Source organism: Vombatus ursinus, unplaced genomic scaffold (assembly GCF_900497805.2).
Source record: "Vombatus ursinus unplaced genomic scaffold, bare-nosed wombat genome assembly UNPS02014801.1, whole genome shotgun sequence".
Classification (NCBI taxonomy): domain Eukaryota; kingdom Metazoa; phylum Chordata; class Mammalia; order Diprotodontia; family Vombatidae; genus Vombatus; species Vombatus ursinus.
In genome coordinates, this window is record NW_020954579.1 from 28,554,711 (window position 1) to 28,698,889 (window position 144,179).

Genomic DNA, 144,179 nt, shown 5'->3' on the forward strand with positions numbered 1-144,179 from the left:
TTACTGTAAGCCAGGCACTGTGCTGAGCACCGGGAATACAGATACTAAAAAAGAAAGTAAGAAGAAAGAAAGAAAGAGAGAGAGAGAGAGAGAGAGAGAGAGAGAAACAAAGACAGTCACTATCTGATGGAGCTTTTAATCTATTGGGGGAGGACAACACACAAAAAAAAGCTGAAAAGGGGGGTGGGGAAGGAAGAGGAGAATGTATTCCTGGGACATGGTGGAGAAGTCCCAAATTAGTGCATCCAGGTGAGAAATGACAAGCTCTATACGCCAGGTACTGTGCTAGAAATTCAAAAAGAGGGACAGTCCCTGACCTCAAAAAGCTTATATTCTAATTGGGAGATACCACACCTAAAGGGGAATGGAGGCCAGAAAAGGGAGTTTTGGTCTGGGGAGTCACAAAGATGTAGAGCTGATTTATAGAGCACTTAGTTGACATGACTTTTCCAGAGGAATATGTTATTGATTTGATTAATGTGCTCAGAGAGAAGAGGTGGAAGGGGGAAAGGGGAGGCAGAGTTATTCAAGTAGCAGCAGGAAGATGGCAAAATGATTTGGATGAATGACTGAATGGGAAGTAAAGATGAAGCATGCCTAGAGTCTGGGTTCCATGTCAGATAGATAGGTGAGCTAAGTTTCTACTCACTTAGTCACCAATCAAAATGACTAGGCTACAGGAATAGAGTTCCAAAGATTTCTAAAATAAGTGAGTTAACTTCCCCTGGCATTAAGGACATGGATATCCCAGGTAGAGGGTGCTGGTCCAGGTAGAAAGAAGTAGGCCAGTGGCAGCAGGCAGACTAGATGAATATGAAGGTGAAACTAGTTAGTTAAATTGTAAACAGAGCTAGGTAGTTAACATTTCTTTTTTTTTTGGCTAGGCAATGGGGTTAAGTGACTTGCCCAGCGTCACACAGCTAGTAAGTGTTAAGTGTCTGAGACGGGATTTGAACTCAGGTCCTCCTGAATCTAGGGCCAGTGCTCTATCCACTGCACTACCTACCTGCCCCTGGTAGTTATCATTTCTTATTCACCTTTGTATATCTTGTTCCCACCAACTTTACAGTTGGAAAGGTGCCAAAAGATGAGGGGACTATAAGATCCTGCTGGGTTTGTTGTAAAAAAAAAAAAAGGCATTTGATTCAGTAGAGCAAAACGCTGACTAAAACTTCTCTTCCAGTAAGGTATCTCCTACTCATATTTCCATAATTCAAGATTCCTTGAAAGAAATAACAAATAAATTTATTCAAGGACCCCTCTCGGCATAGACGCCAGGAACAGCATAGAACTGGGAGACATGTTTATAAATGGTGTTTGCCACTTGGAAGAAACCCGGTAGAGTCCTCTGTCGGTGGTCAGGGAGATCTTCAAGAAATTTGTGTTGGAGGATAACATTGTGTTGATTTCATCAAGCCCCAGAACACTGAAGAACATCCTGGAGGAGCTCTATAACCACTTAAAAGAATTTAACTTGACCATCCACACAATTTAATACCAAGCAGATAAAGCATTTCTATTGTTCTCTAATGTTATCTAAGTGAAGAGTTATGTGGCAAATGTTACCCTTTGTTGTTGTTGTTGTCCAGTTGTTTCAGTCATGCCTGACTCTTCGTGACCCCATTTGGGGTTTTCTTGGCAAAGATACTGGCGTGGCTTGCCATTTCCATCTCCAGTTCATTTTACAGATGAAGAAACTGAGGCAAAAAGGGTTAAATGACTTGCCCAGGGTCACACAACTAAGTAAACGTCTGAGCTCAGATTTGAACTTAGGTCTTCCTAACTCCAGGCCTGGCTCTATCCACTGTGCCACCTAGCTGCCCCAAATATTACCCTACATGACAGAAAGCAAAACCTAACACACAACTCACATATATTCCAGTGACATGTATTAAAGAATGCAAGTGAGATAAATGAAAGCCAGATGCATTTCTAATGGACATTAGACTGGGACTGCAAAAGTTGCCTATGATCCCCTTAGGTACTTCTAGATGAAGGGCACACCCCCTCAAGTTCCATAACATTTATTTTAGTCCTGTGCCTTCTCCACACTAATACAGGTGAAAATATCTGTGAAAGGGTCTTGGGATGAGTTTCTTCAGTAGCAGTGTGATTTGAGGCTCAAATGCTCTTACTTGTATAATGAAAAAGCTCAGCTTTTTTCAGGCCTTATCTATGAGGTCTCTGCTCTTCAAGGATCCTTAAGGGCTTAAGAGTATTGATTAGTCAAGTAGCTCATGCCTCAGTTTATGGGCAGTTTTCCCTGACTACTAACTGGCCATCCCATGTGAGCCTAGCCCATGGACATTTCCACACTTGTGATTGATTATTGGGTTAATTTGCTCTTGGCATATATTCAAAACACTAATAGTCCTTAATTGTAGGTGCCAATTGTCTTAGGGAGAAGACAAGGAGGGGGAAATTCATAAATGATTGGTTTTCATAATTAACCTAAAGATACTATATATTCAGTGACATTGATAGGTGGCAGTTATCTCAGGATAGACGGTTTTCTCTGTTTGAATACTAATAATAAATATCCTGAGAACAACTTTGATAGAAGTTACTGTTATCTTGGGGTAGGAGGGAGGGGAGAGGAGGTTGGAAACTTTTGAAAAGAAAAAAAAAACTATTGTCCTTTGACTAACAAATTTATGAGGCTAGTTTTAGCTATGTTTCCAAGAAAACTATTACTTTCCAACATACTGAAAAAAAAAGATTACAATAAACCATATTTAATACAGGCTTTCACATGGCCGTCTTTTTCAAATCTCTTATTTGTGAATCCAATTGCCTTTTCAGTCCTTGTCATTCTTGACTTGTCTACAGTGTGTGACACTCAAGATCACTCTCTCCTCTTAGATATTCTCTGTTCTCTGCGTTTTCACAGCTCTTGATTCTTCTGTCTTTCCAGCTGCTCTATTTCATTCTTCTTTGCTGGATCATCAGCCATATCTAATCCCTTTACTCTGAATCCATCACATATCTTTATTCTGGGCCTGCTTCTCTTTCCATTTCACACCCTTTCTCAGTGACTTTATCAACTTCTTTGGATTTAATAATCATCTCTAAGCAGATGACTCCCAGAGTTCTACATGTGGCCCCAGTTTCTCTTGAATACCAATCCCATATCACCAACTGCCTATTGAATATTTCCATCTGGATGTTCCATAGGCATGCAAACTCCACATGCCTCAAATTCTACGGCATATAGTATAGTAGATAGAGTGGTGGGCAGGGAGTCAGGAAGACATGAGTTCAAATCCTGCCCCTGAAACTTACTAGCTGTTCAAGACATTTAACCTCTCAGGCTCATTTTTTTCTTCTGCACAATGAGGCTAGATTTAATGACCTCTAAGAGTCCTTTCAGCTCTGGGTTGATAATTCTATGATTCCCCTCAAACTTACCCTTCTTCTCAACTTCCAAGTCTTTGTCAAAGACACTCACTAATCTTCCAGTCTCTTGGGTTCACAAACTTGAAGTCATCTTTGACTTTTTATTATCTTTCAATCCACATATTCAATGAATTGTCAAGTCTTATTGATTTTACTCTACATTACCTCTCAGTTCTGGCCCCTTTTCTCCACTTATAAGCCACAACCCTTCACTAATTCAGTCCCTCATCACCTCTGGCCTGGACTCTTGGAAGAGACTCAGAAATACTCTTTCTGCCTGTGGTTTCTGCCCTATTCAGTATATCCCCCACAGATACCAAAGTGATTTTCCTAAAGCGTGGATCTAATCACATCATTGTTCTGCTCAAAAAAAGTTCCAATGGTTCCCTACTGCTGTTGGGGTAACATATGAATTCTTCTGTTTGGCATTTATATTCTTTCACAATCTGGCTCCCCTCTGCCTTCCAGGATTATTGATACTTCCCTTCACACACTTTATGTTCTGGCCAAACTGGCCTATTATTCTTTGTACTTGACGTTCTGGGCTGCTAGGTAGTGCAGCAGAGAGAGTGCTGGGTGTGGAGTCAGGAAGATTGGTCTTCCTGTGTTCAAATCTTGCCTTAGATACTTACTACCAATATGACCCTGGGTAAGTCCCTTAACTCTGTTTGCCTCAGTTTCCTCATCTGTAAAATGAGTTGGAGAAGGAAATGGCAAACCACTCCAGTATCTTTGCCAAGAAAACCCCAAATAGGGGTCACAAGGAATCAGACACAACTGAAGAACACTGAAAATATGACATTTCATCTTGCCTCTTTCTATGTGTGCGTAGGCTGTTCTCTAATGCATTACCTCCTCCCCTCCATCTCTTAAAATTACAAGCTTCCTTCAGAGTCCAACTCAAGTCGCCACCTCCCACATAAAGCCTTTGCTAAACCTAACTCTTTGAGGGACTAGTGCTCCCCACTTCCTAGTTCTTTTTTTTTAAACATTTTCTTTTTTATTGTGAACTTAACAATGATCAGCAAACACACACATTTCAATAAACAAAAATAAGAAAGAGGATTGTATGAGAAACTGTGCATTTGTTTGTTTTTAAAAAAAATAAACATATCTAGAACACATATGGAACACTATATGTAATAAATATATATGGACACATACACCTACATGTACATATATGTATACGTATATCAGCACATTAGCCATGCCTGAGAATGCATATCTCAAAAGATTGATGATGATACATTGTTCTTTGGATTGTGACCCTCTCAAATAATCAAGGTTTTTTGTTTTTTGTTTTTATAATTAATTTATTTTTAGTTTTCAACATTCACTTCCATAAGATTATGAGTTTCAAATTTTCTTTCCCTCCTTCTTCTCCCCCCTCCCCAAGAAGGCGTGCAATCTGATATAGGCTTTACTTACATATTCATGTTAAACATTGCCAATGTCTACCACTCTGCTGTTAAAAATGGAAAAGAGCTGCCCATTGAAGCTCTCCATGAGAGACCCCTCCCTCCAATTATTTTCTGTTTACTTTGTATGTAGTTTGCATTTACTTATATAATATGTGCACATGTTGCCTCTGCTGATAAAATGTAAGCTACTTGAAGTCAGAGGGACTATCTCATTTTTGTCTTTGTATTCCTATTATCTGGCACAGTATCTGGCACATAATAGGCTTCTAGATTGATTAATTGGTGTTATTGTTTAATCATTTACAGTGATCATTACAGAGAAACATTGGGTTATAGACTTACTACTGCAAGATTAGAGAAGAACAAATGTCCTGATTTTCAAAAAAGGGAAGAGAAGGGAGTCTAAAAGCCAATGACTTTAACTTTGATTCTTGAGAAAATTCTATAATACGTTATTAAAGGGATGGTTAGTAACAACCTAGAAAAGGAAGCAATGATCATAATGACACAGCATGGGTATGACTGAAACAATTGAACAACGACAAAATACTTTGCTCTGATCAGACTACAGTTGAAATATTGTGTTTTCAATTTTGACCTCATTTTAGGAAGGTCATTGATAAGCCAGAAAGTGTCCAGAAGAGAACAATCAAGATAGTGAAGGAAGTCCAATTAGTACCACTAAGGATGGGTTGAAGGAAGAGGGAAAGTTTATTCTGGAGGAAAGAAATAAGGAGGAAAAAAGGATAATATTGAAATGATAGGAAAGAGGGAGCATCAGATATTGATCATTGAGTTTTTGAAGAATCGTTACCTGGCAGAAGGATTAGACTTCTATTTGGCCCAGAGCGCAGAACTAGGAGCAATGGGTGCAAAAAAGGCAAATTTAGGCTTCATGTAGGAGAAAGCAAACAAAACAAAAGTGTTGAATGGGTTCACTTGGAAGGAAACAGATTCCTCCTCATTAGAGGTCATCAAGCAAAGGTTGGATGGCCACTTCTCAGGGATGTTGTAGATCTAATCTTTTTCCAAGTATGGACTGGTTTGGTCCCTTCTAATTCTGAAATTTCATTATTCTATGATACTATGATTTTCAGTGAAGTGTGAATGGATCAACAAGTTTTCTAACTCCCCACTCTAATCATTAGAGAGTGATCAATGCTCATACCCAATAGGGAGATGATTAAAATCCCAAAGGCCTTGTTCTTTTTTTAATTAGATTTTAAAAACTTAACAACAATTAATTTTTTCTCCTTCCTCCCCAAATAAAAAAAAAAAAAAGAAAAAAATTTATAATAATTATGTATAGGTAAGCAAAAAAAAAAATTCCACATTGACCATGTCCAAATAACATATTTCTTTTTCTGTACCCTGAGTCCATCACCTCTATATAAGAAGGAATGGTAAAGTGGGTAGCATGTTTCATCATCAGTGTTCTGGAATCATGCTTGGTCATTTCATTCATCGGAGTTCTTAAGTCTTTTAAAGTTCTTTTTTTTTTACAGTGTTGTTATTACATAAATTGTTCTTTTTACTTCACTCTGCATCAGTTCATACAAGTCTTTCCAGGTTTCACTGAAACTGTCTCTTTGATCTATATTTCATACATATATTATATATAACTATAATATATTATATATAATATAATACATAATTCCATGTATATAAGTACATTTCTTATAGTACAATAATATTCCATTACATTCATATACCATACTTTGTTCAGCCTTTCCCCAAATGATAGGAACTCCCTCCACCATTAGTTTCCAATTCTTTGTTACCACAAAAGAGCAGCTATAAATATTTTGTACATATGGATCTTTTTGTTTTGATATCTTTGGAGTGCAGGCCTAGTAGTGGTATTGCTGGGTCAAAGAGTATGCACGGTTTGGTCACTTTTTAAGCATAGTTCCAAATTGCTTTCCAGAATGGCTAGACCAATTCACAGTTCCATAGTTAATGTGCCTGTTTTCCACAGCCCCTCCAAAATTTGTCATTTTCTTTTTTTTTTTGTCAACTTTGCCAATCTGATGGGTGTGAGGCAAAACCTCAGAGTTGTTTTAATTTGTATTCCTCTAATTATTAGTGATTTGAAGCATTTTTTCATGTGTTTATTGCTATCTTGGAGTCTTCCTTTGAAAACTACTTATTCAGATCAAAGTCTTCATCCTTTAATTGTCAGTTTTACTTGTGAGCACACTTTCTACATTTGCACTGTTATTTAGCTTTTTGTGTATCAATGCTTTTAACCTTCCAAGTCAGATTTCAGAATCTTTGAAGTCAGTGCAGTGTAATGGAAAATGCAGATTTCTGAGGCAGCTAGGTGGTGCAGTGGATAGAGCACCAGCCCTGAAGTCAGGAAGATCTGAGTTCAAATCCGGCCTCAGACCAAACACTTGACACTTACTAGTTGGGTGACCCTCTGCAAGTCACTTAACCCCAATTGCCTAAAAATAAAAAAAAAAAGAAGAAAATGTGGATTTCTACTAACAATCTGTCAAGCACGGTTTCCTCATTTTAAAAAAGAATATATTAGATAATGATGATGATAATAGTAATAATAGTAGCTATAATTTACAGAGTGCTTGAAGGTTTGTAAAATGCTTTACAAATATTATCTTACTTTATCCTCACAACAACCCTGAAAGGTAGATGCTATTATTATCTCCATTTTTTAATAGATGAGGAAACTGAGGTGGTCAGAGTTTAAGTGACTTCCCCAGGGTCATACAGCTAATATGTATAATTTTCCTTCCATATTGCATTATCGATGACCTTATATAACAATATCTAGCTTATCAACATGCATTTTACAAATGCCTAGCACATGAAAATGGACGGAGGATCTATAGATATAAACAAGTCTGGAGCTTTTGCTTCACATAGGAAAACCAACCCTTTACCTGGGGAGTAATTAAGCAAAAGAGTTCACCATCTGTGTCTTATACAGAGGCAGAGAGTTATGTTCTTACGTAGTTACAGAGAATTAAGTTATAGGTGTCCAGGAGAATCTAACTTGTCTTCCTCTGGTTCCTAGAAGAGTAAAGAAAGGATGTGTGTTCCTAGTGTCCAGAGCTGAAATTTCAAATGCATTTGCCCAAGGAAAAATGCTGAATATGGCAATTAGGAAGAGTTGAAATAGTACTATTAGTTTTTATGGTTTTTTCAGGGCAAAGAAAAAAAAAAAGTTGGACAGAGAGGAGGAGGGAAGCTTGTAGGCTGGGAACATAGCTGTTACTTACAACATTGTTCTTATTGGGAAAATATGTTTGAAATTCCAAAGAAGTAACTTTAAAACTTTTGGAACAGAACTCATGTGTAAGCTTGAGAATGCCTGTACTTCTTTGTACCCTGTACAGGCCACAGCAGGCACAAAGATCATTGGACTTGGAGTTTAGAAGACCTAAGCTTGAATTCTGCTTACTTACTATGTAAGCTTAGGCAAGCCACATTAAACTTCTGAGCCTCAGTTTATAAGTATTGACTTATAAAATTGGGACGATAATAGTACCCAACTCACAGGCCTCATCATCAAGAGCTGATGTATATGCACTTTGAATGAATGAGTGGAAAAGCATGTGTTTATTTCTTGCTGTGTGTCAGCCACTGTGATAAGCTATGGCAATACAAATAAGATAGTCCTTAAGTTCAAGAAATTTGCATTCTGATAAGGAGAGGTCAACACATACAGAAGAAAGGTGGCAAAGAAGAATGTTTTGATCTGGGAAGTCAGAGGGATGAGTGATGATGAGTGTAAAAAGAGGGCAGTCTTAAAACTACGAAAATGTAAATTATTGATATTATGACTTTTGGAATATTTGTAGGTAGACTTAATGTTCTTATTTCTCTGGGTAGAAGGATCCAGAGTATTAGCAAATATGAAAAGCTATTATTTGCTTGATTTGTCCTAGAAAAATTCATTATGCTTCTGTATTATAGATTTTAGAATCCACTTTCCTTTTTTTCTTCAAACCAGTCAAATATAATTGAGTCAATGTCCCCCTGCTACCCTAATAGAAGAAAGGATCAAATTAGCTATCAGTCTGAATTTCAATATCTCCTTTTCCTGATTCCCAAACTACCTTACAGTTAACTACTTTGTATTTATATTTTTTCTGCATATAAAAATGTGTGTATACATACATATACATATATACACATATCTTGCTTCCCTCATTAGAATGTAAGTTCTTTGTAAGTAGGGTTTTTTTCATTTATTTTGTTTCCTCAACACCCAGTACAGTGCCTAGCACTTAGAAGCCATACAATCGTTATTGATTTATTGATTGAAATAAGAACATTAAAATCCAGCTCAGGTTTAGATAAATGTTCCTATTTTTCAGATTGGTAGACAGGATTCAAGAAATGGTGTTTTCTAGTTCAAAGGCTCTTTAAAAAAGTCCTAGAGTCTTGAATGTCAGCTTCTTGAGGGGAACAACTCTTTCATTCTTGTCTTTGTATTATGGACATTTAGCTATTGCTGTTTGTCCTTTTTGTTGTTGTTGTTGTTGTTGTTTTTTCTGAAGAGGATTGATGCCATCATGGGTCTTGACTTGTGTGTGAATTGGATTTAAGTGAGGCAGAGTTACAGAGTCATCAGTCTTACTCTCTCTTCCTGAGTCATGGAAATCCAATGGCAGGACAAAAGTTAAGGATGATTGGCAATAGTCCAGGATGTAGTGGATGACCTTGGCATCTTTGATGTCTGACCAAACTCTAAGCACCCTGCTTCATGGCCTTTGGAACGAATTGTTCTCATCTGCCCATTCCACCAAGAAAAATCTTCGCATGATTGAGGTGGACATCTCCCTAACTCAGGACAGGTTTGAGGTCTGTTGGTTACCCTCATCTTGTATTAGCCTGCCTGTTGAGATGGTTTTACTGGAGTGTGACCACAGCGCATGCTACAGCTTCTTGGAGCCACAGGTGAGAGCTGAGTGAATCAAGTAGACACTAAAGATTGATGAGTAGCCCTGAAAATGGCTCAGCAAACCCTCATACCATAGGTACTAGTCCTCCTGAACACCCCATACACCCCTCAACATTTAGGTACACAATGGCTTAGTCAATCAATCAATCAATCAACAAGCATTTAATACAGTCTCTGCCCTCAAAGAGTACCCTCTGTGTGCCAGACAAAAGTGAAACAGTCATCCCTACCCTCAAGGAGTGTATGTTCTAAAGACAGAGACTACATGTACATGTGTAAATATATACATAATCTATACAAAATAGAGGGTAGCTAAGTGGTACAGTGGATAGAGCACTGGTCTTGGGATCAGGAAGACTCATCTTCATGTGTTCAAATCAGGCCTCAGTCACTTACTTAGCTGTGTGACCCTGAACAAGTTACTTAACCCTGTTAGCCATAGCTCCTTTTCTATAAAATGAGCTGCAGAAGGAAATGGCAAAACCACTCTAGTATCTTTGCCAAGAGAACCCCAAGTGAGGTCACAAAGAATCTAACACAATGGAAACGACTCAACAACAAAATATACAAAATGAATATAAAGTGGTATTGGAAGGGAGGGCATTCACAGCTGGGGGATCAGAAAAGGCTAGAAGGTGGTGCTAGAGCCGAATCTTGAAGAAAACCAGGGACTCCCAAAGTAGGAGGTAAATGAGTGAAAGTGAGGAGGGAGTACATATATTTCAGGCATTGGGATAGCCAACGAAACGGTACAAAGATGAGAGAGGGAGTGTTATGCATGAGGTCTGCAACAAGGCTAGTATCAATGGGCAGTAGAGAGCAAGGTTTGGAGAAATGTGTAAGAAGACTAGAAAGGTAGGGACGGGCCAGACTGCAATTGATTGGTTACGTGACCACCACCACTACCCCCAGCCCTTTACATTAAATACAATCTTTCTTGACATTAATTTTCTGAGAAGATTTATTTGAAAGAAAAAAATATTTTGGACAACAGTTGGAAACTGCTATCAGTTGTCAACTTCCTGGAATATTTTAGCACCAACCACAGGATAAATACAGTAGTCAAGTTAACAAGCATTTAAGTGTTTACTCTCAGAAAGAAAAACAGTTCCTGCTCTCAAGGAGCTTACATTCATGGAGCTGAAAAGGAGGAGGGGAGAGACAGGGTACTTGAAGAGATGGGGAATGGTAAAGAAAATTGGGGGAGAGTCAGGAGCACAGCCTGGAGAGGAATAAGACATGGTTGACTGGGGCATCCTTTTTTTTTTTTTTAAAGGCAATTGGGGTTAAGTGACTTGCCCAAGCTCACATAGCTAGTAAGTATCAAGTGTTTGGTCCGAGGTCGAATTTAAACTCAGGTCCTCCTGACTTCAGGGCCGGTGCTCTATCTACTGCACCACCTAGCTGCCCCTGTGGCATCCTTGTTAAAATGGACATTTAGAAAGCAATCAGCTAATCAGAAGGAGAGGCCCAAGTAGGCTGAGGGTAACTCCAGTATGAGAATTCCAGGAGTGAAGTAAACTTCCAAGGTGAAGAGGCTTCTGTACTATTGCACAGAATAGTACAAAATAGTACAAAAGTCTAGGAAAGTCAGCAGTAAGGCTTGGAGTTGGACATAAGCAATTCAGTATAGATTCAGGAGAAAGACTGGACATTAGGCTTCCTCTGAATTCTTCAGGAGGGTGTTGCACATTTTGAATCTCTTGTAATAAGGGATTGCAGTTGGACATTCTTTGTCAACCACAATCCCTTCTCTATTCCCTTCCCTCCCCTCCCCCTTCCTTGTTCTTGTTTTTTTCTCATGTCAGACTCTGCTATTTTTCATCCTACAAGTCTAGGTAAGAGGAGAGTTCTCCCTATTGTGGATTTAAAAGGTTCCTGGGAACTTTCATCTCCCCCCGGGGACTTCAAGAGAGGCCCGAAGTATCTGCTTTCTTCAGCCTCTTAAAAGACACTCTGTGGGTTGGGCCTCTCCATCTATCCCAAGAAACAGACAGGTTTCTCTGCCTGCTGCCCAGAAGAAACACAGGGCTAAATGAACATTCTGTATATGTTCCTTTATCCAAGAGAGAAGCTACCAAATTCCTTGCCCTCATATATAGAGAGGCCAGATAAGCCAGTGAGGACAACCTTCAGGAGATAGGCCAGTTTGGGCCCAGAAGTAGATAGGGGAAACTGATCCTGAATCTGAGAATCTTCACACAACTTTCTCTGTGAGGTGATCAGGTAGATATAAAGAATTGAGTGAAAAGTGTTTGGGACCCCACCTCCCTATTCCTCTCTCCTCATTTCAGGGGTTTGTTTTAGAGGCACTGGAGAGGGTCTCAAGAATAGGAAAGAGTCGATGGAAGGAGGGGAACTGGTTTAGGAAGAAATAGTGGAAGGCTGACCGGAGGATCTATATGGGTCAATGACCAGGGGAGGAGTAGGGGTGGGGGGGCGGTTCATGGGGGATCAGTGGGGGCTGATTAACTAGTAAGGCTCATCTTTTCCTTAGTGAATCACTGTGACACGTCCTTCAAGAGTCCATGGCCAAACTGATCGGGCCAACCTGACCATGGAGCCTGAGAAACTCTCACACCTCATCCCGCCCCGCCCCGCCCCGCCCCAAGCTCTGGCTGCTTTAGCCCACTACACTCCTCTCTCCCCGCCCCCGCCCCGCTGGTGTCCCCAGAGCAGCGCGGACCCCGCCCCGCCGGGTTGCTAGGGGAAGTGACGTCACAGCGCGATGGCGGCGGCTCCTTTAGGCGGCTGAAGGGGGATTTAGGCCCGGAAGATCCGAGTCCATCCGTGGTGGGGAGAGGGCGAACAGGGCCGGCGGGGGCCGGAGCAGGGGCGGCGGCGCTCGGACTGTCCCATCCGCCCCATATTGAGGCGCTGGGAGCGGCGGGGCGGCCGGAAAGCGATGGTGAAAGCGGGGCCGTGAGGGGGGCGGAGCCGGGAGCCGGACCCGCATTAGCGGCAGCAGCGGCGCCGCCTCCCCCGGAGCGCAGACCCAGGAAGCGGTCGGGAGGGGAGGGAGCGAACCAGGCCGGAGCCGAAGCCACCGCCGTCATGGAGCTGAGAGTTGGGAACAGGTACCGGCTGGGCCGAAAGATCGGCAGCGGCTCCTTTGGAGACATCTATCTCGGTGAGGATTGAAACCCTGTCCCCTCCCCCACCCCGTCCCTCCTCCTGCAGCGAACCCCCCCCTTATATACTGCTCCCCCCACACCGGCTTTCCTTCCTCCCCCTACCCCCAGCCCCGCACTGACACCCCACCCCCGCCCCAGCTCCTGCCCTTTCGTCGCTTCCGCTAGTCTTCCCGGACCACTATAGCCCTTTATCACCCGGGGATGCTCTCCCCCTATTACCCCCTCTATCCTGGTTTTCTCAGATTGCCGTTGTGTACCTTAGCTGCTCTCCCTTAGCCTGGACAAAACACCCCACCCTACCCCTGGACCTTTGTTGAGCTACAGCCTGGACTCAGTCCTAATACCCTTCGGTGTCTGTCTCTGGCTCTGTGGGTGAAATCGAACTCGAGTCTAGACCACCTTGACTTGCTGACACCTGGCTGGGAAAACCTGGTGGGATTGGACTTTGGTTTTGGCGTCTCCATTAATTAATGGCCGGGGGGTGGGGGTGGGGGGTGGGGGGGTGGGCGGCAGTCTCTGAATTTGGAAGGTATGAGACTTTTTCAGTGTCCTGTCCTGGGATGCTTTTAATTACTTTAGCCCCTTTTCGAGAGTGAATGAGGGTGAATTATTTACTTATCTGGTGAATCCTTGGGTAGGATCTAAGCCACACTGTTGTAGATTTAGGTTCTAACCATTCAGACCATCTGTCCTGCTCTCAACTCCCCACCTCTTCCCTCCCCCCACCCTCCCACCCCCAATCAAATTCTGGCCCTGCCCTAGGAGACCAAATCATTGGCTTGAGGAATCAGGGACCTGAAGTGATTGGGTTTAGGGATGGTGGAGGTCTGATGTTAAGTTTTTCCTGATTCTAGATAGGACTTTTTTGAGTCCCCAAAATATTTTCTTTGGAAAGATTTTAACACAAGAGGAAGGTTAATTTAAACTTCATCAATAAAACTTATTCCCTTGGGAGAAGGGAGGCAACTGGATTTTATTAGAGTGAATGTTAGAGGTGGAAGTTACCCTAAGCAGTCTAGCTCTTCCCCCCCTCCCCCTTTTTTATAGCTTAGGAAACTGAGGTCCCAGAAAGGTTTGTCTACTTGTTCAAGGTCACATAAGCTTATTCATGACAGAGCTTGAACTAGAACCCGTTTCTGACTCTCAGACTAGTATCTCTTTCCTGTATACCAGGTTGTTTCCTTTGGCTTTGAAGTTAAGGGATGAAAGTTAGAAGAGTTAGAAATACATTGCTTCCTGAAATTAATATGGTTAAGAGTCTGAAGAAATACATTTTTGTGTCTATAGTGCTGTGGATTTGAGTTCAAATAACTATTACGTTTTGTTTTTTTTAGATATAGTATTCTGAGGAGGTATTTATTGTAATGGATGGCTATATTTGCTATAATGCAATTGTCAGTAACTAAGTATCTGAGAGAGCTTGTGTTCTTAGTTACCTGGTATGGTGTAACACAGTGCACCAAAGGAAATCTTTGCGTTTCCAGTGGAAGATCTAAGAGACTGGTGATCAGATTACTGTTAACTATGTCTCTGCTTTTTAGAGAGAAAAGGGTAGGGCTTTTGCTACCTCTCCACTGTGTTGTCCAAAAATAAACAAAGACCATGTGGCTTTCAGAAGACTCTACAGCCCCATCTTACTGCTCTCTTTGGGATCCCCATGTGTTCCCTAATCCATGTGTTTTGTACTCGTGGGGGAAAATGTCAAAACAACGCTAATGCAGTGTGGAGGTGGAGAACTACACTAGTCAAAAATCTGGAAATTCCACAGTTGCAGTTCCTACAGCAACCTTGTTACAGATACGTTCTTGCTTCAGTTCCTATTTTTCCTACTAAACATAAAACTTTACAACAGTAGCAACCATGATTAGAGTAATAAGTGGAGAAAGTAGAGGCCCAGGGTGCTATATCCAACCCCACAGTGACTTGGGTAAGTGACTGAAAAGCCTTCCTGGGTCCCAGTTTCTTCTGCTTAAAATGGCTATGGATAGATAAGTTTTGCCATCAATTTTGGTGGGGAAGGTGGAGGGGAAGAATTTTAGGTAACTCAAATTCTCTAGGAATGTTAAGAATGATCACAAATAGGATTGTCTAGTACTAAAAGGATATACCTTGAATTGGAAAGCCTGTGAAATCAATGCTATTGTTTTTGTAACCTTTAGTTGATGAAATTTGTATATATACACTTTCAAGTGCTCAAAGATAAAATTAATTTAAACTGGTCTTCATGCTGTGCTGATCAGTGTTTACCCTCCCTTTAAAGATAGGAAAGAAACTCAGGCTAAATAATTGGTGGCAAGTTATATAGAATTAGTCATTAGCAAAACTAGAGGCTATACCCGAGAGTTCTGTACTCTGGAAACAATCCTTTGACTAGTAAAATGTATAAGGTAAGTTTGTAGTTGATCATTTTCTCTGGAAAAGCTACCTTTTGGATAAATGTGATATGTTGTTTCAGCCTAAGTGTGAGTGGAATAGATATGAGCAACACATAACACTTGAATCTGGCAGAAAGTGTGAAACTTAAAAATATATATAACTTTTTCCCCCCAGTTTTTCTTAGAGAAATTGTGTTTTTCACAAGTAACTCCATTCTGGCATGTTCTTGGAAAAACAGTGTACAAATTTAAAGATTAAGGTGATCTCTGTATTGAGTAGTTTAGGATTTTGCTTAGTTATATATCATCGAGGGGAAAATCATTTTGAATTTCAATAATAGCTCTGCTTTGTGCTCATTGCTGTGAAGACTTCTTTTCCCCTTTTCTGGGTGGTTCTCCACCACCCCTACCCCCCCAAACTCAGGAAAAGGAATTGAGGGTCTTGTAAACATTAAAATAGTATTACAAAAGTTGAGGTAGTTTATAAAATGAAGACAAACAGAAGATGATATTTCTTTGTTCCTGGTAAGCCTGGAGAACGACCCCTCTTTTTAGGCTCTGTGGCTCTTTGAAAGAAACTTTTGCACTACTCACTTGAGCAAATTTTATAACCATAACGCTGCATTATAGTTGGGTGGTAGTATTTAAATATTTATATCTAAGTAGTCAGCTGGTGCATTCTCAGCAGTGCTTTGGAAGCAGAGTGTACTGGGTAAATGCAAGCTGTTTGGCATATTTATAGAAAAATGGATTTTGGCAACTGTTTAACCTTGGCTTCTGGATCCTAGGCAGCAGTAGACCAGCTATTAGCCACGCTAATCCCCTTACCTGGAAACAGGATCTTTCAGAACCTTGTGTTGGGGTCAGAGGCCTGGTTCATTGTATTGTAGGTTAGCTTTTCTTTGTGAACCTGGGTTCTAAGAATCTATTTGGATTGTTTTTCTGATTTTATAGTAATCATAGACAAAATCTTACCTGTGTGGGACTTGATTTAATTTTGTCAGCAATTTTTTGGTGGCCTTTAAGTATGTGATATTTTCTAGCCTTTTTCAGCTTAAGTGTTTGGATGTCTTTTCCCCTACTATTAATTATAGATTACTGATATGTGTATTATCCACAGCAGTTGCTTTCCTCCTCATATGTTGCATTCTTCCAGGCCACCCCATCCCCACAATCAAGTGGAAACTCTTTAGCAGTAATTTAAGGAAAACATGGGTGAAAAGGTAAGTTTCCCATAATACTACCACAGAATGGGTCTATTGAGAGGTAATACAAACCTTGAGGAATCCAAAGTTTTGGGTGCTGACACATTCTGGCACATACAGTCAGTGTGATCCTAGGCTAGTCATTTCACCATGCTCTGAGCAGTTTTCTAAAATCATAAATTGCAGAACAAGTCGTTAATCTGCGTTAGTAGAAGGACTTTCCCCTTGGCAAGTGCCTTATGCCAGTGAAATCACCAGTGAAATTACTGGTCTGTACCAAAGAAGAAAAAAAATCTCAAATGCAAATATGAGCGACCTTAAGGATTATCTAATGTTCTGTGTTATTGAATAAATGCAAAGAAAAATTGAAGCCCTCTTTTTTGTGCCAAGCACTGTGGCTAGCATTGTGGATACAAAAAGAAAAAAATGAGATGGTCCCTGTACTTCTGTTTTATTGCGTTAGTACAGACAATTGAGGAGGAAATGAATTATTATTACTATTATTATTAAGATTTTTAACTAGCACTTTTAAGATTTGCAAAGTATTTTACAAATATTATCTCATTTTATCCTCACAACCACCCTGCGAGGTAGGTGCTATTCTTATCCTTGTTTTAGAAATGAGATAACTGAGGCAGGCAAGTTAAACAACTTGCCCAGGATCACACAGCTGGTCTGTCTGAGACTGAATTTGAACTCTGGTCTTCCTGACTCTGAATCTGTAGCTCTAAGTGCCACCTACTGGACTGGATCAGAGAATATTTTAGTAATATATTCATAACTAAGATAATTTCTAACAATCACAGTAGCAGAGAGAAGGCTATTGCAGTTTACCTGGGCCTAACTAAGAAGGGACTATTGCAGTTACAAGGGATTACGTATGGAGATTGTTTGTTTGTTTCTTTTGGTTGGTGATAGGTGGTTTAGATGCATAGTTTCCACCTAACATCTCATTCTTTCTGATGTTTGATAGTTTCATTGGAGGAAAAAGCTGTCCTCTAGTTCATCGAGCTTTCTTTTCAGAACATGATAGTGGAACGACATGAGCAAGTACAGTCTTGCTTTATTGATGCAGCCAACTGTGCTGGTTCAGTCATATGAAAGGACTGTTAACTACTCATTCTCTGTCCTAATGGTGAAGATGAGCCAAGAAATGGGACTGAGAAGACATTAATGTCTTCTCAGACTTAGGATTTGCTTTTCCCACTACCAGGACAGTATGACTTACTGAATTTTGAAGAACTTGTAGTTTTCAACGGTATATCAAGGCATACCAGAGTGTAGTTCAGTTAAATTTGTTTGCACTGACCCAGAAGTGTTGTATCCAAAAGTTGCCCTCTAACAGATGATAGACCATTTTGCTGCTTCTTTACTATGACATTTACCCCAGGCAAAATTCCTAGATCATTCATTATCTGGGTTGTGGAGTACCTTCTTGACTGGACCTAAGAGAGCTGGTTTCTAAGTTCACCCTCAAGGTTCAGGTCTAAAACCTGAATCTTATTATAAAACTTCACACAAAAGTACAGGCTGGGAGCATTTCACAATTGTCATGCGTTTTGTGGAGTATAATCGGGTCAAAATTTAACATAACCCCTTTGTCATGTCTTAAGTGGTAAGGGAATGGTTTTATGTATCTGGTGTCCTGTCCTCTGGCTGAAATGTGGCATTTAGGTCTAGTTGCTGGTGATAGTGCCTGATAGATAATGAAAGCAAGAACTTTTTTTAAAAAGTATTGTCTGTAGCTCCTCTGGAAAGCATGTATCCATAGCAATTTAGAAATTTTCATTATATGTGAATATTTGTCCAGGATCCTCTTACCAATATTTCTTCCAGGTTTTGACATCTTTTTTTAGTACCGCATGTGTCACCATGTGAGTTAATAGAACCTCTGGTAATAGCATTGTTAAGATGGTTTTGGGGGTATTATTACTTGATATATTCTCATATCTTAATGTTAGAGTTAGTAGCTATGTCCGCCTGTTTCTTTAAATATTTAAAAGAATTTTGTCATCGAAGATATTTGTGAACCTGTTGTACCTTAGTAGATAGTCTTTTTGAGTTGTTGTCATTGAAAATTCATCACAAATCAACTGATGGGGCTCTCCAAATTTAGCTAGGCTGGTCCTCAGGCAGCAGAACTTAAAGTTTTTGGCCCATCCCCTACATGAAACTGTTTTAACTTGGTTTTAACTTTAGTCTTGTCATACTTTATACTTTGCTGGCAAAGCCTTCTAGAATCCAAGGTCACATCCATGCAATAGATGACAATACACTGGAGTGGAATTTTAGTGGAACCTAGATAATCAGCAAGCATTTATTAAACATCTATGTGCCAGGCACTGGGGATACAAAGAAAGAAATGAAACAGTCCTGCACTTGGGGAGTTGACATTTGTTTTCCTCAATGCCTCAGTATTTTTTGCCAAAATTTCCTTTCAGAACAGTAATCAATTGTTTTAGATATCGAGATTATTTCTCTATGTTCTTCTGGGGAGTTAACATCCTGTTTACCTTGAAAGTTTAAGTGATGGCTTGAGTAAGAGCCAAAGTTATTGATCACAGAAACCCATGTGCTAGGTACAGTCAACAAACATAGCGACATACAGTCTTGTGTAGAAAAATCTATATTCAATGTTCATATATTAATGAACTGAACATATTTAAAGCTTAGTCTTAGTTTAAAATATCTAGCCTTGGTGGAATATTGTTAGACTTATACTGTGGAAGGGATTCACTAACCAAAAATAAGAATCTTAGTGATGCGCATAGGTGGTTGCATATGTGACATCTGAGAGCCAAGGAATTCATTGAAGTACGGCTGCTGCAGTTGACATGCCTGCCCCACGGGAGATGAGCTACCCAGAGGGAACAGTGCAGGACAGATCCTGCTATTACGTCTGTGTGGCACATAATACTTGTCCCCCTGTTTCCCTTTAGCCAGTCATGAGAGCAGGATATCCCTTCCATCTATAGGTCAAGCAGTATAAGGCCAGCTCCCAGGCTGTGTGTTAGACTAGTTGGGAGTGTCTCTGTTTGCTCGCAAAACCTATGGTTCCTTGGGCTCAGCAGAAGGGATAAAAAACTGCTATTGCAGAAGTTAATTCTTACACAGCAGAAATAGTCTAAGGAACGTTGTACTGTGTCTATCAAATGAGCACCTGCAAGGATGACAGGCCTTGGAAAGTCTGATTGTGCTGTTGTACAGCTGTCCTGTCATGGAGTTCCTGCCAGCTGCTAAGTGATGTTGTACTGACAAGTTTATACAAAGAAGAAAAGTTTCATAGGTTTGTCTCTGCTTCTTAGAAAAGTTTAGCAGATTGGTCATAACATCATGCAATTAATATCACTCGTAGTATTCCTTAACTGAATTAGTGAATTCATTTTCAGTAGAATTTTGGGAAAGCCACTGAATTCATATGTGTATTGTCCTAATTGCATTAGTCAGTATTGAATACGCTATATGGTTTTCTAATGAGAATGTTCAAAATGGCTCATGCTGAACGGTAAATTAATTTCTTGAACAACAAATAGTCTATTAGTAATAATAAAAAGATGGTCATTCTTGAGAGGGGAGCAGTGATTCATTTTTCATAAGTGACCAAAAGTCCTATTTTACTAGAAGTAAACTGTCTTAGAACAGTTCAGGCAGACAAGGCATGACTCAGATTCTTTAAGTGTTTCTTGGATGTGACTAAGTTATATGACATGCGGATTGTCAGAGGGGTAGCTTTTCTTGCAACCCAGATTATTGTTAGTAGCACCTTTCTTCTTAGGAGCTCAAAATACTTAGAAAATAGAAAATAATAACATTTCTTCTTGCTGTATCCTTTTGAAACAGCATGTCTTCCCACAGGTTGGTTTTTTGTTTTTTGTTTTGCTTTTTGGTGAGGCAGTCAGGATTAAGTGACTTGCCCAGGGTCACGCAGCTAGTAAGTGTCAAGTGTCTGAGGCCAGATTTGAACTCAGGTCCTCCTGACTTCAGGGCCGGTGCTCTACCCACTTCGCCACCTAGCTGCCCCCATTTGGGATTTTCTTGGCATAGATACTGGAGTGGTTTGCCTTTTCCTTCTCCAGGTTATATTACAGCTGAAACTAAGGCAAACAGGGTTAAGTGACTTGCCCAGGGTCACACAGCTAGAAAATGTCTGAGGCCAGATTTGAACTCAGGAAGATGAGTCTTCCTGACTTCAGGCCTTGGCACTCTATCTACTGTACCGCCTAGCTGCCCCCTGGACCAAGAGGTGCTTTTGCCTTATCTGAGAGGTCAAAGGATCTTACTCTTTATATAAGGGTTTTATGCTACTAGTACACCTGGGATTTTTTTTCCCCATAAAAGTTTAAGGTTTGCATTAGCATTGGGTATTTGTACTCTTGCCTAGTCTTCCTTTGTGACCAGTAGCACATGTTTTCAGGGTTCCTGGTAGAGGTTTAAGATGCTGTCATTGTCTATTAAACAGGCTTCAGATATGTTTGGAAATTGAACCTTTGGCTTCATTAGCGTTATGTTTATAACATTCCAGACATTTTGACATTTAGCATATGCTGATAGATTCTTGGGTGATCAACTTCAGATTGTTTGGGTGGATCCATTGAAAACTCAACCTCACTACTAGAAAAATGGTTCTAAATACAAGGACACTTGTCCTATTTATAGAAAGGACAGTAGTGGTAAATGAAGTAACATGTTACAGGAGGACATAGATAGCCATAATTGCCATGTAACTATTAGAAAGAATACCTTAGTTGGTTGAACATGATAATACACTAATCTAGGTTGGCTAAAGAATAGTCAGAAGAGAAAAATATATTAGTTTTATCTCTATGATAAAAAACCACATGGTTTAGTGTTACTAATAAATACTAACCTAAATGGATTACAAGGAAGAGTTTTTATCGTATTTGGAAAACTTTATCTTTTTTAAACCAGATCTGAAAGTCTTAAAAAATAGAAAAGTAATAAAAATTTCTATAATTTAGTATTAAAAAAAAACCTCAGTTGACAGAAATTAGCAAAAAGTGCCCTCTCCTAGTACATTACACCCAGGCAACTAATTATTATAACTTTTTTTTTCCCATTAGGTACTGACATTGCTGCAGGAGAAGAAGTTGCCATCAAGCTCGAATGTGTCAAAACCAAACACCCTCAGCTCCATATTGAGAGCAAAATCTACAAAATGATGCAGGGAGGAGGTATGACCAAATACAATGAAGAAGAAAATTGAACTTTTGTGAAAGGGCATTTTCCCATAGGCTGTAGAGTTAAGCTTTGGGATGAGGGAAAAGAGGTCCCAAGATAAAAATAACATTTTTTCCTACCCTGTATTTTTATTAGGGAGATCTCAAAACACAATAGAAAGAACATTGTACTGAAAGGTAGGCAGCTTGGGTTAATAGTCCCAAATCTGCCACGAACTAGTTGTGTGATCTTGTGCAAATCGTTTAACCTTTCATGGGTATCAGTTTCCTTATTCTAAAGAGGGGTTTGATAGCTCTAACATTTTATGAAATTACCAAGCTATTGCAGTTTCTTTTATACCTGGATTACTGTGTGAAAAATCAGCATGTCATTCTTTCAGTAAGCATTTATTAAGTGCCTACTTTGTGCCAAACACTCTGGCTTCATGGACAAAAATAAAGTAGATGTTACCCTCAAGGAGCTTATATTTTATTGGATGAAGATGACATAAATGGAAATTTGGGGCAAAAGAAATAATAATTGGGAAGTAGCATTTGAGTTGAGATTTCAGGGAAATGAAGAATTCTAAGAATGAGGAGGGAGTGTCTTGAAGACGTGAGAGGAAAGCCTGTAACATAGAGATGGGAAATAGAATGTTGTATGTGAGGCTAGTTTGGTTATACAGATAAGTGTATGGAAGAGAATAATTTATAAGCCTAGAAGATAAGTTGGAGTCAGATTGTGAAAGAATTTAATTGTCAGAGTAGTTTATATTTGATTCTAGAAGTTATAAGTAGCTGCTGGAGTTTTTGAGCAGTGTAGTGACATGTTAGATCTGTGCTTTAGGAATATTGCTTTGGTAGGGTTTGGAGAGTGGAGAGACTTGAGGCAAGAAGACTGATAAAGGCCTTGAGGCTGTTAAAATAGTTCAGATGAAATGTAATGAGAGCCTGCAGTAGAAGAGTGGCTGTGTGCGTGGAGAGAAAAACAGAGGAGAGATGCTGTAAATTTGGCAACTGATTAGGTGTGTAAGGTAAGGGAAAATGAATTGAACATGACTCAGGTACCAAACCTGAGACACAGAGGCTGTTTGGTGCCCTTGAAGAAAATTGAGGAATGAAGAAGAGTGATGTGTGTGGAAGAAGAGGAAAACAGTGTGTTATGTTTTGGACATGTTGAAAACATATGTATACAGCATCCAGGTGGAAATGTCCACTAGGTAGGTAGCAAGTACTGAGGGATTGGACCTTTAGAGAACAACGAGGACTGAATATATAGGTCTCAAAATCTGCATAGAAGTGATCATTTAACCCATGGGGGCTAATAGAGTCACCAAGAGAGGGAGTGTAGAAAGAAAAGGGCCCTGGACACAGCATTTGGGGTTTATCCTCAGAGTGCATGGTAAGAAAGGTGAATCGGTACAAAGGAGAGTGAGAAGGAGCAGTCTGACATGTTGAAAAAGAGCCAAGAGAGTGTAGTGTCACAAAAACCCAGGGAGGAGAGAGAATCCAGGAGAGGGAGTAGACAGCAGTGTCAAATCCTTCATGAGATCAAAAAGGATGGAGATTGAGGGGGCAGAGACCATCAGATTTGACCGTTTAAGAGATCATTGGTAACTTTAGAGAAAACAGTTGTGATGAGATCAGAAGCCATTTTGCAAGGATTGAGTAGTAAGTGAGGAGAGGAAATATGAGCAAAAAGTGTAGATTGCCCTTTTTTAGTCTGTGAAAGAGAGGAGAGAGATATAGGATAACAGTTTGAGATTGTAGGGTCCAATGATGAGCTCTGGATGTGTTTTGTAAATAATAGAGTATAATCTAGTAGTTGGGGAGAGATTAAAGAGGGAGACTAATTGTGGTAACAGCCTGCTGGAGGGGATGGGATCCAGAGCCTGAAAAGAGTTGGCTTTGTTGTGAAGGTCCAACTCTTCTTAAAAGTTTGAAATGCAAAGAGAATGTGAGATGAGAAGGGAAAGGAGAGAGCTCAAAGTTACTAGTCTTAATTTTTTCTGTTGAATTTGAGGTAAGATCTTGAGCTTAGAAAGTCAGGGCCGAGGCTGGTCTGGGAAGCTTCAGAAGAGAAAGTTTAGAATAGACTCTTTTGTAAGTGTTATAGATGATCGGTAAGGCAAGAAAAAAAGGATTGCTTTGCTGCGGTGAGGACCCCGTGAGGAAATTAGATATCAAATTTCTGGATAGCTCAGTCAGTATGGTAGCTTCTGCTAGCAACATGTGAGTAAGAGCCAAGGAGATAGATGGTGGGAGTGCCTTGGGGGTACAAAGAGGACAAGAGTAGATGATGACAGAAAATGGGTTAACTGCAGGATCAGAATTGAGAAGGGAGGAAAGTCTAGGACAGGGGTGTTGGCCTGGGAGAATACTGACAAGTGGAGAGACTGGAGGTCACATGAACAATAAACTTTTACTTTGGCAGCCTGGCATGTAGAATTCTGGAACTTCCCATACCTACATCAAAGTGCTTTTTTTGTGGGAGTTGTTACCTGCTAAATTGGTGTTATACTCATTCCACTCTTCAGACTGTCATTTTCCTGCTCAGAAGTCATCAGTGTCTTTCTTGCCTGCATGATAAAATACCAAGTTCTTAGCTGGAATTTAAAGCCCTTCAAAATATGGCTCTCACCTATTTTAAAGGGGGGAGGGTGGTCCTAGTGCATTCTGGAGAGGAATGAGACATGGCTGCTCTGGGTACCCTCCTGGAATGGAGGTTCTTGGAAGAGCTATCCACCTAGAGGAGGAGGCTGAGAAGGCCAAAGGGTAACGGGTTCTTCTAGTGTATGAACTCCAGGGTTGGAATAAGGTTGCAGGATGAAGAGTTAGGGGCATGGTAGAGGAGGAAATTCAGAGTAGAACCTGGAGAGGAATGAGATATGAGATTCAGTTGAGTATAATGGTGATGTCAAAGTAGTGGACCAGTGGTAGAACAATGGGGAGTTTTAATAGTATGGCCAATACCTTAAAGAGTTATGTGTGTGGTATGTTTATCTATTTACCTGGCAAAGTGGCTTGTATGAAGCACCAGTCTCAGCAAGGACTGTGTGTCTGTTTTGTCCAAGGATTTATGTTGAACATTGGAAACCTGAAAAATGAGCATTGTACCTTTTAGGAGAAATCTTTAAAAAGTAACCACTATTCAAAGATAATTTTTGTACTTTTCGTTGTCCATCCAAGTTTTGGGGGTGAGGAGGGAGACATTCCCAGTACTTCACGGAAGCTTGACCTTGACTTATTCTAATCCTAAAATACAGTGTCTGTAATCAAATGAGAAGTTAGGATCGATGTTTCACCCTTTTGATAAGTGTCTTAGGAATTTTATGTCATAAAAACCGTCAAGCATTTCAAGGCTTCTGTTAATGTTTTTGGTAGCAAATTTGTGTGGTATTAACAGGAATGTTTTAACATAAATTTAGCCTGCTTTACAGTATCTTTTAACATAAAATATAATGCCCCTGTACCATTTTGACACCCCATGTCTCTTAGCTAGTTGAGTTAATGTTTCTTTTACCTAAAAACCCATGTCTTGAGTTAATTCCATTCATCCCACTGTGGTACCCAAATTACCTATTGTTGCCTACAGTTTGATAGCTATGAATTTCTACTTGAATTCTGAGCACATTCCATTGTCCTTTGCCAAAGATAGAGAGTTCCTTTTGAGCCCTGGGGCCTGCCGAAGTTACTTACAGGATACTTTTGGTGTAGCATGAAGTAGTTTAGAAAAACCAGTAAAGCATTCTTCTTGAGCTTGACACAGAAAGATAGAATCTCACAAGAGTGAGGAATCCAGTGCCAGCTTCATTTGTGTAACAACTTGTACTAGAATTGACAACAAAAGCACCTAACTTGGAGCTTAGGGTTGGTGTTCTTTATTATGTAAGAACCACCCTCGAATGACCTGACCACTTTGTGTTAGTGCTAAAGGGGAAAAAAAGCAATTCTGAAGCCTAGGAGACTGCTAAACTGACTGTTGCTTTAAACAAAGGGTTCTTAATCTTTTTTGAGCCATAGAAGCCTTTGCTAATCTCGTAAAGCACTTTCGCACCTCTTCTCAGAATAATTGCTTTAAGTACCTAAAATAAAATACATAGGACTACAAAAGGAAACCAGTTATATTAAAATACCTATCTATTTTCATCTATTAAGATGTCTGTTTTTTGTTTTTTTTTTTAAGTTCACCATATCTCCTGAAATGTACCTTTGGACCCCAGGTTAAGAACCTCCGTTCTAAACAGGTGGTTACTCAGCTAAAAAACAAAGGATTACTTGGCCTTGGGAAACTTTAAAATTCAATTTATATTTTCTCTTTAGGATTACTGAAAGCCAAACAGGATTCCAGAGGGTTGAGAGATGTATACTGGAAATTGACAACTATGCCTCTCTTTTTTTTGGCTTTTCTTTTCTCTTAACCCAGAGCCACTGGTTTGTTCCTTAAGTTGACAGCCAGAGTATTTAGGTTCACAATAAATTTGTTAATTGGGCTCAACTGGGCCCTCATTTCAGCAGTATGTTCCTTTTATTCATCTATAATTAATTCTCCATCCTACTCCCCAGAGGCTGTTCTAGACCTTTTCTTCTCAAGTTTCTCATACTATTGCCTCCTCCCTCTCAGCTAAGTACCTTAAAGAAACTTTTTACCATGAGCTTCCTCTTCTTCTCAAAACCCCTGGATATCATTCTCTTCTCCTATCTGATCAAAAGGTGGGTCTTCTTACCAAGGCTAACCCTGCTGCTTATACTCTTGATCTCATCTCTTCTATCTTTAGCAGATTGTACCCTGCATCATCTCTCTAATCTTTAATCTCCCTTATCTACTGGGTCCTTCCATACTTCCTGCAAAATATTCCCAAGTCTCACCTATGCTGAAAAAAAGCCTTACAGAGCCTTCAAGCTATCATTCTGTATCTTTCCTTTTGAGGCCAGACTTGTAGAAAAAGCTGTTTGGAACCATTGCCCCCACTTGCTTTCCTCATTAGCTTCTCAAACCTTTGTAATCTGGCCTCTGACTCATCTGAAACTGCTCTATCCACAATTGTCTATGATCTCTTGTTTGCTGAACTTAATGGCCTTTTCTCAGTCTTCCTTCTCAGCCTCTGTGCGGCATTTGACATTGTTGACCGTTCTCTCCTCCTTTGTTTTTGTTCAGTTGTTTTAGCCATGTTCACCTTCGTAGCCTCATTTGTGGTTTTCATGGCTTGCCATTTCCTTCTCCAGTGGATCCATTTTGTCAGGCAATCAGAGATTAAGTGACTTGTTCAGGGTCACACAGCTAGGGACTGTCTGAGCCTGGATTTGAACTTGGGTCTTTCTGACTCCAGATGTAGTGCTTTATCCATTGAGCTGCCAGCTGCCTCTTTCTCCTCCCAGATCTTCTCTTTCCTCTGGGTTTTCATGACACTTCTCTTACTTGGTGCTCCTTCAACCTGTTTGACTGATTTTCTTTCAGTCTCCTTTGCTGGTTTATCATCCACATCATGCCATTAACTATGGGTATGTCCCAGCATTCTGTCCTGTGTCCCCTTTTATCCTCTTTTGGTGTAGTCTCTCATTTGGTGACCTCATTAGATCTTCTGGAGTTAATTATCATCTCTATGCTAATGACTCCCACTCTATATATATACTGCCCTAGCCTTTCTCTTGAACTTCACTCATGCATTTTGAATTGTCTGTTAGACATATCAAACTGTAAGTTCCATAGGCACCTACTTGTATTTTCACCTGCCTTTCTTCCTAACTTCCCAGTTTCTGTCTTAGTACCACCATCCTTCCAGGAAGCCTGGTTTACAGTCTTATACCTCATCCTTGATTCCCCACCCTACATGTCCTATCAATTGCCAAATTTTATCTACCACTAAAATGTCTCTCACATTTGACCCATTCTTTTTATTCATACAGATATTATCCTTAGTTTAAGACCTTGTTTCTTCTTGACTATTTTTCCTGCCTCAAGTCTCTGCCTTTCCAATCCATTCTTCACAGAGCTGCCAAAGTGATTTTTCCAAATTGCAAGTCTGACCAGATCATTCTCATAGTCAGTAAACCCTAATGGCTCCCTGTTGCCTCTCATTTATCTTTTAAAGCATTTTACAGCTTTGCTTCAGCCTTTGTTTCCATCCTCATTGTACCTTAACACCACACACTTTTCTGTCAATAGACACATGTTCTCCTCAACATAGACAAATTGACCTTCTCTCTGTTCTTTTCACATGATACTCCATTGCCTTTGCTTTGGCTATCCTCTATTCCTAGAATGCTCTTTTACCTGACCTCCTCTTAGAACTCTTTTTTTCCTTAAAACTCTTCTCAATGCTTTCTGTATTAAACTTTTTCTGATTCTCCCCCCCCCAACACACACACACAACAAAATTTCCTTTTTTTATTCTGTGTGTACTTGTATATGTGTTGTCTCACCCAATAGACTATAAGTTGTTTGAGGACAAAACCTTTTATTTTTGTCTTTGTATTTCTAACAGCTAACATGTAGCACTTAATAAATGCCTGCCATGGTAGTAGCTTAATAAAATGTTTTTTGAATAGGTGTGTATCTCACCAACTTCACTGCTGCTTCAAAGAGTGGGTCTTGAAGGCTGTCAGTGGTTTTGGCTGGATATGCCAGGGTAACGAAAACAGTACCTACTGCAGTATTTAGGGTGACTGAAGTTATCATACCCATAAAGATACCATAATTGAGTTACATATATTCTTAATATTACTCTACATTCTTGTTGTAATGTTAAAGCTAAACTCTGAGCAAAAAGTATACAGTGTTGAACCTGGGATTTTATCTACCATTCTAAATTGTTGGAAACTGCCAATTTTTAGTATCTTAAGTAATCCAGCCTGTCATAGAACCAACTGATCCAGGAAGATCACAGTGTTGAAATACCTTATAAAAGAGACAACAACTCTGTTCTTAATTTTTCTCTTTATACATGGGAGCCAGACCAGGAGCTTAGCTTGGGTGATGTGGTGTGGCCTCTTTGTCTAGGTATTTGTCTAGGTATTTCAGATGCCAAGTTCTCATCTCCTTTATGCTTGTCTAGTACCCTTCAGGGTAGGAGGAAACACAAAACTGAATGATCACATCCCATTCTGTGTGGTTAGAGATATGTGCATACATTTTCATTGTATTCAGGATCATACTCTGAAGATTTCGTTATAGTGATATCAGCCTCATCAGGTAGGGGTCTAGGTTAATCTCGTTTGCATTGATGCCACAAGGATCTTAAGCCTGATGTTGTATCCAACTAGCATGTTAAAAATGCCAAACTGAGAATGATGGTTCCTCTATTCAGCATTTCATTCCTGACAGGATTGCTCAGAGACGTTATAGAAGACATGACATCATCTCTAACTTTGCTGTAATAGCATAAAATGTTAGTTCATGAAATGCAGCATAAGTAAATGAAAATTAAATATTGATGAAGCAGCAAGGTGGCCTGTAGATAAAGTGATGACCTGAAATCAGAAAGACGAGTTTAAATCCTGCCTCAAGACACTAGTTTTACTTACTTATGGGGCTCTTCTGAGAATCATATGAGGTAAAGCACTTATTTTCATGCCTAGAACACAGTACGCACTTAATGAATGCCTATTTCCTTCTTACTGATGGAAGATTCTCAAATAGATACTAACCAAGTTTTAAACAGATCTGTGGTAGATTCCCAGACCATCAGGCATGGAGGTTGAGTTCTGAGCATCTTTAATTTCAACTATCTCTAAAAATATTCTTAGATCACCTGTTCCTTTAATCCAGGGCATTTTTACCAGGTATGTGTTAACTTTTTAAATTTTTAAAAATTTTTTTTTTTTTGGTGAGGCAGTTGGGGTTAAGTGACTTGCCCAGGGTCACACAGCTAGTAAGTGTTAAGTGTCTGAGGCCAGATTTGAACTCAGGTCCTCCTGACTCCAAGGCCAGAGTTCTATCCACTGCACCACCTAGCTGCCCCTAAAGAATATTTTGATAACTATATTTCAGCATAATTGGTTTCCTCGTAATTCTGTGTATTTTATTTTATGCATTTTAAAAAAAAACATTTTGAGAAGGGATCCATACATAGACCCCACCAAACTACCTAAGGGGTTCATGATACAAAAAAGGTTAATCATCTTTAGTCTGTCTCTGTCTATAGAGAAAGTTGATTTTTCTGCTGCTTCTTCCTTGGAAACTTAGATGGCTTTTTGGGGGGTTGGGCTGGCAGTGGGGTTAAGTGAGTTGCCCAGGGTCACGCAGCTAGTAAGTGTTATGTGTCTGAGGCCGGATTTGAACTCAGGTTCTCCTGACTTCAGGACCGGTCCGGTGTTCTATCCACTGCGCTACCTAGCTGCTTCCAATGGCTTCATTTTGAAAGACAAGGCATTCATTTAATTAAATCTTTGCTTTGTCTAAGGCATTATTCATCTGGACTGATTTTTGTGCAAAGCAAAATGTTGCATAAATGGGACTTAAGCATTATGGTAGAAATCATCTACTAAATTATATATAGGCAATAATTGGCTTGACCTTGAAGTCATCTTTGACTTCATTCTTTCATCTTTTGCATATCTAGTTATATCCATTTTATTCCAGTAAAAATTTTCTTATATCTAGAAACATGACCCTGCTACTATCCAGACAAGTTGTCTTTCTCTTGGTCTTCATGACTCTGGTACTTATTCTAACATAGATCATATTGCTGCCAGATTAATTTTTCCAGAAACTACTTGTGTCATGTCACAGTCCTGTTTGAGAACCTACCTATAATCACCATTGAATTATGTGAACCTCTTTTGCCTACATTACTAAACTTTGCATAATCCAGCTCCATTCTTCCTATCCAACCTTAACTCTGTTGCAGTCAGGTAGGTCTTCTCACTACATTGTTACTTAATCTAGAATGTCCTACAGTCAGGAAGATAAAGGTTTAGACTCTTCCAACACTTTTTGGCTGTGCTAGCATGGACGCAATTATATAACCTCTCTAAACCTCAGTTTCATCCTTTTGTAAAACAGGGATAACATTTTTGGTACTTAACTCATAGGGTTGTTAAGGACAATTCAAGTGAGATATGTAATGTGCTTTAGAAAACTTCAGTGTGCTATATAAATCATCATGATTGTTCAGCTACTTTAAATTTATGTAGTATTTGCTATTTACAAATGGCTTTTATATGTGTGTTCTCATTTGATCTTCACAGCCACTTACTGTGAAATGGGTAAGACTGTTATCCCTGCTTTTTCAGAAGAAGGAGCACAGATTTTGCGACTTAATAAAGGCCACATACGTACTCTTAAAGAGTGCCAGAGCCAGAATTACATGTTTGGATTTCTGTTCTAGGGCTGTACCATGCAGCTGGCCCAGCTGAAGTCCTTCTTCTTCCAGGAAGCCTTTTTGTATTTTCTCTGTCCACATTAATCTCTTATTTTAATTTTTTAAACACTTATTATTATCTGTACCATTCACTTTGGCAATAAGTGTTATACTGTTTTGTTTTTTCCAGTTTTCATGTTTCTTAAAGGTGTTATCTACCCAACTGTATTAGAAGCTCCATGAGGAAAAACCATGACATTATACTACTTTTTTATCCTCCATGGAACTTATTAGGTAGAAACCACATCTTTGAGGACTGATCTCATAGAATTTAATGTAACACGTACGCAAATGTTTTTCAAAGAAAAATTGAAATTAAATTCATTTAGAGAAGTATGTATGTAGAGCATGTAAGATCAAAGACCAAATATAAAATTTAGGGGCACACATCATTATGTTTGTGAATGCAAATTTTAACTGGGAAGATAAGCTATAACTTAGGGAAAAGCATGAAAATATTAGAAAACAGCATAGCACAATGCACAAGAAGGAAGATTTAAATACATGGATGCTGAGGGGGGGCAGTGTATTAAGTATTAAGAGAGAAATGGAAGCTGATCAACTCATTCTAGATCAGGCACATTTTGAGCTGGATCTTGAATGAAAGGGAGGGGAAAATTGGCAAAGAGATGGAAGGGAAAGCATTGGGGTGTCAGAAATTAGGTGTGTGCCATATATGGCATAGTAGTTCCACATGGCTGAATTGTAGAGGCTAAATTGAGGATGGTAAGAAATGGTATTGGGAAGGTTTGAAAAAGGCATGCCTTTGGAACTAGGCAAAAGTTTGGATTTATTGATAGTTTGAGTTTGTGATGGGATTTGTTAATTTTTTTTTAATTTAATTCTAAAACTAGCTAACCTAGCACCGAAATAGATACAAAACAATTTTTTAAAAAGTAACAAGTTTTCATTATTGTTTTTCTGTGTTCCCTTCCATTGTCCATTTACCTTTTGCATAATTTATATTCTCTTTTTTTAAAAAAAAATTGTATTCACTGTGTTCATTTCTCTTTTGCTTCTTTGCTTTTGATTATTTTGTATATATTATGTATCATACTCATCATTTTTAATGACACAGAAATATTCCATTAAATTAATAAGCCATGATTTTGTTGAACTTTTAGGCTGTTTTCACTTATTCCCCATTACATTTCATTGACTAAATATTTTTTAAATTCCTATTTAATACTAATGCTAGGTGCTGGAGATATCAGTATTAAAAGCTGACACAGTTCTACCTGCAATGTGAATTTATTCTAAGGGATTGGATTGGGCAGAATACAACACAAAGCCGGATAAATAAACACAATATGGGAAATAATGGGAGTAAAGAAAATAACCAAAGGAAATGGTCTAGGCAGATTTGAAGAGAGAACGTTTGGGGTCAGGTAGGGCAGGGAGAGACAGAAATAGGACATGGAGAGAATTCTGAAAGGCAGAGACAAGAAGGAAGCACATTCTGGATAGAGAGGATGGCTCATGTGAATGCACAAAGATGAGGATGCTGCATGTTGTTTGAGGAATAATTGGTTGAATCACACATGGATTGCCTGAGGTGAATAGTGTAAGAAAAGGCTGAAGTTTTATTGATCCCCTTTTATTTTTACATTGAGTCATTTCTTGGTATTCTTTCCTTGCCCCCCTTCACCCAAGCTCTTAAGCTTCCCTTTGCAATAAATGAAAAAAAAGTTAAGCAAAACTAGTCAACACGGCAGCCGTATTTGACATTTGATAGGCTGAAAAAATGGGAAGGGTGGATTAGAGAAAAGAGAAACACTAGTTAGGAAGATCAGTTAAAGAGGCTGAACCAGTTGTCCGGGCAAGAAGAGGGCCTGGACTAGAGTAGTCCAGCACCATCCTACCAGTCTCTCAGGTTTGCAACCTAAATATTATCCTCAACTCTTCACTATCTCTCACCCTGTCCCCAATATCCAATCTGTTGCCAAGACCTATCAATTACAACCTTTGCAGCATCTCTCTAATATGCTGCCTTCTCTCCTCTGACACCTCCACCACTCTAGTGCAGGCCTCATCACCTCACACCTGGACTATTGCAGTAGCCTGCTGGTGGTGCTGCCTGCTTCAAGTCTTCGCCCACTATAATCCATCCTCCATTTAGCTACCAAAGTGATTTTCCTAAAGTACAGATCTGATTATCTGTCTTTCTTACACACTCACACACACACACTCAACTCCTGTGGCTTCCTCTTTCCTCTAGGATCAAATACAAAAGCAACCTCTGCCTACTGTTCAAAGCCATTTGTAACCTAGCCTACCATCCCTTTACCTTTCCAGTCTTCTTACATCGTATACCCTGCCATGTACTCTTTGATCCAGTGACAAAATCTCCTGGCCATTCCACAAACACTATACATAATCTCTTCTGGGCATTTTCTCTGACTGTCCCTCATGCCTGGAATGTTTTCCCTCCTCTGCTCCAACTACTGACCTCCGTGGCTTCGTTTAAGTCCCAACTAAAATCCTATCATTTACAGGAAGACTTTCCCAACCCCCCCCCTTAATTCTAATGCCTTCCTTTTAATTATTTCCTGTTTATCCTATATTTAGTTTGCACATATTTGCTTGTTTATTGTCCCCGCCTTTAGATTGCGAGCTCCTTGAGGGGCAAGGACTTTCTTTTGTTTCTTTTTGTATCCCCAGTGCCTGGTACATAGTAAATCCTTAAGACATATTTATTGACTGACTGACTGTAGTGGTAGTGTAAATAGGGAGAATCTATAAAATTGGCAATATTTCACATTTGATTGGATAAGAGAGAAAAGTCAAAAAAGAAAGGTCAAGAGGGATGAATCTTAAGAACAAAGAAAATTTTAAGAAGATTTTGCAATTTGGAGAGTTGTCTTCAAATATTTGAAGGGCTATCATGTGTAAGGAAGGAATAAATTTGTTCTGTTCCAGGGGTCAGAGCCAGGACTAATATGTAAATGTTATTGGGAACAGATTTGGGTTCCATATAAGGAAAGACCTTCAAGCTGGCCAACAAGGAAACAGATTGTCATGCAGTCTTAGCTTGATCATTTCCAGCAGTACTTTATTCTTTCATTAGGTTAGAAATTCAACTTAGATGACTTAAAATTCCTTCCCTCTCTGATTCTATATTTTTAGCTGCCCACAGAATATTTCCATTTGTATGTCTCACGATCACCTATGCACGACTGATCAAAAACTGAACAAAGCCTACCCTCTTCCTACTACTGTTTGGCTTTTGTAATCATTTTCCTACTCCCCCAGATTTGAAACCTTGGTGTCATCTTTTACTCTTCCCTTCCTTTTATCTTTGTTTTTCTTCCTTCAAAATAACTTCCATTTAGCCCTTCCTTTCAGTTCACACTGACACCATCGTATGTTAGGTCCTTGTCTCTTCAGGTATGAACTATTCAGAATCTTCTAACTGTCTCTTCCCTCCCATCTCTCCTTGCTTTTACCACAGTGAAATTTATCTTCTGAAAATATCACTTTCATCATATCTCATTCCTGCTTAACATACAATGGTCTCAGTCTTTTCCTGTTAAATTATTTCTAAATTTTTTAATCTGGTGTTCAAGTCCTTTTCTCTGTTCACAATATGAACTTCTTTCACTTATGCCAACTTCTTCACTTATACTCTCTCTTCACCTTGTATCTTCTCCCTCCAGCACACATATCATTATTCACTCCCATCCTTTCTTTCTGACTACCCAAACCACCTCCATTCTTTAAGATCCAAATCTAGTCTTACCTCTTTTCCTGAAGCCTTCCCTAGCTGTATTGATCTTTCTTTTCCCCTCTAAACTCCTTTGACATTTATTGTTTATACTCAAGATTGCAGGGACCTAAAAAGTTTTTGAATCTAACTTCTTCATTTTACACATGTGGAAACTGAGGCCTAGAGAATTTTAATGGCTTGCCCAGGGTTACATAGTCTGTCTGCGGCCAACACTCTCTACTATACTAAGATAGCACTACGCTTAAATCTTTGCAGTATTTCTGGGAGTTATGAAGTATCCTGGGCAGCAGACTTGAAAACCTACTCACAGGATTTTTGTGACTTCTTTGTGACTTTGGAAGAGAAAAGGGTATTAGGGAAATGAACAACTAACTAGAAGTGATGATATTGAACAAGATTCAGGACCGTAGTTTAAGATAAACATAATGATAGATTCTTGGCTAGGAACATTATATCCCATAAAAACTAGGAAGAGTAGGCAGAGACTTTCCAGTCAGATCAATAAACTCAACCTGACAATGGAAGAGAAAGGGAGAAAATGGTCGAAATTAAACTCTTGAGGAAATTGGGTATGATATATAATGATAGAAGAATTGCCTGTTAGTTTGCAGAGGTAATTTGGCAGGGAGTGGGGCAGACTTGCTGCTTTAGGTGTCTTAGTCTACTGAATATGGATCATAAACAAAACATACCTGAGATTATAATTCCAGATTCAATTCAATAGTATCATCAAGACTTGGCGAGACAGTGCTTGACCATAGTACATCAATGGAAGGATCTTTTGTTCAAATGAAACATAATAGCATATCAGTAACTATCAAGAAAATCTATACCTTTTGTGTAAATTTACTAACCAAATGGGCTGAGCATAAAAGGAGAGACAAACAGAAATTATATCATTCTAGGAGGTATAATATAGACCACCTAGCCAGAAGGTAGTTTCTGATACAGATCACAAAATTGGTTCATACACATGATGAAAGACCATCTGTTGAAAATCTTACTCCCTAAAAGCAGAACAAATGATAAAGTACTTGACTTGGTGACAGTTTTACCTTATAGATGATAGAAGCAGCAGGAGACCTTCGACTCAGTTCTGACCAACCAGGAAGAGAGAATGAATGCAGTGGGAGCCATAAGATAAAATAGCGGTTATTAGCCAAAGAAAGGAAACTGAGTATGGTCAAGACATAGAATATGACTTACTTAGTAAAACATCTCAAAATCTACAGAAGTATGGCTTAAGACTATAAAAGGAAGTTAGCTCCAGACAGATGAGACTGTTTCAAAATCTAATTCTAGCAATAAAGTCATGAATGATACTCCTGTGAAAGAAATTGAGGAGACATCAAAAGAAACTGATATACTCTAATGGCTTCAGACTCAAAAAGGAAACTGGCAGAAGATGGAATCAGCAGAATATAATCAAAGAAGACTACAAAAAGATGGCATAGCTCTAAGAATAATGTCAGGAGGGCAAAAACTTGTGATGAGGGAATTGAAGCTGTTAAAATTTCAGGTAAAGGGACAGTTAATATTTGGCAACTCTTGAGTTTCAAATGCCTGGGTAGGATAAATTATCAGTATGGGTACTGAAAAGGCTTGTAGATGGAATAACTGAACCTATCATAAGTAGTCTTTCAAGAATTTTGGGAAACAAGACCAACATTGACAAGTATACTAGACTGATAGTACAGGAGGAAAACAAGCATTTATTAAGTGCCTACTATATGCCAGACACTGTGCTAAGCACTTTATAGTTATAATCTTGGGAATGTTATAGGCATAGTTAATCTGGATTTTAGCATGGCATTTAAGAACGTGTTAAGATAATTCTTTTGGACATGCTGGATGGGGGCTGGAGGTTGTATGATAGTACAATTAAGCAGATTCATAATTAGTGGAATGCCTATTCCCAGAGAATGTTAATCATCAGATCCAGGTTTTCCTGAAAGACCATTGCTGGTAGTGTACCCCAGTGATTTTACCTAAACTGTTCTGTTCAACACTTTTCGTTATTTGTAACTTTTTTATTAGTAAATTGGATGAAGATCTTGATGGCATGTTTGTCAGGCCTGGAGATGATATAATACTGACTAGAAAAGTTATTTAGTTGGGTGACAAAATAAGAGCTAAAAAATTCTGGTCAGATAAAGTAAGCTGAAAATAGAAAGGGATAAATGTAAGGTCTTGTCTAATTCAGAAATATCAAATACATTTGATAACTAAGCAGCATTTCATTTGAGGGAAAAAACTTTGAAGTTATACTTGATTTCAGGCTAGTTTGAATCAACAGTGTGTTGAGGCTACCAAAAAAAATTAAATTAATGGAAGTCTAGCTTGTAACCCCACTGTATACTTTGTACTGATCAGACCTCTCCTGGAGTATATAGATAGATAAATAAGAACAGATTTAGGGTAGTCACAAAAATGTTGAGAGTAAGCCATGTTATTAGAGAAATAGCTAATGGAACTTTCGTGTTTTGCACAAAGAAGGGAGAGGGTTAGAATGAGGAAGAGGAGGAAGAGAGAAGGTGCTAATAACTGCTTTCAAATACTTGTCCTGTGGAGATTCCATTTATTCTGTGAGTCTCTAACACAAGGACCAGTGGATGGAAGTTAAAGAATAGTAGATAGTAGTTAAACATAAGGAAGAACTTTATAAGAGATCTACAAAAATAAAATGCACTGTTTTTTGAAGTAATGGATTCCCTTTGTTCAAGCAGAGACTGATTACTTGCTGGGGTATTGTTGAGGGATTGGTCTAAATCTAAATGACTTCTGAAGTCCTTTTTGGGTCTTGAAGCCTGTAATTCTGCTATACACCTCACATTGTCTTATACAGTGTAGCTTTTTACTCTGCAAGCTCCTTGAGAATAGTGACATAGATTATTCTTGTCATAAAATTCTTCTCTCCATCTTCCCACCCTTTCTTTAATATAAGGAGGCTTAGTGGTGACAAATCAGTTAATCCATATCTAATGAAATTTATATTTCTTTCAGTGGGCATTCCTACGATTAAATGGTGTGGGGCAGAAGGGGACTATAATGTCATGGTGATGGAGCTTTTGGGACCAAGCCTTGAAGATCTCTTCAATTTCTGCTCAAGAAAATTCAGTCTGAAAACTGTCCTGCTACTTGCTGACCAGATGGTAAGAAATTGTTTTTGATGAGAATAAATTAAGTGCTAGGCATATCGTAGGCATGCAGTAAATATTTATTGGTTGATTGTCGATTTTGGAACATAGATTTGGTTTTTTGTTTTTCTCAGTGTTGCAAAACATTTAGGGGAAAGTAATACTCTCTGAATTATTGATAATGATTAAAATATTCAATGAGTCAACTGATTCTATATCTCTCTACCCAGCTAGTAGTTTTAGCACCAGCAAAACTTAACTCAAATTGCATGGGCTCTCATGTCCCATTCACAATCAGATTTTCCATTCAGATTCATCTTTACCAAAATTTCAGTGCTAATTCTTATGTTAAGGTCATGTAATTATAAGGTCCTCCATTAAAATCCTACTTTGATACCCTAACATGTATGGAGGTGACCCTGGCTTCTCCAAGGTCATGCCAGGAAACTGCAAACTCTGGCAGGCCTTATCAAAATGGAAGGGCTTCAAATACGGGTCTGTATATCTGTTGTCTGGACTAGCCTAGCTATATTCAGAGAGGCTCATCACTAGGAGGTTGACCACCAGATGGCTTTTTTGGCCACAGTAACAATCAGTCAAGATGAGAAAGAATTGCAGTCTGCATTGGTGAAAGGAGTACCCCACGCTGAAAGCAAGAATCTTTGGAAGTATTGGAAGTAGTAAGTACAGACGGTTCTTGCTTTATATAAGTGGACTGTTCTGCAGACCTCTACATAAATATAATGTGAATTTGCCAGCAAACATGGGGAAGGGGTGGAAGAGGCCAGCATATAGTTTAAGGACATTGGGGGCCAGAGACAGAGAAGTGAGAGCAAGAGAAGTACGTTGGGGCCAGGGCCAGCCATGTGGGAGCTTGACCAGAACCAAGAAGAATAACACAGAGGGGTGGACGTGCGGGGGCCAGACGCAGACAGATAGGAGAAGACAGACGATATGCAGGGGATGCTGGGAACAAACAGGTGATAGACACGCAGGCGGGAGGCAGAACTCAGAGTGGGGAAAAGGTCTCTCAGTGCTAGCGGTCTCAAGCCAAGCCTCTGAGCTGGTGGCTGTCTTTCTGTGGGTCCATTCTTCTGCTTTCACTTGGAGCAATTTTTTTGGTGTGGTTTGTTTTTGTTTTTGTGGGAGGCCACAGATCGCTGAGCCAAGGAGCAGGAGTAGAGCAAGCACATTACTGTACAGTAAAGTTAACAGGTGTTTTTTTGTAATGTGACTTTCTTTCAGAATTCTTATAGTCGGAACTTTTGTAATATGAATTTATGTGAAGTAAAAAACTGTATTACAAGATCTCTTCAGATACCTTGATGTCAGAGGACTACTGTGTGTACAGTACTCTGATAGGCCATGGTGCACAGGAAGCTGAATATGTTGCAGTTTCGATCCCATCTAATTTGTTTTTCGTAGCTTTTTACTTTGTTTTGATCATCTTTTTAAAAATGAGTTTTTTATTGTTATTTTCTGCTTCTTATTTCATTATCCCTTCTCACCTCCCACGGAGTCATCCCATGTGATAAATAACATTTTTAAGAAAGAAAAAAAATCCTCACAACTGATCATTACATTGAAAAAGTCTGAAAAACGTGTAATATGCAATACTTGTGGACTTCTGCTTTCACAAGAGGGCAAGTTGGGGGTGTTCTTTCATATCTCTATTTGAGTCTGCTTGCTCTTTATAATTTTGTGGCATTCATTTTTGATTTTTTGGTGTCATTCTTTCCATTTACATTATTGTAGTTACTGTGTATATTGTTTTCTTGGCTCTGTTCACTTCACTGTACATTGATTCACAGGGATATTTCCATGCTTCTCTGTATTTATCACACACGTTTATAGCATAGTTACATTCATGTACCAGAATTTATTAAGCCATTTCCCAGTTAATGGACATCCACTTTATTTCCAGTTCTTTGCTGTCACCAGAAGTGCTGCCAACAATATTTTGGTGTACATGGGAACTTTCTTGTGTCTTCCTTGGGGTATTAGACTAGTAATGAAGTCTCTGCTTCAAAAAATACAGACTTTATTTGCATAATTCCAAATTGCTTTTTAAAATGAATATACCATTTCACAGCTCCACCAACAATGTATTAGTGGGCCTATCATTCCACAACTCCTCTATCATTGATAGTTGCCCTCCTGTCATTTTGCCAGTTTGAAGCTGTGAAACCTCAAGGATGTTTTGATTTGCATTTCTCTTATTATTAGTGACTTGAAGCATTCTTACATATGCTTGTGAATAGTTTTTGATTTTTTTTTTGAGAACTGTTTGTTCATATCCTTTGACATTTATTGAAGAATAGCTATTAGTCTTAAATATATGCATATATCTTGGATAATAAGCCACTGTCAGAAAAATTTGGTACAAAGTTCTTTTAAGCAATTTAACCACTTCACTTCTTATTCTTGGTAGGTTAATTTTGTCTGTGAAGAAGCTTTTCAGTTTCATGTAAAGTGATAGTTTGATCTTTTGTAATTGCCTCTATCTTTTGTTTGCTTAAGAATCCGTCTCCTACACATAGGTTTAAGAGTTATCTGATCGTTTCTCTTCTAAATTTGTTATAGTATGATCTTTAATATTAAATTGATATATTCATTTAGAATACATTGTGGAATATGATGTAAGGTGCTTGTCTAAGCCCAATTTCTGCCAGATTGCTTTCCAGTTTTCTTAGCAATTATTATCACCTAAGGAGTTTTTCTCCGGGTAATTTGTTTTCCATTTTATCAAAAAACACTGAATTATTGGTTTCTGTTGTTTCTGATTCTCCCTGGTCTAGTCTATTCCATTGATCCTTCTTTCTTCTTTCTCCTTCTCTCTTTCTTTATGTTATTCAGTTGTTTTCTTTCATGTCTGATTTCCTGTGACCCCATTTGGGGTTTTCATGGCAAAGATACTGAAGTGGTTTGCCACTTTTTTCTCCATCTCATTTCACAGGTGAGGAAACTGACACAAACAGGGTGAAGTGACTTACCCAGGGACACACAGTTAGTAAGTGTGTCGGAGGCTTTATTTGAACTTAGGTCTTCCAGACTTCAGGCCTTAGATTTCCATCCATTGCACCATCTGGCTACCCAAAATGCAACTTTCTGAGGGCAAGGACTGTTTTCTCTATTCTTTTTATCCCCAGAACTAGCCCATAATTAGTGATTTGTTGTTGTTCTTGTTCTGCTGGGTCTGACTCTTAATGACCACATTTGGGGTTTTGTTGGCAAGGATACTGGCGTGATTTGCCATTTCCTCTAATCCCAACCCAAGTGTTCCATCCACTCTTCCACCTAACTGCCTCTCTTTCTATATTTTTTAACAAGTACCAGATGGTTTTGATGACTGCTGCTTAATAATGATGTTTGAGATCTGGAAATGACATTCCCTCTTTACCCTAACTTCTTTTCATCCTTTCCCTTGGTATTCTAGATTTTTTTTTTGAATGAATTTTGCTGTTGTTTTGTCAAATTCTATAAAGTATTCCTTTGATTTGATTGGTATAGTATTAAAATGTAAGTTAATTTTGGTGGTTGTCATTTTTATATTGACACAACCTAGCCATGAGCACTGAAGAAATACTTTGTAATTGAATCTGTACAAGTCTTGTGTGCTTTGGGAGGTTGATCCCCAAATATTTTATGCATTTTGTGGTTTATTTGAAATGGGGTTCTGTTTTTGCTTCTATGTTATTGTTATATAGAAATGCTATTGATTTTTGAAGATTTATTTTATAGACTGCAATTTAGCCAAAGCTATTGTCTGCCTCAGTTAGTATCCTTGCTGATTTCTTAGGATTGTCCAAGTAAATCATCATATTCTCAGCAAATAGGAATAGTTTTATCTCTTCTTTCTCTATCTTTATGCCTTTAATTTCTTTCTCTTGTCTTCTTACTGTTGCTAGTATTTCAAGAACTATATCACATAATAGTAGATAGTAGGCCCATCCTTCCTTCACTTTTTATTAGAAAAGTTTCAAGCATCTCCCATTTGTATATGATGTTTACTTTCGGTTTTAAATAGATCCTTTTTTAAAAAAATAAATTTGTTTATTTTTAGTTTTCAACATTCACTTCCATAAGATTTTGAGTTCTAGATTTTCTCCCTGTCTCTTCCCTACCCCCACCACAAGAGGGCATGTAAATTGATATAGGCTAAACACATACATTCATATTAAATCTATTTTCACATTAGTCATGTTGTAAAGAAGAATTAGAACCAATGGGAGAAACCATGAGAAAGAAGAAACAAAAAAAAGAGAGAGAGTGCAAATATTATGCTTCGATCTGCATTAAGACTGCATAGTCCTTTTTCTGGATGTGGAGAGCATTTTCCATCGTGAGTCTTTTGAAGTTGTCTTAGATCTGATAGATACTTTTTTGTTATTAAAGAAAGATCCTCTGTGCCTGTACTTTGTAGGGTTTTTTGTGTTGCATATTGAAATGATCGTGGTTTTTCGATGTTTTGGTTTTTAATACGATAAATTATATTGACCTTTTTTTTTTTTAAACATTGAACTATCTTTGCATCCCTGGTATAAATTCTATTTGGTCGTATTGAATAATGTCTTGGATAAATTGCTTTAATCTCTCAGAATTTTGTTTAAAATTTTCATGTCATTGTTTGAAATGGGGTTCTGTTTTTGCTTCTGTATTATTGTTATATAGAAATGCTATTGATTTTTGAAGATTTGTTTTATAGACTGCAACTTGGCCAAAGCTGTTGTCCATCTCAGTATCCTTGCTGATTTCTCAGGATTGTCCAAGTAAATCATCATGTTAGCAGCAAATAAGAATAGTTTTATCTCTTCTTTCTCTTGTCTTCTTACTGTTGCTAGTATAGTTTTCTATATAGTTTTCCTCTATAGTTTTCTATTTTTTCTTTCCCTGGTTTAGTCATTAGGACTATATATGTCTCATAAAAGGATTCTGATTGGGGCAGGTAGGTGGCACAGTGGATAGAGTTCTGGCCTTGGAGTGAGGAGGACGCGAGTTCAAATCCAGCCTCGGACACTTAACACTTACTAGCTGTGTGACCCTAGGCAAGTCACTTAACCCCGATTGCCTCACCAAAAAGGAAAAAAGGATTCTGGTAGAGTGCCTTAATTTTTTAGAATAATTTGGGAAATATGGATACTAACTGTTCTTTAAAAGTTTGGATAGAATTTGTCTATGAATCCAGGAATTTTTTTCCTTTGGTACTTCCTTTACAATTAAATCTCTTTCCTTTTCTGAAGTTGTTATTTAAGATTTCTATCTGATCTTCGATGATTTAGGTATTTTATATTAACATATTTCTTTATTTCTTTTGTGTTCTCGGTTTTGTTAGCATGTAATTATGAATGCTGTATTCTATTTTTCTTTTTCGTTCTAGTTTTGTTGTGATTTCACCTTGCTAATTTGCTATTTTATTGATGTGATTTTCTGTTCTCTTTAGTTAAATTAGCTAAGGGTTTATCCATTTTATTAGTCTTTTCAAAGAATCAGCTTTTAGTTTTATTGTCATAGGGTTTTTTTTTTGTTCCAAATTATTTCCCTTCTAATTTTTAAGATCTCCTTTTCTATACTTATTTTAGATTTGTTTATTTTTTTGGCTTCCTAATTTTAAAAAATGGACATTCGGTTCATTAATCCTCTCCTTTTTTATTTTGTTAATGTATGTTTATAAGGATATGATTTTTCCCCTGCGGACTGCTTTAGCTATAACCCAGAAATTTTGGTATGTTGTTTCATCATTATCATTTTCTTTTATGTAATTATAAATTGATTTTATGATTTGTTCTTTGACCCACTCGCTATTTAAGATTTCATTATTAAGTCTTCATTTGGGTCTGTACCTTTTGTTTGTGGTCCCTGAACTAATTACTGTTTTTATTGAGTTATGGTTTATAAAGGATCTGGTAACTATTTTTGCCTTTTTTATATTTTTTTGTAATCTCTCTCTGACCTAATATACACAGTCAGTTTTTGTAAAAGTTCCGTGTGATGCTGAGAAATAAGGTTTTTTTGTTTGTTTTTTGCAGTCCCATTTAAAAGGTGCCTGTTAGCTCTAGTTTCTCCAGCAATTTGTTCAGTTCCTTTTTGTTTATCTTTCTGTTTGACTTATCCAGAACTGAGAGAGGGATATTGAAATCTCCTGTCGCTCTTGTGTCACTATCTCTGTCTTCTTGTAATCTTTCCCTTATAAATTTGGATGTGAAGGTATTTGGAGCATATTGATTTGTTGTCTGTAATTCCTTCCAGCATATGATTTCTTTGTTTATCCTGTTTTATAGTTTGAATTTTTTTTTCTTTGTTCAGATATTATGGTGGCAGCTTCAGCTTTTTAAAATTACTTGTTATGTAGTAAATTTTCTTTTATCCCCTCAGTTTTATTTTGTGTATGTCTTTGTTTTTAAAAAATATGTTTCTTGTAAGCAGTGGATTGTAGGGGTTTGTTTTCTTATCCAATTTGTCATTCTTTTTTTGATTTATTGGATTTTTTTTAACATTTAAAGTTATGAGAGTTAGGTTTATATTTTCCTCCATCTATCTTTAACAATTAGGGTTTTTTGTTTTTTTTTTCCAGGTTATGATATTTTTCCTGTCTTCTGTAAACACAGTACTATTAATTCCTTGAGTTACTTTACCTTAATCTTTTTTAAGGTGACCCCATTCCCACTGGCTCTCTACCTTCACCCTCACATCCTGTCCTCTCATTTGTTACTCCTTTCCCTTGAGGGTTTTGCTTGTTAGTTCCTTTTTTCCCCTCTGTTTTTATCTGGTTATATATAATTCCTTCTTTTTTTCTCTCAATCAAGTAGATTCTCCCCTTTTTCTCTTCACCTTCTTCTAGTCCTATTCATTAGTTTTTTTAAATTTTATTTCTTTTCTGTATGCCCCTTTCAAAAAAAGAATTTCATTTACTCTCTTCATTATCCATCCTCTCTGTCTATTCTAGACCTCCATTCTCCTGATTCATGGCCCCTGTAATTATCTGGTCTCTCTCTATTCTCTGTATTCTTCATGCAGTCAAAAATTTCAAGGCATCCACCACAGGCTTTTTGCAGTGTTGGTTTCTGCCACTTCCTTGTAGAGCTTACCCCCTCTCCCCACTTTGCCTTTTCCATTGTGTCTCCTAAAACAATGCCAGATACTACAGTTGTCAGAGAGGTTACTGTCCCATATTAGGGCCCCTACCCCTTTATTATGCAGCTCTCCCACTCTTCAAGTTGCCCCCCAGGAGATCTGATTCCTTTCCTGAGGTAGGATGAGTGGACTTTGAAAGCACTAGATCCCTTAGACCACACCCAGCTTAAGGTCCCTATCTTCCTTCATAGACCATCTTCACCCATAGGAGCATTCATCAGTGGAATCCCTCCGGCCACCAAAGCAAAGCCTCCTTTCTTTCCTCCCCCCTTTTCAGTCTTCTTCCCCCTCTTCCCCACCCACTATCCTGCAGGCTGTTTTCTTTCTGAGGCTGCTGATTACCATCCTCCATTGTTAGCTCTCTATTTGATCCATCAAAATGAGTTCATGGACCATTCACACATTCCTGGCCCATCACACATTCCTCTCTTTCCTCCTGCTTACTCCACCCCCTTTCATGTATGTTCCTGTGTTGTATGAAAAACAAAACAAAACATGGATTCATCTATAGGCAGTGTCACCTTGTCCATGATACTCTAGGCCTGTCTTTTCACTGTTATCTCCACCAGACTTCCACCTTCACCTCCATTTCCTTGTGTAGATTTAGGAAGGCATCTCTTACTGGTGTCTCAGCTGTTACTCTGTTGCGGTTCATGGCTCCTGCATTTATTCACTCCATTTGTATTTCTCTTGTTTGTTTTGAGTATTTAAGAAGCAAATAATCTCTGTAGTTCTGGTTTTCTTCTTAAAAATGTTTTGAAATGCCTCTTTATTATTGAATGTCCACCTTTTTTCATTTATGGTTTAGCTTAGGTTTGCAGAGTAGGCCACCCTGGGCTGCATCCTGAGCTCGATTGCTCTTTAAAATACATTATTCCAATCTCTCCTAGTTTTCTGATAGGTGCAGAATATAGTCATGCATTATTAGAATGTCCTTTCCTTTGTATTTGAAAATCCTTCCCCAGGTAGCTTGTAGAACTTTTTGTTTCTGAATTGAATTGTTAAATTTAACAACTAGGTGTCTTGGAGTTTTTAGCCTTGGTTTTTTGTTTTTGTTTTTTTTCTGGGGATGATCTATGAATTCTTTCAATCGATATTTCTTTTTCTACATTCAGAAGTTCTGGGCAGTTTTATTATTTCCTGCATGTGATATTATTTGGGGGGGCAGATCATATTCTCTGGGAGACCTATGATCCTTAGGGTTTTTTTCTATGTCTTTAAGATCAGTATGTTTTGTTTGTATAATTAGCATATTTTCTTTTAATGCTATTGTTTTTTACTTCTGTATATTTGCATTGCATTCTCTTGTTCTTTTGTTTCTTTGAGATTTGCCATCATAGGTTCTAGTTTTTCTATTTTGTCCATTATTTTTGCTCTGCGGGTCATAAATTCTGCTCTCAGACTTCTCTTTTGTCTTTTGAGCCTCTCAGGAACAGTGTGTGGTAGTTCCATGTTTTCCTTACCATTCTGTAGGGTCTTCTTTGTTTTGCAGTATTTATTCAGATGCATAAACTCATTTGCTAGATCTGGAGGCCCTGTTTCGTTTCTTCTGTTGTTAAACGATTTCCTTGTTGATATATCTGCTTGTGTTCAAGACCTTTGAGTTTTCTTCTTCCCAAGATCTTTGGTAATTTTAGTCTTTTTTTTCTCCCCTGATTTTCCCCTCTTGCACACTTTCTGGCTTTGTCTTCTATGATGGTGGTTTCCTTCGGGGCTGGATCTCAAAGTTTCTCAGCCTCCTTTTACACCAGGTAATTCATGTTTCATCAACCCTGGTCTCTGCCTGAAGTGACTTTTAGGTAGCAGAACTTGCTCCAAATGAATGTTGAGCTGTTTATCTCCAGCTTAGTGGAGTGCTGCACAGCCCTCCACTCACAATGTCGTTACCTGATGTCCTGCCCACTATCTATTTTTCAGTTCTTTGGCCTGACACCAGCAGTTTAGAGAGTTGCTACGCTGGTGCTATGTGATTGTCCACTATGGCATTGGCAGCCCCAGCAGGTCAGAGCTGTGCAGCACTAGTGCTACAGGGTTGTCTGCTGCTGCAGTGATGGCAGCTCCCAGCATGCCTTGGCTCCTAAAGGGCTTCTGGAGCACTTATTGTTAGGAGTGAGCTTTGGCAGCCTGGAGCTGGAATCTCCAAGGCAGTGGAGGAAGGGGTCACCAGAATACAGAGGTATATTTTGTTGCAAGGCCTTAAGTCCTTGAATCTGCTAAATGCTGCCTCACTGCTGGTAGTGTGTGAGCTAGGGGACAGGTGCTGAGTGAACTTAGTGTCAGTGAACATCATGGGTTTGGGTTTGGGTTTTTATTTTTTACTTGCTTTTGGATTCTGGGTGTCCATGACCATGGAGACAGCTGAAGTTGTTTTATCTTTGGTGCATAATTTCTGTTCTGGAGAGGTTTGAGATGTCATGGGGATGAGAGAAAATATCTAGTCTTCCATCTTGTTGCTCACATCTTGATCATCTCTTTTTACTTCTTGCTTATAGATTAGTCGGATTGAATACATTCATTCAAAGAACTTCATCCACCGTGATGTGAAGCCGGATAATTTTCTTATGGGACTGGGAAAAAAGGGTAACCTGGTCTACATCATAGACTTTGGGTTGGCCAAGAAGTACCGGGATGCTAGGACCCATCAGCACATACCCTATCGTGAGAATAAAAACCTCACAGGAACTGCTCGTTACGCCTCCATCAACACTCATCTTGGAATTGGTGAGCCTGTGTATAGTATACTCTTCCGCCTAGAAAACTGGGAGTCATTGACCTAAGAGAGCCTTCTGGACTACTTATCTCTCAAATCTGGAAATGTAATAGCTGCTAATCTGTGTTCTTGGGCATCATCAGAATGTGCTAACTTCAAAGTTTATGGAACCAGTGACCATTAAGTCCTTGGGGCAGATAGTTTGTAGTTTCTGAGTAACTGAATTGAAAGCATTTTTTTTTTTTTTTTAAGGATTTGAGGAGCTGGCAACTGTTTGCTTTTTATTTACAGTCAGTCGATTATGGGATTATTTTACCTCAGTCTAAGGGTTAGTTGACTTAGTTTAAGGCAAGAATGGCAATTTATTATAAATCCAAAGGACCCAAGAAGTTTTTAAACATTTACTTCGTGAATTTTTTTTGTTACTTTTTAAAAAATACAGTGAATGAATGCATGTTGTCACCCTGTCACGTAGTTTTCTTTATCCTTTCTCTTCAGAACAATCTCGAAGGGATGACTTGGAGTCCCTGGGCTATGTGTTGATGTACTTCAATTTGGGGTCCCTACCCTGGCAGGGGCTGAAGGCTGCTACCAAGAGACAAAAATATGAAAGAATTAGTGAAAAGAAAATGTCCACTCCCATTGAAGTGTTGTGTAAAGGCTACCCTTGTAAGTCTCTATGGGGGTCTACTTGTTCCACATTGTTAAATTGTCATTTAGAAAGTTATAAGTCTGTACTGTCACTGTGGAAGAAGTATAATACAATAACAAAAAAAATTGTAATAATCTTGTTTCTCAGCACCTCCATTTTGTCCTTAAAGGAAGCATTGTGGAAGGAAACATTTTTTCTCTCCACATACCAGAAAAGTGACAGACAGTTAATGCTTTGCACAACCTTTCCTTATCTTCTTTGCTCCTTAAATGTTGAACATCTCTTATTGTCAAGAATAGACAGGTTTCTACTCCATAGCCTTACCTCATTTCACTTGCTGCTGAAACAATTCTTCTTTCAGCTCCTGATGTGATTTTTCCATTACCTTTTCTTCATGTTCTTCATCTGGGCATTCCCAGAACACGTGCCTCAGTTCTTAGTAGCATCAGTTTCCCAAAATAAATTTCCTTCTGGGATCTAAGTTCCAGAACAATGATGAGTACCTCAGATTTCATTTATGCTTTAGATCATAGTTCTATTTTTTATATGTTTAGAACAGTAGAAGATAAAAATAAATGCAAGCAAACTGTAGGGGAAAAAATTATACTAATACTCAAACCAAGTTTCCATACCATGAATACAGCTTTGAGTTTCTCAATGTTTTGCAGCTGAATTTGCCACATACCTGAATTTCTGTCGTTCATTGCGTTTTGATGACAAACCTGACTATTCCTACCTGAGACAACTCTTCAGGAACCTGTTCCATCGCCAGGGTTTTTCCTATGACTATGTGTTTGACTGGAACATGCTCAAATTTGTAAGTACCACTGTCATTCCTTTTAAGGACTAGGGTTCACAAATAGGATTTTACTTTTGGTTTTTGAGTTATTTAGGTAGTATTTCCTATTTTCTTCCTCCCTTTTAAAATCACTTGGATAATTATGATCCCAGTAACATTGAAATGCAGGAGTAAAAGGGGAAAAACATTGGAGTCCTTCAAATGTTTTTGCTGTACCTGGCAGTCTCCTGACAACCTGGATGTATACCGTGGGTCATCACGACAGCCTGGTCCCAGGAAATGGACTAATGGAGCCTTGGGAATTGTGTTCTGACTTATTTTGAAAAACCTATCCAAGTGTCATCTTAGATCTTTCATTGGAGTTTTTATTTCCTTTGCCCATAGTTAATTCATTTTGCAAATCCCAGTGCCATACTTCTGCTGTCCCTTGGACCTTTTTTCTTCCTCTGACAACACTGGGTCAGTGATATTTGGTACAGAACTAGTAAGAATTCAGGTTTATGCTGTTCTTCCTCTTTTGTTAAGAATTCATTCTGTTCAGTTATCAACTCAGAACAGAAATTGAAACCCTTCCAGGGTGACAAAATCTACAGCTTACAGAGTTAAACCTCTTCCTCAAAGAGTACACAAAAACAGGAAGCTTTAGAATGACTTTACAGATGAAGAAGGGCTAACCAGTAATAGCGAATGTTTTGCTCCAGAATTTGGGGTTAGTTTCATTTTTGCCAAGTTTAAACATTTGCATTTGGAGAGAGTCAGGATCACTTAGAGAACTTTGAAGAATAAGAAAGAATGGAACAGATATCTTAAGATTGGAGAAGACCAAATGTCCTGATTTTTTTTTTAAGGGGGTTGGAATGGAACAGGGTTGGAGTGTAAACGTAAGTCAGCAACTTCATCCTCAAAAATTATAATATATTAAATAGGTGGTTTGTGAAAGTGTTGAAAGGTGAGTTGTGACCACCAAGAGAGCTAGCATGGCTTCATCAAAAACAGCCATGCCAGTCTAACATAATTTTTCTGACAGGGTAACTCAACTGGAAGATGAGGAAAATGCTATCGAAGTAGTAGGTATATTTGACAAAGCTGTTCTTGTTATGCTTGTGACGATGGAGAGATTTGATCTAGGTAAAAACTGGTGAAAAACTGGACTCAAAGAGTAGCTATTAATGGCTCTGTGTCAGCCTGGAAGAAGGTCTCTATTGAAGGGAATTGGGAATCTGTCTTTTGCCCTGGACTATTCTTCCTTTTTTTTTTTTTTTTTTTTTTAAATCAGGGACCTATGAATGAAGTACACTTATCTAATTTTTGGGTGACATTATGGTAGAAAGGATGGCAAATTGGATGACAGAATCAGCATTCAGAAAGATCTTGGCTGCCTAGAATAGTAGGCTAAGCCAAATAACATAAAATTTTATAGGGATAGATATAAAGGCCTATGTTTGCATTCAAACAACCGCACGATTCCAAAATGGGGAAGCCATGGCTGGGCAATATTCATGTGAAAAAAAATCTGAAGGTTTTAATGGCCTGCGTATTCAGTGTAAGTCAATATGATATGGCGGCCAAGAAAGTGAAGGTCCATCTTGGGATACATTATGAAAGGCCTAGAGTCCCAAACCAGGGAAGCCAGTATTCTTCTGTTCTTTTCTCTGGAGAAGAATGTTCTATACTGAGTATCCCATCTTAAGATGAAGACAGGAGATAATTGGGAGCAACCAGAAAGCTGATGGGCATCAAAATCTTGCCCAATGGGAATTCCTTGGAGAACAGAGCAGACACTTGGGAGAACCATGAGCGCTGTCTTCAAATATCCAAAGAGTGTTGGGTAGGAGAAAAATTCAATTTGTTTTTCATTCTTGGCCCCATAGGAAAAATTAGGGCCACTGGGTGGAAGTTGCAGAGAAGTGTATTTCATTTTAATGTAAGGAAGGTTTTCCTTTCTGACAGAGATCTAAAAATATAATAGACTCTACAAATAGTAGGTTCCCCTGGATGAATGCTTTGAGGGAAGACATATTATAGAGAGGCTTCTTGGCTGGATTGGACCAGATGGCCTCTAGTATCCCTGTAGAGTCTGTGATTCTGATACTAGATCAACATGAATGATGGAACTTGAAGGTGTTAAGTTAAATCATTCATTCATAAGCTGTATGGGGAGAAACCCAGATATTTTTTCCCATATTTTAGGAGTTAAATATTTTTATTCTGTATGAATTCAACCTATTCACTTCAGTTGTATAATAAATGACTATAATTAAGAGGTTTCCATGGAGGGGTCATTGGAAATTTTGTAATTTTTCTTTCGTGCTATCCCTTTCTTCTGAGTAGAGACATCATAGACAGGGTTCCTGTTGTTGAACTCTAGTTCTCAAGAAAATGGCCTAGGGGATTTAGAAACCTGCAGAACCAAGAGGATGGGAATCTTTCTAGTGCAGTTGAACATACTTATTGGTTCTTCTACTCAAAATTTGGTTTCTCAGCATATACCCTAACTGACAGAGTCACTTATAATTTTTCTCCTTGTGTTATTTTCTTTCTATCAAGGGAATTTATTAGTCCTTAAAAATTGGTTGGCCAAGAGTGTCATAGCTTAAGTGTCTAAAATGAAATGTGTATGAAAATACTTGATAAATTTTAAAGCCCTTATCTGAGATGCTGCTGCTGGTGGTCCTGTGGTGGTAGTAATAACAACAGAGCAATGTACCCATGGGTTTGCGATTTGTGCCATATTCTTAATTTGGAGTCTACACTATGAATGCAGCCATATGCATCCACATCCATCCTCACCTGGCATAACCTCTTCGGTGATAGCACTTTGCCTTTTCTGTCCTACCTACCCTCTTGACATGCTAAATGTAATTCACTTAATGATATCTCTTACCCTCTGGCCTGATTCTACCAGGTCAGATGTTTCTGCACTTTAGCAGCATCTGGTTTCATACCTACTTTGTCCTTCTACTCACCCTCTCTGTACCCCTTCTTTGACTGTACCTTGGCTTTTGGTAGTCTGTTTGTCTTATTACCTGGTACTGCTTCTATCTCCCCCAAAGGTCACATCATAGTACATGAATGTTTTGTGTGATTTGCAGGCACAGATAGAATTAAAAGGGGACATTCATATAATCAATAGTATAGATACAGGGTTTGAAGGAGCTTTTCAGAGCTTTGACCTTGTCTATATGATTGCATTTAGGAGTTGTGAGAAGCAGTTTCTCTTGCTTAGGAAGAAAGGAAAGAAACAAGCATTTATTAAGCACCTACTGTGTAGGCTAAGTGCTTTATAAATATACAACCCTGGGAGATAGGTGCTATTATCCCCATTTTTCAGTTGAGGAAACTGAGGCAAAGAGAGTTTTTGTGACTTGACTAGAGTCACACAACTAGTAAGTGTCTGAGTCTGAATTTGAATTCAAGTCTTCCTCACTCCAAGCCCAGCAAGCACTTGAGGTGGCTTAACAGGGTTCTGCCCTTGTGATAACAATAGGAAGTCTCTTAACCTTTTCTTGTTGTTAATCTCATCACAAGACAAGTCTTCCCCCCAAATATAGCTTAGTGTTTTCTCAAGTGGCCAAATAATTGTAAAGGAATCTTGATAAAGTTAGCAGTAAGCCAGGTCTGATAATGTTGACCTTCCTTAGGGTGCCAGCCGGGCAGCTGATGATGCCGAAAGGGAACGCCGGGATCGAGAGGAGCGATTGAGACATTCCCGAAATCCAACTACTCGGGGTCTCCCTTCCACTGCATCAGGCCGCCTCAGGGGAACACAAGATGTAGCTCCTCCCACTCCCCTCACCCCTACCTCACATACTGGTAAGTGGGCGAACAAAAGCCGCTTTCCCTAGGCCTTTTTTTAGCTGGTAGTTTATTTTTGTTTTCTTTTTTTTCTAATTTAACTTTTTTTGAAAGAGTTGATGGTTCAAGAACCATGCCCTAGATTTAGAACTTGTGAGATCTTTTTCCAGCTCAAGCTCCAACTTGCTCTGGGGTCATATACAAATTGATAACCAGTTAATTTGTTAACAGATTTTATGTCAATATCGACTACTATTTATCAAGTTTATTCTGATAATTACCCCTAAGCAGATGACATGGCTCTCTTGGAAAAAAATACCTTTATGAAAGCATTTCACAGAATAACAAAATCTGACAGTTGGAAGGGATCTCAGAGGCCATCTCATACAACCTATCCCCATATGCAAAAGGAATCCCCGCTATAATATGCACCCAAAATGATCATCCAGCATCTGCTTAGAGCCCCCTGAGGTCAGGCCAGTCTACTTTTAGACTGCTCTAATTTTAAAGAAGTTTATCTAACATCAAGCCTAAATTGACCTCTTTGCAACTTCTGTCTCTGGTTCAGCTCCCTGGAGCCAAAAAGAACAAGTCTAATCCCTCTTCCACTTGCAATTTTTGAACATAGTTATTGTGTCCCCATGAGTCTTCTCTCCAAGCTGAATTTGCCAGTTCCTTCAACGAGCCCCATATAGCATGGACTCAGGACCCTTCACCATCCTGGTTGCCCTCCTCAGGACATACTCCCCTTTATCAGTGCATTTCAAATAGTAGTGCCCAGAACAGAACTCAATCTCCCTTGCCCCCAAGCGTGAGGTCTTATGAGAGCAGAATGTAATATTATTATCTCCTTACTCCGAGAAGCTGTGCTTCTCTTAATGTACATCAGGATTGTAATAGCTTCATTGTCTGCTGCATAACATTGCTGTCATGTGGAGTATGCAGCCAGTAAAACCCCAAGATCTTTTTCAGAACAACTGCTATCTATCCATACCTTCCACCAGCTTACATTTGTGGAGTTGATTGTTTTTTTTTGTACCCAAGTGCAAGTTAGCTTTACATTTATCCCTGTTGAATTATTAGAATCAGCCCAGTGTTCTAGCCTGTCAAGATCTTTTAGGGGATGCTAACCCTATTGTTAAACTATCCCTTCGAGCTTTGTGTCACCTGCAAATTTAATGAGCATACCTCCTATGTATTTATCTATGTAAGTCGTCAGGCCAAACGCAGATGCCTCGGGTAAGAGTATAGCATAGACTGTTGGGCCTAAGAGTCAGAAAGACCTGAGTTCAAATTTGGCCTCAGACATTAGCTTTGTGACCTTGAACAAGTCACTTAATCTGTTTGCCTCAGTTTCCTCAATGGTAAAATGGGGATATTAATAACATTTGCCCAACAGGGTTAGTTATGAGGATCAAATGAGGTATTTGTAAAGCTCTTAGAATGGTGCCTGAAACATAGTAGTTACTTACTAAATGCTTATTCACTTAGCCTTCAAAGCTCAAATTGAACCATAAACAAACTGCTCTTGAGTCCAGCCATCCAGCTAGTTCTGATTCCATCTGATTGTATTCTCATTTATCTAATCCTCTTCTTTCCATTTTCTCTCCACAAGGATAGTATGAGATACTTTGTCAAAAGTTCTGCCAAAATTTGGTAAACTACACCCATGACATCCCTCTTATCTGCTATTTTACTCATCCTATTAAAAAGGAAGTTAGGTTATTCTGCATGACCTTCTTCATTGAACCCATGCTGGCTCTTTGGAATCACTGCTTCCCTTTCTAGATGGCACCAGTCATCTCTTTAATGATCCATTCTAGAATCTTCCTGGAAATCAAAGTCAAACTCACTGGCCTATAGTTTATAGGCTCTATTTTCTTCTCTTTTTTGAAAAGTAGGACAATATTTGCTCTTCTCCAGTTTTTGTGTACATCTTCAATACAGTTTATCACTGAAAGAAGCTGAGCAGTCACATCAGCCAGTTCTTTCAGGGCCTGAGGAGATATCATTTGGGCTAGATTACCTGAATTTAATATCTCCTTACTTACCTTGGGTATCAACTCCCTATTAGTCATTTTTATTCTGTCATTTCCAGTATAAAGGCCATTCTGCTTTGTAGAGAAAACAAACAAAAGAAAAGTTGAGTAATTTTGCCTTCTTCTTTCTTATCAGTTAGCAACATTCCATCCACCCCAGCCAAAAGTCATATACCTTCTTTGATCATTTTGTACCCAGTACAGTTGAAAATAAATTTTTTTTGTTTTCCGTAACTTCCCTCATAAGCCTTAGCTCATTCAAAGGGTTAATATCTGTAACACTATTTTTACAGGATTATTCTATAAACTCATTTTCTTCTTCAGTGGAGCTGTTTCCCTTTGTGTCTTCAGAATTTCATTTCTGAGCATCTGCCATCCCTCCTGAGCTTGCATCCCCTCAGGCATTTTACTCCCTGGGATTCTACCTATCTTTGCTCTGAATCCTTTGAAATCTGCTTTCCCAGCCAGGTGTGGTAGTGCACTACTGTAATCCTAACTACAAGGCTGGTGAATCTCTTGATCTCACAGTTCAGAATTGTTAGAGGTTATATGCCCAGGTCAGAAAATGGAGCAAGTTGAAACTCCACACTGATGAGTATTGAGATTGGGCCTTTGAAGGGACCTAATCTTCAGGGGGGAAAAGAAATTCTGGTTTCCCAAAATTTGGGATACACATCAGACTATGTCTCGATTTCTTCTTCTCTCTCATAAACTCTTAAGATGAAATAGTAGCTTGCCCACAAAGTTTCCACCGTTTTCATTACTAACCCACTTCTGTCTGTTAGTGAGAATCTTACCCAGAATAGAATTTCCTTTTGTTGGTTTCTCTTTCCTTTGGAAGGATAAAAAATTATCATTAAACCACTTAATACCTTTTTTTTTATCCCATCATTGTCCATATGTAAATTGTACTTTTCCTCTCAATATATTTTGATTCGGTAGTTGATAACTAGGTAGCAAAGTTAGATTACTGGACTTGGAGTCAGGAAGACCTTAGGTCTGCCTCAGGTCCTTGATAGTTATGTGACCTTGGGCAAGTAACTGAACCTTTTTGAGTCTCAGTTTCTTTATCTGTAAAATGAAGGGGTTGAACTTGAAAACTTCTAAGATTCTTGCTAACCCTAAATCTATAATCCTGTGAATGGGTCCCCAGTCTTTCCTCTTTTGCTTCATGGTATTTTCTGGTTTGGGAATGTATGATGATTTTTATAAAAGATTTTGCTGCTAAACCAGTATAAACAAAGTCCTCATTTGGTGCTAATGTAATGCAAAGTTCCATAATACCTGTCTTGTTATTTTAATCGTTTGAGTAAATAAATAGTCTGGAAAGCATTGTAACATCTTGCAAATGGACCAGCATTGTCAGTATTTATCCCATCAAGCTTGTCTCTGAGTTTGAGGTTGCAAGATAACCAGTGGTGTCATAAAACAAAGCTATTCATGTGCCTGATATAAAGGTGTTGAATGAACTTGTTGAACCTGATTTCAAAAGTAAAATATGCTAAATAGTGGAGTTTGAAGCTAGATTCTAAGATAGGTGAATAAAGAGAGCCTTTACAGTTTCACTCATTGTATCTTTGCACCTAGCTAACACCTCTCCTCGGCCTGTCTCCGGAATGGAAAGAGAGCGGAAAGTGAGTATGAGACTGCATCGTGGTGCCCCAGTCAATATCTCTTCATCTGATTTAACAGGCCGACAAGATACCTCTCGCATGTCAACCTCACAGGTACGAAATTTGGGCACGCCTTAACCAGGGGGAGAGCTAGGGATCACAGCATGGTAATGTGTGTAAATGTGACTCCTCAGTTTTAATCTGCTGCTTCCCCTGCACTGACTAGACAAAATGGATCCCCCATGTCTTGTGTGTGATTTAAGGTTTTGTTTTTCGTTCCTTTACCTCAGGGATATGAGTGGAGTAAGGCCTATTTGAAATCTTTTGAATATTTTAGAAGTCTTCCCAGCTTCCTGGGTCTCAGATTTGTAATAGCTGTTTTCCTGCCAAGGTTGAGATTCACCAAGGGAGTTGAGCTATACATACTTAAGGACCCTTTTCCTTAAAGGAGCCAGTAAGCAAAGAACCATTGAAGGCCTTTTCTCTTCTTGTTATTTAATCCCTCCTATGTTTGCCTCCCACTGAGTACTGTGATCATGTACCCTGGACTTGCGTCTTTCATAGACATAATCTAAGCAACAAACTGCCTGTATCTCTTGTTGATATGACAGGCCATTCTTATAGGCCCTGCTTGGAAAAGTTTTCCTCATTCTTTTTAGTTGGAGAGCTAAACCCTAGTAAAGAGCAAGAAGAGTCAAGGTATTGATTTTTAAAAAAAAAAAAAAAGTTAATAGCTTGTAGTGGGAGTCATTGTGTAGTGAGCCGGTTTCCCTTTGTCCTTCTGGACACATGTCAAGTCCTGGGTACACATGTTCCACAGTGGGTGATAAATAACTTTCTTTTCCTTAGTACAGTATTATGGAATTGGGTTAAATTTGGTTTCATGCCTTCTCTGTATCTTGTTTGCTCTCTTCACTAATGAGAACTTGCCCATTGAAATAAATATAAACTTGATGCACAGTGGAGGCAGCAGAGCCATGATGAAGAATCCTCAGCTCCAAGCCAGGCCTCAGATTTCTCCCTCTTTAACCACTTTATTCCATGCACATTCTTTTTCTCTCATCACTCTGCTTTGATGCGTACCTACTTCAACAAACTGGGACAGATCTTTACATGTGTTATCAATTTTTTTTCCCCAGTCACCTTTCCTTTTTGTTCCCCACCCCCGGCAGTTCCTGTATGTTCGTGGTGCCCTTTGAGTAATTAGAATAGACCAAAGCAAAATCTGTCTTTTGGTCCTTGGTCACTTGACTCCATGCTTGTTTACGGCTTGTTTACTGGCAAATGTCCTGCAAAATTTTACATATAGGATATGAGTTACCCAAGTCAGTACTGGAATTCTTGATTTGACACAAGTCAGTTTGAAAGATTAGCTGGAAGATTGGTTCTTGTGGTGGCTCTTGAAATGACATCCTTGTTAATTGTGATACTTTTTAGTTTCTAAATAAGGATAGACTTCTTACTTAATTGAAGTTATAGTTTGGTTAGTGAGTTAAGTGTGTTGGGTGACAGTACATAGAGTGACAGAGAATAAACCCTGCATTTATCCAAAATTGTAACTGTATAACTTAGTCTTATGGAGAAGAAAATTGCTTTCCAAGTTCCCTTTATGATTTTTTTTCCTCCTTTTTAAAATGGTCATTTATTTGGTGAAGGTGGGACACATATAAGAATGTTTGACTATTTCTGGGAATGGCAGACAATATTGATGAGGTAGCCAATTTCCCTATTAGGAGTATGAGATCTGGAGCACACTACCCCCATGGATGGTACTTAGTAATTAATCGAATTTTAGATTTTGAAAGTATTTTATTATCTAATCAATAGAAGTGGCCTAGTATGCCTTTTCCCCCACGAACAGTGAAATGGTCCGGTGTGGAATGTAATACACATGCTAATCTATAGTTCATTTCCATTTATACCTCTAGCATTCATGTTAATTTAAAGACCACTTACTCCCCTAGTAGTTTTGGAGAGCTCTCAGAAATTAGGGTAAACAGTACTAAGGGAGGTGAACTGGTTTTTCCTGAGTACCTCTCTTTGCCTGGTCCTGCCTAGACTCGTATTCTGACTTGGCTTTGGGGATCTAAAAATTGTGTGTGATACTTATAGGGTTGTTTCATATTCTATGGCACTTTGGCCAGTTAACATTTGACCAGTAGGGTTGGAATACCTAATTTAAAAAAATAATAATAATAAAGCAAAATGAATCATCTATTAAAAAGTTTGGATCTAAAAGAAAATTATAGAGATTCATAATCAGTATTTTGGCTGTCAGAGATGTTGGACCAATTCTTAAATCAAAGTTTATTAACCTCTCCTGCTACCTTTTGATGTTCTCATAGTTAAGTAATATGAAACATAGGAGGTGCCCTGTACCTTTTGCAAAGTCCCTGAAAATTATAGAGGTGACTTCACAATATTTGATTGGCAGAGAGTCTCTGTTTCTTTTTCTTCCTTCAGAATGGTTCTGTTGGCTTTTAGCTCTTGTTCATTTCACTTTCCCCTTACCTAATCAAGAAGGGTAATATTGATTGGCAGTCCAGGGCTTTGAATGTAGGGAAGAATCTTCAAAGATTTTGATACTCAGTAACAGTATGTCCTCTTTAAGAGGACAGACAGCCTCAACATTTGTCAGTGGTCTTTACTTGGGAGGGGTCCTTTGAAGGCACCAACGACTATATAGATAGCTAGATCAGAGACATTTCTTCCTCCTGCAGACCGTTCAACAATTTTCCATCTTCTGAAATTCAGCTAAAGATACTTTATGAAAAGGCATTTTGCATCTTCTGCAGATGCAAACCTGTGTCATCAGCACATTCATATTTTCCCCCTCAAACCCCCCTAGTGGGTTCCTGCCTGTAGAGAACATTTCTAGATCAGCCATGATGTTTGCAAAGAATATTGCTATACGGTAGGTAGGCGATAATACAGTGACTCAGTCAGACAGAAGCTGCCATATTTCCTGGATCATTCCATAGACTGCCCAAGAGCTAGCAGAAGCTTCTTCCCACTAACTGCCTCTCGGGGCAGCTGTCTACTCTTGAATCTTAGCTCTGGTTTTCCTTTCTATTTTCTTGCAGTCCCAGGAAATGTCCCAGGGGGATTGGGGGGAGGGGGAGATCTTCTCTATCTCATCATCTATACAGTTCTTACAGCAGCAAGTGTGTTTTGAATCTATTAAAGCATCGACTAGTGAATTCAAGAGATTTCAGTTGTTTCTGAATGTATAGATTACCATTGGTGTAAACACACTCTTAGCCTCTTAAGAGACTCAAGTCTCATTTATTTCTCAAAGACTTAATGTGTAATTCAGTCTGAAAAATATGTAAGATGCAGAATAGGAAAGGGGCAGAGATGGGCTACATCTCAATAACACAGTTTATAATTTTGGAAGCCTTCATTTTTAATGAAGGTTGTTTGTTACTAAAGAAAGTCATGTGTTGCCTTAAGAAGCCATTTTTTAAGAGGAAGAAGGTGGGGGAAGGAGGGGAATGCAACCTCTTTCACTTCTAGAACTCAGCTTCTTCCACTTTCACACTCCTACGTGGCATCTCTGAATGGTACCTTTTCTATGATGTTACATAGATGAGCTCAAGGTTTTCAATTCTAGTGACTCTGGGATTCTGGTTATTCTTTTCCCTGGTCCCTCTCCCCAAAATCTGGTTTAAGTCCTTTATTCTCCAAGTGAATAGCAATCAGCATCTAGCTCATTCATCATTAACTTGTGACCATTACATCCTAAGGAAAAGAAAAATACTACCAATTTAGAAAAATTATCTTCTTTCTGAAATTAGCTTACTTTACCTGCTGGTCATCAAAAAAATTGTCCTGCTCAGAAGATATCTGGGTCCGGGATTCCTGCCCTTTGGATTGCTACCCTTTGGATTGCTGCTAGGTTTTACCACTTATGTCTCAGAGCTGGCATTCTTTTCTATGCTACCAAGAATTTGACAGTAACTCAGTTTCTCTCTCTGCTGGAATCAGTTTGAAAGATTTCCTTAGTGTTTATAAATGGACTTCCTTGCCAAACTCTAGGGACTGTTTCTAGACTGTTACTTAAGGTGCTTATCCCTTCAGGGGCATGCAATAGAATTTGTTAGTCAAGATACAGGAGCCTTTGCATCCACGGGATCCAAACAGCTTGATCTCAGAATTTGCTGAAGTACAGAAATTTATCCATTTTGACTTATTCTTCCACAATCATTGACCAGCTCTCTCAGCTTAGTGTTTAAGGATGAAGTTAAATACATCCAGGATTTGGAAACAACTGAGTAGAGGAAATTCATACAGAATCTGTTCTCTTGTCTGCCTTCTTATGGATTAGCTTTAAGAAGAAGAATGACTAGCTTCCCTAATTTGGGGCTGAAAGACTTAAGCAATATTTGGCAGGAGAGGGGATGGTTGGGGGCAATACGAATTCTCTTGGGTCAGAAGTCTGGCTAATGTTTGCTAGGCAGTATACTTGGAAGGGAAAAAAAAGCGTGTCATCACCTGAGATTCTCCTTTCCCCAATATTTTCTTTTAAAAAAAAGTGCCAGATAGCAGGCTCTTGTAAGAGCTGGTTATAAAAAGGTTTCTGCATGTATATGTTATGGATCTGGTTTTGAGATTAGGAGAAATGAAGATCTTTGGAAATAGGGGCTGCACTTAGGAAGTCAGGTGGGACGATGACCTCACAATGCTGTGTTTGGCCAGCAGGACTCTTACCAACAGCTGTCTTTTCCCCCCAACTCAGAATAGCATTCCTTTCGAACACCACGGCAAGTAGCTGCTCGTCTACCCGTTGGAAGGCAGCACTGGGTGAGTGTGTTGATGTTCGGTTCCATCTCATTAGCCGTCAAGACTCAGGGGCTGGGGTGGGAACTGACCACCCTTCTTCCCCTGTCCTTCCCACCTTTGGGAGCCTTTAGGTGGGGCTGGGCTTGCATGCCAGGTACTTGAGTTAGATTGAGGTTTTTTGGTGTGGATTTCAAAGCAGCTGGTTACTTTGCATGGGAGAGAGCAATCTCTGCATTGAGATGTGGATCTAAATAAGTCCAAGAAATGGAATCCAGTTGTACTTTTGACAAAGACCTGCCTTCATATTGTCTCATCAAAGCAAAGGGCTTTCTTATAAATGAAACCCATTTAATGTTGTAGATTCTTCACATTTTCCTCTCCCCCGGTTCATGCTTCTCCCTGCCAAAGACTTTGTCAAATCCTGCTCTGTTTGATCCTGTACCACTACATTTGCACCTGGCTGTTTGGAGCCTTCTGAGGCTGGTGTCTTAAACAGGCATGATGGCATCAATCTACCTATTTGGAAACAGATAGGACCAGGCTGTTCTTTGTTTTATAGTGTTTAGCTGAGGAGTTCCATGCTTAAGTTGGGGTTAAATTTTTTAGTTCTTACCGAGTTGAAAGACCCACAATGGTCTTCACGCCTCCTAGCTTCTTTTCGTCACCTCTTCTGCTCTTCATTTCTTTTTGTGCTCTCATGTTGTTTTTCTTTTCAAACTCAGTCACTTTGCCAACCTTCTCATCCATACAGCTACTGTCTGTATTAACCCATCTAGCTGTAGCCACCTGCTCTTTACTCTTCCCACACCCCCTTTCCCTTGCTGCAGTTGGTGCATGGCTGGGAGCTCCTGCTTACTTCTCATTCGCAATTCAACACTCTGCATTTCCTGTGAACAGCAGACTTGCAGCTTTGGTCAGGTCTAGTCACTGCTGCGTGACACCTGTAATTTAACGTTGTAGGCATGGAAATATCTTGATGGGAGCTACTTCTCACATCTTCTCCCAAAGGGGAGCGTCTTAGTACTCAGCTGGGGCTTGTGTAGCCATTTCCAAAAAGGCAAGACACTTGTTGAGAGGGAGGGATTGGGAGAGGTTTATTTCTAGCCCTCTTGAATTCTCATCAGATCAATTTCACAGCTCAGCTAATCATAACCTGATTTTCCTTGCTTGCCTGCCCCTTCTTCCTTCCCTGATTTCTGTCACTCGTTTTGCTGAGCACATTTTCCTGGTGGCAGAGGTGCTTTCCGTCTGCAATTCCCTTCCAGCAAGCTGTGGGAGGAGGCGACCTAGAGTGGGTGCTGGTTGGCATTTATGAATGTAGAGCTCCTGATCTTCCCAGGGCTTTACCACCTTGGTATTTTGCACCCACTCAACTGGTCCTGCATTTTTCTGGCTACACGCTGACATTCTCCTGTGCTTTGGCTCCGACAGATTCCCGGTCGGGTGACTTCCAGTGGTCTTCAGTCTGTTGTGCACCGATGAGAAATCTCCTTTTTGCCGTGGAGGGGCAGACAATGCATGGCTGATCTACTATGTTACCTACCAATGGCTTTACTAGTGAAACGTCCCCCGATCTAGAACAGAAAACGTTAACACCAGGAGCTCTCCAGGCCTTTTTACCCAGCGATGCTCATGGGGGAAATAAAAAAAATACCCTAAACTGAACAAACTCCAAGTGCTGCCATCGCCAGGGGCTGAAACCTGATGCCCCCTCACAAAGAACTCAGTTGTAACGGGGCTGGGAAGAAAAACCAGAGTGTAAGAGAGAGACAATTTGCAAAGAGAATCAAACTCCCATTCGAGAGTCTTTTCATTTTTCCCTCCACTGGTGGTAAACTTATGCTACCCCTTATTATTATTCTACTGTAACTATAAATCTTTTACTTGGTTTAAGACAGTTTTGTATCATTTTGCTAAAAATTATTGGCTTAAATCTGTGTAAAGAATTCTGTCTTTTTATTGTTGCGTTTTTGTCTTTTTTTTTTTAATTTTATTTTATTTTTTTCCGGTCTGACTTAAAGATGTTGACTTTGAAGAATCCTGCATCAAAGACACTGGCTTGGAGTTTTCAGTCAGGGAGTGTATGTGAATTAAAATGATCAAATTTTTTTGTGTTTTTTTGTTGTCTTTGTATAATCCAGTTTGGAGGGGGTTTTCTCATCAAAGTTTTATGTACATATATATGTACACACATATATATATATATATGAGTAATATATATGTATGGCTTGCAGTTTCATTAACTTGCTTTCTGGCTGTCTTATTCATTCCTCCCTATGTAAAACCGAAAGGCCCCTACAACACAAAGCCGTTTTGAATTTCTTGCCAGTCTTCAGTACAGTCAGAGAGCTAAGACTGCTGCTTGAAGGGTGCAGGGCTACTTTCAAACAATGCAAGACACTGCTCTTTCCAAAGGTGCATGGGAAGGGAAATAAGAAGTCTTCTGAAGAATTTGGAAGCCAAGGCTCTTGAGACCCAAATTGAACAGCTGGGAGTTCTTATGATTAAAAACCGAGTATATGTTTATGGTTTCCTTGTGAGAAGATTGTAATTGAAAGATTCGGGTTAGTGTATGATTTTCTTGATGTTGGTTGCCTAAATGCCTTTGAATTGGGGAAAATTTAAAGTGGACTATAAATGCTACCAATACAAGATTGGCACTTCATTTGTAGTAACAACTGTGTGCTCAGAGTAACTGGTCTGCCATCATTTGATGCCAAGGTTTACCCACATGGGCTGAACGGATGAAGGGGAATCCCAGGAAATGCCAAGAAATAGATGCTTTCAGCCTGCATTTGAAATTTTAACATGCCAACAGGTTATGGTCATGCATTTGTGGGGCAAGGTTTTTTGGTAGCCCAGAGTTGCGTGTGTGTGTGTGGACCGAAGAGAAACAAAGAAATGCAGGGTTGACTCAAAAACCTACTAGAACGCAAATGGCTTCCATACACAGCATCTTTTTCCTCTGGAGGCTCTCGGGGACTTCTGCTCTTGGTAGCTTTTCATAAAATGATGTTTCTTATTGTTAATCTTGCTGCACTCACAGAAACACAGAACCATAGTGATACCAAATCTTGACTCAAGCAAAGTAGATGTGAGCTTTTTCTGTCTTGGGAATCAAGGTGCAATATATATATATATCTATATATATCTATATATATACATAGATATTTTTATATTTCTTTCTAATCAGCCCATTGGAGAGTCTGTCCTGTTCGGAAGCTAAGCTATACCCACCCCTTTCTCCTACTCTTTATCCATTAGTCTCATTCTGAACCCCGATTTCCTAGAATGAAACATTTGTTCATGAAGACACCTAATTTTTTTAAATTGATGTTGCAGTGTTTGGCCAGTCACTTTCATTTTCATTGCCAGTAGTTGTTCCATTTAATCCCAATAATTGATTTTTTTCAAAGCCCCAATCTGGTTGCTTTTATGAGCTTTTAGGGAGTATTTACTTGACAGGGTTGGGGGAACTTGAGTTTTGGGAGTGCAATAGGAAGATTCAAAGTGTTGATTAGTGGAGGGATTTTTTTGTGTAGCCGAATGTTTTAATGAGTTAGGTTTTAATCTTTCAGGCATGTCATTATCAGCTACCGTCCTACACTGAAGTGTGCTTTCTTTGTAAATATCTGTGGTTTCTGATGTAATGCTAGAAAGACATATCAGAGGCAGCCTTTCTTCCTCCCTGTATCCAGGACCTGGAACTGACAGAATATGTTTGAAAAGTGGTTTCAGATGCAGATTTCTAGAATTGTGTGTGGTTGTGGACAGTTCTTGCCCTTCCATGATATTTAACTCCCCACCATTACCTGCAGGAAATGTAGTTAGAACGTCTGTATCAACCTGTGTATTGGTAACAAATATCTCTGAACAGCTCATTTGTATTACCACTGTATTTGTGTACTTTAACAATTGTGTAAATAATAAATTCATAATGACTTCTACATTTCTCCCTCTCCCCTTTCATGTCGTCTTTTTTTCACCTGTTTGAGAACAGTTCACTATGTGTAGATTAACCATAAGAGCATGAAAATGATTTTTTCAAAACTGGTTCTTATTGTTTTGAAAATGAGATTTGGATTAATCTATGTTAATTCTTTGAGATACTACTGACTTATCCCTGCATGGTGATTGGGAGTTAGGAGCCTTGATAGGGTTGAACCCTTTGGACTTCTCAAAGTCACGCAGTACCATATTGTTTTGACAGATTTAGGCACATAGTGGTCTTCTAAGGAGGTTTTCAGAGCACTTTTCTAAAAGGGAATGTCCTAATTTCCACCTTCTAACAACACGTTGACTAGGTTACTTAAAAATTTAACATTCTCTGTGTTTTGTTTTGTTTTGTTTTATTTTGTTGCCTGGGAACTTGATTTGTGTGAAGGAGTGAAATTTCTAAAGACCCTCATAGTACTAAGCACTTTTGAATTGCCAATTTCAGTTCTTTAAAACACTTGATTCCTGTCACTTTCTGTACTATGCTGTTTGCAAGTCTGAAAGGCAGAGGAATGAAATGACCCACCCTGTTTCTAGTGGCTTATTTAGTTTCTTGGAAGGGAACAGACTGACTGACTTGAATATCCCTTTTAGGGTACTCTTTCCAATTTACATTTAGTGTTGTTGGGGAGACTCCCTGAAAGATTAAAAACGTAAGAACAGGCAAGCTTCAAAATAATCATTCTGCTTGCCAGTAGGATAGTCCTTCAACACCCTGAGTGTCCCTGTAATCAATTTCCTAGTGGTCTAGCTCTTTTACTAAAAGAGTTCTTAGAGCTGAACTGCTGCTCTTTATATAATACTGATCCCTAGTTGAGAAGCTGCTTCATATTTAAAGTAGGAAATCAGAGCTTGTCAAAATATGTTCAGGTGAGATCTTGTAGGTCAGACTGTATATTGTGGCTTTTTACTTCACCATCTCTACTTCTGAGCTGTTCTGTCTTAAAATCAATGGCAGCATATGGGAAAAATAAGAGGTTGAACAATCATTTTGTTGTGCTGGAAATCTGATTCCCACCCTCCCTTCCTGTTGTCACATATAGCTTTGGGAATACCAGAGTCAAGTTAGAGTTCCTATCAGCCGGCATTTGAATTTGAAAAACAGTAACTACTCATTTGAGAAGTATAAGGCCTTGTGTTTGCCTTATAGTTTTCTCAGAGCCACTCACAGAACTTTAGACAATGCCTTGTGCCCAGAGGGCATAAATTAATCTGGTCAGCAACCTAGTGAAGAAGGTGATATTAATCTCTCCCACTTCATAGAGATGAAAACAAGCTCTGAGGTCCCAAAATGGGAGTCTTGATTCAAGTTCCCTAGTGATTCCTTGGCAGAGGTAATGGCTTCAACTCCTTATTAGTGCTTTGTTAACCAAACCATGTTTTAAAAGTCTACTTGATTTAATTTGCTCTTGTATTTGGAGATAGCTTCCCCTTCATTCTTCCTGTGTTGGAGTGGGACACATAGGGTTTCTGCCGTAGGTCATTTGTTAGTATCCTTGTCTACTTGTTTGAAGTAGTCTGCCTGGGGTGGGCAAAAGACCAGGTTCTTACTCTGTCTTTTTAATGCTTCCTCTCCAAATACGTTACACCCTTCTTACCCATGTGCTGAAGCAACTTTGGAAGAGGCTGGGAAAATGATTCTGTTAGCAAATGCCCATGGAGCCACAACAGTGCCTTTCAAGGGGTGTCCCAGAGGACATTTAATTGAGGAGTGGTGTTAGGTGTGCCATGAGTCACATGGGACTTTCATTTGTAGTCACATGCTCATGCCCAAGTCTCTGAATTCCCTTGCAGTATCCCTAGATTTAAGCAAGTGAATAGGACTGCTTTCAGCATTCCCTGAGGGCTTTCTGCATGATGCTTATTTAATACTTGTATTGTGCAAGAGGGATCTGGCTCCATTTTATTTGTGCTGCGTCTGCATGTATGTCAGGTAAAGCTCCAGAAGGATCCACTGAGTCTAACTGTTCTTTTGAGTTTTTCTGATAATTAGGTTGGTCAGTCCTGCTATTGACATTTCTTTTCTTTTTTTTTTCCCCTGTGAAGCAATTAGGGTTAAGTGACTTGCCCAGTCACACATCTAGTGAGTGTTATGTGTCTGAGATTGGATCTGAACTCAGGTGCTCCTGACTCCAGGGCCAGTGCTCTATCCACTGTGCCACCTCACTGCTCCAAAAGTGTGTCACCAAACTAACCATTGACGTTTCTTGATGGCTTATGGGGGACCTTTTTTTGTGTGTGTGTGTTCCCCTCCCTCCTTTGCTATGTTAACATCAGTTGCCCCTCCCTCTCCTCCTGCTTCTTAGTCTTGTCTACAGCTTTGTCTTTAAAATTCTTTTGGCTTCCAAATGGGAGATTCCGAACTCTCTGTTCTGTCTGCAGTTCTCAAATTAGCCCTTTCCATTATGCTAGCACCCCCACAGTGAAGTCAGTTAGTGGTAGGACTGATATCATCATGAAAGCCCTTTGAACCTTGTTTTTTGGTGGTTGGCTTTAGGATTTTTCCCCCCTTCAACTAGACCTGTGATTTCACTGGTGTAGGGAGCTCCTTGTGAGGAGTTTCCCTCTACCAGATAAAACCTGCTCTCTCACTTGCCTAGCACATTTTGAATCCCGGCTTTCCTGACTTTGAGACCAGCTCTTTGTGTACTAGATAACATTAACTCCATTTATTTCTTTATTCACTCACTCATTCATTCATTCATTCACTTTGTGTATGCCTCTTTCTGTGCTCTACTGAGTAGAATCTAGGTCTCCTTACCAATTTTCAGCTAGAGTTCAGGGTTCACACTTTGCAATTTTTTCAAGACTGTTCTTGGCCAGTTTTCCAATTTAGTACCCCAGAATCTCGTTCATCCCCATTACAAACCATAAACATTGTGAGATACCATCAAATGTACTGATGTATACTTCCCCCCCCAAGAGGGCATATGAAACTTAAATCTTCCTCATTCTCCCAAGGCAGAGGGTTAAAGGTTAAGCTAGAAATCCAACTCAAACTCTCTTCAGTCACAAGGATGAAACAGCTCTGAGTGGGTTTAAGTAGCAAGCTGTGTTTGCACAGAGATTGCTTGGTAATCACTAGACCATTCAATAGGAAATAGATTGGCACCATCAAATTCTGCCTTGGTATAACAGTAAAGAGAATACCTATGTTTTGCTTTGTGGGTGTTTTAAATGTTTCCATTGTCTTCTGGTCGTTATATTCCACATTCAGGTAACCATTAGAATTTATACTTGTAAGGGAGCTTAGAGGTCATCTAGGCCAATGCTTCTATTTGGAGAATAACAAGAATGGTAATAATAACTAACAGGTACACGACTGAACAATACCAGAGTGGTTTAAGGTTGTTAAAGTGCTTTACATATATTAATTTCATTTGATCCTTGAAACATTGAGGTAGATGTTGTTATTTCCATTTTACACATGACAGACTGAGAGGTTAAGTGACTTGCACGGGGTCACAGTCAGTAAATGTCTGTAGTAGGATTTGAACCTAGATCTTCCTGACTTCAAGTCCAGCATGCTATCTACCACGCTGTGTAGCTGCCTGATCCCTTCTAGCATCCTTGGCCAGTTCTAAGTCCAGAAGCCAATTTATTTTATTAAGGAAAAAAATCTGGAGAACAGTAATAAAAATAAAAATAAAAAAAAACCACATTCCTAAAAGGAGGGAAGAGCTTTGGGAGCCTTGTCAGGAATCAGTAGGAAGAAAAATGATGTTAGAGAGACTCTTGAAGAAATACATCACCTCTGTACGTTTCCTTAAGGCATAGCATAACTTCCCAACTTGCCAGAAGTCAAGCTAAATGAAAGAGTTCCACCTACTGTTAAGACAGTGGGAAATACTGGGAATGCAAGACAGTAGCAATATGTACTTTAACATTTATAAAATAAAGGAAAATTCCTTGTTGACACTTATCTGTATACAGAATATTCCTTCCTTGCTCCCAAGGCAGTGACAGAGGAATGATGAGAGAATTTAGGATTCTTTACTTTATATAAGTCAATGAGCTGATCTCTTCTCAGTATTTATCTCACCAAGTGCAGGTTTTGGTACAACCATAGCTTGGTTCACAGCCAGCTTCCTACTATACCTGGCTGTAGAAAAACTACTTTCCCCACTGTTTGCTATAGAGAGCAACAACAACAACAACAACAAAAAAAACCCACTAGAGTTAGGCTGAGAAGACTTTGGTGGGATTTGTGACCCTGCGTGTGACTTAATATTTCTTCACCTCAGTTTCCCTCTAAAATGAACAGATCAAGTTATCTGTGTAAGGTCCCTATGATCCACTGCAGGGCCAGGCTTCTATGGCAGGTTCAAAACCACATACTTTTAAAAATAAAAAAAGCCATCCTGGATCTGATACCTTTTCCTTTTCTAAAGCATCAAAGGAATTTGACCACTGGCTTTACTGAGGTTCAAAAACTCCTTTATTCTGCCCACATTTGCTTTGTTTTCACTTGGATCTGGTCATATAGAGTAGGTAATATTTAATCTGTCACCCTCCATTTGGGCTCAAGAATTTTCCCAGCAAGTGTTTGTGGCAGCTCTGCATTAATCTAGCTTTAAGGGGTCAAGTTTTTATCTCATTTTGCAGCCCAGGAATTCTTTTCCTTACTCATACTTACACTTAACCATGTCTGAATACAAGGTATCACTTTAAACTAACTGAGAGTCAGTTATGGAATGTCCTCTTACTTTAGAGACATCTTTTACAGAAAGAGATTGCATGAGGGGTGCTATTATGTTATTGGCCCAGCTGGTAAAAATTTGAGTTCTGCTTCTGACTCTGCTCCTAACTACTTGTGTAGATTTTGGGCAAAATACCTAAGCTTTCAGGAGCTCAGTTCCCTTGGGGTAAAAGTAAGGATGTTGTACTAAATTATTTCTAAGGTCTCTTCAGCTTTACCATTCTAAGAATCTATGTTAATAGGTCTTATTTGGTTGTCAGCTTTAACTGGTCAGCATTCTCCCAGTAAAAACCTTCCATATAGCTGGATTAGTAATTTAGAAACAGAACCTAATGGCCCCCTCAGCAGTTATGAAGCAAGCCACTTGGGTTGTTATAGAATCTCAATCCCTTTTGGAGTCTAGACAAAAGATTGATACAAATTGAGAAAAGACCCAAGTGCTTTAAGAAAAGAATAGAAAATCCTGTCACCAACATGGTTTGGCCATAAAGGCAGAGGCTGAACTAGATGATATTTCCAGATCCATTTTCAGATCTTGTCATTCTGTTATTCTGATTTTCTCTTCCAGATGGTTGAATTAGCTAAGTGATCCCAGTCACTTTACAGGTCATAAAAGTGGGATAACACTACAACTATACCAAAGGGGAAGAAAACTATCAGACTGTTAAAATCAGAAAAGCAGCAAAGGGAGCATGTGGCCATTGGTCACCCTCTTTATTTGAAGAATCCACACTCCTTATTCAAGAAATTAAAGGCAGGGTTTGGCAGTCATTTCCTCTCTAGTTTGTTTTATTATCTGCCAAACCCATTTCTAAAGCCCAGTTCAGTTGTAAGTAGGACAATTAACTGAAAAAGATTGGCTCCTCCTACTTGAGCTAATAGCATAGTATTTTTACAAAGGTGATTTTCCTTCCTTGTTTGACAAGATCTACTTTGGGGAAGGAAATTCTCTTTGTGCTGGGTAAAAATCATTCTGGTGTTACTGCAGTTACAGAATCACCAATTTGGAAATGACCTCAGAGGCCATAATCATGCAGCTTCCACATGACCAAAAAATCTTTTTTACAAAATTGCCAACAAGTGGTCAGTCAGTTCAGCCTCTACTTGAAAACCTCCAGTGAAGGGAAGCCCACTGCTTCCCAAAGCAATGCATTCCACTTTTGGACAGCTCCATTGCTAGCAAGTTTTTCCTTATCATCAAACCAAATTCTAACTCTCTACAACTTAAACCCAACTACCCCCAGGATATACTCACATAGCCAGCTTATTGCTCTGCTCTGCATTTAGTAGGTGTTTTATAAATATTTGTCTGTGATGACTTGAGAGCAGCTGTGTCATGCCTATAGCAGGAAACTGGAATCCAGAAGTGTGAACACTTGCATTAGAAATAAAAAGGTTCTGGTTTTATTGGAAGGGCAGCTGAATTTGAAGTCTTCTGTAAAGCTGAAGAACTAGAAATCCCTTCTGCCATCTCTTTTCAAAGGGAGAAAAAGAATGAAATGGGATTCTGAAAAATAAAATGCAGTTATGGCAATAGTACCAAAGCAACACCATCTCATTATTGTAAATTGTCCTATGCCTCCATAAGGCATAATTAGAGTTTTCTCAACACAAGTCTTATAATGGCATAAATATTTATTCAGGTGTTGTAGTTCACCAGAAAAACAGGTGGCAGATCCACAGTGAAATCCACATGCCACATTTAAAGTGCATTTACACAGAAGCCAGGTGCAAGGGAGCTTGACAGTTACTTCAGGATAGGCATAGAAGTGTTGGATTGAATAATTCTCAGCCCAGACGCTCCCTTGATCCCATCCCTTCACTCATTCTCTTCCCTTAAACCCACCTGATTACTATCCAGACGTAATAAGCTCGAAACAGAGTTGGTCTTGGGAAAATATCAAGGCACGCTTGGGTATGTGGCTTAGCTTCATTTGCATAGGATTCCAGTGGAGGCAAGGAAAGTTTAGACCCAGGAAACAGCTCTCCATTACTCCCCCAGGGGCCATTTAAAGGAAAACAGTAGACTCTATTCCCATTGACCTTCCTTCCCTCCCCTTCTATTAGAGGACATTTCTAAGGGAGGAAATACTAAAACATCCTTTCTTACCAAAGGTTTTGCATCCATAAAGGGGACTTTGTTTAGCAGCTGATTTCTTGACCAGAGAATTTTTAAAAGACTTTTCTTAGCAATAAAATAAATATAACTGACCAATGATCATCTGTGATGTGTGAGCAGGAACTTCATTCGTACAGCATATCTCCTGCTCATAAACGTTTTTTCTTTGTACTATATAGCATTAAAAATAAATTAGGTCCCTTATTCAGTATAATTTCCTGTATAAACCATTGAAGATCCACAATGACAAGATAGAATTTACAAGGGAAGAACATCGCTTTTAGGTATCCTAGCTTCTAGAGGCTAGAGAAAGATAAGTTTAGGAAGTTTGTTTCCTCAAGACACCACAATCACCCAGAGTCATGGGCCCCTACTTTGAGGGTAAGCTTAAGTTTAAAGAATTTCTCCACTGTCATGGGAATAGCTTGAAAAATTATTCCTTTGAAATAAGATTCGAAACAAAAACAAGAGATGGATAGTTTTCTTAACTACTTTATTCATGTTCCTGGAGCATTAGCCCATCAGAAATTTGGGCAGCATTCAGATTTTTTTATATCTAATCAGTACTTTAAAAAAAAAAAGGCTAAATTTTAAAAGTACAGTATTTTACTAAACTCCAGTTAATTTTGTCCTTTTATTTGCACTCATTGGGGGAAGGGGGAATGAAGGGAGAGTATTTACCATTTTATCTCCTACATCGTTGGTGATTTTCAGTTGCTAAATTTGAAACTGGTTCTATGAACGTAAGAAGATTGGAAACATTTCAGAATGTAAAACTCCACAGGGATGGGAATTAAGGACCAGACCCAAAAGACCAAGCCATGTGACCTGTGGAAGGATTAGGCATTCCCTGTCCCTGGTAGAGTTCACCAATAGTAAAAAGAGGTTCTGAAGGCCTTGGAGACCAGATCCCTCACCTATAAGAATGAAGGAAACTCCCAACCAAAACCATTCAATTGCAGGCCTTCTGTCCCATCTTCGACTGTATTATCTGTGTCCTAAGAGGTATCTTTGAGGATGGTGCTTATCACTCTCACCTTCCCCAGTCCTACCCCCAGAATATTCAGGTATCTTGATCTCAGAATTATTTAACCTTTCTCCAAATCCTCCCCCCACCAGAAAAAAAAAAGAAAGAAAGAAAGAAAGACACACAGGGAAGCTGGAGAACGTTGCTTAAGTTTTCCTGGTTCCTCTTAGCGTGGCTAAGTACAGTCATTAATTATGTTGTTGCTAGACTGACTGACTGACTCACTCTCCTGGTCTCTTCCTCATTCCTTCTAACTCTGATCTCTCCTGGAGAATGAGACTAGAGAAAGGGTAGGGTCAGTCATACCTTATTCACACTAGTGTAAGTGGGTGTAGGAACTGGGGAATTGGGTTAGGGGAGCTGGCATGGTCAGGGAGAGGGAAAATCTGCTTAGTCCCACAGGACTGAGCTGAAAAAGAAGGGATATTTAGGAACCGGTGAGGCAAGAAAGACCGTGCTGGCGTCTCGCCTTGGTCAAGGGAGTTAAAGAGACTGAGCCAGATTCAGCTATAGCCCTTTGCAAGAGTTTTGATAAAAGTTCAGGGCAGTGGATAGAGCCAGAAAGAAATGTAACTTCTGTCCAGAACTAACTACTTTAAATCAGTATTTTTCCCTAAGATTAAAATAAAAGTCAAAAGTATTAGGTTAAGTCAAAGTTAGAGGAGTAAAGAACAATGTCAGCTGCATCTGTGGCCATCTGCACTGTTCTGCATACAGAAAAATCTTAAGACATTGTTAACTGAGTTGCATCCCAAGTTTAGGGTACGCTGGACCTCTTGACATTTCCAGTTTAAGCAGCAGGACTTCTACAGGTCCCTAAATGTAGGACACAAAAGCCAAGGACTTGGCTCTTAGGTTGCTGCCATCTTCCCAGCCCTGTCCTAGCAGAATCATCAAGATTTGGGGGACAAAAGACCCAGGTGAAATTCTGGACCCCCTGTTGTACGGTGGTAGTGGGGGGACAAGGGAGCATGCATAATACCTGCTATTTCCTCCCCTACAATGAGAATGAGGTTTCCTCCTTTTTTTAGCAACTTGTTCTGGTGCAGTACAATCAGTGTAGCTGTCTTGGAGAGAGACTTAAGTATGGGGAAGAGAAAGAACCCAGGGCATGAGCTAAATAGGAAGATTCCACCAGAATAAACCCTAAAAGGAAGTTGGGAGGGTGCCAGTCAGCTAACGTTGGGACCTACAAGAAAGAGATTAAAAGGGAAATAAAACTCAGTTTTGTCTATAGTGCTCTTATCTGACCACTTTTAATGCCCCATTATTTATATACATAGATATAGATATATATATAGATATATTATATATATCTATATATCTATATATCATCTATATATATGTGGGTGGCGTATATATATTATATATTTTATATATATATATATATATATATACACACACACACACATACATGTACTGATGAAAGGGAAAGGAAATAAAGTTTGGGCCCCTTCCCTCTTTCCTTCTTCCTTCCCCCAGACTCCAAGGTCAAAGAAGGTCTTTTTCCCCCTTCCAGTTGGACGTAAGGACAAGCCAACAAAAAAGGTTGGCCATCTATTTTCTATGCCTGCCTCTCCCTTCTAAGAACTCACTCTTATCACTTCCTACCTAGACTCTAGAGACAGAGCACTGAGCTAGCTATACTCACAGAACCGGAAAGTGAGATACTTGCATATCTTCACTTCTAGCAGAGGACTGAGCATCGGGAGGCCTGGATTCTCTACCCTGTTCCACATCTCTAATGGCAGGAACAGCTTTCTCAGGCTGGACTTTCCCCTATATCACAGTGGAGCTGCTTTGGCAAGTCTTGAAAGTCACTTAGATCTATGCCAGATCAAATTGCAAGGTTGCTAATACAAAGCTTAAGGCATGGACGGGGAGGTGGGGACAACAAGAGAAGGAAAGGAAAAACAAAGGGAATAGGTTCGTAGAAAGGGAGAAAAGGGAAATGTATTTTATAGGAGGCACTTTTAACAGTTAGTTGCCTCCGATACTGCTCAGTGGTGCCAAAGCCATAGATTATCCATCCAGTGGAACAGGGTAGTCTTCATCCAAAGCTAAATTATGGGGAGGCTGATCTCTTTTTAGTGGCAGGCCACAACCAAGAATCTCAGTTTTAAGATCCACAGTGGGATGAGTAGAAGAGGAATTCTTGGGAATTTATTTCAAGGGTAGCCTGGGAGGTTGAACAGGGTGGTATGAAAGAAAGGGAGAATGGGAGGGGAAAACTGCCTCTTTGGTGGAGTTTATTTTAACAGCTGGAAACCAGGTTTAAGACATCAGCTCTTTATTGCTTTTCATTTTACAGAGGAGCAGGGAGATGTCATCTCACCGGCTGCATGCAGCCCTCCAGGGGGCCCGCTGCTGTCCCCAGCGCCTCCGCCGCACCACGTACTGAGGCGGCCTGCACCTGGCCTCCTCTCCCAGGCGGGGCTCCATCAGCCATGCAGGGCCCCAAGCAGTCCACCAGCCAGGAGGGCAGGTGGGTGTGTGTCAACCTAGGGCACCACTGCAGGAAGGTTGGTGGGGTTGGCCTGGAGGGTTGGGGAGGGCCTATTCTAAGTGAGCTGGGGAGACTGGGAGGCTGGAGGAGGCCACCATCAAGGAACAGGGGCCAAAATGAGGTGAATTTCACAGTCAACCAGAGGGAGACAGGAATGGAAGGCAGTAGAAAGTTTGTTGTTGTTGTATTTGTTTATACATAGGGAACAAAAACACACATTGTGACTCAAACGATACCCTAAGTGGCCCTGATGCCCCATTCGGTTCTATAAACTATGTGAAAGATGCACAGCTTCCTAGAATGACCAGAAAGTGGAAGTCCTCAACCTAACCCCCAAATATGCATATATGATGGCCCACAGCCTCTGTTCCAGTTAATACTGTTTCTGCATCTTCTTGATGCCACATATGAATGAACTCTGTCACCTATGCAATTCACCATAAAAGTGCCACTTTAAAAGTTGACCCATGTAGACAAGAAAACAAAACCATTTGGGAGAAATAATCATTTCCTTAACAAAAGTAATCTGTAAAAAAGGATATTTAGGTTGAGCCAAGTAATGCCATATGTCTCCCAAATTAAGAGAGTCTATGAATGTCCCAGAAAAGGACTGAGTTCCTGAGGCTCTTTCAATCCCACACTGAACGTTAATCTCAAACGCTCCAAATGTCAAGACCCCTTGGTCTTGACACAAAACATTGAGAAGACTTACATGGTAGCAACACCACAAATGAAAAAAGAAAGCCACAATTGAGCAACATTAGCGATAAACTTAGGAACAGCCCCCTCCCCCATGTACCCACCCTTTCCTAACTCCCCCTCCCCAAACCCTGATTAAAATAATTTTTTCTTTGAAGTGTGAGTTTCTAGGTACTTCAGCACAGTGATGGGTAGCAGAACTGCTAAACTGGATCGACACAGGCTAGTTCCCTGGCATAAAAATGTTGTAACCATGCGACTTGGCTTCACCACAGATCTGATTTGGAATGAGATGTTCCCAACCCAGTCATCTCCTCCTTCCCCCCTCCCCCACCTTTCCACCTCCCCACCCCGCAAAAAACGACCATGCAATGATCCGCTGACCGGGCAACCAGAGTCAAGCCGATGGCCCCGCCCTAAGCTAGTCCTATTTCTAAAATAAATAAGAGTGTTGAAATTCTTTGTACCTTTTCCCTCAACCCTCTCCCTCCCTGGGCTCCCGTTCAGACAGAAGTCTCAGGGCTGGTCACAATCTCCCCGTTTTTCTCAGGTTCTGCTTTCAAGAAGCACTCCACATCAACAGAGTCCATTCTAGCTTCCTCAGGAGACTTGTCTTCCAGTTGGCAGAGCTCCTCCCTCTCCACAACCTCCTTTTTGGTCTGAGGTTCTTCTGGTTTTTTCTTAATACAGAAGACATTGCCCAGAGCCAGCACCAGGGCAGCGGTGACCACTTCAGCTCCCGCCAAGATAAACACGTACTTGTAGACGTGAGTCGCATCCAGGAGTTTGCCTGAAAAAGGTCAAGAGTCATACCTCAGGACTAGGGGACCCTGCTTCATGCAAGATGAAAGATTGTTAACACGTAGGCCGCAAACCTGATGAAAAATAACCTGGAACGAGTTTTCCCACTAAAATCTATCGATTGTGCCTAGTTAGTGCCTGTTTCTGACATTTGTGAGGATTCTCAGAAACAGTGTATGGACACCCCTATCCCCCACCCCCACCCCCACTCCTGAGTCAGTATTTGTAATTTTAGGCTCCTTTTTTGTATTTGGATTTTTTTTTAATCTTTTGAGCTAGTCTTTATTGACTCCACACTGAAGGCTCCGAGACTAAGAGTGAGCACCAGTGGCTGGTGATTCTCTTCCACCAACTGCCATGTATGCAAATCCTTTTTTCTTTCTTTCCTTTCTTTGTGCCTCTTGCCTTTCCTCCTTTCTTTTAACCTCAGTAAACATATGGAACTTGTTCATCTAAGTGATGACACAGGATAAAAATTGTTAATAGGTTCAAGAACTGTTTAAATAAATTCATGAATTTATTCTGCATAATACATAATTAAAGACAGTTAGGACATCCCTAACCTTTTAAGGCAAATATCAGGAAGAACCATTATGCTCTCACCTAACGTATCCGTATGGTGCCAAATACCAGAGATAGGACAGTGGAATCATTGCTCTGTCCCATTATGACATTTCTTAGGATCAAAATCTTAGCTCTGTATTAGCACTGATGAGTATTGCTTAACTCCAGTAGAAACACTTGGTTGCGTATCTTTGTCTCAGATGGTATCAGAAGGAGTCACCAGAAAGTTATGGAAGGCTAGCTTGCTTTGGTGCTCTGTGCACAGATACCCAAAAACCTAATTCAATACCCTGTTAGTGTCAAAACCAACTTCTTCTGAGGCCAGATAGTTTCCCTATCCCACTCCCCACACACCTCAGGCCCAATGTCCTGTGCCATCACCCAGGTGCCTTTAGCCAGTAAACATTTATTAACCACCCACTATGTACCTGGCACTGTGCTAAATGTTAGGGATACAAAAGGGGGCAAAAGACAGTGCCTGACGGGGCAGCTAGGTGGCACAGTGGATAGAGCACCAGCCCTGGATTCAGGAGGACCTAAGTCCAAATCCGGCCTCAGACACATAACACTTACTAGCTGTGTGACCCTGGGCAAGTCACTTAACCCCATTGCCTAGCCAAAAAAGAAAAAAAGACAGTGCCTGCCCTCAAGGAGCTCACCGATATAATCAGCCATTACGGAAGGCATCCCTCCCCATGTGCCTCTAGGTTCTGAATTTTAAAATAGACTTGTCAGCTTGACTCTTCATTCTTACGTCACTCTCTACTGTTTCCCTTCAAATAAAAATTAGGAGGAGCAAATATGAGGCTCTAGGTAATTTCTTTTTTTCTCTTTTATAAAATCAAGATAGAGTGTGGACAGAGAATATACATATATTATAATATATGTAAGATTTCTTCAGTTAATTTACCTAAAGGGGACCTAATGATGATTTAGAGGTCTAGAATTATAAAGGTTGAAGTCATCTAGACCAGCCATCCCTCCAGTGCAGGAACACCTTTTGATACCATTTCCAAAAAATGGCAGTCCTATCTCTGTTTGAACACCTCCAATAGCAAGGAATTATTTCATTTAAAAATGTTCACTATAGAAAATTAAACATGAAGATTCTTGAGCACTGATAAAAATGAGTCAGCCAAGGTTGCATAACAAAGACAAAGATCAGAATTTGAGTCTGGTTCCCTACTTCCAGGATCAGGCTTCTTCTGATCCAAACTACTTTAAATTCTCATTTTAAAGTTATCTTTCCAACTGATTTTTTTAAGCAACAGTAGTCAAGATGTGTTCTCTCCACTCTGCCATTCTCCCACCATACTTTACTATTAAGAAAGTTTGCTTCTTTAGTCAATCTCAACTCTTTAAAGTGTATCTTTTTCCCTGTGAAAGGGAAAATGAAAAACAAGAAGGTTCCCTCCCCCCACTCCATTCCATTATCTTATAGTGGCACTAAGCAATGTTAAAAGTCATTGGAAACTGATGGGAACAGAATCTATCAGTTATGTAAATAATTATTTTTGTTCCTCTTTGGGTAAATCCTAATTACTTGCTTTCTTGAAAGGAACTGAAGAATGAGTTTTAACCACTTGGAATTCTACTCTCTGCAGTTTCTGCTGCCAGTCAGGGGCACTGAGGTACCTGATTGATGTCAGAAGGTTATATCTTATATTACCTTCACAGGTGTAAATCTTCTAGTTCCTGGACTCACCACCTGAGGCCCCTCCCCTCCCTGAACAAAGCTGGGCTCAGGCCTCAGACACCAAAGGACAAGCTAATTTTCTTTGGTTTGGAAATTGGAAACAGATAGGTTGGAAGTGAAAAGTGGACTTGTGTTTGGGTAGTAATTCGACACTGAAGACAGCCTGATGTAGTGGAAAGTGAACAGGCCCAGGAATCAGGAAACCTAACTAACTGTGGGACCCTGAGAAAAATCATTTAACTCCTCTGAGTTTCATCATCTCTGTAAAGTGAAGGAGTTGCATCAGGTAATTGCTACGTAAAAATCTGTTAGTCCCCTACCATTAACTTAGATTTGAGAAGAGGGGACAATAGTGCTGCATTGGTAGCTACAAAATATTAAAAGAACCAGAGGCAGGCCTTCCAGCATATTGGATAGAACCACTCTGTGGAAAGACATCGACAAGAATTATAAGGGTTAGGAAAATAACAAGAGGTCAAGATCTGCATAGATGAAGGGAGTTCCCTACACTAATGAGATCATGAATCCATGGAGGTATACCCCACCACTACTACCACATTCCTTTCCCCAGAAGTAGAGACAAGGTGGGAGGATGTTGTGGACATACACTTTAGTTACCAACCCTGGTCCTATGGATTAATATGCCCAGTAGGAGGTGAATTCTTCTCCCTTCCTGGAAACATAGCCCAAAATGATAGTGATATGTAATTTCCTAATGAAAGCCCCATAAGGGGCTGGCCTATGCTTTCCCAACTGGGCAAGAGACTGGCTTCATTCATTAAGGAAAAAAACTTAGGTAACAATGACTAGTATTTTTGTGAGCATCTCATAAAGATGATTGGAGTCTTCAACTTCCTGCCAGATGCCCTATGACCTATATCCTACATTACTGTGAAGCTCAGTCATTTCTGAAAAGGAGAATGATTAATTATATTAATGACATTAATATAAGAATGAGAAAAGACACTCACCTCCAGAAGGGGGTCCAATTAACACAGCAATTGCCTCCATTAGTAGTACAAGGCCAATGGCGCTGGAGAACTTTTGGGTGCCAACGATGGCCATGAGCACTTCAAACTGCAAGGCTCCTACCATGCCATAGGATATGCCAAAAAAGATACAGAAGACCACTAGGCCAGTGTAAGATTCTGACATGGAGCCTATGAGATCAGTGAAGCCATTGAAGAACATGGCAAAACTGAAGAGGTAGACACAGCGGGGTCTGACCCACTTGGTTCCAGCCACAAATCCACAGATGGGCCGGGCGAAAATGTCAATGAAGCCAAGAATGGTCAGCAGGAAGGCAGCCTTGGTGTCATACACTCCCATATCCTTGGCATAGCTTACCACAAAAACAGGAGGTACAAAGAGCCCTAGTACCAAAATAGAAGCTGCGACAGTATAGACCAGAAAACCACGGTCCTTGAAAACACTGAAATCCAGAAGCTTCTTTGCCTTCTTCTTTGATGCTACCTCAGATCCTTCAAGCTTCTTAGGACCATCCAGAGGCCTCATCAGGGCCCCACATACACAACAGTTCAGCAGCATAGCCCCCAGAATGAGGAAGCCCCCTCGCCATCCATAAAGGTCCTGTAAGATCTGTCCCAGTGGAGAGAGTGCACAGAGGAACACAGGACTACCTGCAGCTGAGAGACCATTGGCTATGGGGCGCCTCTTGTCAAAGTAGCGGTTGAGCATGATGAGGGAAGGCTGGAAGTTGAGTGCCAAGCCTAGGCCTTAAAAAGAAGAACAAGAACAGGCTTAGAACCCAGATGGCCGGTCCAGCTAATCCCTTCCAGAGGTGCCCCACCTCACTAAGATCAAAACATTAATCTGACTTGTGATCAACTGTTATTCTTTCCATGCTTTTTTCTCTTATTCCATTTAATGATTACAAACAGCCTTCTGTGATCTATATGTAAAAACTATTGGGGGGGCCGCAAAGTTTTTGTAACATGCCACTCAGCTCACTTGTGCACCTCTTCTCCCCATTAAGTTAGTGTATACATAGGGAATGTAAAATCTTTTTAATATCAGCATGAGAAAAATATACACCCACAAAGGTGAATCTCCTGTCCCCCAAAATTTTGTAATGCATTAGAACGCTATATGTAAATGACTTTTACTTAGTCTAGTTGATTTTATAAACATTATATTCCTACAGAGGACTTTCTCACAAATACAAAGCCCCTATCACTGCATTTATATGGGATCAGGATTGGGCATCTCACAGACAAGGCATCTGACTTCCCTGTGAAGCTAACTACCTGAGTCTATGCTTTAGCTAGAACAGGGGTGGGGGGCCTGCAGCCTTGAGGCCACATGTGGCCTTCTAGGTCCTTGGGTGCAGTCTTTTGACTGAGGCCAAGTTTTACAGAACACATTCTTTTATTAAGGGGATTTGTTCTGTGAAGTTTGGATTCAGTGAAAGGGCCACACTTGAGGACCTAGAGGCCGCAGGTCCCCCACCCCTGAGCTAGAAAGAATCTGGTCTCTTTACCCTGGGTCCAGTGATCTCTCTTCTTCCAGAATCTTCCTTGTCTTTTAGAAGATGTTATGTACATACCACTACCCCTAGAGAAATGACCTCTCCTCACTAGCAACGGCCCCAGCAAGAAGCGATTGAACCGCATACACACCTGGCAAAGTCAAGTAGAATAAATGCTAGTAAATCAGTGGCCTTTCCATTGGAATCTTTTAGCCTGAGTTGATATCACCTCAGGAGGATTCACTGGAAAACGCTGGACAAGAAGAAAATGACCGCTGCCTTGACTGCCCCAGCCATCTCCAAGGAGGCAAATATGTGTAAAGCCCTATAGAAATGCCATTTGTTGCTGTTCCGTGGATGCCTTTCCACATTATCTAGGATACTGAGTTCCCTTGGTAAATGGGGGGAGGGGAGGGTCACTTTGTAGCTGCTGCATTTCCCATTGATTGTAGTTCATATTGATCCCTTCTGGGGGCTTCAGATCACTGGGAGCTGCCTGTGTTAAAAGTTTAATACCTACCTGTGATTTTCAGTCCTTCTCTGGGCTCCCATACTTACCAGTGATGACTCCAGCTGTGAGGTAGAGCTGAATAATACTGGTGCAGAAGGAGGCAGCCACCATCCCCAGCGAGGCAAAGAGGCCACCCACCAGCATGACCGGCCGGCAGCCAAACCGGTTTACACACACACTGCACAGTGGACCTGAGAAGCAGGAACGAGGCTTATTTGGGTACTCCAGACTGCAGTCTGTCCCCTTTTCCATCCTCCCCTGAGCTCTGAAACGACCTACCACTGTAGTGAAGCGTGGCTCTTTAATTGCCACAAGCTGTTTTTATTTGCTGTCCTATTTCTGAGCCATGTGCAACAGGCATCAGGTCTAACAAGCTATAGTAATTAATAATGATGAAGTCTTTTGTACATGAAAAGGACACATCAGGAGGATGTGTACTTTTGAGTTCTTCTAGTAGGGGTAGTGGGGTTGCACTTCATCCACCCACACTTCTAGTAGGCACACAATTGTGCGATGATTTTGCTGGGGGCAACTACAGCTTCAGTGATTTTAGAATGGAGTCATCGCTTACAACTCACCCATGTGAGATGGAACCCAGCACCCTGACCCACTGAGCTTACAAACCATAGACGTTCTGTGGTTGATCTGCCCAGGCAAGGCCTCACTTGTGCAAGAACCTGCACTTTGATTCTTCTCAGAAATAGTTACCATCAGATAGTCTGAACTGTACTTTTTATGGTGCCCCCTTACAGTGAGTTTCCACAGGTGAAGGTTCTGTGACAAGTGTTTTACCCCAGACTGGTTTACCTCCAGTACCATGGCATTTGTTCAGCATATACCTCAGTGCCTACTAGGTAACCAAGGCTTAACCCTGGAGGGTTGTGCCCCTGCCATTATTGGTACCCTGCCAATGTACCCTCTCTCGACAGGATACAGAGTCTTTGGAATGAAGAGTTCAGGGAATGCAAACTAAGTTTAATATATTCCTGAGTAAAACATAACTATCATAAAGTAAATTTCATAGAGTCATTGAATTTTAGAACTGGAAGGTACCTTAGAAATAATTTCATCCAAATCTCTCATTTTACAGAGGAGAAAATTAATCCCCAGAGGGGAAAAGTGATTTGACCAAAATCCTGCAGGTCAGTCATGCAGCCCAGATTTGAACCCCTCCCATCTAGACTCCAAAACCAAGGCCCCTCCACTATGCCATTTATCTACCTCATGATACCCATGAACGCTCTGGCCAAACAGAAATTTTATATTATCTATCTAGGTATCTAGAATTTTTTTCATCATCATAAACCGCTGCTCCCCTTCATTAGTTCAGATGATCAAGAATTATCTGTATTTCAGTGATGGAAACCTTGTTACCTTGTCTTATGACAAGATCCTTTTGGTACGTGAATAACTGTTCACTTGCTATATGCTGAATTTCTCATCTTAGGATCATTCGTATTACAAGGTTCCAGTCAGTATACTTAGTACTTGGGAAGCTAAAAGGGGACGGTAGAGATAATCTACTACAAATCCTTTACAGAGAAATAAACTACTACCCAGGGAGAGTAAGATCACACAGGTAGCAAGTAGCAGAACTCTGGAATTCAAACTTAGGTCCTGTAGACACTATATGAAATGCCCTTTCCACTACAATGCTATAGTTGGCCCATTTTGCATGGAAGAAAATCAAGACATAAAATTCAGAACCAAGTTACAGAGACTGCACAGATAAAGATTTTGATTCTAGAAATCCTGAAATCTAGTCCGAAAAAAACAATGAGGTACAGGAGCTAAAATGTTCCTCAATGCTTTAATCATACAAATTAAGCTCTACAGATTAGATTAGAAAGAGTGGCCTTCAACCTGCTTCCTACATGAATTAATTGGACTCAACAAAGGTGTATGGTAATTAATTATAATGGAAATGGGACAGAGTCCAGGAATGGGTCCTCCCAACCCTAAGTCAAATATCCCTATATGCATTTTTCCAGACCCTGAACTATGCCTGCTTCTTCAACCCCCTACTTTTTCTCAGTGGTCATGGGATTTGGGAGTGACAAGAGATGTTTTGATTCACAAGTATACTGTGCCTCAGGGGCCCCACTTGCCCTCCCCTAGTTACACTGCTGTTTCTCAAGCACTCCTGCTTCTAAGGGCTGAGTATTTTCTTGGAGAATGCCATCTGTATTCAAGCTGGCCTCTTCTCACCTGTCCCATAGAGCATAGCGAGCAGGATAGATGAGATCCAAGCTGTGTCACTGTAGCCAATGTCAAACTCCCGGATGAGTTCCTTAAAGAAGACGCTGACTGCTTTGGGGAAGGCATAAGAGAAGCCTGTGATGATGAAACAGCCAAAGAGGACGGCCCAGCCCCATCCACCATCTGGGGCCTTGACGCCTGCTGGACCATCGTCAGCCACCACCACTCCCATGCTGTCAGTGATGGCTCTGAGCGGTCTGAGAAAGAGGAAATACAGAAGATTGCATTCTAGGTTGCCAAGGTGATAATCTCATCTAAGACGTCATCAGGTTTAGGGAGGGGACAGAGTTGTCACACATGCAAAAGACACCTGAGAAATAACAATCACGTACATCAGAATTACCCACCTGGTGCTGGGGAACTGGGAAGCTAGGCTTCCAAACAAACTAACTTCTGAGCTCTGCTGTGAGGTATTTTGAAGGACAAGACAAAGATAACAAATAACACAGGCCTTGTAGTCCCAAGGCCATTGGGATCATGTTCATGCAGTATCCCACCCTTATGAAGGGCTGGGATCAATACAGCCTTAATTTATGGTTGATCAAATAGAGGCCCATAACATCTAGTGATAGTTTTTTCATACAGTAAGAGTGAAGACACTGTAAAGTGAACATTTTGCTTATTTACTCACCATACTCTGCCAGCCCCCCTTATCCACCTTAAAAATTTGGGGGGGGAGTGCAGCTAGATGGCGCAGTAGATAGAGCACCGGCCCTGGATTCAGGAGGACCTGAGTTCAAATGCGACCTCAGATCCATAGTGTACTAAGCTGTAAGTGTATTAGCTGTGTGACCCTGGGCAAGTCACTTAACCCTGTAGCCTAGACAAAAAAAAAAAAATTGGGAGGCAGGGGTATGAGAGATGGAGATTCCAAAAGCTACACCTTTTGCACCTGCTTTTCTTCCTCCCACAGCTTAAAGAGTAGCAGTTTCTTTTTTTTTTAAGCTTCACCTACAGAAAACTGGATTACTACCTTCCTTAAGGAAAAGGGGCTTAATGAGAACCAGAGATTAGAAACTCTGATGTGTTTTATTTTTCACCCTTCCATTCACTCGTCACCTCCGTCTGTGCCCTCTGACCCCCCTCACTTTGCAAGCAGCTCCTTGCTCCAGAGCTGACAAAGTAAAAAGTTGATTTTTATGAATTGTCAGTTGAAAAGAAGCCCATCTTGCCTATTAGGTCAATTAAACACTGAAGTGGAATAAAAGGAAGTGTTTTTCCTCTGAAGCTCTTTAAAACAAAAACAAAAAAAATATTTGTCCTGGACAGCTTAGTCATTAAACTACCAGAATCAATTGATAATAGGTTATTTATTGACTACTTATTATGTACCCAGCCTGAAGTTTGAATGCTAGAGCAAATGATATGCCAGCTATGATTTTATAACCAAATGCAAGTCATCTCTGCATTAAACGTGCCCAAGAACAGAACACAAGTTATTAATAATAACTACACCTCAGCTAGGTCTCTTTACTAGGGACATCCCCTAAAGGTAAGCAAACCAGTTAGAATCAGTGCCCCAGAGGTCCTCTCATAGAATCATAGGGTGTTAGATCTAGAAGGCCCTTTCATATTATAAATGAGAAAATGGGCTCAGAGGAAAAAAATGACTTGTCCATGGTCACACAGAAAGTCAGATCCAAGCCTAAGAAATTGGTTCCCCTGACTCATTTGAATGCTCTTTCCATCATACCCACTGATCAGCAGAGGGCACTCTCATGCAATGCTTCCTTGCTCAAAAAGAGAAAATACAGACAGATGACATTAAAGGTTCCCAACTACACTCCATTACCACCGTTCAGACTGTGAACTCATCTGACCAGTTGGAAGTCCCTTGTTTGACAAAACTTCCTCAAGTTAAATGGTCATCATTCCACCTGGAATCAGGGGGCCTGCCATAAACGACATTAAGGATTCTTTATAAGCTAAAATAAACAAAGAATATCTTTTGTCTAATGTGATACTTTTAAATAAAGGACAGTCTGTTTTTGTTGTGATATCCTCAGCAGCCTTGCAGGCCCCAACATAGTAGTATTTAATAAATATTTATTGAATACCTAGAATATTAATAACAGAGGTGGATAACTACCACAAATATGGACAGTTAGGCTCAAATCTCCCAAGGCACTGTTTTCAGAAGGTGTTTTCTTCCCCCCAAAGAAATGCAAAAACTACAGTTTACCAGCTGCCTCTGGGCTGGTCACTTACTGACAAGTCATCAGTGTCCTAATTGAACAGAACAGCAGTCCCCTAACATCTTGCCCTGGAGAAAAGAGGCAGGTACAAAATAGACACCATTTAGGCACTCTGGGTTAAATGCCATAAAAGCCCCCTTTGGACAATTCAAATAACTATGCAGAAAACGTTCTATTCCTGGCACACTGCTACACCTGACCCCAATACCCTTTCTTTCACCTATGTTTACTGAGCCTGAGATGGCCTGAAGGGAGCAAAGTTTGAACAGTTGAAGATTTCTTGAAATTCAGACAGCATACTACATTTGGAGAGATTGTGCTTTCTGTAAATCAGAGGAGTCTCATAGTGGCTATCTGGGAAGATCCAGGTGAACTCATGCATGCAAAAGGAGAAAACCTCCCAGTCCATGGAATTCAACAGCACAGCAGCCACTCCCACTCTCCTCTCCTCTCCTCCTCTACCCTTACCTGAGGGTTTCTGCCCAAAGGAGGGTAAATTTTGATTGCCAAAAGCTACCTAGTTAACTTATGGTTCACTGGCTAGAATTCTTTCTCAAAAAACAAGCCTTAAACCCAATTCACTCTAGACTGGACAACAACAGGTCCCTGCCTAAGCACCACTTACTGGTTATTTTTTGGATGCTCCATGCTTAGAGTGAATGTAAATAGTAACAGTTTCTTTTTTGGCCAGCAACCCTGAGGGTCTTCCCCTCCCAATATAATTTTTTTTTATCATTAAAGGGGCCATCCCTTGTCTCACTTCTTAAAGAGACCTATTCACTGAATGGGTGTTGCCTTACTCAAAGTGAGAACCTGGAAAGACCTTAGCTTAAAAGAACTGAGATCTCCCACTACTTGCTGGGCCAGTCATCCTCATCCATATCTGGCCACTGAACCCAGATTGCTCTGAAGGAGAAAGTGAGGCTGGTAACTTTGCACAGCCCTCCCTCACTCAAATCAAAATCAATTGCAAATCATGTCATCGTTTCCCTGATGTCATGATCCTCTTCAAGAATGAAGGACAAACCACAAGCCACTTCCACCACAACCAGTAGGAACTGGATGGAAGAAGAATGTATGGCGCTTTTTTTTTTTTTTTTTTCAGATCTGTCCTGAAAATTCTTGGTGATGGGCCCTTACCTGGACATCAAACTAATTCAAGGCTCACTACTCAGCTAAACACTCTTCCATCTGAAGATACAGCCGTAGGTCCCTAGGATATGGCTTTTGTCTGCTAATCCTAAACTGCTTCCAGAGTAAATAGTAAACCAAGTCAAAAATTTAACATCCCAGGGGCAAAACTACATCTCAAGCAAACATAACATCCTACACCTCCTGCATTTGGGCACTGGCAGGTAACAAGCTGGGGATGGCCAGGAACATACAAAGTCCAAGCCTATCTTTCCCCTCTGCTGAAGCAGAGAAGGGGAACTGAAATACTAGGTTTGGAGATTCTGAACAGCAAAATAACTAGGGAATGACAAGATCCTGATAATACTAACCAGTAGGGGAGGTAAGGAGACAAAGGATTAGTAATCCAAGAGAAAAACCTCATAAATAATGTCTGCCTCAGGGGAAACTGATCGAGTACTCTTGGACAATTCTGAAATTATTTAGTAGAAGAACTGGATTTTCTAAAAACACCTGAGTCTCCACTCTAAGTTAGGTAAAAGAAGGTCAGGAAAGTTTAAAGCAGGTTAGAACTCAAAAGCCATTCTTCATTTATTCTGTCACCTGCAGGTGTCCCCTTGCTTCACAAGGTGAGAGGCTCAAAAGCAGAATGTGTGTTGCTCTTCCCCAACAGGCTAAAAAGCTTGTTGAGGTAACTCGCATTTGGGCCAGTGAGGCATGCTTCCTCATAAAACATTGTAATAGGAGCAGAGTGAAGCAGGGAGGAGAAAGGTCTAAACCTGGTGCAATATGTCCAGTCCACTGAGTGCTGGGCACATGTGTGTGCATACCCCAAGCTGAGTGGCCTTTTGGTGACATTTATAACCACGCTATCTATATGAGAGCCACATACCCAACCCAGAAATAACCCAAGCAAGATTGCCCTTGGGGCCTAGGGGAGACTGGTCTGTAAGGAGCCAGAATCAGGTCACTTTCCTTCTCAAGCGGCTGAGGTAGAGGAGATGAGTGGGCACCCAAGGCAGAAGAGTCACTATGTTCTTTGTTTCACAAGTTTCAGAACTGAAAGGGTCCTTAGAAACCAGCTGGTCCAAACACCCCTCCCTCCCCCAACCAAAATGTACTTTACATATGAGGAAACAGGCCGAGAGAGAGGCGCAGTGATGTGTCTGAGGTAAGTAAGTAGTGGAGCTAGAATTTAAATGTAGATCTGACCCTACAGCTAATGCCCTTTATACCACTCACCTGTCCTTTACAACTGAGAAACGTCCAGGAATCAACATGCCAAAACTCACCCCTTGCCCTCCCAAGGTCTTGAAGCATATAGGGCCACACCCTGGCAACCTGTCTCCTAAAACCAAAGGTAACAAGGTAAGGGCAAATGCTGCCAGATGCTCAAGGTAAGCTGAAGGGTTCAAAAACTGCTAGTGAAACACCCCTACTGCAAAAAGTATAGAAAGATGCATTTACTTTGCTGACTTCCAGTGCCCCAGACGTGTTCTCCCTCTGACGACAAAGGACACAGATCAACAGACTAACATACCCAGTATTCCAGTTTTCAAAGAAAAAAGGTCTTGCCTATTTTTTTTTTAATTTGGAGGTGCGCTTTCCCTTTTGTCATTTTCCTGTTTACAAAAGGTGAGCAGGAAGATACTGCAGTCTCATATACTTCCTGCTCTCTCCCATAATACAAAGCTTGCCTTCACATCTGAAGGCCTGGTGCCCACTCACCTCATCTGCAAAGCCAAAAGGATTACCTTCCATTTACATATTTTTTAAATAAACTGGCGTTCCATTCTTTATAGAAGCATGTCTGGTTGCTCAGGAAGAACTGTATTAACTACTACATTTCACTGGCTCTCTGTGACCAACAGGCCAAACCAAACTTTACTCAATTTCCAATATGCTATGGTGGAAAGACTAGGAACCAGGAGTCCTGGGTTCCTGGTGCTAGGTCTTCCACTAATTAGTCACATGATCTTAGGCAAATCTCTTCACATCGTTTAGCCTCAGTTTCCTCCTCTGTAAAATGATCTCTAAGATCCATTCTTGTCTTAACTGTTACTGTAATACTCTTGCCCACGTCTCAGGCATCTTTCCTTCTCCTTCCTGCTCTGACCCCATTCCCTGGCTACATGGTTTGCTACTTGCATGAACCTCATCACTCAAAGCCAAGAATGGGTCCCTAGGATCCAGAAGAGTCTGAGAATGCCAGCCAGGAGAGCAGCCACCAAGAGGCCACCCACCACCCAGCTAAGGACTTGGACCCACACAGACAAAACAGTGAGAGTCAGCCCCTCAGGCACAGTCAGCCTTTCATGCACATGTGGAGGCATAAAGAGAGCTCTAAGTTTACTCTCTGTCTTTGCTTCTTTCTCTCTCTTAGAACCATTTGCTCTTTCACTGATCAATGCTCAGTCCTAACCCTTAGCAACCAATCAATAAGCATTTATTAACTGTTAACTTATGTGCCAGGCACCATGCTGCTAAGCACTGGGATTCCGCCCCCTAAAAAAAAAAAAAGGCAAAAGATCCCCTGCCCTCGAGGAAAGATGCTATCTATAGAAATCTGTGCCTGCAAGATACAAACAGAAGAGGTGGTAGTAGCCTTAGAGGAGAAAGTCTTCACATGAGCAAGGACAAAGGCCACCCTGCAGCGGAAAGTAGACTTTCAGTTGAATCTTCAGGGATGCCAGGGATCCAAGAAAGAAGGCATCCCAGGCATGTGAATAGCCGGAGCCAAGGAACTTAATTTCTCCTAAAGAAAAAGTCCATACCTCTGGGTGGCACCCTCCTCACCAAGAGATTTTGACTAAGCTCAGGGGTGAGGAACCAGCAGCCTCGAGGCCCTCTGACTGAATCCAGACTTCACAGAACAAATCCCCTTAATAAAAGGATTTGTTCTGTAAAACTTGGATTCAGTCAAAAGGCTGCACCCGAGGACCTAGAGGGCCACGTGTGGCCACAGGTTCCCCACCCCTGCTCTAGGTTATTATTGCCACTCTGAGCTCCACAGCCTTGGGTAGGTATGTCTGGCCTATAAGAAAATGATTCTAAAGAGGAAAAGCTTGTGACTCAATACACCCCTACTGCCTGGAAGGAATGAGTCAGGGAAGGTTCTGCCATTTCCTCCATTCTGGGATCTTTCACTGGGAACTCCCTCCAAATCCTTGGGAGGAGACAAGACTTAGAGAGTTGTTAAAAAGGGGCTCCCAAGGTAACAACTCGCATACATAGAGTGTCAGGCTTTCCCCACAACAACAAACACCTGGTGAGGCCGTGTCTCACACGCTGTATGTGGAATCCACACAACTCAGTTCAAATCCCAACTTTGCCACTTCCTACCAATGTGATTTTGGGTTGAGTCAACCTCTCTACACTTTGTTTTTCTCACTGGGTAAAATGAGGTGGTTGGATTAGATAATCTCAAAGGTCCCTTTCAACTCCAAATCTTTCAACCTTTTTTAAAATAGGAAACTCAGGCTTTGAAGCCATCATATTACCCAAAGTCATACAGTTGGAGCAGAGATTCAAACCTTTCTCCCACCTCACCCCTCCATCTACAACCCTGAAGCAGCCTCTTCTTTCTCCATCTCTCCAACTTTGTCAGGGCCCAGAAGTGTATACACTGTGTATGTAGTTCACAGTAGACTGGATCACCCCCACCCCAACCCCAAGGCAGACAGAGAGGGGCTAAGGGATACTAACAGAGCTTCTGTAGGCTCAGGAATATTTAACCATAACCTTGACCTTGTCATCCAGCCCTCTGGATATATCATCCATAGTCCCTTCCTGATTTATGCAAGCTGGCAGTACTATGATGATTCAGTCTCCTAGCCTTGCCTTTTTATTGTTTTCTCGCATCTCCCCAACCCTCAATCTACCCCAATGCTTTTGCCTTCCAGCCAAGAGAACTGGGCCAACAGAAACCATCAGGTCTTATTTTAGGGGAAGGATGCCTCACCCTTCTTTGTTGGGGGAATAGGGACTAAGGTTATCCCCCAGGGGGCCTTGCACAACCCCTGAAACATAATAAGCACTCAATAAATCTTTGTTCCATTCAATTCAATTTAACAAGTTTTTCTTAAGCATTTATTATGTGCCAAGCACCCCAGTTACAAAAACAAAAATGAAAACGCTTCCTGAACTCAAGTACCATCCTACTGGGAGGAAAACAGCTTCGTAGGGAGGCAAATACACAACATGTACAAAGAGCAAATGTATATCTAGTTCTTAATGTTTTCCTGCCTTTCCTCTACCCACCACTACTGAAAAAGAAGTAAGTCCCCTGGGGGAAGGAGAAGGAGGAGGCAAGTGTGTGGTAGAAAAGAATCCTGAGTCAGATGAAGACAGTCCAGGACTTCTCTGCCTGAAAAGGCGTACCGTCACAGAAACGGGACTATGAAAGTGTGAAGATCCCTGGAAAGGAAGGGGGTCACACAGGCAACTAGGTGATGCAGTGGATAGAGAGATAGGCGTGGAGTCAGAAAGACCATAGTTCAAAACTGGCCTCAGATCAGATACTTACTAGCTGTGTGACCCCCAAGCAAGTCAGTTAACCCTGTTTGCCTCAGTTGCTCATCTATAAAATGAGCTAGAGAAAGAAATGGCAAAGCATTCCAGTATCTTTGCCAGGAAAACCTCAAATGGGGTCATGAAGAGTCCGGACACAACTGAAAGCTGATGAAATGGTCTAAGGAGAACTACAGAAGGCCCTGGAAGTCAGCATCAGGGGACCATGGCCTAGATCCAAATCTGGAGCTGATGCAGAGGTCACTGGGAAAGCCTTGGAGGGGTGAGGCTGAGGAGAAAGGGGCCTGAATCCAGCAGTTATTAAGTCTATAGGGAGTTGGGGGTCTACATAGCTCATTCATGGTCAAGTCGGATAGGTCAGTTAATACTGTTTGTTGTTCATTTGTTTCAGTCATATCCGACTCTCTGTGACCCCATTTGGGTTATATTGGCAAAGATACTGGAGTGGTTTTGTCATTTCCTTCTCTTGCTCATTTGACAGAAAAGGAAACTGAGGTAAACACACAATGTTTACCTCAGTGACTTGCGCAGGGTCACACAGCTAGAAAGTGTCTGAGGCTAGATTTGAACTCAGGTCTTCCTGACTCCAGGCCTGGAGCCACTGAGCCACTTAGCTGCCCTATCTTAATACTATACAAATAATGCAATCCCAAAATCCGGTTTTCCGTGGGGAAACCAGTGCGAGCCTGGAGTCCTTATGGCTTTCCCAGGCTAAGGTAAAGACTATTCCAACCTCTCCCCACTCTGAAGATATATGAATAACCCAGACCACCAGGCCTATCTAGGTCTGGGACTGCCACCCCTATCCAATACCCGACTTGGCTAATTTCATGTTGCTGTCAGAATGTGCATCAAGAGTACCTCTTCTAGGGAACACTTCTTGGCCCATTCTCTTTCTGAGGTGACTAGCTGAGATGAGATGCACCTTCAACTAGGGCCTTCTTGCCCAGAAGCAAGTCCAAACCACTCTTACCGAGAGCTGGAAGAGGTTCAGGCGTGCTCAGCCCTGGACACTAAGAAATCGAAAGCTTTTGATAGCCTCGCCCACTCTAGGCACCCTTGGGGAGTCCCTGCTGGAGCCAAAAGGAAAATGAAATCACTGCTGGGTCATGAAAGGCGCACTGAGCTTGAAGTCCTAGAACTTGGGTCTGCATGCCACCTGTGTGACCCTGTGAGTCACTTCATCTCTCGGAGGATCAGTTTCTCCATCTTTTATTCAAAACTCCTCTTCCTCAATTGTTGTTGTTCAGTCCTCTCCAACTCTTCGTGACCCTCTTTGGGGTTCTCTTGGCAGACACTGGAATGGTTTGCCCTACTCTCCCATATCATCCCTCAGCAACCATTACACCTTTGAGGTTCATGCTTTTCAAAATTATCACCCAACCCTTCTTTCTTCAACGAGTTCAGTGCCCTATCCTTATATTACAAAACTTCAACATACATGTTGTTGCTCCCTCAAATACCCTAATTTCCCAGTTCTTCAATCTATTCAATTTCCATGACCTACTCTTCCACTCCACCTCAGTTACATATAAAAATAGATGATCATACCCTTGATCTTGGGGCCGCTAGGTTGATGAAATGGATAGGGCACCAGGCCTGGAATTCAGGAAGACCTGAGTTCAAAATCTGGCCACAGTCACCTACTAGCTGGGCAAGTCACTTAACCCTGTTTGCCTCAGTTTCCTCATCTGCAAATGAGCAAGAGAAGGAAATGGCAAACCACTCCAGTACCCTTTGCCAAGAAAACCCCAAATGGGGTCACAGAGAGTCAAATACAACTGAAATGACTAAACAACAGCAACACCTTTGATATTACCATCATCCAGATAGGTGGGAGCCACTAGGTGGTGCAATGGGTAGATTAAAATTCAGAAACTTTACTTGTGTGACCCTGAGCAAGTTACTTAACTTCTATTTGCCTCAGTTTCCTCATCTGTAAGGTGAGGACCTACCTCACAGGGTTGTTGTGAGGATCAAATGAGATAACAATTGAAAAACACTTAGCACAGTACCTGACACATAGTAGAGACTACAGTTATCCCTTCCATATCTGAGGGTGGGGGAGGAGAGGGCGTTAGGGAGGCAAAGGTGTTTACAATGCCTTATTATAAAATTTGGATTGGGGGAGGCAGGGTGGCACAGTGGATAGAGATCCGGCCTTGGAGCCAGGAAGACCTGAGTTCAAATCTGACCTCAGACAGTTGACACTTACTAGCTGTATGACCCTGGGCAGGTCACTTAACCCCAATTGCCTCACCAAAAGAAAAACAAAAACAAAAAAAAAAGAAAAAGAAAGAAAAGAAAATTTGGGTTGTGTTTGGTCATAGGATCAATGTCATCTGCTGCCCTTCACACGTCCTCTATGGCTTCCGCAAAACTCCCCAAAAATTCACATTTAATTTCTTATGCCAACCCACAATAAATGGAAACCGTGTTGGGGAAAGTTGTAATGTAGAAAGGGTCACTATATATAAATACATATTCCCTTCCCTTTCCTTTCATGCTATCCAATATGTCAGCCCCCTAGTTAACCATTTCTGCTCCAACCAAAAGGATCAGCCTTCAACAACCCACAACTCTTGGCTCTTGCGTCTTTCTTTGTGGCTATATTTGTGACCCCCACGTCCTTAAGATGGATCTCTAGGCCTGGCAATGCCAGACTGGTTGTGCTGTACTTTTCCCAGGGCTGAGGGGTGTGGGGGAAACATCATTGGCCTAAGTCCCTGGGAACTCCAAGTGGCTCGGCTTCCTGAAGATCTGTCTGGTCTTCCATGACATAGTAATCTTACCCTCAATACTCAGGCAACAAACAGCTCAAGTCTGCCAATCACCACAATCTTTCCCAGTGACTTGGTTTTCTTTGGCTCCCAAAGCCCAGCACAGTGCCTCATCCCCAATAAACATTTATTGATTGAAAGAATCAGATACAAACCCCAACTGGGTGACCAAATGCTCTTCAGAGGTGGGGAACCTACGCCTCGAGGCCACATGTGGCCCTCGAGGTCCTCAAGTGCGGCCTTTTGGCTGAATCCCGGAACTTGAGGATCTAGAGGGCCAGGCGTGGCCTCAAAGCCGCAGCTTCCCCACCCCTGCTCTATACAATAGGTCAATAAAGCACAAAGGCAAAGTGGAGACGGAATGAGGGAAAAGGAAGAGCCTCAAGATACTAACTTACCACCCCAACTAGATTCTTTCCCTGCCCCTTCCTCCTCGTCCTCCTTCTCATCATCATCATCTCTGCCTCCAAAATGGGGATGCAAATCTTAGAGCCTGCTGCTCCCTTGAGTTCCCCGAACCCACAATTCAACTTATCTCGGAATCCCTTCAGGGAGTGGAAGAGAAACAGGTCTTCCTGGTCAGTTTCCAGCACCTGTACCATTTATCTCCCAACTCAGCTCCCTGAGGCAAGAGCTGTGACCCGATTTCAAAATTCAATTTCCTTCAAACTTCTTAACTTTCTTCGAAGCAAGAGCGGTAGTAGATACCCAATTATTGTGTGACTGAGCCTTGCCCTGCTCCTACTCTTATCCCTTTTTCTTTTTCCCCATCATTTTCTCAAACTGCAAAGAGAGGGCTATCTGTGTCTGGCTTCTCTTGACCCCCAGCCCTCTCTGCCCCATCCCAGGGTCTTGCTCCCAGTAGCTTTGGAAGCTCCCTACTCCCACCCCTAATACCTGCAAGCATATTCTGACCTGCGACCCCCAGCTACACATTCCCAGATCCTATCACTTCACCAAGGATCACATTTACATTTGGGAATTTGGACTCTGGACTATCTGGGGACTGTAGCTACAGGAGAAGGAAGAGGAGAGGGCTGCCCTGGGCACCCCTAATATTCCCTGCACCCCATAGAGGGCCGGGCCAGCCTGTCTGCTCAGAGGAAACCCAGCTGCATGGGGACGTGGGGGACGTGACGAGCAGGGAGAGGAGCTGCTACCGTATTGTCTACAGTACTCAGCTCAAGTTACCCACAGCACAGCTGTATTCACCAGAGTATACACTCCATCAAAATTACAGGAACAGACAACTTCTGTTGTAGCCCATTCGCCAGGGCTGCTGTGTTTGGCTGAATTGATCACGCCACCCGGCTCACCACACTGAACGCTATCACCAATGTTGCCAGCAGCCGCCAGGCCCCGCCAGCCCCATCCCCCTCCCCCGACAGGTAGAGGTCCCACAGCTGGCCACTTTAAAAGAGCTGGCGATTCAAAAGTTCCCTTTCCTCTACCCTGCCAGGTCTTTGTCTCTAGATGGGATTTCCACCCTTCCCGAGGTATGTCTGCCAGACTAACAGTACAGCTGCTGTGCACCTTGTGGTGTTGGCACAGCAGGACTTCATTCATCTTTTACCCCAGTGTCTCCTCCTCCCACAACTCTTCCTGGGAACCAAGGTCTAAGATACAAGGGCTGCCCAAGGCTCTGCTGAGGCCATCATCACTCTGGGTCCCGCCTTCATTTTAAGGCCAGAGAGACTGTTCACCTTCCTGCACAAGGGCACAAAGTCCCTGTGAAACCCTTCCATAAGAAGCCCTCTCATTCCCATCCCCAGACAAGTCTTTAAAAGGCCTTTTCTTCAGCAGAGTGTCTCACGTATGTATGTCAAATGGATCTCAGAAGTTTGTGTGACTAATACACAGGCCACTCACACACCTGCCTCCCTGAACACTTTTTCCTTCCTTAAAGTGACTAGGATCTTGGAGAATGACTGCTGCCTCATACTGAATATAGTCTCCCCAGTTTCCCTTCTGAGTAATAACAACCATTCTCCTAAATAACTGAGTGACCCTGATTGACCATAATCCCCTGATCCGGGATCCCCACCCCTACTGCTCACCTAGAATGACTAGCCTCAGAGAGAGACACTCAAGGAATTATCTAGGAGCTTTCTTTGACACTCACAGACTCACAGAACCTTTAGAGATACAAGAGATTACAAAGGAAGGCACAAGACTGAAGAAGTAATTCACACAGCCAGTTTCGGATTTAGCCAGGGCTCCTGACTCCCAGTGCTCTCCCATCACCACAAAGTCTTAGGAAATACTACTCCATGGAGGGAATGGGAGAACTCCAAGTTATATAGTGTAGACTCAGTATGGTGTGTTGGGCTTAGAGTAAGGACAACCTAGATTAAGATCCCATCACTCACACATTCTAGCTATAATTAGTACGACCACTTTAACCTCTCTGAGACTCAGTTTCCACACTTTAAAAGGCTGGAGTTGAATTCAGTTATCTCTAAGTCCCTTGCAGCTCTAAACCTATGATCTTCCCCTCATTTCCTAAGACGGTCCCCTTTTCCCAGGGACACTAGCTCCACAAAGGGCTAGAATAGTACAGGCATACCTTGGAGATATTGTAAATTCAGTTCAAGACCACCACAAAAAAAGTGAATATTGCAATTTTGGTTTCCCAGTTCATAAAAAGTTATGTTAACACTATACTGTAGTCTGTTAAGTGTGCAATAGTGTTATGAAACATGAGATGTACAAATTTAGAGACATCTCTATTTCAAATGTTCACATGGACTATTTGTGTCCAACCTGTGGTAGAGCCTTCAAAGCTTGTATTGGTCTGTTCAGCCACGGTCAGACATGCCGTACCTTGACCGCAACATAGTGATGTTATTTTGGTACTCTTTGAGCACAAAGTACGATAACCAAGTATTGGGTCTAAAAAAACAATGTACATACCTTAATTTAAAAATAGTTTTTTGCTAAAAAATGCTAACCATTATCTGAGCCTTCAGTGAGTTGTAATCTTTTTGCTGGTGGAAGGTCTTGGCTCAATGCTGATGGCTGCTGATGGCTGCTGCCTGATCAGGGTGGTGGTTGCTGAAGCTTGGGGTGGCTGTGGCAATTTCTTAAAATAAGACAACAATGAAGTTTGCCACATACATTGACTCTTCCTTTTACTTGAACACTGAGAAGCCATAGTAGGGTTATTAATTGGCCTAATTTCAAAATTGTGTGTCTTAGGAAACAGGGAGACCAGAGGAGAGGAAAAGAGATGGGGAAACTGCTGGTCATGGAACACTCAGAACACAAACATTTATCTAGTAAGTTCACTCTTTTGTATGAGTATGGTTCATGGTGCCCCAAAACAATTACAATAGTAACATCAAAGATCACTGATCACAGATCACCCTAACAGATATAATAATAATGAAAATGTTTGAAATATTGTCAGAATTACCAAAATGTGACCCAGACATGATGTGAGCACATGCTGTTGCTACTCAATGCAAGGTGGCCATAAACCTTCAATTTGTAAAAAATGCAGTATCTGCAAAGCACAATAAATCAAAAGCACAATAAAATGATGTATGTCTGTGCCTAAATTGGGAATCTGTCTCCAGAGAGAATTCTAATAATTTGGGCTCATCCTGCCTCCCCTCCTCCCCCACTTCCAACAAACTCACCCTTCAGGACACCCTCTGACCAATGCCTTTATGACAAAGATCCTTCCATCTCACCCAACATAAACTGAAGGGTTAGTTAAATTGATTTAAATAATTCTAAGATGGTTATTTAAATCTCTTCTCTCTCCCTTTTTTTTTCTACTTTTCATCTTTAATGTTCATTTCTAAGGATGTCAGTCCCCTTAGAAACCTGCAAATAGGCTGTGTTTATTATGATTAGTTTATTATCAACTAGGATATCAGAGTTTCCTGGTTTGATTGTCTAAGATTAAAAAACAGTAGAACTGAGCCTCAACAGTGTCAGCATCAATAACATCACTACTTCTCATCAATTCACTGTATCGAGCAGGTAAGGGGACCCCTCTTCCTCCCTGGATTTCCATAGGTATGATATGCTAGAACTCTTAAGAGGAAGGTTTCCAGGTTGAGAGGCTGCAGTTCAAGAGGTAAACCAACTTAAAAGTATGGTGGCTTTCCTTGCCACCATAAAGGTGTGGGAACATATTCGTAGCTAACTGCTACACAGTCCACACTATCCTGTTAGGCCACTGACTGCTGACGTAGTGGACAGGAGAGAGTGGGGGCAGCGGCAAAACTATATGTTATCATGTGATTTCCTCATCTGTTAAAAAAAAAAAGGATTGGGGGGGAGTTACACAAGGTGATCCCTAAGGTCCCTTCCAGTCCTAAATCCTATAGAACACCTTAGAGCTTTGGTTCTGAACTAGCCAAGTGCCTTATTCAATTTAGCAATGAAATGGGCACTACAAGTTTGTCCTCAGTTCCAGGAGTCTCCCCTCTGCTCCCAATCTGAAGCTGTGACCTGGAGTCAAACCCCTAGGACCCTTTCTGACTCCTGCCCCACCCTGCAGCTCACCCAAGCAACATCATCTTAAAATTCTTTCATAGAGATTTTATTTCTTTAGGTCATATGACTTAGAGCTGATTTAGAAAAATCCTCAGGGATCATTTAATCAAACTTCTTCATTTTGAAGATGAGGAAATAGTCACCCTAAAAAGTACCATCTCTTCTACACCAGATATGGTACTATAAGCCACACCTAGGATTAGAGCCCTGGTCCTCTGACTCTAAATCCAGTGCTCAAACACTCACTGACTCCAAATTTTCACCTGACCTTGGTCAACTGATCAAACAACATGTTCTAATAGAAAGAAAGACTATAGGATTTAATAATCAAAAGACCTGGGTTTAAATTTCAAGCCTGCCACTTACTTGCTGTTTGACCTTGGACAAACTCTCTGAATGCTTTTTTTAATCTGTAATATTATTTTCATTATGCCCATATCACAAAGTTATTATAAGGATTCAACGAAAGAATGTATGTAATAATGTGCTTTGTAATCACATTTTGTTTTATAAATGTGTAAGCTATGATTTTTTTTTTCCACCAACCTTTTCACGGCTCCTTTGGCCAATAAGAAAACAGCTGGATATTTTTTTATTTCCTTCAAAGTCCACTTAAATTCTACATGCATTTTCTCCTTTCCATCTTCTAAGCTTCTCTTATTGATGCTTTTCTAAAAGCCAAACTTAGCATCCCTCAGGTAGAGAGAGACTAACTTCACAGGCAGATACTTATTCCTTTTCAATCAACATACCCATTCTCAGTAAGCCCCTTGAGGGGAAGGCAGCTTTTCATTTGTCTTGGTATCTTCTACCCCAAGCACAGCGTCTTGAATATAGAAGGTGCTTAATAAATGTTCCTTGAAATGCATCGGATTGGGATCTATTGCTGAAAGGAGGGAAAGGAACCCTGGGCTCTGGCTGGGGCTTTGGAATTCCCAGTGCTTGGCTCCCAGGCCATCGTCACTTACCGTCCTGTAAGCTCCTTGCTCAGAGGCCAGGTAACTGAGACTTTGGCTCTGATAAGTAGGAGACACACATGGTGTAAATAGAAGGAGCACAGGACTAACAGTCCTATTAGTGAGTCTACTACTACCACCTAGCAATGTGACCTTGGACAAGGCCCTTCACCTCTCTAGGTTTGTCTCCTCCTATGTAAAATAAAGGTTTGAACTAGATTATCTCTAAGATTCCTTTCTGTTCTAATTAACATGCTTTGATCAGATCTATAACTAGGTAGATTGGCATATCCGACAAATTCATATGGGGAGGGGAGGTGGTGGATCACAGAGGGACAGAGGACAATCTCATCTCTGAAACAGTCATACCAGAAGGTGGCATGGTCCCAGAGAGGCACCACAGTTAAGAGACCTTATGGGTATCAACAAGGGGCCATTTTGTCACATACCACAAAGGACTTGGAGGCATGGAACAGGGAATAAGAACATTCCCCTCCCCACATTCACACCCAGGAGAAAAGCCCCCTTCATCCTGTACTAACAACAGCTCTGGCTAGGATTCCATGATGCAATTGTGTTATTCTTCAAACTCTAGGAAAAGGAACAGTTTAAATTAAGAACCCAAAGTTTCACAGAGTTAGGTTAAACTGTTAGAAAGGTAAGGATGGTGAACTCTGTAGTTGATATTATCCCAGCATACCCAAGGACAGAGGGTCTGAGGCTGGCAAACTTAAATTAGATCCTTAGCCTGCCAAATTCACCTATTGTGTTTGTGGAATGATATGCTATTCTTTCACCAAGCTGAAAGCATCTAACAGTTCTTAATGCTATGATTCAAGGAAGAGGGAAAATGGCAAATGGCGACCTTTCCCAATACCAATAAAAGCTCCAATTCAACATGCAATTATGTGAGATAGTAAAGACAAACACCAACAAGAAACAGAGTCTTTACAAACACACTTTGTACAAGAGTAGAGAGGAGCATCTATGCATCCTTGTGTGTGTGTTTTTTTAAAGGAGCTATCCTGAAAGCTACCAACTACCAATTACCACCCCTAACCCACACATCACACCTCTGAACCCCAACTCTCCAACCTGATGCCAAAGAAATCCTAAGTCAAGTCGAGAAGACATAAAGCTCTCCCCTATGGAATATCTTTTTCAAAGAACTAAGAACAGATTCTGGGAATATGCTGGGAAAACTGAAGCCACTAAACATCTTTCTACAGTGTGTTTGTGGTTATTGTGAAGCTTTTAAAATCCGAAGAAATGGAGAAAGAGTACAAAAAGGGAGCAGTCCCAGCCCAGAGTTCCAGCCTTCCCTCTAAGGAAGTTAACAGACACACGTGTGCAATTTCTTCTCCTCTGGCAAGAGTCCTAAGAAAAAGGTTAGACTCTGATAGATCTTTGGAGCATCAAAAGTCACTTTTCAAAACCCAGAACCACGCAGGGGAAGCCTAATGTGGCATACAGTAAGAACTGAGTAGATAGATTAAGAGGCAAGAATTAAATCCAGAACCCACTAAGTCCTCTGGTGATAATGTCCCACTCAAAACTCAGGCAGTCTTTGGGGCCTGGTCTTTTCCAACGCTGGGGTCGAGGTGGAGAAGGGAGGCAGGCTGAGAGCCATGAACGAATGAGGATGATACCCCGGACAGCAGAACCATATATAGTACCTCACCGGGTCACAGGGCCGGCTACAGCCACACCTCAATCGGTTGTGGGACTGGGGGATGGGGTGGGGTGGGGGGGCTCAGAAGGGGTGAAGGAAGAGTGCCTTCCCCTAAGCCCAGCCGATGCAAATCACAGTCGAGAGCTATTTATATACCCTCTCTCTCCGTAACTCGAGCCTGGTCATTGCTTCTGTCCGGTAACCTCCTGGCCCAGAGCCCAAAGTCAGCCAACCAGGACCCCGACGTGAAGGTCTCCTGGAGGAGGCCGCGCCAGGGCGGTAAACCCAGGTCCCCTGGCGCAAAGAAAGGGAAGACTGAGCCCCACGCCCCGCTGGGGGTTAAGGGCAATGAGGAGGCAAAAGAATACCGAGGTGGGGGAAGGGCCCGGAACTGGAGGGCTAGGCTGGTCTGAACAGGGATGGAGACTGAGAATCTCTGGAATGGAGAGCGCAAGGGTTGGAGATGGGATCATGGTGGAAGGGTGAGGTGCTGCTCTCGGGTTGGGTATAGTAAAAGGGAGTTGGGATGGGGAAGTTCCTGAACCTCGAGAAAGGGAGTTAGCTCCCTAGCAAGGGGTGTCCCTCTGGTTCCTGTACTAGTTACGGGAAGAGGGATGGTTAGCAAGGTAGCCACATGGCGAGGACAAGGAGAGAGGAGAGGGGAAAGAAGAAATTGGGACAAGAGAGGGCTGGGCACTCTCTGCTCTCTGGCCGGCCCCAGCTCTTCCACAGCAGACGGAATCCCCGGAGCTGTCCGCTCAATTCCACAAAAAGGAGCTGTGCCCGCCTCCCTCAGCTCTCGGGCCTGGGTGCGCCTCGCCAGCTCCCCAAGGAACTGGACCATCCTGCCCGGGAAGAGTTGGCCACCTGCTCCTCCCGAGCCGGCGGAGAGAGGGGCAAGAGTAGAGAAGGGCTTTCTACGCTGCTGCCTGAGCCGAGGTGAGGTGAGGTGAGGCGAGCCGGCCCGCAGCACAAGCATCCCCAGCAGCCAGCACCACCCGCGGTACCTGCGCTCCTGGTCTCAGGTCTCTAGTCCCTCCCGCTCCTGCTCCAGCTCCGGCTCCGGCTCCCGTGCCCGGCTCCACCCCCGCACACCAATAGGGTCCAGGTCCAGGTCCAGCTCCCTCCAGCTTCAGGAACAGCCGCTTTGAGAGCGATTTTTAAAGCCTTTCGCTCGCCTCGGCTCGGCACGTACCCCGCGCACGTCACCATCTCTGTCCAGGCTGGGCTCCTCATAGCGCCGCCCCCAGCACCCGGCCCGCCGCGCCCTGACCCCAGCCGCGGAGTTTGAGCCTGGCAGCCCACGTGGAGCGGAGGCGCAGACGGGGAATCCCGGCAGCCGGCGAGATCCGGCGCCACCCAGGAGTTCCCAGCTCCAGGTCTCGGCACTTTGAGGGCTCGAGCTTGGGGGAAGTGGAGTGGGGGGTGGGGGCGGGAAATCTTTGCCCTCTTCTTCTCTTTGGCACAGTTGAATTCCTAGGCACCCTTAAAAAGCCAGTTTGAATAGAATGATTTTGTTGTTGTTCAGTAGTGTCTGACTCTTTGTGACCCCTTTTGGGGTTTCCTGGAGTGGTTTGCCATTTCCTTCTCCGGCTCATTATACAGACGGGGAAACAAGCAAACAGGGCTGAGTGAGTTACTTGCCCAGGGTCACACAGCTAGTAAATGTCTGAGGCTGGATTTGAACTCAGGTCTTCCTGACCCTAGGCCCGGCTCTATGCATTGTGCCATTTAGCTGCTGGAATAGAAGGTTGATGTGGTGGAAAGAGTACTCAACTTATCAGAAGACATCTGGGTTCGAATCCTGTCTCTGATACTAACTAGATAAGTGACTATAGACATGTCATTTAACCTCTCTGGGCCTCTATTTCCTCATCCCTAAATTAGAAGTAAAAACCCTATTTCTGCTAAGTTGGGAGATAATGAGATAATATATATATAAGAGTGCAACCTGTTTAGACTTCAGCAAAGCAGAAGGTGTGAAGGGACAAAGGCAAAGACATTGAATGTAAAGGGAAAGCTCTTTCAGAAATTAAGGAAAACTCTGTGGCAAAGATACTGGAGTGGTTTGCTGTTTCCTTCTCCAGCTCATTTTACAGATGAGGAAACTGAGGCAAACAGTTAAGTGACTTACCCAGGGTAACACAGCTAGTAAGTGTCTGAGGCCAGATTTGAATTCAGGTCCTCCTGACTCCAGGCTTGGTGTTCAATCCACCGAGCCACCTAGCTGCCCAAAACACCAATAGGAATCTGGAAATGAAACTGGCTGGTTACCATAAATACTTGTAGGGTCCTTCGCTGAGGGAATCAGGAATGCTTGAATAGGAGAGGCTAGACCTCTCCCACCTTTGGACTGGAGGGAACAAACTGAGGCTCTGAGGGAGTCAAAGAGGAAAGACTTCTGCTAATAGTCTAATAGTCACTGCCATTTCTGAAATAGCATGTGGATATTCCAGCTGAAAACACTCTAAAGTATAATAACACCTGGCTGAGCCAGAGGCTAGAGGTCATAGAAACTGTGATTATTTATCAAAGAGTGAGATCAAGTGGTCCACTGAATCAGCCAGTTCACCCAGAAATCCCAGGCCTATCAAAGAGCCCCGAAGCCAAGTGACCAGCTTGGCCCAGCCTGGCACCAGCTGCCTAGTGACCTGGCTACCTGCCTGGCCCTGTCCAGAAGCTAAATGACCTGTTTGGCCTAGCTGCAGCAGTTGGGGCCCCAGAGCCTAGCATCTTGCCTAGTCCAGCCCACCAGCAGAGCCTGGTGAGGGAATAGCTCAGCAGCTGAGTGATCTGTCCAGCTGATACCCCATCCCCTGCCTGGCAGTGAACTTCAGTGCACAAAAACAGAAAAACAGAAACATCCAGAAACTTTGGCCACTGAAGAAGAATTCTGCCAAAGAAGTGAAGGACAATTTGGAAGAAGAGAAGCAAGAAGAAAGAATTTTAAAAGAAAATGCCCTAGCCATATAGTCGAACATATTGATCTTGACGACGGGATGTGTAAAAACAACTTAAAGGTTAAAGGTCTCCCAGAAGAACACAGGGCATCCAGGTGGCACAGTAGATAGAATGTTGGACCTGGAGTCAGGAAGACCTGAATTCAAATGTGACCTCAGACATTTACTTAACTGTGTGACCCAGGGCAAGACACTTAACCAGGGCATCTATATGGTGCAATGTATAAAGCACTGAGCTTGGAATTAGGAAGAAAGCTTCCTGAGTTCAAATCTGTCTTCAGATACTTACTAGCTATATGACTTTGGGCAAGTCACTTAATCCTGTTTGCCTCAGATTCCTTACCTGTAAAATGAGCTGGAGAAGGAAACGGCCAACTGCTCCACTCTCTTTGCCAAGAAAACCCCAAATGGGGTCACAAGGAATTGGGCACGACTAAACAACAACAATGTATCACCGAAATCACCAGTCCACTGAAAAGAACGTAAGTCAAAAAATATGAACACTGTAATTCAAAAAATAACACAGGAAATGTCTGCACACAGAAAATGAAATGCCTTCCAAGAATCCACAGATCTCCTTCAGGAAACAAACTTCTGCAAGCTCCCAAGTCAAATAATGGTTACATTTAACAATTCCAATGGCGTGTGTCTGGAAATCAATGTACCAAAGTACAACAAATTTGTTCGCAGATTCACATTACCTTTTAGCCTCTGGTATGAATTAGCCATCTCGATGATTTCCATCTTGATTCTCTTCTTCAGTCTTCTCATCTGCAGGAGGACAATGACATATCACACAGAGGTGATGGTGAAAAGAGTTAATGAAAGTAAAAAAAAAAAAAAAGTCTGGCCAGGAGCCCCGGGCTATAAATGAGAAGCCTTGGGTTCTAGGCTCAGCTTAATCACTGGCCAGCCTTCTCAGCAAGTCATAGCCTTCGTTGGGCCTCCTTCCTTCCTCTGTAAAACTGAGTGGATTGGACTAGATGGCTGCCAGCCCTTACCTTTTATGATTTTCTGAAATATAAGGGATGATGATAATGATGTGGCTTCTGAGAATTCTGCCAGGTCATTAAAGCTGTCTTCCTCCAATAAAAGCATCAAAAGTCTAAGAGGTTTCAAGCAACCATTGCAGTAACCTTCTGTCTAGTAAGGAACATAAAGAAACAAAAGTTACCTAGCACTATATTTCCCCATCCCCCAATCTCCTTGTGCTGAAATTGTTTATTTTTGTTTATTTTTTTTTATTTTGTTAGGCAATTGGGGTTATGTGACTTGCTTAGGGTCACAGAGCTAGTAGGTACCAAGTGTCTGAGGCCAGATTTGAATTCTGGTCCTCCTGACTCCAGGGCCAGTGCTCAGCTGCCCCTGCAATTGTTTAGAACATACTTTCACTGGGTCATGGCTATTGTGTAGCTGCCACGGTTCTAAGTTAGGGCCAGTTGGACTGGACTCCTCCCTGGAGGGATCCAATGAGCTCTAAGACCCACAGAATCCCACACTTCCACAAACGAAGGATAAATACATTTTGGAAATTTTAAAAATGTATGTAGAAATTATTATCCTAGACACATTTTATTTATTCAAAGGAATGAATGCAAAATTCCAAACAATATAAACTATCTTGGAGAATTGTAGTTCTTATGGATGATAATAATAATAACTAGAGATTAATAGTAGCTGACATTTATTTAGCTCTTTAAATTTTGCAGAGCACTTTGATGTACATTATCTCATTTGAGCATCACAACAACTTTATGAAGCAAGTAGCATAGAGGTATTATTCTCCCTATTTTACAGATGAAGAAACTAAGGCACAGCAAAAAAGACTAAACAAAGATCTGTCCTCTCCCAACATCCATCCATCAAATCCCACATTCCTACTCCTTTTCCTTCCCTCCTTAGTTTATAGACTCTGTTTAATGTTTACATATCTGTGTTTCTAAGTATGGATTTGGAGTTCAAGGTTTAAGTCTGTCTATGTCCATACACAGGTGGATACCATGCAGGGGAGCTGTGCTGGAGCCAGCTTGAAGATTGATTATTGTTGATTGTCTAGACTTAAGAAAGTGATAGATAAACTGTTAATATGTGTATTAAATTTAAAAGTGTGGTATAGGTATATTTTTCCTCCTTCTCCCGGCCCCCACCTCCAGTGAGCTGGTTGTTAAAATCTTTAGGAGCATAGCCCTTGTCTTGTACACTTTTGACCTTTTATGCCTGTCATGGTTTGTTGTATCTATGACATTCATATCTCCATTTTGCCCACATTCACTGCATATATACATCTTTTTCTCTTTAGGTAAAGGCTTGATCAAGGCCTGGGAAGGGAGGGAGTGCTGGAATGGCAACCTGAACTCCACTGTAACCACAGTTCCCTCTTCTCATACCTACTTCCAGAAGACACCTGTCCAGAGTCCATGCCTGTGTCCTCTCCTGCAACTTCCTGGGGAAGCCATAACCTGCCATAACCTTCTTTAGCAGCCTTGGGAATACAGCTCCAAAGACAACATGTCATCATCCCTGGCTAGGGAAACTTATCCCCTTACTTCTCCATACAGTAGCAAGAGGTTCAGTCTAGTAGTTGAGTATCAGCAACAACTCACTATGAGATTATATAAAATGATATAACCATTGACCAAGTTTAAAAGGGGACTTCGGGGGAAACTAGGTGGTGCAGTAGATAGAGCACCGGCCCTGGATTCAGGAGGACCTGAGTTCAAATCTGGCCTCAGACACATAATACTTGCTATGTGACCCTGGGCAAGTCACTTAACTCCATTACCTAGCCAAAAAAAAGGTGGGGGGAACTTAGCAATCATCTAGTCCAATATTTTCGAACTTTTTGGTCTCAGGACCCCATTATACTCTTTTAAATTATTGAGGACCCTCCCACACACAAAGAGCTTTTATTTATAAGGGTTATATCTATTAATATTTACTGAATTAAAAATGTTAAAGTCTTAATATTATTATGAAAATAGATTTGATTTTGTAAATACTTCTAGAGGGGTCTTAGGGATTCCCATGGGTCCCTGAACCACATTTTGAGAATCATTGATCAACTCCAAACTGAGGAAACTGAGTCTTTGAAAAGGGATGTGACTTCCCCATGCTCACACAAGTTAGTGGCAGGGCCAGGATTGTAATCTCTGTCTCCTGATTCAGTCTGGTGCACGATACGGAGCTGCCCACCCCAAATTACATCTCTTTCTTTAGGGCTGCTAAAAGTCTTTGCTTTTTTAGGGAGGTTGTGGTGTGGTAGAAATAAAACAAGAAGAATACCAGGAGTAAGGAAGTACAGGTTCAACTCTGTGCTTTACCACTAACTAGCTGTATACCTGTTAGCAGGATATGAACTTCTCTCAGGTTTCAGGTTCCTTATCTGTAAAATGGGGAAGGTGATTATAACAAATGAGTTTCTGAGTCTCCTGGACTTTGTCAGCATGCCTTAGGTGCTGTCTCACTCTGGAGCATCCCCAATCATGCTGGCTCTCTGCTTCCACTGGTGTCCTAATTTGGGGGATGGGCCCCAGTCTAGCCACGCTTCATTCCTCTCTAGGCTGTCCTTCTGACTCTTCAGACTTTGCCACAATTCTTCTCTTAGACTTTATTCCCATTCTCCCTACCATATCTATGAACCTCTCACCCCTCTGGCTTTTTAGTTCGCTTTTATGTTGTTGTCTTCACCCATTACAAAGTAAGTTCCTTAAGAACCAGGACTGTCTTTCTTTTTGCTCATATTTGTACCCCCAGCACTTAGCACAGGGCCTGGCACATAGTAAGCACTTAATAAATACTGTTTGCCTGCCTACCTGCTTTCTCATCACCTTTTTACCTATGAAGGAGGGTATGACCAGTATAGTTCCTGAAATAGGCTTACTGAGTAAGGAATCCCTGAGTGGGATGAGGGAAGGGAAAGAGCCTTTGGAGGTTAGTAAAGTTTTTGTTTTCAAGCCAATTCAAAGCCCACCTCCTAGAATTGCTTCTAAGTCCTATCCTCTTGATAAGAGTGGAGTAAGAGGGAAGAAAGGAGAGAAGGTAACTACCAAGAGTAGTTTTTCTGGAATAAGAGGCAGATTTTGGCTCAATAAAAGGAAGAACTTTCTAAAAATCAGAGCTCTGCATCATGTGGAAATGTTTGTTTTTTTGGTTGTTTTTTTTCAGGCAATTGGGTTTAAGTGATTTACCCAGGGTCACATAGCTAGTAAGTGTCAAGCATTTGGTCTGAGGCTGGATTTGAACTCAGGTCCTCCTGACTTCAGGGCCAGTGCTCTATCCATTGTGCCACCTAACTGCCCCCGGAAATGTTTAACTAAAGAATGGGTAGCAATCTTTCAGGAATCTTGTAGACAATATTCCTCCACTGGGTAGGGAATTTGGCTGAGATAACCTTCCTAAGTTTAAGAGACCTCAAGTGTTCTGGAAGGGAGAAGATCAGGAGATTGCCATCCTGCTGAAGGCAGAAACCGGAACAGTACAGTGAATTAGACATCCCTGAGGAGCCAAGACACTCTCACTAAGACATGCTGATGAGAGGAGGGTATGAGAGGAACCCACCTGAAATAATACCTTCTACCTTTTCTGTGCGCACATGATGGTAAACAGGAATGGTTCATGCAAAACTGTAAAAGCTGGAAAACTTGGGTCACTCTTGTTTTTCTTTTCAACCTCTTTATTCTCCAATTTGACCATAGTCTCCACTGTTACCATTTCCTTTCCCCTTGGAACACCCAGTGCTTTTCTGCCCTCTAATTGCCTCACTCAATCAGGACAGTAACTGAGTTCTTGTGAGCCATGTATGCACTAAAAAGAATTCACTCACATGAATGTTAGGGTGTAAGAACCTTGAGAGTAGGAATGGCTTCATTCTTCTGCATCCCCAGCACCGAATGCTGGGATATAGTGGGCTATTAATAAATGCTTGTTGGTTAGTTGATTGCCTAGGTACTGCATTTCTTTCCTCAAAGGCCTATAATGGTTCCCTAATGGTCTAAAGGATAAAATACAAATTCCTGACCTTGGAATTTAAGGCCTTCCATAATATGACTCCAAATTACTTTTCTAACCTTATTGTGTACTACTGCCTTTCATGCACTGACTGTGTTTTCCATCCTACTAAATTACTAACCATTTTCTGAACTCAGCACCCCATCTCCTACCTCTTTACATTTTCGCCCCATACCTGAAATTCATTCTCTGCTGATCTCTGCCTTTCAAGATCCTTCTCTCCCTTCAAGATTTTAATGCAGGTGTCATCTCCTTCCATGAAATCTTCCCTGGTTCTCCTCAATTGAAAGCTCTCTCTCCATTCTTGTTTTTTCCTAGCTTACTGTCTGGATCTCTCCTTTGTCTTCATCAATGCTCTATCTTAATTCATATTAATCTAGGCATGTGTCTCATTATACCAGCAGAATGTAAACTCCCTGAATACAGGGGAGATATTTTATTTTTAAAAATTTTTCTTTTTTTATTAATTAATTTATTTTTAATTTTCAACAATCACTTCCATAACCTTTTGAGTTTTAAATTTTTCTTCCCCTCTCTCCCCGCTTCCCTCCCCAAGATGGCACACAAACTGATATAGGCTATACACATACATTCCTATTAAACATATTTTCACATTAGTGATGTTGTAAGGAAGAATTAGAACCAATAGGAAGCAACATCAGAAAGAGAAAACAAAACAAAACAGAAGAAAAAAATAGCAAATAGTATGCTTTGATTTGCATTCAAACTCCATAGTTCTTTCTCTAGATGTGGATAGCATTTTCCATTTTGAGGCCTTTGGAGATGTCTTAGATCCTTGTATTGCTGAGAAGGTTTTAAGTCTATCAACATTAGTCATCACACAATGTGGCTGTTACTGTGTACAATGTTCTCCTGGTTCTGCTCACTTCACTCAGCATCAATCCATACAAGTCCTTCCAGGTTTTTCTGAAGTCCACCTGCTCATCATTTCTTATAGCACAATAGTATTCCATTACATTCCTATACCACAACTGGTTCAGCCATTCCCCAGTTGATGGGCATCCCCTCAATTTCCAATTCTTTGCCACCACAGAAAGAGCTGCTATAAATATTTCTGTACATGTGGGTCCTTTTCCCATTTTTATGATCTCTTTGGGATACAGCCCTAGAAGTGGTATTGCTGGGTCAAAGGGTATGCACATTTTTATAGCAAAGGAGATATTAAAAAATTATGTCTACTACTTAAGAGTATCACATTGTTTTTTGTACATAGTAGGATCTTAATGAATGTTTGTTAAATGAATGTATTAATTCTCCTATTTGTTGACTTTTCTAAAAGCTTTGAATTAGTCAAATATATTTCAAATGATAGGTAGTTTGTTTATATCTTTAATCTTTATTTTTGTGGGGCTGGTAGACTTCTACTCAAAAGAGAATAGTAGAGCTCTCCCTAGCCCACTTCACAGATATTCCTTTCTCCTCTGGGTCAATTTACACTTTGTTAAGCACCTATTAAGTGATTAATAGCACAGTAAGTGAGAAAGTAAATACCTTACTAGAAACCTTTTATGAAACAAATACAATAATTCAATGTCAGGAAACAGAACTAACAGTAAAAGAATCATTAAGAAGAGGGAAAAAAAAAAAACCCTGGTCCTGATGATTCATGGGAGAATTCTATCAAACTTTAAAGAGCAATTGGCACCCATACTACACAAATTCTTCTCAGAAACTGATAAACATAGTACCCAGCCAGATTCCTTTTATGAAACAAATATAGTCCTAATATCTAAATCAAAGAAAGATAAAGCCCAGAAGAATTGTAGACCAATATCATTCATGAGGACAGATTCAAAAATTTTAAATAAAATCCTGTCAAATAGACTACAAGAAATCGTTCATTATGACCAAGTTGAATTTATACCTGGAATACAAGGATGGTTCAGCTTTAGGAAAACAATCAATATAATTTATCATATTAAAAACAAAAAAATACCCCAATACACAAGATTATCTCAATGTGGAAAAAATCTTTGACAAAATACAACACTCATTAATGTTAAAATTCCTTAAAGTATAGACAAAGAAGGGCTTTTAAAAAATCATAAAAAGAATATATCTAAAACCAAAAGCAAGCATCCATGTGCAATGGGGATACACATGGACCTTGCTCAATAATCACCATGGTAAAGTATGGATACCCACTCTCCCCACTATTACATGATGTAATGCATGGAATTCTAGCAACAGCAATAAGACAACAGCAATAAGAAATGAATTAAAAGCAAAAAGATAGGTAAAGAGGAGATATAACTAATCCTATTTGCTAATGGTATGATGGAATACTTGAAAGATCCTAGGGGATCAGCAATGATACTAATTGAGACAATTAATAATTTCAGTGAAGCTGTAGGCTACAAAATAACTTCCCCCAAATCAACAATACTTCTACATAATAATAACAAAATCCAAGAGGTGATAATAGAAAGGGAAATCCCATTCCAAATAACTACAAAATGCATAAAATGTCTGAGAATAAATTTGTGGAAGTACGCAAAAGACTTGTATGGATTTAATTACAAAATGCTTTTTAAAGACAAAGAACAAGTTAAATAGCTGGAAGAATATTCAGTGCTCAAAGCTGAGTTATACCAATATAATAAAAATGACAATATCACTAAAAGCTAATTTATACTTCTAATGCTATACCAAATTAGCAAAGGGACACTTTATAGAACTTGATAAAATAATAAAATATTCATTTGGAAAAATAAAAGACCTAGAACATCAAGGGAAATGAAAAAAAGTAAGGATAAAAGGGAAACTAGTACTTCCAGACCTCTATATCATGACATAACCATATCAAAACCATCTCATCTAGGTTAAAAAATAGAGAAATGGATCGATGGGACAGACTAGGCAAGGTAGAATGAGAAACAATTGAATTAAATAACTCAATATTTTTATATTTATTATATTTTTAACATATAATTTATAACAGCATTTTTTTGTCATAGCAAAGAAATGGAAATAAAGTAGATACTTATCAACTGGGGAATGACTAAACAAATTGTGGAATATGAAAGCAGTGGAATATTGTTGTCCTGTAAGAAATTATGTATGTGATGAATACAGAGAAATGAGGAAAGATCTATATGAACTGATCCAGAGTGAAATAATTGAACCGAGAAAACAACATACATAACAACCATGCACACACACACACACACAAATACACGTAGCAAAATTATAAAAAACAAGCAAGCTTGAAAGAAGATAGAAGACAATCCTCCCACTTCGCAGAGGTGGGAAGTCCACAAAAGTTACACATTGCACATGTTGTTAGACTTTTTTGATGTATTGATTGGTGATGTTGGGTTTTTTTTCCTCTGTTTTTCCTTTTTCTGCCTGTAAAAAATACTGTTCATTATATAGGATGACTCTCTAAGAAGGGGGAAAGGGAAGGATACTGGAAGAAACAATGGTGATTAAAAAATACATTGACAAAAACTTATTTTTTAAGAAATATTGTACAAAAGCAATCCTCAGGTGAAGAAATTAAAGCCATTTATAGTCATATAAAAAATGCTCTAAATCACTGTTGATTAGAGAAATGCAAATCAAAACAACTCTGAGGTACCACATCACACCTATCAGATTGGCCAACATGACAAAACAGGAAAATGATAAATGTTGGAGAAGATGTGGGGACATTGGAACACTAATGCATTGTTGGTGGAGTTGTGAACTGATCCAACCATTCTGGAGAACAATTTGGAACTATGCCCAAAGGACTATAAAAATATGCATGCCCTTTGACCCAGCAATAGCACTTCTAGGGCTGTATCCCAAAGAGATCATACAAATGAGAAAAGGACCCATGTGTACAAAAATATTCATAGCAGCTCTTTCTGTAGTGGCAAAGAACTGGAAATTGAGGGGATACCCATCCATTGGGGAATGGCTGAGCAAGTTGTGGTGTATGAATGTGATGGAATACTATTGTGCTATAAGAAATGATGAGCAGGCAGACTTCAGAAAAACCTGGAAAGACTTGTATGGTCTGATACTGAGTGAAGTGAGCAGAACCAGGAGAACATTGTACACAATAACAGCCATGTTGTACAATGACTAACATTGATAGACTTAGCCCTTCTCAGCAATGAAAGGATCTAAGACATCTCCAAAGGTCTCATGATGGAAATTGCTATCCACATCCAAAGAAAGAATATGGAATTTGAATGCAGATTGAAGCATACTATTTGCTATTTTTTTTCTTCTGTTTTGTTTTGTTTTCTCTTTCTGATGGTTCCTCCTATTGGTTCTAATTCTTCCTTACAACATGACTAATGTGAAAATATGTTTAATAGGAATATATATGTATAGCCTATGTCAGATTGCACGCCATCTTGGGGAGGGAGGTGGGGAGAGAGGAGAAGAAAAATTTAAAACTCAAAAACTTATGGAAGTGATTGTTGATAAATCAAAATAAATTAATAAAAAAAGAATGCTTGAAAAAAAAAAAAGAAAAATTGTACAAGGCTTTGGGAGAGATGCAAAATTTAGCTAAGTCACAGTCACTACCCTATATATACCGAAATATTTATAGTAGCATTTTTTAAAGTAGCAAAGAATTGGAAGCAAAAATAGATGCCCATCAATTGGGGACTGGCTAAACAAATTGTGGTACATGAATGTAATGGAATATTGCTGTGCTGTAAGAAGTAATGAATATGATGACTACAGAGAAGCATGGAAAGATCTCCATGAACTGATGCATAGGGAAGTAAGTAGAGTCAAAAAAAAAACACCATACCTTTTGCCTTCAACAACGTAAATGGAAAGAACAACCACAAAACAATCCAAAGTGAATGCTGCAAAATTACAAAGAATAAGCTTGGCCTTAAAGAAAGGATGAAAAGACACTCACAGCCCCACTCCTTTTCAGAGTTGGTCCATGGATATGTTGCATTACATATACTGTAATTTTCACATTTTTTCATAATGGACTGATTATTATTGCTGGGTTTTTTTTTCACTCTTCTTCCTCTTTTTCTTTTAAAAAAATATTTGTTATATGGTACGGTTTTCTGGGCGGAGGATGCTGGGAGAAAGTCTAGTGATATAAAAAACAAAATATATGGATAAAATTTTGTTAAAAAAAAAAAAAAGAATCAGTCCCTGACCATGTGGAGTTTATAATCTGGAAGGAAATAGAAATATGTGTGTCACCATAGCACAAAAATGACAACAAAGGATTATGTGAGATATAAGGAGAGATCGTCATTATTGGGAGTTAAGGGAGGAGTGTAGGCAGCAGGAAGGAGGTGGCTTTCAGGTGGGCTTTTTATTTATTTATTTATTTATTTTAGGCAATTGGGGTTAAGTGACTGCCCAGGGTCACACAGCTAGTGTCAAGTGTTTGGTCTGAAGTCAGATTTGAACTCAGGTCCTCCTGACTTCAGGGTCAGTGCTCTATCCACTGCACCACCTAGCTGCCCCCTCAGGTAGGCTTTTAAAAAATGGTTTAGAATTCAACTGGAGTAGGAGAAAAAAGGGTAGGGACTTGTTGGTTTTAAGAATATCATGAGCAAAGGCAGAGACCAGAAAGTGTAGGGATGGCTAGTAGTCCAATTTGCCTGGAGCATGGAGATTAAAGGATGAAAAGTCTTGGTGTCATTAGACTGTGAAGTGATCTAGATTACCTGAGGAGTCTGAACTTTATTGAGGAGGCAATCAGGAGCCATGGAAGAATTATGAGTAGAGAATTGGCATGACCCCTCTGCTCATAAGGCATATGTCTGGCAATAGTGTGAAGGATGACGTGGGGAAAGAAGAAAGTGATGTCAAGGCCTAGTAAGAGGCTATTGTAATAATCCAGATGCATGGAAATGAGAATCTACATTAAGATATGTCAGTGACAAAAGTGATGAGGAGGTAGATGTGATAACTACTGGAGAGGGAGAATAAATAGGGCTTAAAAACTAGGAGGTGAGGGAGAAGGAAAAGGCAAAGATAAACCCAGGGAATCCAACATGGGAGAAAGGGTAAATGGCAGAGCCACTGACAGAAACAGTGAGTTCAGAAGTAGCAAGTGTATGGAAAGGGTGATGAGTTCATTTTTTCATATATTGAGGTCATCATGAGTGGGTATGAGTGGGTCATCTAAGTAGTAATGCCCCATGGACAATTGGAGCTGTCAAGAGCTTTGAAAAGAAGACAGGGCCAGAAATAGGGATTTAAGAGTCACATGTATAGATGTGATAGCTTAAGTCTTGGGAGTGAATGAGATTGCTAAGGGAGAAAGTATGGAGGGAAGAGAATTGGGATAAGGATAAAACTTTAGGGAATGTTTATTTTAAAAGTAGAAGAAGAAGAGATATGTAAATAAAAGAACTAGAAAAAGGCAATATCTCTGAAGCCAAATATCCAGAAAGAAAGGGGGTGAGGTAGGGTGGGGTGAGGAACATTATCAAATACTTTAGAAAGGTCAAGGAAATGAAGCTTGGAAAAAAAAGTACCATTGGGTTAGTGATTAGGAGGGTGATGGTGACCTTTACCTTTGAGAGAGCAGTTTCAATAGAATATTTGGGATGGAAGCCAGATTACTCAAGTTTGAAGAGACTGGGCAGGGAAGAAGGAAAATAGCACCTGGTATCGGCAAATTTTAAAAAGTTTAACAGTAAACCTTCACAAAATTCTACTTTGAAGTTTAATTGTGGAAGTGACCACACCTTCTAAAAGGCTATGCCAGCAGAGGGTAAACTCTGGAAAAATAGCTCTTTTCCAACATGGTATCTGCCACCCATAAACCAAAATCATTCAAGATTCTTTAAAAGATATAATAACAAAAATAATCTCATTCTATGATGATCTAATCATAAATATCAGGTTTAATCATAAACATTACCTTTGAATCATCAAATAGAAAGATATATACTCTCAAAGGTACTTGACATTGTGATGCAGGAAATCCAAGGCGGAGTCCAAGTTGAAGAAGGATGATTTGTGGAAGATGAAGTGCTCTAAGTGCTCTGTTTACAGACAATACTGCACAAGTTTCATGAAGCACTACTATTTCAGAATCTTCTGGAAAAGATATGTAAACACTTAAAAGAGTTTTAGCCTAAGCATCCCCAGAGAAAAGGCCAAGCAGAGTAAGAATGTCTATTGCCCTGATTATATGTACATTTGGATGGCCAACCTATAAAACTTGACTATACATATATATGTAGGTGTGTGTGTGTGTGTGTGTGTGTGTGTGTAATAGTTAAAACAGTGTATCTGGACCAAGTGCTGGGCTCAGCATTGAACAGGAAGAGAAGAATGGTCTGAACTGCCTTTGGGAAGTGTCATCTCTTTTAATAACTTTAAGCTTATCCTAGATACAAAGGCCCATCTTTTTTATACCAATATTCTGCCAGTGTTGCTATCTGTCAGTGAGACATAGACTGCAGTAATCGCCATGAAATAAAAATTTAATATCACACTAAATGCAGAAGCACATGGTAGGTGTGGGTAGGCTGTAACATATAACCCATCAGGAACTTCAAAGAAGACAGAAGTGAAAATGTCATCGAAGAAATGAGTGCTAGGCACTTCCAGCCAAGATGACTGCCTTAACGGAGGCAGACAACACAGCTCTCATAGATCTGTTCCAGCAAAAATCTAAAATTTTCATCAGACCCAATAATGATCAAGAAAATAAGTTGGACACATAATAAATTACTTCTTCTACCCCAGAACTGTATTAAAAGGTTAGGCAGAAACCCAGGGGCCACAAACAAAGGGCTTTCAGAAAAGTCAGCACCAGCCTAGGCAAACAGGCTGGAAAATTCAGAGAAATCTAACCCCAGGAACTTGCAGTTCCCAGTGACCAGGAACCCAGGTCATCTATGTTGAGACCAAGCAAGGCTAACCAATTCAACCAAAAGTTTAGCAGGAGTCAGAGCCTGGTGCTGATACAAAGCCCCAATTCAGGCACTAATGCTAGCAAGATAAGTAAATACAAGAAGAAAATGACTGCTATAAAGAATTATAATAGACTCAGAGATACCCAAAAATCCAGTCTAGAAAGAGAATAACTTCACAACAACTGCAAGTAGAAACTCAGAGAAAAAAGATATTTTCCACTAGGACTACATGAATGCCTAGGAGAAATGGAGCAATAGATTAAAAAAAATAAAATAAAAACTCTGGAGGAAAGAATTGGAAAGAAATAACTTGGGACAGAAAGTGTCTGCCCTCAAGGAACTTACATTCTAAAGGGGGAAACAACACACACTAAGCGAGTGGAAACAGGGAGAGTGAGTGGGGTAAAGGGGAGTGGATTGATGCATCATATCCAGGAACAATGAAAGAGCTGACTTGATCATACTTCATGGTTCCAGAACTGGAGGGAGGAAAGGGTATGTATAGATGTTAGGTAGTTGACAAAAAGGCCAGAAAGGAGGAAGTAAAGTGAAGCATGGCTAAGAATTTCTTGAAATAGTCCAAAAATATTTATTAAGCATTTACCATGTACCAGGGGCTATGCTAAATTCTGGAGAAACACAGAAAGACAAAAACAGAGTCTCTGTCCTTGAGGAGTTTATATTCTTTATTTTTATTTAATATTTTTTATTTTCATGACTGCATTTTCTGTATCTTGTCTTCCCTCTCCCCCCACTGGAAAAAAAATTAGAAAAAATACCCTTATGACAAATATGAATGGTTAAGCAAAAAATATAATCCATCCCACATTGGCCATGTCCAAAAATCCATGTCTCATTATTCATAATTAACTTTCTATGAAATTATCTGTACTCTTTCTTATAGCACAATAATATTCCATTATATTCATATGCCAAAAAAAGTTTAATCACTCCCCAATTGATGGGAATCGTTTCTAGTTCTTTGCTACCACAAAAAAAAAAAAAAAGAGAGGAGCTCATATTCATACGGGGAAACAACACGCAAATACCTACATATACATAAGACATATCTGTTGTAAATGGAAAGTAATCTCAGAAGGAAGACACTAAAATTGAGAGGAGAAAGAAGGCTGGGAAAGGCCTCCTAAAGAAGGAGAGATTCCAATTGAGTCTTGAAGTAAACATGAAAAGCCAAGAGGTAGAGATAAAGAAGAAAACCATTCTAGACATGGGGAACAGCCAATAAAAATAAAGCAGGAAATGGAATGCCATGTGTAAGGAATAGCAAGAAGGCCAGTGTTACTGGATTGTAGAGTAAGGAAGGGATCAAAGTGTAAGAAGACAGTGGCTACAGAAAGGGGCCAAGTTGAGAAGGGCTTTAAATACCAACTGAAAATTTTCTATTTGATCCTGGAGGTGATAGGGAGCCATTGGAGTTTACTGAATGGAAGTTGGAGTTGGGGATGATCAGAGGACCTACACCAGGGTGATGGCTATGTGAGCTGAAAGAAAGGGATGTATATGAGAGATTCTGTAAATGTATACAGGACAAGACTTGGCAACAGATTGGATATATGGGGTGAGTGTGAGTCAAGAGTAGAAGAAAAGGAGAAAGGGGAAGAAATCAGCACCTACTATGTGCCAGACCCTATGCCGAGCGCTTTATCTCATTTGATCGAAGACCTGGGTTGCAAACGTGAGTGATTGGGAGGATGATGGTGGCTTTGACAGTAATAGGGAAGTTTGAAAGAGGGGTGGGTTGGCGCGAAAGATAACGAGTTATGCTTTGGATATGATGAGTTTGAGATGTTTACAAGACATCCAGTTGATGATGTGAGGCTGGAGCTCAGGAGAAAGGTTAGGGTTGGATATAAAGATCTGGAAATCATTTGCATAGAGATGATCCTTGAACCCATAAGAGCTGATGAGATCACCAAGATGGTATAAAGGGGGAAAAAAGAGGGCTCAGGACAGAGCTTTGGGGGACGCTTATAGTTAGTGGATGAGACTTGAATGAAGATTCAGCGAAGGAGACTGAGGAAAGAAAAGATAGAAGAACTAGAAAAGATAGATAGAAGGATAGTCAGAAAGATAGAATAGTCTAAAGATAGATAGTCAGAAAGATAGAACTAGAAGAGAACAGTGTTATGAAAACCTGAAGAAAAGAAAGCATCCAGGAGGAAAAGGTAAGCTACAGTAACAAAAGCTGCAGAGAAGTCATGAGGATTGAGAAAAGGCTGTTAGATTTAGCAGTTAAAAGATTGTTGAAGATTTTAGAGTGAGTAATTTTGGTTGAATGATGAGACTGGAAGTGAGATTGCAGAGGGTTTAGTATCTAGTTAGAGGAGAGAAAGTGGAGGTACTGTAGGTGGCTTCCTAAAGGAGTTTAGCCAAGAAGGGAGGAGAGATAGAAGACAATAGTTAGCATGGATAATCGAATCAAGTGAAATTTTTTTTGTTTTTGTTTTTTTTGGATGGAGGACACATGGACATATTTTTAGGTAGTAGGAAGACAGCCAGTAAATAGGGAAAGATTGAAGATTAATGAAAGAATGACAGTGATAGAGGCAATGCAGTGGATTCAAGGATATATATATCCAAAGGTTTGCTTCACAATGAGAAGGCAAACTTTCATGTGAGAAGGGGCAAAGGAAATAGAGGGAAAAGCTCTCAGAAGAAGAGGGAGCTCTCAGCAAGTGATCTTATTTTAGGAGATAAAATGAGAAACAAGATCCTCAACTGAGCATGGGGGAAGAGTCTCACTGAGGCTTGATGAAGGATTTTTTTTAAAAAGAGGTTTAGAATAGTCCCTGTAGTAAATTGGGATTAAAAATTAGTTGGGAAGGTGTTAAAAGATTGCCTTGTTGCAGTGAGGATCCAATTGAGATTATTAAAACAGAAATTTACAGTGGACCCAACCAGCACCATTTTGTGACTTTCTCTAGCTTCATTCAGCAATATATGAATAAGAATGGAGACAGAAGATAATGGGAGTAATCCAAGGTTGAAGTTTTTCAGCTACGATCAATCACAGCACAAAGTGGCAAGACACTCAAATATAGGGAATTGTATAGAATTGGTCAACACAAAGTGTTGACACACAAAGTAGTCAAAAATTCGGGAGGGAAGCAGAGCACAATCAGTACAGGGTGACAGCTTAGGAAAGAACTGAGGGGAAAAGGATTGGAAGTTGCAGTGACAACAAAGAATAGTGTTGAGGTTGACGAGGTGGAAAGAAAGTTGAAATGATAAAGGATTATGATGAGATAAAGAAATTTTGTAATTCATGAACATGAAAGTGGAATATTTGTGGTTGATAGAAAGATCAAGGATATAAGCTAGAAGAACAAGAAAATGAAAAAAGAATCTAATCATAAAAAGCTATTATGTGATAAGGTTGCTCAAGACCCTAGCCCAGAGGAAGAGAATGACTCCAAAACATTTACAAGCAAAGCCTGAAAGGAAAACACAGCTTGAGCACAGATTAAACTAGAATTTCTGGAAGAGATAAAGCACGAGTGTTTTTGGTTTTGTTTTTGGGTGAGGCAATTGGGGTTAAGTGACTTGGCCAGGGTCACACAGCTAGCAAGTTTCAAGCGTCTAAGGCTGGATTTGAACTCAGGTCCTCCTGACTCCAAGGCTAGAGCTCTATCTACTGTGCCACATAGCTGCCACAAGAGTTTTTTTTAAAGAGTTTAAAATGTTTTTATAAATAAAATGAGAGTGTTAGAGGAAAATGATGGAAAAGAAATGAGAAATGTGGAAGGAAAAACTGGAAAGGGAATTAAAAACTTTGCAGAAGAGAAACAAAACCTCAACGTAGCAACAAACTCCTTGAAAATTAGAATAGATCAAGTAGAAGCCAGTGACTCCATGAGACAACAAGAACTATTAAAACAAAGTCAAAAGACTGAAAAAATACAAATAAAGTATCTCGTAGCAAAAACAACTGACATGGAAAACAGAGCAAGGAAAGAAAATTTAAGGATCATCGAACTACCTGAAATGCATGACCACAAAAGAGCCTAGATTCAAGAAATCACAAAAGAAAACTCCCTAGACCTCTTAGAAATAGAGGGCACAGGGGAAATAGAAAGAATCTACAAGTCACTTGATGAAAGGAACCTCTAAATGGAAACTCTGGAGAACACTATAGCCAAAATTTAACTTCCAGAGCAAAAGAAAAAGTACTGCAAGCAGCCAGGAAGAAAGAATTCAAGTAACAAGGAGCCACAGTCAGATTCATGCATGATTTAGTAGCCACCACTATAAAGAAGTGAAAAGTTTGACACACAACATTCCAGAAGGCAAAGGATATAGGCTTAAAACCAAAAATAACTTACCTAGCAAAAAGTATAATCCTACAATGGAAAAAATGGGTTTTTAATAAAATAGAGCAATTTTCTTCTTGATGAAAAGACCAGAGCTATGTAGAAACTTTGTAGTGCAAACACAGGAGTCAAGAGAAACATAAAAAGGTAAAGATGGATGAATAATCATAAAGGACTAAACAGGGATAAATTGCTTACATTATAATATGGGGAGATGATATATCTATCCTCTCTGAACCCTATTATCAATAAGAGAGAGTATTATTAGAGAGAAGGCGTGGGAGTGGATCTGTTATATCCTAATGAGTTTAAAAGAATGGAAAAAGAAGGGAAGAAGAATATACTGGGGGGAAAGAAGGAAGAGGGAGAGGAAGGTTAGGGAAAACTATCTCACATAATTAGGGTGCTGAAGTAGAAATCTATACAAACAAGGAGGAAGGGTGGAAGAGTGGTTGACACTTGAACCTCACTCTCATCTGAACTGGTTGAAGAAACGAGGATACACTCACATTCAGAATTGAATGCAGAAATACACTTCACTCAAGAGGAAAATACAAGAAAGGAGAAAGAGGAATAGAGGGAAGGTAGATTAAGGGAAATATTAGTCCTAAGTAAAACAAACTCTAACTAAAGATGTACAAACATATTTATGCTTGTTTTGTATGGGTGTGTGGTGGCAAGGTATGGGAAACTAAAGGGCTGCCCATCATTTGGGGAATGGCTGAACAAATTATGGTATATACACGTGAAAAAATACTATTGTACTGTAAGGAATGACGAAGGGGATGGTTTCAGAGTAACCTGGGAAGACTTGTATGAGCTGATACAGAGTGAAGTGAACAGAACCAGGAGAGTAATTTATGCAATAAAAAACAATATTCCAAAGTCAAATAACATGGAAATACTTAGGAACTCTGATTAGCGGAATGACCAACCATGATTCCAGAGGGCTAATGATAAAACATGCTATCTACCTCTTCATAGAGAAATGAAAGTCTCAAGGTGCAGAGCCAATGGGATGAGGAAAGTGTGAGGGTTTGTGAATGACAACCATTTAGGAATGAGTACAAGTAGAGCATCAGTGGCTAGAGAGAGATTAGTGGGAAAGGCAGATGATTGAACTTGTCAGGGCCCTCCCTTGAGGTAAGCTTGGACCAGGCGGTGATTTTGCATCCTGTAAAGTCTCAGGAGATTTGCTGCATAGTCATCATGACCAGGAAAAGTTATGCCCTGGGGAAGTCCATACAGGAGGCAAGAGCAGGCAGTTCAAGGTCTATCTGGTCAGGGGTGGTGTGTGGAGCACTGGAGAAGGCCCTGGGCAAAGTCAGAGGTTGGCAATGAGTAGTCTGAATACAAGGCTTGCTAGGAAGAATCTAAAACAAGGTGTCCAAAGGCAGTTGACTTGGATCAGTGGCTAATTCAGGACTTCCTGGAAAATCTCTGGCATAAAGAGGTCAAAGTTGTGTGGCTTAGGTCTAGGGACACTAGAGCTTCCTAGTAAGGCTTTAGGTTAAATTCAGATGCCAGAGGTACATGACCTGGATCCAAGGCTGACACAAGACTTCTTGTGAAAGCTCTGAAGGAAGAGACCAGAGGTAGTTGTTCCAGGAGAGGCTGTCACTAATCAGGAGAAGGGGGTCCGCGATCCAAAGGTGCTTTAAAGCATAGTCTCTGGTATGGGTGACAAGGTGGTTAATGAGGAGGCTGTGAAAGGGGTGATCTTAGAGGAGAGTAGGACATGGAAAAGAGTCACACACATGGAAGAATATTAAGGCTTCTTTTTTAGTTAATAAAATAATTAAGAAATAAATATTTCTGTAGTCCAAAGTTCTTTTATTTATTTTATTTTAACCATTTTCTTTTAGGAAACTATGCAAAAGGTTAAGAATGAACTCTAAGGTTCTGCAAAATGAATTAAGGGTGGTAACTATATTTAGAATGGAAAATATCTTCACCTGGTCAAAGCAATTGCCATCTCCACCCTTGACCAGATTTAATGGTTAAGTGACCATTTATTTGATGAAACAAATAGTAAGTAAACCCTTACCTAAACTTTAGACCTTTGCTCAACCTTCAGTGTAAAATTTTCTGTGTTCAAGAATCCTACAAACTGGGAAATCTCATTTTCCTGCATGATTGAATCAACCTCAGTATTCATATCTCTGGCCTTCTGACTGGACCCTCTGACTGGAGGGTAGTCATAAGCTCCCAAACCTTCATTTAAGGAGGGGAGCCCACCATGGTCTGCTCTCCTTTCCCTTTCCCCACCAGTTGCATTGCTTCTGGACTTTGTTGGACTTCTCCATCATGCCCCTGTACTGGGTTCTTCCTTTCTTTCCCTTGGCCTTTTTTTCAGCTTTTTTTTTGTTTGCATTGTCTTTCATTGTTAAATTATAAGCTCCTTGAGGACAAAGACTATCTTTCTTTTTATTTATATTTGTATCCCCAGTGTTTACAGTGCCTGGCACATAGAATGTGCTTAATAAATCTTCATTGACTATTATTTATAATTGTATCTTCAAAATTACTTACGTTAAAAAGAAATGCCCAAGGGCATGCAGGTATTCTTTTCTGTTAGAACATTTCTCTTTCTCAGCAGAAAAATGCTTAGAGAATGCAGGAAAATATGTAATTTGTGTGCTGCTCATATAAGATGTGTATCTTCATATGGATTGTCTAAATGTATCTTAAGGGAAGGCATTGACAGATATGTCAGGAATCTTACCCTGCCCTGCTACTCCTAGAGATGCTTTAATTCCTTCCTGGAAGGGAACAGAAAAAGGGCATGAAGCTCCTCTTTGCCCTGGGACTGTGAGCCAGAACTACATATGGGCAAATACAACAAGGTCCTGAACCCAGGGCCAGCAAAGGATCTCTGTAATCTCTTTCTGACCAGTTGTCCACCTCCCTTACCAGCTGTGGGCTGAGAGCTCCCTAAGCTGCTGCTACCACTGATACAAGCACCTTCAAGGCCTGATGACTGCCACCGCAGCTCAGCCTGCACTGCACTCTAGGCCAAACACCACCCCATGAGACAGATCTTTCTTGCTGACGTCCTAAGTTGTTTTAGGCTGGAAAATTGTTTCATCCAACCTTTTATTGGTTTTGCCACTCCAGAATTCAATTTGAGGTGTTATCTTAAAATTGTTTGGAGGAGATTTTGGGAGAATTCAAATGAGTTCTTGCTTCTACTCTACCATCTTGGCCTCTATAAAGATTTTTATTGCTGGTTGTAGTTTTAAACAGGGAGGGTAATCCCAAGTTTATACCTGCAGGTTTGACTCCTTCTCACTAAATTTTGGTTACACAAAAATCCAATACAAATGATGACTAGCAAGTCAACCCATCTGTCTGAGTACGTAGCAAACAAACATCAGAGTTCTATAGATTAGAATATATCAAGAGGGACAGTTAGGTGGCGCAGTAGATAGAGCACTGGCCCTGGATTCAGGAGGACCTGAGTTCAAATCCGGCCTCAGATACATAACACTTACTAGTTGTGTGACCTGGGCAAGTCACTTAACCCCATTGTCTAGCCCAGAAAAAAAAAAAAAAGAATATATCAGGTATAAATGAACTTTTATCCAGGTGAGATCCCACTCAACCAAGAGATAGGCCTTGATCTCTCCCAAGGAGAAATTCCCTGAAATCTCTAGGGAGACAAGCTGGAAATCAGGGAGATGTTGAAGAGCCCCACTTCTCCTTACATGTCAGCAAAAAAGTTTTTTTCTCCCTTCTGAAGTCAGTCCCTTGAAGAGTCTGGACCATGTGTGTCTCACTTTGAAAGCAGGAATGAAGAATATTTTGCTTCTCCAAAGCTCTTAAACCAAATCTGCACCTTGTGTAGTCATTCAGCAGCATCATTAATTTCTTCTGTAAATAGCAGTTGTTTCTGTCTTGGCCAGAAACTTTGAGGGTCTTCCTCTCAATACCAGATAGATATTTTGGTGATAGTTAATTAGGCCATCTTTTGTCTCAATTCTTACCTTAGCCCTTGGGCATTGCTTCAGACAAACTGAGACCTAGGAAAAACCTTAATTTAGAAAGGCCACGATCACCCATTACATCCTGGGCCATCATCAGTCTTCTTGACTTTTGTCTTGCCACTGGACTTTGATGACTCTGGAGGAGAGAAGGAGGCTGATGACTATACAAATCTGCCTCACTTAAATCCAATTCATGTACAAGTCAAGACATCACCCTCATGATCCTTTTTTGAGAATGAAGGATGAACAACCACAACAACAGTATTTTCTTCACCAATTAGGAAAGTGTTATGCAAAATTCTCCAGATTTGAAATCTGGGTTAGGCTTAGAGTATTGTCTCTGACTGGCTCGTGTTCAAAATGAAGAATGCAACATCTTTTTATTTGGACACACAGAATGAGTAGGCATGCATGGATCAAAATCTGCATAGTTGTAGGAAATCACAGATCATTAAAGTATTTGGCAGTAATGAAGAGTTTACCTTTTGTTTAGATTTGGCACAAAGTTTTCTATGTAATGTTTTCTTTTCTGTAATTTTTGTCCTCTCTTTTCTTCCTTCCTCCTTGTCTGTATTGGAGTTCTCCTTGCCACAAGGTGGCCTTCATCCTTCAGCCTTCAGCCTTAATAAGTGCTTATAGAAATAACATTAATATTTATGTTCTATCTTCCAGGGGGTTCCTAGTGTAGATGAAGTAAAAGGATCAAAGAAATACTTTTTTTTAAATTAGAGACAGCTGAATATATTTGTAGACAGTTGAGAAGGAATCCATAGAAATGAAGATTAAAAGTGAAAGAGAGATGGTAATGATTGATGGAGCAAGGACCTGGAAGAGGCAGGGGGTAATGGAGATCAAGCACAAAGAATATCACTAATACTTGTAGCAGATATGCTGGAAAATCTTTTTAAAGAAGAAAAAATTACAAAGCAGAAGAAAAAAATCAGAGAAGCCTATCTTCAGGCAAATTTCTACTAGTAGGATTGTTGCACTTTTGTGATTCTAAGTTCCTCGAGTAAAGATTGTCATACCTTCTTAATCGCCCACACACCAGCCACGGATGACATACTTTTTTCATTGAGTGCAGGGATTAAGTATAAGATTTTTTCTTTCTCTGCATTGGGAAACTGTAAAAATGAATCAATAATTATTTTTCATCTTGAGCCCCAGATCTCCAATGAGAAGGAGTCAAACCTGTAAGAATACACATACTTTGACAAAGCAAGAGTTAGACATGTCTATTGTAATTGCTGGCTTAAGACACAAAGTAAACAAAAAAGTTGAACAGACATTAAGAAATAGAAATAAGCATCCTGAACTGGAGGAAGGTTTGGAGATGAGAGGGGAACTAAAAGGAGAAGGAAGATAAAAAATCATCACCTTGGGGTTTATGGTTGACAGGGGTTTTCAGGATCTACCCATACAGTCCAGATCCTGGAGTCTGCCGTTAATAAGAAGAAATGAAGTGGGATATCCAACCCCCTCATTGAGAAAACTAAGGCTTAGAGTCAAATGGCTTGCTCAGGGTCAAGCAGGCAGCAATTGTCTGAGGCTGAGACATCGAAGACACCAAGGTCATCCACTACATCCTGGGCCATCACCAGTCATCTTGATTTTTGTCTTGCCCCTGGGCTCTGAAGTCTCTGGAAGAGAGAGTTAGGTTGGTGACTTTGTGCGACTCTGCCTCACGTAAATCCAATTCTCTCACAAATCAAGACATCACTCTATGATGTCATTGGTCCTCTTTGAAAATGAAGGACAAACAACAACAACAATTTGGTTTCCTTGATAATGCCAAGACAGAACTACACCTAAGTAATCTAGCCATTCTTACCTACCTCCCAAAGGGAGGGCAGAATTCAGAGTCCATTGTCTCTGTAGACTCCTGCCCAAGACCACCCTTTCCCTGTATCTCTCCTCTTAACCTCTCATCCCAGCATAATGCTCACACTATCTCCCTTGTATAGCAATCCATAGTTTTAAGGCCCAGAATTTCTACTATTGTAATAGGCCATCTAGCATTTAGAATACCTAGAGCAAGGCTCCAAAGAGATATTCCAAATTTGCTCAAGGATCTCTCCAGAAGGGAATGAAAGGAAAGCCAGAGAGGTCTGGCAGAATGGTACAATATAGGAAGAACACAGGAACATATTAATATCAGCTAAGGCATAGGAGGGTATTGTAACTCCAACTGTTGTGAAGTCAAATCAGTGTTTGCATGTGTGTAATGCTGATTAAATGGAATGCTGGATAATAGAAAACTTTAGGTGCTAATTATAGATATTAGAGGAAGAATAAGAGAGTGAAAAAAACAAAGTGAAAATGTGTGCCCATATAGATTACAAGGGTTCTTAGCTTGGAGTCTGTGAACTTGTTGTTTTTCTAAAAATATATTTTGATAATAATATATTTTGGCATTTGATAAAATATATTTTGATATATTTGATAAAAAATAGTTTTGACAGATTTGACATTTTGATAATATATTTTCTAAAAATATAGTTTTATTTTTCTGTATAATTGTTTTTCTTTATGATCCTATGTATTCTACTTTATGCATTTAACCTAATTCTGAAAAGGGGTCAATAGGCTTCATCAGCCTGACAAAGGGGCCCAAGGACACAAAAAAGATTAACAACTCTTGATATACTATACTGACAGTCATTTGTATGAACAACTGTACTTCCTGTTTGTTATACCTAATTACCATGGTATACCATGAGAATTATGAATCACACAACACTGAATGGGTTGGATTAGCTTTTAGTTTTGTTTAATTTCAACACTGAACTTTATTCATATCTGCTCAGTCTTCAGAATTTATTGTTCATACAACCCACTCATACAAATGTAGTTACTTATTTGCTCCTGGCTTTAAAAAAATTTAGAAGCAGCATTGATTTGTGCCCTTGACAAATATCTCTTCCTGTCCTTGCTTTGTCTCTGTCTTATGACCATAAACTCATATCTAGCTGTAACAATAACTCTATCTGTAGACCCATATTTAAAAAAAAATACACACAACTGTAATTAGTGTATACATAAATAAAAAGTGAGCAAAACAATTGACAACCATTGCTATTATTTGAACATAAAACGAAATATAATGAAATAAATATAAGTTCAAAATAATAAACAAGCACATGCAAACATGGAATAGTTAATAGCAATAAATATGTAATACTTTCTTTTTTAAATAGTCTTTTATTTTTTCCAATTACACGTAAAGGCAATTTCTAACATTCATTTTTAAAAAAAAATTGAGTTCCAAATTTTCTCCTCCCTTCCCTCCCTCCCCATCTCCTCCCTAAACAGTTAAGAATTTTAAATAGGTAATATATATGCAATCATATAAAGCATATTTCCATATTTGTCATGTTGTGAAAGAAGAAAGACCAAAAGGGAGAAAAAACCATGAAAAAAAATAAAGAAAGTAAAAATAGTATTCTTTGATCTACATTCAGACTCCATCAGTTCTTTTTCTGGCTGTGAATAGCATTTTTCATCATGAGTCCTTTGGAATTGTCTTGGATTATTGTATTGCTGAGAAGAGCTAAGTTATTCACAGTTGAAGAGTGGACAACGTTGCTGTTACCATGTATAACTTTCTCCTGGTTCTGCTCACTTCACTTTGCATGAGTTTGTGTAAGTCTTTCCAGGTTTTCTGAAATCTGCCTGCTCATCATTTCTTATAGCACAATAGTATTCCATTACATTCATATATCAAAATTTGTTCATCCATTCTGCAATTGATGGGCATCCCTCCAATTTCCAATTCTTTGCCACCACAAAAAGAGCTGCTATGAATATTTTTGTGCATGTAGGTCCTTTTTCCTTTTTTATGATTTCTTTGGGTATAGACCTAGTAATGGTATTGCTGGATCAAAGGATATGCACAGTTTGATTGCCTTTTGAACATAGTTCCAAATTTATGCAATTACTTTCAAAACACTTTTTGCATAGGCAATCTCTAATACTGTCCCCTGTAAACATGTGGGACTCTTTCATTAGGATGACCTGTAGAATCATAAATTAGTCTACTTCCTGGTTTGATGAATCTAGTTCCTTTATCACTGGCTGATTTTTCTGCTGCTTTCCTGTATTAGTAGATGGTATAAGCAGACCATTAGGATCACTATAGACTTGTTCGGTTAAACCCAGGCTGTTGACTCTCAGCACATTTATACTGAGTTACATCTGTACCCTAAGAGTCTCTATAGTAGCAATTCTAGTTAAGAAAAGAGTTGCTTATTAGTTCAGTTCTTTTGCCCTATGATACCCAATTATCTCCTTCACTAAAAATATCACTTTCAGCCTCCATCTTTGGTTCACAGAGCTTTTGTATGACTGGTGGATGGTCTCTTTTAATCAGCATTTGCTGAGGTGAGTTTTCATTGTTGGAAAACTCAACTCTTCTATGGTCAACAGGTGGTTATGGTGAGCAGTCTTAATAGGGGCCTTTCTATTTTCTAGGGCTATTTTGTAAACAGGCAAGTTACACGTTTCTCAACTCCATATGGGTTAGTTTTTTCAAATCAGCCATTGCTACTCCAGGGACATGAGGACCTTTCTGTCTTCTTCCCCACCACCAGCAACTAATCAGTCGCATTGACCCCATGGCAGAGAGCAAAAAAAAATCTTTGCTACCACTCCCCCAAACCACCAAAGATCATCAAAGGAACCTGCAAGACCTACTACCACTAAGAGAAGTCACTGACTTTTCCCTTCCTTAATAGACCTCCATTGCCCAATGGCTAATTTCCCATCATGTTCAGGGTGCCTACTGCCAAATGGTTGCTAAACCCTCTAGATCTCTCCCTTGACTGCAGATATTCCAGAGCCTCACTCCACTTTCAATAATAAATATTGTACTCTTGGTAGGTTACTGACCATCTGCCCCAAACCCCCAAATCATCTGGGCCTTGTCACCTTCCCGTCATTTTCCCTTCCTAAGTATTAACCTGTTTTTCCATCTGCCATGAATTAATATAAACATGAATACTCCTTTATGTAATATCTCCGCCAGTTAGGTGAGCCCTTTGAAAATTTTTTTGAGTCTGTTTTTATCCTCAGCACTTAGCACCATGCTTCCACATGATAAGCACTTAATAAATGTTTTTATATTCCATTCCATTCCATTGGTGAGCTAATTTATGCATCCTTCAGATGCCAGATTTCTCAATAAAACTGTCTCTTTGGTAAATTATTTTTAATAGTGTTTTATTTTTTTCCCAATTACATGTAAAGAAAGTTTTCAACATTCACTTTCATAAGATTTTTGAGTTCCAAACTTTTTTCTCCCTCACTTCCTTCCCCTCCCCCACCCCAATACAGCAAGCAATCTGACACAGGTTATACACATACAATAACATTAAACATATTTCCACATTAGTCAAAATTAAGTAAAAGAAGAATCAGAACAAAAGGGAAAAATCCTTGGTAAGTCTTGATGGTGTACTTCATATTATCTTTAGTTTTTAGCTTTTCTGTCTAAAACTGTGACTAGTGGGTAGGCTTCTTTCAACTTTTCTCTCAAGTTCTGATGGTGAGTAGCTGCATCACTACCTTCATCTGATTTTCCAAAAGACAAGTTGATAGGTAGGCATGGTTCTATCCAAACATAAGCAAGTATAGTGTAATAGAACATAGTATCATTCATGGTGGAACTGAATGCATGTTCTAGAAATGACATACATTGACTCCACAGAGATTTTTGTTCCTATCTCAGGGTTTCCAAAATGTTCAACAGTTAAAGGTTAAAATGTTCAAACTGTGAATCTACTTGTGGAAGGTAAGAAGTAGGTATGTATATATTAATATATTCATAAATATATTAATAAAATAAATATGTTTATACAGATATTATTCATAAATATATACACATGTATATGTGCATATATTCATAAATATGACTAGAATAAATAAAATACATATGTTTATATGTACATGTTATTCATAAATTGTGTGTTTAATATATTCATAAATACATGGACAGAATAAATATGTATAATATAAGGCAGAAGTTCGTATTCCTATTACCAAGTAGGATAGGTTTCTTAACACACATACTGAGGTCAGACCAGAAGGGAGATTCCACAGATGGGAGAACACTGCCTCCCCTATCTTTTCTTGGGCTTAAGGTCACTGGCTATTGTGGGGAGAATTTAACAGACAAATCACAACTGTCACCAATCTGACATACAGTGTTTATACTTCAGTATCGAACTCCCCCAGATGACAACTGGACAATTTTAAGGTGGGGGAGGGGAGGCAGAGTTAGGATTAGGGATAGATCTGATATTCCTCTTTCTCTTCCCAACTATCCTCTGACACTTTTCACTTTTTCTTTCCCTTGTGGACAGCTAGGTGGCCCAGTGGATAGAGCACTGGGCCTGGAGTCAAGAAGACTTGAGTTCTAACCTGGCCTCAGACACTTAACTAGCTATGGATTTCTGGGCAACTCACTTAACCTCTGTCTACCTCAGTTTCTTTAATTGTAAAATGGGGGTGATAAATAGCACCTGCCCCCTAGGGTTGCAGTGAAGATTAAGTGAAATAATATTTGTTAAGTGCTTAGGACAATGCCTAGCACATAGTAGGCCCTTAATAACACAGAAGGCATTTAATAAATATGTATTACCTTTCTCTTACCTCCTCCTGTTATCTAGCTACAAGTACTCACCATTTATGCCCCTTTAGCCACTGCCATGGCAGCAACCTGGTAGTGACTGTGCCCTCCATCTCCAAATCCTACAAACATGTTTAAGGGGATAAAACAGTACCTTTTTCTAAAACTGGGCCCACAGGAGTAGTTGTAATATTTTTGGCCTCACTTCTTAAGTTTCTCTTGGTCTTAATGGAAGGACTACTGACTACTTTGTTTGAGCTCTAACAGGGCAATCACTTCCAACAGTCTAAGGACTGGCTGTTGTCATAGCAATGCTATAAGTTCTTTTTGCTATGGTTCTTGGGCTTCAGACTCAGATTCCATCGGCAGAAAATGGGGAGATGCACATTTATAAGAATTATTTACTCAGCATATCCCACTGTGAGATCTAACCCATGCCCTCCCAACCACATCAAATTCCACCTTCCATTCCTCACCATACTACATTCTGCCTTCCATAAACTACGCAAAACTCTGCCACAATGACATGGGGAATGGGCCATGTAGAAGAAGGTGTTAGTCAGAGAAGTTGCATTAGAGGCAGCATGGAAGGAAGAACAGGGCTCAGGGTAAGTGGTTCTGAGTCCTGGGACCATCAACCTAGAAATGTACCTTAAGGTAGTCTCTGTTGCTTATTGCTTTAACAACCAGGGGTTCATTGATCAGATAAATAATTCCCAAATCTCAATTATCTCTCTCCTGAATTCTGGCCCCACATCTCCAGCTGCCACCTGGACACCATTTGGAGATCCTACCTATACCTTAAATATGACATGCCCAACACTGAATTCCTAAACCCACCCCTACTCCAAACTTCCTACGGACACTATTTTCCTTACAGACACCTAAATTTAAATCCACGACTTTGTCCTCTCCCTTCCCCACTCCAACCAATCAGTTGCCCAACCTTCTTGACTCTACCTCCAACATCTCTCTACATCCATTCTGTTTTCTTCTCTTCTCAAACAGCCACTATACTAGTTCCATCTTTCATCACCTCTCCCTTAGACTATTATAATAGCCTCCTAAATTGGTCTCCCTGTCTCCAGACTCTTCTTTCTCCAATATATCTTTCATATAGCTGCCAAAATAATTTTCCCAAAGTCCAGATCTGATCATATCACTCACTTGCTCAAAAAATCTTGAATAGCTCCCTATAATAATGATAATAGCTAACATTTTTACAACACTTAGTATGTACCAGGCACTGGGGTAAGCACATTATAATTATTATTTCATTTGATTCTTGCAACAACCCTGGAAGGTAGTGCTGTTATTATGCCCATTTTACACATGAGGAAACTAAGGCAGACAAAAGAAGGCAGACTTGTCCAAGGTCACACAGCTAATATGTGTCAAAGATCAGATTTTAACTCAGGTCTTCCTTACTCCAGATCCAGTATGCTGTCTAAGTGAGCTGCCTTGATCCACCATCACCATAACCAACTCCATCTGAAACTATTCTCTCTCCTCAAATATTCCTAGAGCATTTTGTATCTGTGTTACTACCTATGTTTTATAGCTACTATGCTTCTATGTCATGTACCAGTCACCCCACCTCCCAACCACCCTTGGAAAAGAAAAGACTAGATTTTATCTTCATATTTCCAGCATATAGCAGGATGCCTTTGCTTCTGTTTGTTAATTCTTATTTAGGTTTCCTTTATGGAAAGGAACAAATATATTTGCTTTCAAATACCAAAAACTTTTATTAGAAACCTGAGAATATTATATAAATACATGTGAATCTACAAATGTATATATGCATATATCGATACATAAATGTATATGTGTGTGTCTATATATACATGCATACACATGACACCCCCTCTGAGGGGTGACCTAACTAATGGTGAACATCCAGTCCATTCTCCAAGTCTTTACCTCTGCAGACTAGGGTATAACCAGGTAACGGTCATTTGTTCAACCATCAGCAAACGTCTCTAGGGTTTTGAGTGCCCTCAATTTTTATTTGTTTGAACTTTAAGGTTCTCCTCAGTCTTCTCTCATAGTACAAAAGAGTGGTGGGGGAAAATGTACAGAGGCAATCTTGTGGAAGGGAGTTCAATGTCTCTGTTGGCCTTTTCATACATTCAAATAAGCCACTCAAGCTTCATCTCCTCTACAAGGTAAAAAATTATTCAGCTGAAAGGCTGTGGGAATGCTAAGTGGGAATGTAGTCTAATAGGGTCTCATAGTCTCTTTAATTTTCCCTTTACCACCTGCAAATTTGCCAGAGTCTGAAAGAGATTATATCTTGAAAGAGGCATATAGACACAAAAACAAACACAGATAGAAACGTGAGTGTATAGACCTATCTATATACCTCTCCACCTATTATCTATCTATCTCTACTCCACACCCATGTGATGTTGTAAAATTATGGATGCAATATGAGTGTGCTCAAATCCTCAACTGAGGACCCTGCACTGTCCTTTCTTCAACTATAGTTTGCCTGCCTCAGCTTTGGAGAAGTCAGGTTTCAAGGATATGCACCACACTGCTAACGGACTTTAATGGGCCATGAGAGGCTGAGTTCTATAGTTCACCTAAAGGCCATGTTATCATTTAATTGTCCTTCCAAATGTTGTGCTTTACCCAATTGTTGACTCAGTTCCTGCCATGCTTTTGCAATATTCTTGTTAGGGCAAGGTTAATTTGTCATTTGAGTGATCAAGGAAATAGGTCCCAGCCAATCAATGGGTATGGAAGGAAAAGGAAGACTATCTGGGTAGGATTCCCCTATCAGTCAAATTTGAATAATTGAATATTACAAGCAGTAGTACTAGTAGTAGTAGTAGTTGTCCTTTTTCAAAGAGGACCAAAATGACATCACTATGCTAGAATCAGGTTTCAGTGTGTCCAACTGCGACTGATCAGACCAATACAAGCTCAGAATGTTCTGCCACAGGTCAGGAACAAGTAGTTCATGTGAACTTTTGGGGTTGATTCTCAAAGTATGCGTATCTTGTGTTTCTCTTGAGCTATTTCAATTCTGCTTCTCTCATATAGCACAGCACCTTTTCTGATGTGGGCACACCATGCTGAGCAGTCCTGTGCCAGTGTCTCCCATGTCACACAATCAATTCCAAAGTTCTTAAGAGAGACCTTGAGAGTGTCCTTGTATTGCTTCTTCTGACCACCATGTGAGAGCTTGCCTTGTGTGAGCTCTCCATAAAATAGTCTTTTTGGTAAGCCTACGTGTTGCATTTGAACAATGTGGCCAGCCCATCGGAGTAGCGCTCTCTGAAGCAGAGTTTGAATGCTTAGCAGTTTAGTTCCAATCCTGCCAAGTGATCTTCAGAATCTTCCTAAGACAATTCAAATGGAAATGATTCAATTTGCTGGCATGGTGCTGGCATACTGTCCAGGTTTCACAGGCATACAACAATGAGGTTAGCACAATGGCTCAGTGGCGCAATGGATAACAGGTCTGACTACAGATCAGAAGATTCCAGGTTCGACTCCTGGCTGCAATATTACAAGCAAAACAGCAGGAATGCACTCCTGACTGTCCCAGGCATTCTCTATAATTCCCCAGAAACCTCTTCAACCTGAAAGCCCACTCCCCTACCCCTTGGACTTCATACACTGAAAGGACTCTCAATATGTGAATTCACTGATTGGCTGGTTCCTCCCATAACCATCATTTTAAGGAGGACACACAAGGCAAACCATGGCTGCACTCCAGGCTCTCTTAGACTGCTTCAACAAAGGGACCCAGGTACCTTCTTTATATGCCTCCTCCCATTAGAATGTAAGTTGCTTGAGGGCAGGGACTGTCTTTCTTTCTGTTTGCATTTGTATTCTCAGAACTTAGCATAGAGCTTGGAACTGGTAAGCACTTAATAAATACTTGTTGACTTGACCTTTGCCTTCTTCTAGTAAAATGTAAGCTCTTTGGGAAGGAGACAGTCTTGGTTTTTTTGTATTTGTATCTGCAACACTCAGCATAATGTCTAGCATATAGTCATACAGTGCTTAATGAATTTCTTCTTCTTCTTCTTCTTCCCCTTCAGTTTATCTCCTCAGTAAAACTTTTGCACACAATAGGTACTCAATAAAGATTTGTATATAGATATGTAGTGTAGTTGAATTTTTAAATTGATTGGAAATTGTGGATGTAATCCTCAATTCAAAGCCCATTTGCAGAAGACTCTCCTCACTGGGAGAGATTGGTTACTCAACTTTCCATTTCTGCATGGAAGGGAAATTAGCAAGACCTTGAGGAAGAAAAGAGGCCTTGGTCTCCTGGCTTCCAGCTTTCTGATTTCAGATCTCTTCAGGATCCTAAAGGGAGAGAAAGAGTCTGGGGAGAAGTCAACAAAAAGAACTGACATCTCAATCATGGTTCCATCCCTAGCTTACTACACTGGAGATTTTGAGAAATTTCTCGTTGGATAAGATATAGGACTCTTTAGTTGAGCGGGGACAGCTCATTTACTGAGTATTGTCAGATATATATTCTCTAATTTCTGTTTGCTATGAGCTTGGATAAATAGATTTGTTTGCTGTATTCATTGTGGAACTGGCATTTGGTGGAAAGGGAGTTAAGAGACAGAGACAGAGAAAGAGTTACATATATGTGTGTGTATATGTGTGTGTGTGCATATATAGATATAGATATAGATATGTATATAGCTTGGGGTATTCCTTCTCCCTTAAGGTACAGTGATCAGGAGTGCAGTTTGAACCTAAAATTACTTTCCCTAGATTAGCAATATTTAGGGGGATGGATAGATATATTTTGAACCTAGTACGTCTTCTTCTTGAGGAGATCAGAGTGGCCACTCTCTGGCACTAATCTCCTGTTTCCCCTTCTAGTAAGAATTAAAGTAGATAGAGAAGACTTTAAAGATATCTATTCACACCTTCCTACAATATGCAGTTGGACAGATCCATACAGACACACAAAACCTACATGGGCAACACACTCACCCCTTCCAATTAGATTAGAAATGCAGATTCACCGATTAGATTTAGTTCTAGAACCTTAGATCATCTAGAGGTATCAAATTCTGCTGTAAAACTTCCAGTGCTGCCCCAACCAGATTTAAAAGTAATTGGAAAATAGTTAACAAAATGAAAAACAAATGCAATACAACATAGATAATGTTAATTTGTAGTTTTCTTTTTTTTGTCTTTTTTTTTTTTTGGTTAGGCAGTGGGGTTAAGTGACTTGCCTAGGGTCACACAGCTAGTACCTGTCAAGTGTCTGAGGCTAAATTTGAACTTAGGTCCTCTTGATTCCAGGGCCAGTGCTCTATCCACTGCACCATCTAGCTGCCCCTGTAGTTTTCTAATTCATTATGAACCCACCATGGGTCTCTTTCTATTTGAGTTTGACACCATTGACCTACACTAACCCCCTCATTTTTATAGAAATGAGGACAGCTGTGGACCCAGAGAGACAACCCTGTCCTTGCTCCTCTTGCCTCAAATTCTGCACTACATATACAGGGGGAGAAAGGCAGAGTACAGTGACCAACTGGCTCTCAGAATTACAAGAGTGTCTAGTTACAACCTATCATTCAGCACCTGCCACTTACACCTTCTGCCTGTGCCCCATGTCCTTTCCAGAAGTACATTCTTGCCCAGTACTTCTCAGCTCAAGTATTTAGCTTCCAAGAGTCTGGGCACCAAAAGAACATGCCCTGCCTGGACGCCAACATTCTTGTGACACAAGACACATGACAATCAAACCCAGATTCTATTTTTATGGTTTGATGTTTTTTCGTTCATTATTTATTTAAATCGGCAGAAATATTTTCAGATATCAGTTAATTACACCCATTGAGCATGGTAGACAAGAAGAGGGACAAAAGGTTTCATTCTCAGAGTGCCCTCCTTCAACCTCTTTAGGCTTCACTGAGGGTACATTGGCTGATTGACATGTCTTTATTTTAAATCTCGGGGAGCAGGTGTCAAACCTCAGTCAAAGAAGGAAAAGGGAGTACTAGAAAAACAAACTGACTCCAAGGGGGAGGGGAAGGATAAAGGAGGTGAAATATAAATCCCCACGTTCTTGACTCTTCCAAGAGTCCAAGCTTGAACCTGGTATCCTCCCCTGGGCTAGGGAAGGCTTATTTATGTTTCTTAAATCTTTTTTTACCCTGTAGTATTTGAAGGTTTCCTTTTGTCTCTCAAACTTGGCATATGGGATAGAGCTGTTAAATATCTACCACCGTTAAATTTGAAAAACAAAAATACCATCCTCATCAAATCTGGAATCCTGTTGCTCATCCTATGCTCAAATATAATTTATAGGAATGCCTGGAAATTATCCAAACAAGATTCTGAATCACACCAGAGTAGACCAAGAAATGAAGACATGGTTTTCCTGAGTCCTCTCCTTAAGTGAATGTTTTGGAGCTCATGGTTCCTCTCTTCAGACCCAAGGAGCAGAGGATACTGATCTGTGAGTACCAAGGCTGATTGGATCTTGAAGGATAATGAGATTTCCCAATGAAGAGTCTCCTGGGTCAAGATGGCATGATGGAGAAATCCAGAGAAAAGAATGCAGCCGGGAGGGAAATGAAGTTCTAAAGTAGTACATAAATACTAAGTGCCTAAGAGTTCAGAGGAGAGATCAGTGTAGTTCACAATTGTCATCAAATAGATTTGTGTAATGGAAAGAGCCCTGGGACTTAGGAAATATACCTTTCTAAGTCATCATTCCTTCTGTCTTCATCATTTACTAGATTTTGAGTAAGTCATTTCCTCTTTGGTGCACAGTTTCCTCATTTGTAAAATGAGAACATTGAGCTAGATGATCTCTAAAGTTCCTTCCTCCTTCAACTATGTTTCTTTAAGAGGAGTAATCTAATCTACACAAGTAAATATTTCATCTATTTCTTCCTCTTAATCTTTTCCTTCTGCCCCTCCCTCCAATCAGACCTTGATCTTGTTAAACAATTAACAGGTATATATATATATATATATATATGTGTGTGTGTGTGTGTGTGTATACATATATATATAACTCATAAATAACCTAAATACTTCCAGGGAATATTTATGTCTCCAAAAAGGAATTTCTCAACAATTCAATTCAATAGATATTTCTGAAGATCCTAGTTTATAGCTATACCTACTATGTGTTAGGTTGGTAGTCAGTGAGGTCAAAAGAACAAAAAGTGAAACAGTCCCTGCCCAGAAAGAGCTTACATTCTAATGGGAACACATGATGTCAGGTAAGTATCATATAAGGTAATTTAAGAATGAAAAAAATCACTAACAACTAGAGGTATGTGATAGAGAGAATCAGGAAAGGCTTGAAGGAGCAACTTGTACCTGAACTGACCCTTGAAGTAAGACAAAGATTCAGAGAAGTGGAATTGAGGAAGAAGTGTATTCCAGTTGAGAGTTTGGGAAGATATTCTTGAATACATCTTTTGTCTCAGAATCATAGATTTGAAAGTTGCAGGGGACCATCAGTACCCATTTAGTCCAACTCATACACGAAAAGACTCACTCCTATAATATGAGTCAATAATTCCTGGGTTCAAATCAAATGTCTAATCTATTAGCTATGTGACCCTTAACATTTATGTGCCTTAGTTTACTCATCTGTAAAATGGAGATAATAGCACTTATGTCCCAGGATGGTTGAGAAGATCAAATGAAATAATATTTGTAAAAGCACTTTGTAAACCTTCATGTTGTTTTTCAGTAATTCTTCAGTTGTGTCTAACTCTTTGTGACCCTATTTTGGAGTTTTCTTGGCAGCGATACTAGGGTGGTTTGACTCAGGGAAATGAGTGTTCCTGACTCCAGGCCTGGCAATCTATCCACTGTGCCACCCAGCTCTAAACCTTAAAGCACTATATAAATGCTAGTTGCTATTGCTGCTACCACTACTACCATCATTATTATTAAGTGGTCACCTAGCCTTTACTTGAAGACTTCCAAGGAGGGAAAACTCACCACTTTTCAAAGCAGTCCATTTTACTTTGTGATAGCTCTATTCATTAAGAAGTTTTTCTAGAAATCAAATCTAAATTGTCCTCTTTGCAATTTCAACCCATTATTCTGGGTTTATTTCTCTGTGGCCAAACAGAGCAACTCAGATCCCTCCTCTATGTGACAGCCCTTCAAACACTTGAACACAGCTCTTAAGATTCCCCGAATCTTCTCTTCTTCAGGCTAAATATGCTCAGGTCCTTCAACTGATCTTCATATGCCATAGATCAAATGAGATAAAAATTTTAAAAGCACTTAGCACAGTGCCTGGCACATAACAGGCTCTATATAAATGCCTATTCCCCTCATTTCCTTCCCTCATAATTCCAAGGCCCTTGACTATCCTGGTTGCCCTCTTCTATACACTCCCAGCTTTTCAATAAACTTCTTAAAGTGTGGCACCCAGAACTGAACATAATTTTCCTGACAAGGTCTGGTCAGGGCAGAATACAGTGAGACTCTCTTCTCCCTATTTCAGGAAGCTCTTGTGCTGCCCAAGATTGCCCTAGCTTTTTTGGCTGCCACGACCATTATGCTGACTCATATCAAGCTAGCAGTCCACTAAGACCCTTGGATAATTTTCAAAAAAAACTACTGTCTAACCATGCTTCCCTTGTGTTGTACTAATGAAAGTAATTTTTTTTGCACTAATGTGTAAGATTTAATATTTATCTCTATTGAATTTCATCTTATTAGATTCAGACAAATACTCTAGAGTCTAGCCTGTCAAGATCCTTAATATGTCATCTGTTGTTACCTATCCTCTCCAGCTTTGTGTCATCTGCAAATCTGATGCCTTTATCCAAGCCATTGATAAAATGTTAACTAGAATAGGGCCAAGCACAGATCCCTGGAGTTCTCCACTGTAGACCTCTTCCCACATTGTTCACAAATCATGAACAACTGCTTTTTGAGTCCAGTCATCCAAAGGATTCTGAGTGTGTATTCTCATTACACACACACATACTTATACACAAATAGACAGATAGATATATATACATATACATACATACATACATATATATGTATGTGTGTATATGTATATATATGTATATATTTATTATTCTCATTCAATCCATATCTCTCCACTTTCTCCACAAGGATAGTACAAGCTACTCTATCAAAATTTAATCCAGGGGCAGCTAGGTGGCGCAGTGGATAGAGTACTGGCCCTGGAGTCAGGAGGACCTGAGTTCAAATCTGGCCTCAGACACATAACACTCACTAGCTGTGTGACTCCAGACAAGTCACTTAACCCCAATTGCCTCACACATGGAAAAAAAAAAGAAGAAAGAAAAAAAGATTAGATTATTGCAAAAAAAAAAAAAAACCAAACAACTTTGTCCAAATCAAGGTAAACAATATCTACAATATGCCTGGCAAAAAAAGAAATGAGGTTAATCTGGTGTGACTTGTTCTTAAAGCCACACTGGCTCTTTGTGATCACCACTTTTCTTTCTAGATATGTGCTGACCAAAAGTCATTCTCTTTAGCAAAGAAAACAAGCAAAGTTAGAGTTCAGCAGCTCTGCCTTCTTTCTTTAATAATAATTTAATTTAATAATAATTGTCAGTTATTATCATCTTATCCACCCCAAGCAAACATCACAGACCTTCTTTTATCTTCCTTTTTTTCCAAATATGACTAAAAAATTCCCAACCTTTTTTGTGGATCCAAGCTTCCCTAACCAGTGTAAGCTCATTCTTTAGCATTCCTGACACTCTATTTGAAGGACCTTAATTCACTCTTTGTTACATGGCCTTGCTTCCATAGTCTATAGATTTCTTTTTAAAATTTCAGTTAGTTAGTGAGTTCCCTGAGTATTCACATGTTCTTAAGGAGGTAGTAAATTTCCTCAGGCAAGTTATCTCTTTGATAAAGTGTGTATTTACCTAGACCTGGGTATTTCCTTATTCTAAACACACACACACACACACACACACACACACACACACACCTCACTCATCATGAACATCACATTAAAGATGAGTAAATACTTTGTGGCTAGTTTGAATACCTGGGATGTGGCCTAAGACTTGACCATTAGAAAAAGAGAGCAAAGACATAAGGCAGAAACAGACAGAAAGAGAGGTGAGGACGGAGAGACAAAGGCATATCTACAGAGACTAAAGTTAGTTCCCTGGACGGGAAGGCTTCAGATGGCCCCCTCATGGAACCATATGACCACAGAGATGACAGCAGATTGGGGAAATGTCAAAATAGTAAGGATTTCCTAGGCCAATACAGGAGTTGCATGAACTCAGATTAACACTAGAGGAATGAGTGTAGTAGTAGAATGCAACATTTCCTCAACTAAGCCTCTTCACTCTAATGGAGGAGTTCTTTGCAGCATAACAAAAGTATAATAAGGATAGAAACATACTGTGGAGGGGCATACCTAGTACTAATAATACTGAGTTATCATCAATAGATTCTGTAGGTCTTGAGGAGGTATCTTTACCTTCACCTTTCAATGATACTGAACTTACTCTGTAGGTCTTGGGAGAGGGGTCACCTATCTGTCCTGAGTCCTCTTCTAGCTTGGAGTTGGGGTACTCAATCCCCAAGTAATATTACAGGTCTTTAAGAATTTTTTGTGAAAGGAGATTTAGTCAAAACCAGTCAACAAGCATTTATTAAATGTCTATTATGTACTCGGTACTGTCCAAGTGCTTGGGATACAAAGGGGGACAAAAGACCAACAGTCCCTACTCTCAAGGAGCTCATAATTTAATGGGGGAGACCAAATGTAAACAACTATGTACAAACAAGTTATATACAGGATAAACTGGAGAAAATCTCAGAGGGTGGGACCAAAGGAGGACCAAAAAAGACTTCTTGCAGAAGGTAGAACTTCCTAGGTGGCTGATAG

The 144,179-nt window shown here is 40.2% G+C and overlaps 2 protein-coding genes across 4 annotated transcripts; one reads left to right on the forward strand and one right to left on the reverse strand.

Annotated features, from left to right (window-relative positions):
- The first annotated feature begins 12,716 nt into the window (after positions 1-12,716).
- CSNK1D (casein kinase 1 delta) lies at positions 12,717-75,814 on the forward strand. 3 transcript variants are annotated; one of them, XM_027873142.1, is made up of 10 exons: positions 12,723-12,877; positions 21,543-21,653; positions 37,731-37,879; positions 47,488-47,716; positions 48,204-48,374; positions 49,026-49,174; positions 52,798-52,969; positions 56,578-56,717; positions 61,342-61,406; positions 62,817-65,334. In XM_027873142.1, the coding sequence occupies exons 1-9, from the start codon at positions 12,802-12,804 to the stop codon at positions 61,372-61,374; spliced, it is 1,230 nt and encodes a 409-aa protein (XP_027728943.1). In that variant the 5' UTR covers positions 12,723-12,801; the 3' UTR covers positions 61,375-61,406; positions 62,817-65,334. The 3 variants fall into 3 exon arrangements, with proteins under 3 accessions (XP_027728944.1, XP_027728945.1, XP_027728943.1); XM_027873143.1 differs by lacking the exon at positions 61,342-61,406 and having other exon boundaries at positions 12,717-12,877; XM_027873144.1 differs by lacking the exons at positions 61,342-61,406; positions 62,817-65,334 and adding an exon at positions 75,538-75,814 and having other exon boundaries at positions 12,721-12,877.
- Positions 75,815-75,904: 90 nt separating this feature from the next.
- On the reverse strand, positions 75,905-103,741 carry SLC16A3 (solute carrier family 16 member 3). Its single transcript, XM_027873141.1, has 5 exons — positions 103,531-103,741; positions 84,700-84,947; positions 82,539-82,682; positions 80,464-81,228; positions 75,905-77,221 (listed from the first exon to the last, which is right to left on the reverse strand). The coding sequence occupies exons 2-5, from the start codon at positions 84,920-84,922 to the stop codon at positions 76,935-76,937; spliced, it is 1,419 nt and encodes a 472-aa protein (XP_027728942.1). The 5' UTR covers positions 84,923-84,947; positions 103,531-103,741; the 3' UTR covers positions 75,905-76,934.
- Positions 103,742-144,179: the final 40,438 nt, after the last annotated feature.

Excerpts from the sequence above, each read along its gene's own strand:
- CSNK1D (XM_027873144.1), top strand. The coding sequence starts at position 12,802 with ATGGAGCTGAGAGTTGGGAACAGGTACCGGCTGGGCCGAAAGATCGGC. Across the intron at positions 49,175-52,797 it reads ACTGGAACATGCTCAAATTT|GGTGCCAGCCGGGCAGCTGA; the intron begins GTAAGTACCACT and ends GACCTTCCTTAG. Across the intron at positions 52,970-56,577 it reads CACCCCTACCTCACATACTG|CTAACACCTCTCCTCGGCCT; the intron begins GTAAGTGGGCGA and ends CTTTGCACCTAG.
- SLC16A3 (XM_027873141.1), bottom strand. The coding sequence starts at position 84,922 with ATGGGAGTGGTGGTGGCTGACGATGGTCCAGCAGGCGTCAAGGCCCCA. Across the intron at positions 82,683-84,699 it reads CGCTATGCTCTATGGGACAG|GTCCACTGTGCAGTGTGTGT; the intron begins GTGAGAAGAGGC and ends CCTGCTTCTCAG. Across the intron at positions 81,229-82,538 it reads CACAGCTGGAGTCATCACTG|GCCTAGGCTTGGCACTCAAC; the intron begins GTAAGTATGGGA and ends CTTCTTTTTAAG.